Raw genomic sequence first — 141024 nt, 5'->3', positions numbered from 1 at the left:
GGCAATCCATCAGATAGTTGTTGAAATTTTTTACAACAAAACAAAAATGCCAACTTCAAGGATCGCAATTGTGGAAAATTCAAGGGATCAACAAAGTCAGCAAGATTTATGGTCTGAGCACTTGGCACACTGGGAATGTTTGTACAAAATGCCATGGTGTTTGCAAACCATCCAATAGTTGCAGAGATATTTCAGTCTGGACCAAAGTGGTGCACAAGCTGACAGCCTGTCATCCCACGTCACTTGCGTGGCGAAAACATTGCCAAGTTTTTATCTCTTTTTTCTCTCTCTGACAACACACACTTCCTTCCTTCCTGTCAGATGTTTCAATGAGGAGAGCTGCCTGTCCCTCAAACAGCTGGAGGGATACCTGGTGGTTCTGCAGCCTGACGCCCCTCAGATCTCTCTGTCCGGGGTCGGCCCTCATCTGGCTCGTCCTGCACCCGAGTTTGAGGGTCCCCGTGGGGTCCCCCTTTTCCCCGAACTCCGGATTGTATGTTCATTGTCTCATGCAGTCAACACGGCTGCACAGGGGATGGAGGGTGGAGGTGAGTCATTAAATATCCCCAATACCTCATCTACAGACAAATTTAAGAAGATTTAGAATATTTTTCATGTTTGTTTAATACAAAGCCCTTTCATACCAATAGTTTATCTAAAATCGGGTTGATGATCCTTTCTTAGCTCTGATGTCCGACGCTGTGGCTCACACTTTGGACGGCTGCGAGGTCCAACCCCTGGGGGAGGAGCTTAACCCAGAGAGGGAGGAGCTTCTGGTGGATATGGATGTAGTCCGAGAGAGGGGACTGGAAATCATCAATACTACTGCTTATATTGCCATCACAGGTACGGTGCATTAACACATTCTACATAATTTATAACAGTCAGCTGTTTTTTTTTATTTATCTTTAACTAGAAAAGCATCATTAAAGAGATACTTTGCATATTTTTAACCAGCATTGTATCATAACAAAGTGTGTAGTATGAGTAAATGAACTGTGGTAAACTTCCCTTCATCTTACCAGCGCCCCGATTTCCCTGCTCATTTGTCAGTGAAAATTTTGCATCACTCGGTGGATTTTTGCTGATTGATTTTTTTTCTGGCTCTTGGGCTGTTGCTCAACTACAGATTGTACTTTGTCATATATGTTTGCCCGCCACCATGGACAAAAATAGTATAGAGGCAGATAGAGATGGAGCCGCCCACTCTCTTTTAACTCAGATCAAACTGTTAAACTCGGCAGTGCAGATCAAATATAAAGCATTCTGTCACTGTATTGCCTATTTCTCACCTAAAATGTCTACAGAAAAATATTTTAGTGCCCTGTTTGGCTGTAACACCATCCATTTTCCTGTATTGTAAAAACAGAGGCGATAAAAACTGGGATCAAACAGTAAATCTAGGCAGTGCTGCTCAAATATGAACCATGTTTCTGTTTTTGTGTTGCCTATTTCTCACCTAAAATGTTTTCATAATACGTTTTAGCTTGCTGTTCAACTGTATTCCGAGATAATTTGATAACAGCCAGCCACTGTAATGTTTTTTGGAGGAGGAACTTGCCTTACACCATCCACCAATGGGAGAGTTTGTTGGTCCAGTGTGGTGCAGTGCATTCTGGTAGTTGTAGTTTTTCTACCTCTTTAGCAAAAGTAAATATAACAGCCCTTTTTCTCTGTTTTCTCTGGTCATATACAGTAGCATCACTTTCAAACGTATTTGTGGCTTTCTACTGCATAGACAGCCTAGTTTTGTGAAAAGACCATCTTTCCAGCAGTTGAATATTTCCGTAACATTGAAAATGTCGTTTCACGGTCAAGATAGGGAGCAATGGCAACAATAACAGTGAGTTACAGATAAACATTATGAAACAGATACCCCAAAATATGTCAGAAAATCTTAATTAACTAGTCTGTTTCTGTCTGTTTGTGTGTTGTGTTTTTCTCGATATCATTAAATATTTATTGATAAATGAGCAACACTGGCAGATAAAGTTTGGGAATAAAACAGAGTTTAAACAGAGTTCAATAGTCAAAAAGCCCAAATCTGTTCAGAACTGATAAACAGACTGAAGCAAACAGCCCCACAACTGTCATCTAATTTTGTTTTGAAAAGCTAAATCCTGATTGGTGCACAAAAATATGTGACATCACCTCTTTTTGTCAATGAGTCCCACCAGGTAAAAAAAGTTGCAAACAAGATAAAGAAATGTATTCATCTGAAATATACAAAAATGTTAAAATGTTCATATAAGACTCTATATATCCATATTGATATTTCAAAGCCTTTGAAACTTTCAAACTACACTCACATCTTTGAAATTCATTAGAATAAATTCTCAATGACCTAAAAATGAAAAGTAATCTATCTAATACAGTCACCCCCAGCTGTCAATAAGTAGCTGTGGACTACTTTCTTCTCCTCCTTCTTCTCCGCAGTTATTGTGTCAATATCGACTCTTTGTCCTCTTTTTTATTCCGTGCTCCCTCCAGGTGCCGAATCCATCTCTGTATACGAGGACGTCCTTCGCTCAGTCCGCTACCGACTGGCCAAAGGCTCAGCCCGCTTCGAGAGGCGGTTCCGCCTGTCCTGCTCTGAGATGAATGGCAGATACACCAGCAATGAGTTGACTCTGGAGGTGAGAAGAAACATCAGAAACACATTTTGGCACTGACATGAAGATAAATGTCCTTTTAGTTAAAAACACGAAAGTTCAGTCAAAACCTTTTGGAACAGTATTTGTCTGAAAGCTACAAATTTGACCTTGGATCATTGAGTTACATGTTCTTCTTTTTTCTCTTCCTTCCTTCAGGTGAACTTCCTCCATTCTCTGGACAGTCTCTACCACCCGTCCCACCTGCTGGCCTCCCAGCAGCAGTTTCTCCACCCGTCCCACCACGCTGGAGAGCTGAGTGGACACACCCTGCCCAATCCACACCGCAACTCAGGTGACGTCTCTCTCTCATCAGATCGTTACGATGGGCTGTGGAGTTTTAGACCTCCAGTAGCGCTATGGAGCTGTTTTTTGAATGGCAGGTGCCTTGTTTTGTTTATTCCATGTGCATGTGTGTGCGTTAGTGGGTGACACAGTGGGATACACAGTCCTGCCAATGGTGTCACACTATTACAATGAATAACAGGCGGCGTTAACACGGCAAATTATGATGCAAGGTGGCAGCAAAGACAGCAAGGAAGAAGATTAGTAAACATGGGCTGCGGTCGAAAACCCATTACATCCTATGTCTTTTACACTTTTCCTTGATGGAAAATGTCATGAGGCAAGGAAAGATATGAAGGAGAATTCAGCAGGACTTAGGAAAGACAACCGGTGGTGCTGAGAGAATACAGCTGCACACTAAGCTGTTATTATGTGACAGCAGATGTGAATGTTGACGTTGATGCTTCAAAGATTTACTACTACAAGGGCTTCTCAAATATTTTGTTCCATGTGTTTATACTGTCTCGTTTGACAAAGGCTGCATAAATGTGGACAACGGGCTGAGAAATATTACTTTGTCACTAAGGTTTGAATTGAAATTAAGAATAGGAATAAAGGCTGCCACAAAAGTCACAAAAGTGAAACAAAATGGTTGCTGACACTCACTGTTCTTTCCACTTATATTTATCTACATTAATCCCAGTTAGTATGACTGTTTTTAAATATACGCAAGAAAGGTATACGATGTTTTCATGAATGTCCAAATGGTGCATCTTGTTACTGACGCAAGAAATTGTGAGACGGCATTATCTCCTCTCCTTTGGTAAAGATGGTCCGGTGTTCCCTCTGCTAAAGGAGATAAGAAAGCACCTTTCCTAAAAATTGAGAGGGTTTTGACAAGCTTTTATCACAGCTGCCACTTCCGAGTCAACTTTCAACTAAAAAAAATATTCATCTTTAACCCTGGATGTAAATAATTTTAGATTTTATTTTTGTTTTAAATTCTTTATTTTTCTTGACAGCAGTTCATGATACAGAAGATAAATCAAGACAGACTACTGTTCAGATTTTCCTAAATTTAAAAACTTTGCTCAATTTGGTACAGACAAAGCGTACACACAAACGTTCTGTAAAATATATCAGGCAGAGAAAAATAGAATAGCAGTCAGATTAACATAATAAGATCATTTATCACATACCTCTGCAAAATTCATCCGCAAAGGTCTTCGTATTTCACCCACTTGGTCCAGAGCCCAATGAACACACTTTTCTGGACTTGCAGAGAGAAAGTAATCTTTTCCATAACATATAATCATTTACTATATCTACCCACTGCTGTATTTAAATACCCTCAGAAAACATCTTTGCAAACTTTTTATGAGGAAGGAAATTTACTCGACAAGTTTGTTACAAGAATATGCACACCGCGTTTTGGTGAGAAACTTTTGTTTGTTTACAAGAAAACTCCATTGGGCTCCTTGAAATCCAGTGGGAGAGAATTTCAAAGTTTAGGAGCCGCAGCCTCAAAGGCACACGATCATTTTCAGTTATAAATCTGGAGCGAGGAACAACCCACAAACTCTAATCAAAAGACCCCAGAGACTTACTGGTGATAAAGGGCTGCAGCAGAACTCTAAAGCGAGCAGGTGCCCGACCGTACAGAGCTCTGAGAGTAACCACAAGAGTGTGGAGTCAGTGTAAAGAACAGTGTGCGCAGTGGGGCAGTGTAACCATTAACTGTGTTATTATGGTCTGCTGCACCTCTGCCGTTTGGTTTGTGCAATCACTACAGCTGCACAGCAGAAAGGACTGTCAGGTTTAATCATGTTGCCCACACAGTCCAACTCCCCAGCAATTGTTAGATTTAAATTCACCTTTAAAGAGGTGGTCAGTTTGGATATTTATGCTATTTTTCTTGCTTTTATGCCCAGAGGTGGTGTGTGGGCTCTAAGTAAAGATATAGTTTATTTAACCTTTATTTAACCAGGTTGGTCCCATTGAGATTAAGAATCTCTTTTTAAAGGGAGACCTGGCCGAGGCAGTGAAAGCAGTGAAAAACACAAAATTGCAGACAGAGACACAAAAGGAGACAAAATACAATTCACAAGCACTAAAATAAACATTAAAAGAGAACTATGTGGGGCACCTGGTGGCTTAGTGGATAGAGCAGCACCCCACGCATAGAGGCTGTGTCCTCGCCGCAGTGGTCGCAAGTTTGATTCCAGCCTCGGCCCTTTGCTGCATGCCCCCCCCCCCCCCCAATATCACACTTGTCCTATCAATTAAAGGCAAAAACGCCCCAAAAACTATCTTAAAAAAAGAGAACTATCTGTCAGTCAAAAGGAAACTCTCCGGGGGACATTTGTACAACCAGGCAGGACAACGACATTCAATAGAGTCTGCCTCTAACTCTTTCATTTAAGATTTAAAGACATTTAGCGACACCAGCTCCTGGAGTTTCAAGTCATTTTGCAACGAATTTCAGGCTGAGGGTGCAGAGTACCCAAAACGCCCTTTTCCCAATTTCTGTCCGAACATTTGGGACTGAGATCATAAAGAGGTCCTGAGAACATGGTGAGTACTGTCCAGTACAGTACGGCGTGATAAAAACACAAAAGATAGTGCGGGAGCAGACCAAGAATTGCCTTATAAATAAAAATGTACCAATGTAAGAGCTTACGGGCTGCCAGAGCAGGCCGTCCTACACGAGAGTACAGCTCACAGAGGTGCGTCAGAGCTTTACAGTTGGTAACTTTAATAAATAACATTTTGTCATAATTGCTGAAATTGTCATTATATCCACATTATGTAGATAATCTGTGGAAAACAACATGTTCTTCTGCGTCCTCGTAGTCCTTTTAATTACTTTACTGCGTGTGATTAAATCAGTCAGTCACAGCCACGGAGTCTCTGATCAGCGCTGCTTGTTTAACAATTTGACCTCGGTTCAGGAGCAGTGACTGACAGCTGTGTTAGAGGCTCCTCTTCTCTGATTGGTTGTTTTCTAATGACTGCAGTTGATTCTGGTTAATATTATTAAAAGCAGTAAGAGGAGAGGTACCAACTGTAGCGTCTACATCTGGGCATCCAGTAATCAGATCAAGAAATGTTTCTTTGCATAACAATGAAAAAAAAAAGACATCCATGAGGAAGATTAGCTAGATAGTTTAAAACTTAACTATTTTATCACAGATGATTGTGGTTTTTCTTTTACAGTGGTGCCAGGAGCAGCCACCGTCATCATAATGGTGTGTGTGGGCTTCCTGGTCGTCATGGTAATCCTTGGTGTTTTCCGAATTCGCTCCATCCATCGCCGTGGTGAGGGTGCCAGGGGTGGGGCCAAGGAGGGTAGCAGCCAATGGGATGACTCTGCCCTCACCATCATCGTCAACCCCATGGAGGTAAAAAATGATGCAATGATGTGATTTGAATAGTAATGTCAAGTCTAAGTTTATTATAGCCCAATATAACAGAGTATGCCTCAAACAATAAAAACAGTTCACAACATTAGCATAACACACACAAACATAACATCAATGTAAAAAAAAAATGTCAAAGCAGTTTGATATTAGGTCAAACACTGGAGCAGTTTACTGAATTATACCAGGTGTCCCACTTGACTCAGCAGCCCTTTACAATATTGTAACATCATGTAAACACACAAGTTGCTATCAGCTGTGTGCTTGAGATCAGACTGCAGATGTAGCTACTTAATAAGACGGGTAAGTAGTCCTATCATTAGCTTGTTATTAATAATGGTAATTTATCAAAAACTCTCAGCTCCCCACTATCTCAACAGCAATTTGGTGTTATTTTGGTGTTTGTAGTGAAATAAATAGGTATCATGTAGATCATTCCTCATTTCAACTGCATGAATCAGCCGTTCCTCTTTCATTGTGGCACTTTCAGTGAGCAACACTTACGAATAAAAACACAGGCATCCAATAAAAGTTAAGCTCAAACTGTCCCACAGCCAGGTAGGTCACCTCTTTTGTTGTCTTCAAATCCAAAATGTTGTAGTTTGGTGCAGATTTAGTTTTCTTGAGAGATTAACTTCCATGTCTCTTCTCGTCACCCCAGAAAACACATAAACTCTCTAGTAAACAAACACATTGTGGCCTCTCTGCCCAGCACACCTTTTCTGAAATTGGATCACCTTCAGGTCGTCGAAACAAGCCTGACCTCAGCAGTAAAATGCACTACGCCTGTCAGACACTAGTGGCTCTATTAGTTAGCCAATAACATAATATTATTCTAATATCGGTTATTTAAATTCAATACCAGTTGGAATCAGCGCTGTGACGCCATCTGTAAAGGTAACTGATGTACGCTACTTTTTTTTATTTTCCAAAACGTATTATTATTACAAATGCTTTAAGCTTATTCACTCGACCAGCAAACCTGGAGATCGACCTTACTCTAAAGTAAAGAAAATAATTATAATGATGGCCACATCTGTCAAATTCCTGTTTTTACCCCCGGCCGCTCTTTTCTGCAGTCCTATGAGTCTCGTATGGGCATCTCTGCTGACACGGAGGGAGAGGGGGAGGAGGACGAAGAGGTAGCAGAGTCACCTGACGACGCCAGCGACGACCAGCGAATCATCATCAAGAAGGAAGGGAGGGACGGCAGCGCCCGCCGCTACTGAACCACACGCGTCTCTGCACCAGTTCTCATGGAAACCACAAACCGGCTCACCAGTCACACACTCCAACACTTTTAATATCAACGACTGCTGACACTACTAGTATAAGGAATGTATGCTTACAAACACAACGCACAACACAGTCACTGTAATACTCTTGACACTCAACGCCATATGTGACCTATAACCAACAACAGGCAGTTGTTCTCCACCTAAATGTTCAATGGCACAATGTATACATTTAATGTAATTTAACCGCCTGAGCAAAACCCCACCAAAATTGTATGTGGTGCACCAGTTCTAAATCACGAGATGGTAATGTGTCTGTATAGTGTAACACTGGCTGAATGAGACTGATTTTGTTTTTAAAAAAAAGAGAAAAGATTGTATTTTATCTTTTGTTATTGAACACAGAATGAAATCTTTACTGGAACAATCCGCAACATGCAGGCCTTGAATAGATCTGTAGGCAAAGACACACAAGCCTTGATCCCGACATGTCTCTGCACTCCCTTATCAGACTCGAATCGTCTGCGCACAAGCTCTTTTCTTGCATCCTCTCACGACACATTCCTCCACCTCCGTTAACCGCAGAGTGAAGACAGTGAGGTCAGACGTTACGGTCGCAACCTATTCATAAATAAAGACAAAACTCTTTGCTTGCAGGTATTTTTCTTTACTTTAGTGCTTCACCTCCTGATGATATTTTATGTGGGACTGATAATAAGAAGATGAGAGGACTATCAACCACACACCTCACCCTTCACACGAGTTGATACTTATGCAGCTCCCAGATGCAGACTAAAAGCTAAGTTTTGAGTCAGGCGTCTTTGCAAAGTTTCATCTTGTGCCGCTAAATGTCAAAACACCTCCATCCACAATAAACCTGACCTCTGACCCCCCCCCCCTCTCAGTGACCGCTGGAATGTCTCCAAAAGACTCTCACTGCACTGTTTCACTCACTGCACACTGCTCTTAAAAATAACCGCAAAACGTCACATGCAATCACACACAAAAAACACACACAGACATACACACCCCTATAATGCTACCCCTGCTGTTTCCAGAATGTCAGCTCAGCTTGGGCAGTTTTGATTGTATTGATTGTAATGAATTTTCTGTACATACAATGATGAATATTACGATATTATTGTTATTACTATTATTATTGCAGCCACTCTTCTTCTCGTTTTCTGCACACTTTGAGAGGGAGCAGATTATGATTTTTATTTTTGCCATTTTGATTAATCACCTTTACAGCTTCAGAAAACAGCATAACAATAATAATAATAATAGTAGTAGTGATAAGGATGATAATTCCTGGCTTGATGAGTGTCTCTTAATTTGTGTGTAATATTGTTGTAATTTAAGAACTTGTCAATATCTGAATCACAGAAAAAGGAGGGCACATTGTTGTGAAACTTAGATACGTCTCACACGTTTCATCTCTCACGCTTCCGGGTGATTTTTTCACATTTCAAAACCTTTAATTTCTTTTCTATTCACTCCATCTGATTGGTTCAATGAATGTACAACTGTGTGCTTCTCCTCACCTCAGCCTCCCCCTCCTCTCCCCCGCCTCCCTGCCCCTCCCACCTCTCCCTCTGTGTCTCTTGCTGTCTGTCTGTGTAGCCTATCAATGTGCAGTGCTAAACCTGTCAGTAAATAAAGCCTGTTGTTTTTTGAGTGTGATGTTAAGAAGGAATAAACATTGCATTGATTAATAACTTATATTATTACTATGTTACTATTGGAACATTACCTGTAATTATTGATACAATGATGACATGGATTATGCTGACTAATTGTTATTGAGAACTGTCAGAAAACATTACAAAATTCATAATAAAAACACTATATGACGTCTCCACGAGAGAGCTTTCTTCTTAATAAAACTGTATTTCAAAAGTAAGGTCACATGAAAAAATAACCAGGAAGAATCACATTTTCATTTTAAAATGTATAATAATAATAATGATAATAATAAATGTATAATATGTTAATATTATGTTGATATATGTTGATATTGTCATAATTAGGCTTATGCCCAATTTTATACAAATTTCACACAATATTAGAGCCATGCTGCCTATGCTATTCTTTTACAAAAAAAACACATACTTATACAGGAGATGGAGTACCAAATTATCACAGATGCAGGTAGATTGCAACTAATTATATTTTTTCAAGTACTGCATGTAAGAATAATTTTGAGGGTTTACTTGACCATTTTTATTTCATGCCACATTATGCATCTATTAACATTTCAGTAGGAATACTGAACATTTTACACCACCATATTTATCTGACATCTGGATTTACTTGCTTATAATAAACTTACTCAGTTTATTATACAAAACATGAAAATCTTATGAAAAACAGATCTCTGTTTGAGATTTAAAAAGAAAAAACAGTACACAAGGTTAAAACATATTCCACCTCCAACAGCTTAATAATAATAATAATAATTCTTTATGACAGAGTATAATCAGTGCTGGAAGTAGTAGTATACTTAAAAGTATCAAAAGTAAAAAGCCTTTTGGTGATCAATAAGAGATTTATGTAAATAAATCTATTTGATTATTGATGCATGTAACTACTAAATCTGTAATTATGTTGCAGCTGTTTGAAGTACAGCTTTAACAATGTCCTTATTTCATCTTATTTTATAAGATAATCATATTTTATTGATAATTTGGTTATATTTAGGGAAAATGATAACCGATAAAGTAACATGTTGTAGCTCATAAATAAATGTAGTGCATTGAAATTATAAGGTATAATTAAAATATTCAAGTAAAGTACAAATACTTCTTAATTGCAATTAAGTACAGTACTTGGGTAAATGTTCATATTTCACACCATTATATGTATTAGAGGTCAAGATGGCATTTTTGCATGAGTAGGCCTACCTCATACACTTGATGGACGTGGACGTCATCCACCAGAAAATCTTGAGCATCAAACACTTAATTTCCTCCATTCTGCTGAATGTGTATGCATTACGCTGTTTTTTTTCCGCATCAGTTTATGGTGTAAATGTATTTCTTTGGGGAGGGTAAAAAAAAATCACACCCCACCCACCCTCGTCATTTGATAAATAAGGAACAGTCTCTTATTATTGTTTTTTAAGTAAAATTTTGAAGTTATCCTAACTGAGTAGTACTTCTTGAATTGCTACAGCACACATTGTATGTCTAGACATGAAGTGTTGAAATTGACTGTGCGCTAATAGACTTAGGTGTCTTACAAGCTAAGAGTGCAATAGCTAAGCCTATAAGAACAAAAGATGTAAACAAATCAAGTGTAAAGCAATTATTTAAGGATTTATCAAAATGTGTTGCTTAGGGAAAACTAACATATATTACAAAAGGAAAGCTGGCAGTTTTTGAAAATCTATGAAGGAGCTTCATGGATTTTTTGAGACAAGATTTTGATAAAGACTAATAAAACAAAGACAGGAGTGGGGTCAGGGTAACCGGAAATACTGTTATAAAGTGTTTTAGCACATGTAATCTTCAATATTTCTGTACACTGTAACTGCTGTAACATCTGCTTTTCACCTCTACTTTAATTTTTTTTATTGTTATTATTATTTTTTTGTTCTTTTTGTTTTGTTTTGCCTTTTCATTTTATGGTATATCATATTTGGTGCCAAGGCTATTTTATTTATATGTAATATCTGTTATAATTGAAAAAAAAATAAAGATTTTTTATTTTGTTTTTGTATTTTTTAGTGTAGAAATTATACATCTTGCTGCGATTCTTTTTTTTTTTTTTTGCCTTTGAGGATGGTGTTTTTCACCTGGAAACTACAGTCCTGATTTGTTGGACTTTGGTCTCCTGCGCAATTTGTATTTTACGTAAAATCCTTACGTTCCACTACGCTCTGCTTTGTTTTAACCGTCGACAAATCCTTACGTAAAACCATTTGAGAATACAATTCCACCGTAACGTTACGAGCCACTCTAACCGATCGGTGAGGGGTTTTGTGGGTCATGGAGGAGGAAGGTAAATAAAAGAGCGGCGCTAATAACACACAGCAGCTGGTTTCAGACGGTTACCGGGAGGTTTGTCACTGCGGCGGCTTCTGTTTGTGATACGGGCGGAGAGGACACACCGGAGAGGAGGGACTGTCGGCCGGGCTTCAGCAGCAGCTGTCTGCGGTGAGATGAACATCATGCTACCCGTCTGTTCATGCCTCTCCGGCCGCTTACAACCGCAGTGATAACCGGCCCTACGGCAGATAGCTAGCACCGTTAGCTAACGTTAGCTACACTCGCTATTGTTAAAACACAAAACGGACGGTTAACTCTTTAATTTTTTTTAGCTTTATGTGCTTCTTAATGAGCAGCATGTTAGCTACATTAGAGGAGACACATTGAGTAACGTTCACTGAGCTAACGTTGCTCTTTCTTAGCTACAGTTAGCATTGAGGAAAACAATGCTACACTGCTCCCAGTCAGTTAACTGGTCTGACACATGACAGCACCTGAATGCTGCAGCTGCTCTCACGTGTCCATTGTTAGATATTTTACCAATACTGAATTCATATTCACGCATAAAGGAGAAATAAGTATGCATTTGTAGTACAAAAGCACTCTTTCCTCCACTGCTAACGCACATAGTAAGGGAGCAGGTAAACAGGTGTCACAGGGTCATTATCTGTGATAGTGAGTGTATAAATATCTCATCTAATCCTCTTTATTTGACCCTAATCATCATGCAGTGCAGCAGCTGTTTGAATCAGTAGGAATAAAATGTTCTTAAAATTAAGAGTGAGGGACAGTCAATCTGTAGAGTGCACTGTTTTGTAGGGTTTGGCAATATATTGATATTATATCAATATTGTATTATGATACTAGATATCATCCCAGATGTTGGATATTGCAATATTGTGTTGTCCTTTCCTGGTTTTAAAGGCTGCATTACAATAAAATGATGTCATTTTTTATACTAAAGGAGATAGATATAATATGACTGCAATGATTTGTAGTTGACTGTTAAATTAATCAGCAACTGATTTGACAATCCATCAGTTAGTTTAAGTAATTTTTTACGAAAAAAAAAGTCAAAATTCTCTGATTCCAGCTGTGAGTATTTTCTGTTTTCTTTACACCGCTATGGCAGTAAACTGAATATTTTTGGGTTGTGGACAAAACATTTTTCCCCATTTTTTTTAACCAAACAACCAATCAATTAATCAAGAAAAAAAATGGACAATGAACCATTAGTTGCAGCCCTACACTTTACTCACTTAGTCATTATATACACATTACTGATGATTATGTATCAAAAATCTCCTTTTCTAAATATTGTGTGATAGCAAGGCAAGCCCTCAATATTGTTGCAATACAGATATCGAAAGGTATTTGGCAAAAATTATTGTGATAGTGACTTTCTCCATATCGCCCAGCCGTACTGTCTTGTGTTATATTTTCTTAAATGTCTAAAGTTGAACAACACTACAATAGACATAGAATATAGCAGAGTAGAGTAGACAGAGAATTAAGTTTCTATTCCTGACACCTATTATGGAAATTGTATCTGTTACGCATCCCTCCAGGGGGGATAGAGAAGTTGAGTAGGCCAGCACCTATAGCAGTTTGTCAGCTGCTCATCCTGGATATAGGTCAGTGAGTTGAGCTGCAGGGTTTTCTCTTGGACCTCATGTTGTTTTCAGGGTTTGCATACAGGGGCTGAATCATCATCTTAAGTATTGTTTCCTGTGTAATTGTTTTGCACTTGGGGGACCAGCTGAGTGATCAGCAGAAAAATAAGGACCGAGTAGAGCTTAATAATAACTTACTGATATATGTATATATATATATATTTCATTAAACTCTTTCTGCAAAATAAACCAAAACGGTGACAAAAAATGAGAATAAACATGTAAAAATGAGAATAAACATGAAACAAAAATTAAATCATACTCACTAACCTAAAAAAGAAATCAGGAGTGAGTAAAAATTTTTTATAAGGAATACATTTTGTTGTCGTCATAGACTTTATGACGACAACAAAACTTTTCTTTTGTGATTAGTGACAGTGAACAGCAGAATGACTGCAGTAAACATTAACAATGAGAGAAAGCAAACACAGCTGGTACCGGTGTATTGTTGCTGGACAAAATAGGAAACAGTTTAAAACATTCAGAATTGATATGTAGCAATAAATCTGTGTTTTTGACAACACTAATGCAGACATCAAAATGTCAAGTAATTTGTTCATTACCTAACTTGAAAATCTAAGCGAATTTTTTTTTTTGGACAAAATGTTGTCTAAACTAAAGTTAACAAGAACCCTTCATAAATAAAATAGTCTGAAATTGGCAATATTTCTATAATTTCATCAAAAAATAAGTAAACAAGATAACCAGAAATTCTTTGATAGGGACATATTTTGTGGCTCAGTTCCAAAGAAATATAATACCCAATATGATAGTTGTTGCTACCTATCTATCTATCTATTGATCTATCTATCTAAGCTTCTTTCTCGTTGCAGAGGCTGAAATGAAATGCACTTTAAAGCTAAAATCCTCTGAACTTAGTGGACTAGACTGAGTGAAATATGCAGTGAATGCCTGTGCCTGCCGGGCCATCGTATCCACATTATTAATGGTTCACTCTACGCCAGGAAATGACACGGAAAACAGCAGATGGAGCTTGAATTTGCTTATGTGACTTGAGACTATCTGTGCAGAGTGGATAGTTGGACATGTAGAGTATTTAAAGTAGGCGAAAATCTGTGGAAGTTTTGTATCTTGCGTTTCGTTTTGGATTTTTGTTTTTTCTCAAGATGAAAACAAACCCTTTTATTTTGACAGGGTATTTCTACTGAGGTGACTTCATTGGTGCAGAAAGCTTCATTTTGATTTTGTATGATATGTAGTGAACTGCTGTCATATTATTCTGGGAATTAAAACTTTTGACGTCTAATTTACTTTTTTGATTTTCTTGAAGTTATCACACTATTATTGTGTGATAACATGCTGCGCTTCACTTTGACTGTGCATAATCTAAAAATATGATTCCATTAACTATATCGTACACTGACTTTTTTTTTTTTTTTTTTTTTTTTGCAATTTGCCCCGAACACAAAATTAAGTAATTCATCTCCTCCTTCTCTCCTCAGCTCTCAGGTGGTCTGATTGGGTTTGCCTCAACCTTGTGTTGCCATGGCGATGCGGGAGTTGGTGGAGGCAGAATGTGGGGGAGCCAATCCCCTCATGAAGTTGACCGGCCACATGACCAAGGAAGGGGGGGCATGGCGACACCGCTCAACACCTACAGTGAGTAATTTGTACATAAACATTAGTAGAAATACTTTAATTTATCAGGGGAATAATTTCCTCCAAAGTGCACAGACTTCAGGCTGCTTGAAGACAGACACGGCACTAGCTCTTCTGTTACCTTTTTTTTCCCTTATTTTCTCAGATTCCCCCCGCTCCCATTGAAATTGCAACTGAAGAAGAGGTCAGCACTCATGTTCCTTCCCATATTTAGCATTTTGTGTTGACTGTAATCCTGTAATCCTGGTGTGTAGCTCTGTGCATACTGGGTGCAGTTTCCTCATAGTCTTTTAAAAGAAAAGTATTGCTTTTTTTGTGTGTTTTTTTTGCTGCAGCTGGTGAATGAGTTCCTTCAGGCTCCCCCTCGTCCCCCACACACATTTGACATGGGTCAGCTGTTGGAGGAAATGCAGCAGATTGACCAGCAGAGCTACAGACAAGCTCCACAGAGAGGTATTTTTATTATAATTATGTTTTTCTTGTGTATTTTGCCTACTAATTTTAGGTATTTTCCCTTAGTTTTTATGTGGCGTCTTTTCACAAACTGTTTTCAGCATTTTAAGCGCCACATATTTCCATGTCACAGCTCCAGATGTGGCAGCGTTGGCCCTCTCTGGAGACTGGACGGCCGAGTTTCTCTCAGGTCCTGATGCTGCCTCCACACCGGGACTCATTGCTCTTGGTGATGCAGCAGATGCTGATTGGACGAAAGAATTTATCGCTGAGGCTGCAGGTAGCTTCGGTTTCTCCTTATTTATTTATTTTTTTCTTCTGTGTTTCACTCTGGAAACACGTTTTGCTTAATGAACACTTAATCTTTCTGAAGTCATCATCATTCTGTCTCATGTCAGAAATATTACCTGACATCAGAGCAAACTTGCCTTGGATCAATCCTTTGATTTTTTGCATTGTATGTACTTTTTAAAATCTGCTGTGTTTTTCCTTTTTTTTTTTTTTTTGCTCCAGATCCTGGACGCTGGGCAGAGGAGTATCTGGAGCAGTCGGAGGAGAAGTTGTGGCTTGGAGACCTGGGAGACAAGGAGAATGAATGGTTAGAACGGGGGATGGGGATGTGGAAAGACAGTTGTAAAAGTCTGCAGATGAGAAATGGCTTATGTATGTATTTAAATGGATGCTTTAGGCACACTGAGATAAATAAATGTGAAACAAAGGCAAGACAAAGACAATTAGAGGACAGGTAGACAAACGATAGCAAGACTGAACCTCGACAGTGTTTTTTGTCTGCTTGTTGAGTGGCTGTTGTATTTGAATTTCTCAGACTTAAAGCTTGTCAAGGCTTGTCCGTCGATGTTGAGCTCACGCGAACAAAAGCTCTGTCAAAGGCACACAAGCATCAGAACAATAAATGAAAGCTGATTTAACGAATATCAGAACAAATCATGAACATAGTGCACTGACCTCAGCAATGCAAAGTACAGCCTTCAGCCTAAAATGATGTGTTCCAGTCTTTATATGCATCATAAAATTGTCAATAACTCATTACAGTTTTACATTAGCGTTTTGTTGTTGTTAAAGGGATAGTTTGAAGAAGAGCTGTTTGAGGTTCTTATCCATTGTGTCAGTGTATTACATACTGTATAAGTCTCAGTTTGGAGAAGTGGCAGAAGCACCAACACGGAAGCAAAGCAATGTACTGCTGTGGACAGGGGCTGCAGCAAAACGTACTTTAGCCACCAAAAATAATGCCACTTTAAAACATTTTTAACAGTTTAGGTGTACAATATATTGAGAGTATTTCCACCTTTTAGCCTTTACGTCAGACAGCCTGTTCTGTCGGGGAAGCTGTTAACGGCTGTTAACAGCTCATCAAAGCCACCAGACTTCTTTGACAAAAACAGTAATTTTGGATCGCTGAACATGGGAGCTTTTGTTCTACTACTGCCTTGATCAGTTATTAAAACCCCCTTTTTCACAAAAATGAGCATTAGTGAACCAGTAAAAAAAACTGGCTACTAACTCCTCCTCAATGCTGATCAGAGCCAGAGTAGATAAACACTCATTTCATCAGGGCGTGAATGCCGATTGTAACCGTTTTCATCACATTAAACAGTCAGATGTTAGCAGGTGTTGTGCACAGGAAAAAGGGGTTTACGTTTGTGTTATCGTGCGAATTTGGTGAATCCGAATGTCACACAATAACACAAACAAAATAACGATGGAGGCAGTGGTAGCTGAGCAGCTCCTGTGTTCAGCGATGTTAGATCACTGTTTCTCTCAGTGGAGTCTGGCTTTAAAGAGAGCGATATTACTTCAGGTCCCCATCAGAAGTTGCTGTCTGATGGTAAAGCAGTAAAAATACTCTAAACGTAGCATACACTTGAACATATATTGATTTTTTTTAGGTGGGTTAAATCAGTTTTGTTGCAGACCCCTCCACTGCAGAACATTGCTAAGCTTCCCTGTTGAACTCTCACCTCCAGTCTGGGTGCGTGGCGACAAACATCTACTGAATGTAGTACACTGACTATAGATAAGTACCTCATAAAACCTGACCTTAAACGGTCTGAACTGTCCCTTTAATGTGACAGGACGAAGGAGTATCAGCCAGGGGAGGAGCTGAGACAAACAGCCAATGAGCTCGTTTCAAAGGTGGACGACCCCAAGTTACAAAACACTGAGGTGAGCAGTGTGTTCACGGCCATGTCAGTCATTTATCCTCTCTCACCATATCCTCTCTCTTTTTCTTTGACATATTTGTAGAGTAGTTTCATGGGAGCGTGGTGCATCTGTTATGTCAATGATTTAAGTTTCATTGTCGTTTTTCAATGTTGTTTATTTAAGTTTGGAAAGAAGGTTATTTGGTTTAGAAAGAAACTAGCAGTGTATTAGTATGAATCTTAACAATTAGTAATGGTGAAATGCTTTTTTTGTTGTGATTTTTTTTTTTTTTTTCGTTGTTGTGTAGTTCCTGCGATTCATTAGGCAGATTGGCGAGGGCAGTGTGACAGTGGAGAGCAGAACAGACAAACAGCTCACAGATAAAGCTCAGGCCGCGGAGGCTCAGAACTGGGCCTCCAACCTCAACCAGGTACGAGTCGCTGCCCACTGAGGAGGGGATGGTTGCAAGTGGGGGAACACATTGGTTCACTTTTGCACAGTATAGACTATGCTTTGTGACTCATCACCCCAGTATCTGAAGCAGAGTAATATTTTCCACTAATGTAACCAAAAGCAGCCGCTGCACTGACTGTAATATGAAGCTCGAAGCTGCGCAGCATTGCAGATGGAATTTGTTCAGCAGTGAGAGGAGTCTCATGACTATCTGCTTCTCTTGTTATGCATTTACTGCTTCAGTCAAGCTGTGGTTATTCCCTCCTTGACTCAGTTTATCTTCAGTTCTTGATTTTACCAAAAGGAAGCACTTAGACTTCATTCTGTTCAGCCGGAAAAAAGGCTAAAGCCAGATTTTGGATTTTAACCAGATTATTCCCAGAAATCACAATAACATTGAGTCCATTTCTGCCAAGAAAAGAAAATACTGTTAAAAGTTAGATATGAAAACAATTTAAAATACTCACAGTCAGCAGTATGATATAATTATCCCAAATAATACGATTTTAAAAAAGTCAAAATAATAAGATAATTAAAGTCCAGATTTAGAATTCAGATTTTTATAATGCTGTTTAAAATCTTATTTTAAATGAAATTTTTTTTATGTGGAGATGGTAAGACTCTTTAGAAAACATATTTTTGGGGCATTTTTGCCTTTTTTAAATTTATGGGATATATGGGATACACACTGGGATGACGAGGTCTCCCCATAACTCTACATTTTTGAGTTGATTGGTCAAAATTTTGACGTACTTCCTTATAATTTTGGTTTACCAGCACTGTTATTTTATCATGCCTAAATTTTCATCTTTTTGTTTTTGTTCTTGGCTGAAATGGACTTCCATGTTTTACTGTGCATGTGAAGCTTTTAGTCCTGTTTATGATGAATATCTGTTTACCATGGCTCCATTGTATGAAGCCGCTAAAGTCCTAACAGGAATTTAAAAAAAAATGTTTAAATCTTGTGCACACAAGATAATGAACTTGGTCCTGCAAGACAAACAATTTCAACTTTTGGGACTTTAAGGGCTCCATATTATTTTACTTAAAGTGGAAATAGACAAGTTTTTTGTTTTAACTTTTTATTATGAAGTACATGTTGATTGCGCAATGTAATGGCTACAGAATAACCACATCATCGACATTGAGTTTGGGTATCTATAAGCCTCACTTTCACTCTGCAGTTCCATCTGCTAACACGTACCATCTCCCAGGAAAATGGAGGCTCAACTCAAACGAGAGGGAAGCGCTTTTATTTTCTCTGCTCGCTATGGGTAGCTATCCCAAAGAGCTATCCCAAAGAGTTACCAAAGAGTGTCAGGGTAAAGTCTTTGCACTTACTATCCGCAGTTGTGGGAATGGCGGAGTCGGAACAACTGAAGTAATTGGAAACTTTGGTAGCTGCTTTGCTCTGAGGAAAACGTAAAGCTATCTGGTTGTCTTTTAAACAGCGGCGCCAACAATAACACCACTTGGAGGGAAAAGTTGTCTGTTTCCACTTTGATTGCCATCTAACTCTGACATGTACTTTTCCCCATTTTTTGACCTGCCTCCGAACTCTCGGCTTGCCATTCCCTCAATTAACAACCACCGCTCATCTATTCCTCCTACTACTTAAAATTACTCCTCCCACCCCACAAAAAAAACCTCCTCACCAACTGCTCCCTCCTCCTCAAAACATTGCCCCCATTCCCCACCGCCACCCCTCCTCGCCTCCCGCCATAGTTCCTGACGGAGACGGGGGGAGGGACTCTTCCCTTGGAACCCCCAGAGAGGAATGAGAAGATTGAGAAAGTTAAAGCTAAACAAGCAGAGCAGTGGGCCAAAGTCGTCAGGCAGGTAGGACCTCGGTGGTCGTGGCAGCGATAGGTTTTTTAGTTTTAGCTGCAGTTATTGCCATATTTATTTTTGATTATTTGTTATTTGTTTTTTTCTGATACATAGACAGTAAGATACAGTCAGCATTTCTTTATTTTGTCCCTGCTGAGTGATATTTTTTTAAGAGTTAATTCGAGATTACTCTAAGAAAAGAGAAAATTAGCCGTTTCTATGTTGTTTCTTCTTTCACCTCCTTCCATCACTTCCCTCTATATTTTTCCTTCTTTAATCCGTCCTCAGCGCTAATAACATTTTTTTATAGCCAGCAAGTGCTGACTCTGGTCAACCATTGTTATTGCTCCTCCTGCTCTTCAGGTGTCAGAGGACTCAGCTGAAGCCTGGGTAGATGAGTTCGCCACATCAGGACCAGATTTCCAGCAAGCTAAGGCAGCAGTGGAGGTAAGACCAGGATCCGTCACTGCGTTTCCATCCACCTGTTGGGGAAAAAAAAACAAACCTGAGAGGAAACGCCCCAAAGTTTTGAAAAAAATCTGGAAATGTAAAAAAAAATAAAATTTACATTTGGGGAAGAAGGAAAGTGTGTATTAATAAAAGGTATGTGTGACTAAGTGCAATGGGGACAGATTCAGAGAATAAATGATGGCGTATAGTCATGATGTTCCTTCATTGCATCGGCCACTGCAAACTCTCCTCGTCGTTTCCGGATGGCTTTTAACACTTCTTTACGCACACAGGGCTTTTACCAGAACTCTTCCAAGAGCACAGTATTGCGAAATTAGTTGTTCCGAACTCTTTCTTTCTATTGTCCAGAGTGCTCTCTGTTATTATTCCCCATGGATGTAGTCAGAGGCCTGGATACAGTGTTGGGGGTGGGACGCTGGTCATTCCTATGAAAGTTGCTAAATGGTGTATGAAGCCAAAAAAGCTCTATTTATAAAATTACTGAGATGATTGATGCTGCTTCTGCCTCATAATGTTTATAGAACAAGCGCCTTAGAGACTTCTGCCAGCCGAGCCGGCTACTTCCAGTTAGGCTAAGAAAAGATCAATTTTGTTGCTACGAAAGAAAACTTGTGTCGGGGAAACAAGTGTAAGACACAGCTGCATGATATTCAGTACATGACAATACATTTACCAAAGAGCAAACACTATACAGCGGACAGCAAAGTATCACATGACTTGGACCCAAAAAACTAAGGCAAAATATTGCACATACCCTATAAATTTCCCATACGATAAAGCCAAAAAAGAGATCATAATTAGCGCTTCACTATCTTGAATGGGTGAAAATGATTTATTCACTGATTTACAGACATCTCTCTCAATGTAAGTCAATGGGGAAAAAGTATTTTTAGGCCCAACAGCATCATGTGATAGACTCATGAGTTGTATAAAATTGGCTTCAAAGGCCGGCACACTTTCTGGGGGCCTGGTATGGATCCATTGTTTTCTTTTGTTTGAGATTTTACTGGTGCTCTTTTAATAATGTCATCTCTTTGCACCCTCCTCTGCAGTGGCACCTGACTGGAGAATTAGTGCCACCTACTGCTTACCAAACAACTCACAGCATTGGCATAACAGTAGTGGATGGAAAAGCACCTAAACTTGCATTTTCTTTCCACGATTTTCTGAAAATCCTGTAAGATTTTAATTAGGAGCCCTGGTAATAAAGAGGTTAAAGCAAACTGTGTCCACACACAAACCACTGTCGTTCTCTTTTGACTACTACAGAACACCACCAACACGCTATTGTCTGTTTCTTGGAAAAATAAAGGTCAAAGTGGATGTGAAACAGGATGATACATGATGTGTGAGGAGACTAAAGTATTGATGTGTATCTGTCATTTTGTCAGAGTGATGTGGATTTCTGGGAGAAGCTGCAGCAGGAGTGGGAGGAGATGGCGAAGAGGGACGCAGAGAGCCACCCCTGGCTGTCTGACTTCGATCAGCTACTCAGCACTTCTTATGACAAGGTACCTGTCAACCTCTTCAGAGCCAGATGAGAAATACTATCTGCTCGCATGCTTGAGGATTTCAGCAGTTTTGCACATACAGCTCCACTAAATGACCTGCAGTGTGTTGCTGCTTTTCCTTTCCACCTGATTCTGCATTATCCTTTGTTAGAGCACTACACATACAAGACCGTAAACTCTGTGTGTTTGTCCCAGGGGTATCAGTTTGAAGACGACAACCCATACTTATCCCACCCGGACCCTTTGTCAGAAGGCGTGAAGAGGATGGAGGCAGGAGACATCCCCGGTGCTGTGCGCTTCTTTGAAAGTGCTGTTCAGAGAGAACCAGACAACCAGCTGGTGAGTCTCCTGCAGGCTGTGGCTTCATTTGCATTTTTCAGTCTCAAATGCTTTGATCACCCTCTTGGTAATACATGTGAAAAGATTCCAAAAAGTGTCCTTTCATGTAATTTTACTCAGGTTTTTGTAGTTTACAGTTTATTTCTTTCACATAATACAAAGCACGATGGGGATAAAACATATAAAAAGTGCATGTTAGGGTCTAGTAGAAACCTTTACTGGCTTATATGAAAAGCACACCCAGAAAACACATAAATAGTAAAATACAAGCAATTAAAACATCAATACATTTAGTTTTTAAAAATTCAAAATCTCACACTATAAGTATAGGGTTTGAAAACATGAAAGTGCAGAAAAAAGTCGGTTCGTAGAGGGATCATTCTTGATTTTTTTGACAGCAGAGCTTTTCGACTCTTTTTGTGCACAGACAATGACGCCGAAGAATCCAGTAAATGAACATTTTAATTCCATGAGACAACTTCACGATATTTGATTGAAAACTGACCACAGGAAGTGTTATACTAAGGAACGTGAAGATCTGAGCCTGTGATGTTATGGCAAGTGTTCATGTCGTCTCTTTAATTTGCAGGCTTGGCAATATCTGGGAACCTGTCAGGCAGAGAACGAGCAAGAGTTTGCTGCCATCAGCGCCCTCCGCAGGTCAGAAAGCAGAATTGCAACATGCTTCTATTAAAAGTCACGTCTGATGCAAAGAAACTGTATCTAGAAACACTCGGAAGCAACATTTAAGTAGTGCATCTGACTTGGCTGGGCAATTACATTTCACCTATTTTCACCATAGACTGTTTGGGAATTGTAAATATTAATATTTTCATGGTACTTTTGTATAATGGAATTAGTCCTGATTGTCACTTCATGTTACATTTTAATAATAAGCTTAATGACTGTAGGCTCAAGCAGCTTTTCTACTTCCTCTATTGAGTAAACGTCCATGACAAATTTCAAAAAGTTGCTTAAAATCTAAGCAAGCCTAAATGAGGAAATATGTCCCATCCTGTTACCTTATTACATTGAGTGTATAGACAACTGTAGTAGCCACTATTTCCATTTTACTGTCTTTACAGGAGTTCAGCTAAAGATTTAACACAGTGCTGCCTAAAGTTGGCCGGCCATAAATTTAAACTAGGCAATTCAAATTTTTAAAGATTTAAGATTTTTAAAATAAATTATAATATAAGTTGCGGTTTATGCTGTTTTATTTTGATGAGTTAAAAATGTTCTCTAAATATGTAGGGTCCTTATATTTAATTAATTTAATGATTCTTTTTCATAATCTGAGCATGGCGGGCAGAGTGATACTAATGCAATACAATGCAAATAAAGTACGAAAAAATGAAGAGGCAAAGACAGTGGCACACGGACAAATGGCATTTCAGTTAAGGAAACTTTGGATCCTAGTATTATTTCGCATCTTTACAATACTGTACAATTGGTGTTTGGTTTTGGTTCAGTGACCCACTCTTAAGTTTTAACTTTGGCCCTTCTCAGGAAAAAGTTTAGGCATCTCTGATCTAATACAGAAATGTTATTGTCAAATTTAAACCCATTAATCGAGTATTTTTTTTATTTTCATTTGCTTTTTTGACTAAAAATGATTCATTGTGTAATGACAATGTGAAATTATTCCCTCTGACTTTTTTCCTCTCTTCTGTCATTAGATGTATAGAGCTGAAGAACGACAACCTGACTGCTCTGATGGCGCTGGCCGTCAGTTTCACCAACGAATCGCTGCACAGGCAGGCCTGTGAAACTCTTCGCGACTGGCTAAAGCACAATCCAAAATACCGCTCTGTGTGGGAGCAGAATGAAGGTGAACGCCAAAAGGATGGTGCCAGAGAAAGGGAGAAGGAGAGGGAGAGGTTCGGGTCTCTGCTTCCAGAGTGAGTACCTCACACACACACACACACACACACACGTGTTGATGATTTCACATTTAAAACTCAACATGCAGATCCACTAGTTCTAAAAGTTTTGTCGTATTTTATTAACCTCTTCGCCCCTTTCTTTTTGTTTTTTCTCCACAGGTCTTTGTTTACTGAGGTCCAGTCCCTGTACCTGCAGGCAGCAAACTCCGACCCCGCCCAGGTGGACCCCCAGCTGCAGTGTGGTCTGGGAGTTCTCTTCAACCTCAGCGGAGAGTACGACAAGGCGGTGGACTGTTTTAGTGCTGCTCTGTCTGTCACACCACAGGTACGTGTAAAAGCCTGTTTGAGATCCTAACTTCACACTGCGTGTCTGTTTCTGAGCTCACCCTGTTTTTCCTTCTGTCTCCACCAGGACTACCTGCTGTGGAACAAGTTGGGCGCCACACTCGCCAACGGAAGCCGCTCAGAGGAGGCCGTGGCCGCCTACAGGAGAGCTCTGGAGCTGCAGCCCGGTTTTGTCCGCAGTCGCTACAACTTGGGAATCAGCTGTGTCAACTTAGGAGCACACAGGTGAAGGGGGAAGTGTGGTTTGTGGATGTGTATTATGATTGAAAAAGAGTCATTTCAGCCAAAAATGTGTCAATTCTGAGCTTTACAAGGGATGTTTTTTGGGTCACTTATAACTGCTTACTGTTACATTGGACTGATTCCCTGAATGATTTACTCTGACCACGACAAAAACACTGGTCAAATGTACGACAATACTCTGTGAAAATGTGAACGCACATTGATTAAAGAATAACTACGTGGCCCAGCATGCTAAAAAATAAAGGGAGGGTTGTTCCAAACATGAGCTAACATAAATATTTGGGTGAAAGGAACACTGAGCGTGCCCAAGGCAAGTTGTCAGACTAAAGGTTTCAAAGTGGGTTTGATTATTTGATAAAAGGTGCAGTTGTTTTGATCAAGCAGATCTTTGTACATGCTGCAACTGAGTGTTTAAGAAAAGACAGATTTTACAAAATCTCTTTGCTTTAGTAGAAACACTGTCATGTTTGGGTTCAAATTCAAAACCAGCCAATTATCTCTGTTACTTAATTTGACTTGATGGTGTTTTCTTGTTCTGTCTTGTATGATTTGACAACCAAACACACTCTGTCGCAATGCAGTCGCTTTTACTTCCACTAGATGGCAACAGCAGTTTTGCTGAACACACTCAGTTGCCAGTTTATTAGGTACGCTTAGCAGAAATAATGTATTTTAAACACCATGGTTATTAATAGAAATCATCTCAGAGAGGTGATGATTTAATTTTATTTTTTTGGTCATTTTGTGGTGCTGTAGAACTTTATAGCATTATACTAAAATATGGTATTTGTAATAGTTTGTCCATTTATATATCAGAGGTTAGATTATTGGATTTTTATACATTTTTTATACATTTATCCAACTATTAGGGTCAGAGTAATGAGGAAAAATATTATTAATTGTGATAATTAAAGGTTATACATCTCTGCTCAAATGACCATTTATATTTATTACTTGTAAATATGTGAAGAAAACTTTATTTATCATGCATGCTTTCAGTGAACAAAGCATCCAAAAACAGAGAAAATCCTTGATGAATTTCAGTAATAGGCAAATGTGTTTAATTACAGCAAAACTATATCAAAATATTAGTTTAAGTGCTCAGTGCTTCCCAGACAGATGGTCTGTTCCAGCAGGGAACTGAACTAAATATGAGACTTTTCTATGCTCTCTTCAAAGCCAGACTACATCTCGTCTTTGTCAGGCACAAACCTCGTATCTCCACATTTTAGTATTTTTCTTCTTTTTTTTCATAAATTAATATTATTGGTCTCCCTCTACATCTATTGGTGAGTTTTACCATTTCCCAGCCAATGAAATGTATTTAAAAAAGCTTGCGACTAAGCCTCCTGTCTCCATAAGACACAGCGTTTTTTCTATTCCTGAAAAATAGCATTTTTGCAGAATGGAGGTTTACGCCCAACAGCAGAGATTTACAAAACCATTTTCACTGGCTGAATATGAGACCTGCTGGTTTAACTGCTGTCTTGATCGGTAGTTCGTTTGTGTGACTTTGGTGAATCCAAACTCTTTAAAACATCCAAATCATACAAAAACATGAAGTCCTGAACGGGTCAGTGGTAGACCAGCAGCTCCTGTGTTCAGAGAGGTAAAATGCTGTTTTTATCGATGGAGTCTGATGTTGAAGAGAGCAAAGATAAGTTTCACTTTTCAGAGAGGGCTCTCTGTTTGGGAAGAAAACGACTTGTTAACTGAGACTTAAATTATACTTTGCGTGTGGTGTGAGAGTTTGTAAACAGATGTTTTGATATAGTTTTGCTGTTGTTAAAAGCGGACTCACACGACTTCAATTCATCAAGAATTTTACTCACATTTGGATTCTTCAGTCAGCAGTCATGCGAGAAAAACAACGAAAACAATCAAAGTAACACAAGGTGAACAACTGAAATACAAATGGTCATTTTCGGGAGTGAAGTATTCCTTTAATATCATAAACTCTGTCTAAAATGAACTGTTTCCTCACCTGTATCCTCAGAGAGGCAGTGGAGCATTTCCTCGAAGCTCTGTCTCTACAGCGCCAGGCCGCCGGGGACGGAGCGAGAGCTGCGAGGGGGCCCGGAGGCGCTGCAGCCACCATGATGTCGGACAACATCTGGTCCACCCTGCGTATGGCTCTCAGCATGATGGGAGAGAGCCCTCTGTACGCCGCCGCCGACCGCCGGGACTTGGACACGTTGCTGGCTCACTTCTGCCAGAGAGAGGTGGAGGGCGGGACTGAATGAAGGCCAGCCGGGGGAGGACGTGTTGAGTGTGAGTGTTTTTTGCTGGGAGGTGAATGTTTGGGGGACTGAATGAAGCGGAGAGGAATCGGAGCAGTAACGGTTACAGAGAATCCGAGGAGGACACTGTGAATTATCCACCATCCTACAGAGATCATCGTGAGGTCATGTGCGTTTGAATGACTTCTATCAGTTATGGCAGTATTAGTCTCTACCGGACAAAAGCGGCCGGCAGCAACACAGTCCCAGTACTGTATTTTACATGTTTGACAGTCCTCACATTTCCTCTGTTGATCTAGAGATCATTGATAATGTCACTGTTGTTGTTGATTTAAAATGTGTTCTCGATGAAGAAAGTAAAAGATGATGAATGCGAGGTTGACGGTTTACCACGACGCTCAGTGCTCTCACAGTCTTTCCTCACAGCAGGTTGTTGGCTGAGCTGTATACTCACAATGGTTATGTAGATTAAAGGTACAATATCCCGTGACATTGAAAGAGTACTGCTTTTTATCAAAAGTGCTCTCAAGAGATGGATAAGGCCGGTCCAGAGTACAAACAGTAATCAGAAGTGCTACAGCAGCTAGTTTTCCTTTTTTTTTTATATATTTACTTTATTTAATTTTTTAGTTATCAATTATCAGCCAGGATGATGAACTGACAACCAGCGGGACTGTTACTGTTATGATTAAGTGCGTGCATGTGTACAGTACGTGTGAGTGTGTGTGTGTGTGTTTTGGGTCAGGTGGGGGAATTAATCGTGAGGATAAGATCATATAATTGTAATATCATTGAAAATGATTTCTCTGGGCTCCTCCCTTCTCTTGCTCTTTTTCATATTGCTCTTGTAAAACAATTTGCTTCGTTGTAAAATAATGCTATATGCCATATTGTGTATTGTAACATAATTGTTGCACTATAATTGTGTTCAGGCTAGTTGTATCCTGACTGCAATGTTTAATATTATATTCAGCAATAAAGCTTTGATTCCAAACATCTGTTCATGGATTTTTATTGTTTTTGTTTTTATCTTAATGAACAAAATGGAAACTGATGAAAACTAAACAAATGTAAATCTTCATTATTTCATGAATAACATCACTAATACAGGAAAATAGATGTGTTTAAGTATTCATATTGTAGTTTTACTTACAGCTGTAAAGTTTTTGTTTTTTTTTACTTATGAATGAAATAATAAACCTGTTTACCTTCATTCTTTTTAGTTAGTATGTCAGTTTATATCTTGCACATTGAGTGTGCTGCAGTATGATTTGAAGAGTTTAATTAGTATAAATGCTTATTTTAAATGACTCTACTTCCTGTGGCTGCTCTGTGGGTTGGAGAATCATCTTCATGTAAGTGATCACAAAATGTACATTGTAAATCTAGGAAATAAGAAACAAATTCAGTGTGAGATGAAATACGATAGGTAACAAAAAAGCTAAATTTAAATGCTTTTTTTACCATTACAATATTGTCATTTTGAAATTCAATATTCAGTTATTTTATCCATTCAAGACAGAATACAGGACTAGACTTATGACTTCATTCAGTCTTTAATTATATTTATTTATTTTTAAATGTAATCAATCAATTTATATTAGATTTTGAAAATGTTTTACATTTAGACCTAAAAACTTTATAGTCAAATGATTCTGATGGCACATTCCAGCCTAAATATTTAACTACATTTCTGTTTAAAATAAAGAAATAAATTATATATTTTTCAATATTCAAACATTTCCACAAACAATTAAAAAATGTATATGGCCCCGTACTTCCTGTGCTGCACCTCTTTAAAATGTTGTATTCTCCTTTATTTTATGCTATTTATACACTCTATTTTTAGCTTTATTTTCATTAATAGAATCTCAATGGGTTTTATTTTCCATCTTATGATGCATTTAAATTTTTCCTTTTTTTTATCCTGTTTTTACTAGTATTATCAAGTGGGTTTTATCCACGTGAATATGCACTCTATGTATTCTACTCTGATCTTGTTTTATTTTTACATGCAGGTTTTATTTAGATTTTTCATTATGTCTTTATGTCTTCTATGTTGCATGCCATTTCTTTGTTGTAAAGCATGTTGGGCTGCATTTCTTGTATGAAAGGTGTTATACAAATTAAGTTTATTATTATTATTATTATTACTTTATTCCTCTTTACTAAAAATGTATCGCTTCACTAAGTCTGATATTTCCTTTAGGCAGTTTGGTTGTGAAGCGTGATGGAGAAGCATGTTTAAGGAGAACTGCTCCAACGTAACATTTCATTTTTCTCTCCACATGTGACAAAAACAAAACATGCATTCATTTCAAATTTCAAATGCGTTATCAGCAGCACGCCACGCCCAGTTCTAGAACGCTGTACTCTGAACCAATCAGCGCCGAGGAGGCGGAGGTGACAGGCACGCTGATTGGTCCGTTCGAAAATAACATGCATCCAACCCCGCCATTTAAATGTTTTAAAACTCGTGTGTATGCCCTGTTTATCTCAACTGTGGAATAAGTGAAAAGAGGTTTAGCGACACGCCTGAGCGACAGTGTTGTTTCGTATAAGGTAAGCTATAGGCTATATTTGAAACCGCACACCTCGGTTAAAATATGTTAAAGTAGTGTCAGCTCTATTAAACCTATTACGGATGAAGCGTTACAATTTCATTTGATTTTTATGAATGAAACGGAGGAAATATCACGCTAACTGACCTTAGCCACGTTAGCTTGTTGTTAACGTGCTAGGTAACACTTTCATTTTCAGCTAATTGCTAATATAAAGTTTGCTTTATTTAATCGTTAACTTACGTACACGAAGAGTACAAGTACGGAAACAAGCTATGTTAAATTGGAATAATCTATCAAGTATCAGTGTTGCATGAGGCTAAATTAAGGTTAATGTTGTCATTCATCATATCAATAGTTAAACGCCAGTTGTTCATTGTATGGAAATTAGTTGCTGGAATTTTATTTAGAAATGAATATATACTCCTTGAATCCTTAAGTATCTAATTTTTATTTTATACTAGTGAGCTGTGTTTTCGATGGTGTTTTGTTGTTATATTTTATCCATATGTTTTGTGTTCTGTTGTTTTTATTATGTTTTTCTGGTTAACAGTGAAACTTTAATCTATTATAGGAGTCGACAGATTATGGCTGATTATTGGGACGATATTTGGCATTTTGCGGACTACCTATATCTGTATTTCATTTTAATGATTGCTGACAAAACTAATAAATTAAAAATTAATGTGTCAGCATGGGAGGGACTTTTACTTTGTAAGACCTCGGGAGCTATTTTATTTAGTTATTATTCAGTTTAAATTTTCATCACTTTTAAAAAAAAAAGGTTGTTGGGAACTTGCTGTATATGATATTGTAGGTTTTAGTTATGAGTAAACATTTGCTAAAGGCATTTTAAAAAACAGAAGGATTTTATTGCAAATGCATATCGGTTTCAAATATGGTTGTCAGTCTCATTAACTACTAATTGTCGGTATCAGCCCTGAAAAACTAATATCGATGGACCCCTATTCTATTCTGTTCTGTCCTCTTGGAGCCAGGTAACACTAAATCTGCATCATGGGATCCAGTGAGAGCAAGATGGTTGTTTCTGCACCAGTAAAACATCAAGTAGTCTTCAAAAAGAGTCGAGTCAGTGAACTCATGGATCCACGCTCACCTTCAACAGGAATCGACCGGACACCCATTCAGGTAGGTTACGTGGCTGACTTGCCAGTACTGTAAGCCATAAGGAGAAAATATGTAAATAAAGGCTACCTGCATGTACCAAATGTCTTTCTTAGGTCCCTGTGTCCAAAACTGAGTGTCCGCTGGCATTCACTGATCCCCGCTCACCTACTATTGGCATTACCCGTACCCCTGTGAGAGAAGTCATGAGAGGTAACTATAACTTTCAGCTTTTGCTTTTCTCTCGTTCAAAATACACATGTAACACAGTTTTCTTTCATTTGCTCCCACAGCGACAGTTGGGTCCTTTGCCCGCCGCCTGGGCATGCTTTTACACACTGAGACTGAAGGCAAAGTCCCCGAAGCCCCTCAGAAAAGCTTAAATGATGCCGTGGAGGAGGAGAGGGTCTCTGAGAACGAGGAGCTGGCTTCCACTGAGCCCCTCCTGACTCCTCAGCCCTGCCGCACCTTTGGCTCCATGGATGATCACGCCAACCTCCTGGCCACGCCTGTGCAGCCTCCTCTCCTCAGTGTGGGTGACTCGAGCCCCTTTGTGCTTCTTGAGCAGCCCCAAGTGGAGGTGGAGATAGAAACTGAAGCTGACATCAGCCTGGACGAGGCTGAAGAAGCAAGAGAGTCTCCTCTTCACAAGAGGCTGAGCATGAGCTTGATAACGTGCCATGAGGGGGCGACGTCGACCCAGATCTTTGCTGAGGTGCATCGAGACAGCACTTCATCTCCAGTGCCGGCTGTGGACCTGGAGCCACTCAGGAACGGAGTGGATCACTGTTACGCCCTTCCCTCTATCACTGTTGAACCAGAGTCCCCTGCTGAGCCGTCCCTCCCCACTGACTCCGATGGTTCTCCAGCTCAGGTGTCCCCTGCACATGCAGAGGAGGCAGAGCCATCCTCTGAGGACGCCAAAGAGCTTGTTGAAGAACCGTATGTGCCTCCTGCACCAGAGCCACCGACTGTCCCCAGCCCAGAGCAGCCACAGCTCCGCACCGGCATCCGTTGCCCCACCTTCGACTCAAAGAGCCCCAGCCAGGTTGTGTTCAAACCGCAATGGTTGGGAAAAAATTTTGGTGCCACCGGACTGAGAGCAAGAGCAGTGCAGGGTGGAAAAGGAGGCTCCTCTCCTCTCGCTGTCCGCATGGCCGTGAAGAAAGTAACCAATGAGAACCAGGGGCAGTCTGGGAAACCAAAGCAGAAAGGTGTGTGGAAAATTTGTGGCCTTTCTATGATAACACCAGGGTTCCCATAGTCATGGAAAACCTGGAAAAGGCATGGAATTTAACAATCTAATTTTCCAGGCATGGAAGGGTCACAGAATTAGTAAAAATCTTAAAAAGTTTTGGAAAATGTTTTAAACTTTAAATGTTGGAGAATACATGGAGTTTTGTAGTGTGTAATAAAAATGTATTTTTATAGTAATCTTCTGTGGATAACCTCAACAGGTAACGTAAAAGAAACATAGCCAACTATTAGAGATCGGAAAAGGTTGCTGTTAAAATTTCAAACGATAACTTACATTTGGAGTTAAGTATACTATACAGATCTGTTTGTGTTATACATTGTGAATGATCATTCGATGTTATTATGGTTCCTTAAAAAAGTCGTGGAAAATTTTAAGAGTTTGTCAGTGAAAATGTGTGGGAGCCCTTTAACAAGTTGTTGCTTGATGTTTCCTTCCTTTTCAAGGTACTGAAGGTCGATCCCCGCTGCAGATCCTTAAGGCGACCAACTCGCCGAGGGAACAACGTCCTCAGGTACTGTATACTAGCATGCACTAACTGCTCCTGATATAATAATAATAATAATAATCTTTATTTTTTATAGCATCTTTCATACATTAGATGCTGTGCAAAGTGCTTTACACGCGAGAGCGCTGAAATAAAAATCGTTATACGGCACATGGATACCATAACTCTGGAATTAAGTCTCAGACAGGCCAGAGGTGGAAAACAAATAAAAGAAATATACATATAAAAGAGGTATTAAACAACAAAATTTACAACAGTAAAAGAGCATGAAGAATATAAAATGCATTTTTAGGAAATAACCATAATATGCGATAAAAATGAATGGAGGGTGGAATTAGTTAAAAGTCTTAAAACTACCTACAGAGGTTGATTTTCTTATTTGAATGTATCCACTCTCCTTATTTACTGAAACTTAAAAGTAACCTTTACTGAATGTTTAAGGTGACGTTGAGTAATTCAGTCGTCCTAAAGAGAACACAGAAAGTAAATCACTTGCTGAGGTTATGTGTCGTCCCCCCCCCCGCCTGCCAGATGAAGCTGAAGGTGTCCACCCCAGATAAGCAGCGGCTCGGACAGATGGACCGCAGAGTGCTGGCAGTGTCTCTGGATAAGGAGAACCGATGATTCACTGCAGCGACGTGTACAGAATCCTGCCGCTTTTATATCTCTTAAAACAAGCTTTTATGTGTACAGCTTTCTTAAACTGATTTGTGTGTATATTACTTTTCTCACTGCAGTTTTCTATCCCGTTTTGTTCTCTTGTAAATAAAACTTATTTGCATTCATACTTCAGCTTTAAATCTCTGTATTGGTTGTAAATATTGCTATTGTTTCTCTTGAGCTCTACTTTTTTTCTGAGATACTTTTTAGTCTTTATTTCTGCCCAAACTGAATTAAAAAAACACCATCCTAAATATTTATTTTGTAAAAACAAATTCCCTGCATCTGCTATTTGAATCCCACAACTTCTGCCATTGTTCGTGCCTCTTCATCCCCATCATTAGTTAATGGTTTGTAAAGAGTCTTCAGTAATAAACACTAGAGGGAGCCTGTAAATGAACCATCGTGTTTTCAGTTGATCTTTAAAAAGACAGAATATGTTTGCTTTTATCCAAGCATCTAAATTCCTTAATGGACTAAAAGTAATTAAGATTTTTTTTCACATTGAAAATAAATTTGAGTTGTAAACCATCATGGTACATCAAGTTAAATTAAAATAGTGCTTCAGCAATGTTGACATATTTCACTGGTGCCCAACCTTGGGGTTGCGAGTCCTTGATTATTATAATAATAATAATTATTTAGAGAAAACTAAATGAAATTGTCGTTTTTACATGCCTAGCACAGATAGAGGAATAGTGGACTAGTCTTAAAAAAATACTGTCACTGGTCGTCTGGTGATGCAAATCCGAATTCCTGCTCCCAAAAGTCCTAAGGGTTCTTTTTAATGTGTTCAATGGTAAAAGTAATTAAATGATGAATATTAGAAATTAGCTTTTTAAAATTTGGGTCAAGAGCTAATATTGGGAGGGGCAACTCAATAATTTAGACTGTATTAAATGCCTTATTTGGAAAAAATGGAGCAAGTGCAGCAGATCAAACTTTCTGGAAAATTCTGCAAAGGACATAAAGACCCTGACATGCAGTTACATGTCTGTAACACAAAACGTGAAAGGTTGAATCTGCAAGAATATTTGATGGGGCCTAGGCTTTTCCTAATAAAGTCCAAATTGGAAATAGTTATTTTAAAGGTTTAGATTACTGGTCAAGATATTAACTCAACTCTGCTTAACAGCCACTTCCTGTATTAAAAACTAGCACAGAGCCTGTTATACATTATACAGAGATATTAAAGTTCCTAAAAATATCAGGAAAACTCATCTGTGATACAGTATTCACAGGAAATAATCTGCTCAAAATAGATCCAAATCGTTCGTTTTACCCACGCTTCCTGTGGTTATTATGTTCACTATTTTGGTTAATTCTACAGTTTATTAGTTTTTCTGTACTGTTATTGTTATGCATTGAATGTAAATATGAAATAAACATAAAATATGCCATTTAGCCAAGGGTAGCTCTTTTAGTCAATGACAGAAAAGGGCTTCTTAAGGAAAATGTTTGGGGATCATTGCCATATTGTGTCACTCCACATCCAGTGGATTTATATATAAACATGTTACAAACAGAATAATTAAAGTCAGCTTGTGATAAATTAACACTAAAGACTTGTGTTAAAGCAGAATCCCATGTTTATTAGACAGTCTTTAAGAAAGGTAGTATTGCTTTACTTTGCACAGTGTTTATCCAGTATTGGAAAAGAGGCAGTCCAACATCTAGTGAGAACTTAGACTTTTTTTTTTTCTGTATGTACACAAACTGTCCTTAAAGTTTATCTTGTACCACGCAGGAGGAAAAGTAGGCAGTCACATACAGATCAGATGTATTGCTCATATGCACACAATAGCCGTTATCATCCGTGTAACACTTGTACAAAAAGTCCTCCTGTCCTGAGACAAATGGGGTCATCCTTTTTTGTGTGTAAGTGCTTAGTGAACCATGAAAACCTTTTTAGAATCCCATCTGTCAGTTCAACAGTTTACCCAAAGCACTTTTCAGGTCTAGCTACAGTTAGAGGGGGGTTAGGCCAAATGTTGAGACCCCAAATCCAAATATTGTCCATCAATTACATACAAAACAACTCAAACACTAATGAAGACACCTGCAAACTAAACTCCATTTTAATTAAAGATAGAAAAAGAAAAAGTAAATGTAAGCATCTAGGGAATCTACCAAAACTAAGAACAAAAAACAATCTGAAACAAACAAAAAAACGCAAATGCTCATATTACTCATGACATAACTTATGCTTTGATATAAAACACAGCATATTTGTATAGCTAGTGTGAACTTATCTCGTCTATCTCATCCAGTGTGCTACCATTTCCATTTGGCAACTGTTCTCATTGGGTGACCTCTGAATTGCTGTGATAAATGTGCATACCGTTATTTTAATTTTAAGAGGAATGATCTTTTACCGAGACCCCCACCCCTTGTCCCAACCCCTAAATTCCCCCATAACGTGAGAAGAAAGGTGAGAGCGCGACGTGAGAGGAGAAAAATCTTCACATTACAACCCCTCTCCAACATAAGATAGGACTTGGCACGATTAAAATACCCACTTCTCACCCTATGAGGCTCCTCGTCCCTCATCCCCTCCCTCAAACTCCAATTTCTTTTTTTTTTTATCTTCTTCACCTTCGCCCAGGCAGATGCTCTCTTTCTGCTCGCTGGCAAGGAACAGCCTCAGTTCCATATCTTGAGGAAGCTGTCCCAGGATCCTGTGCAACACGCCATGCCGTCTGAGGACACTCCGATACAGCTCACTCTGTTGTCGTGACCGGCAAGCACTCCTGAACCACAACACAATCAAAACATGATGTAAGAAGAGCAAAGTAACACTGAAATTACCTCAGTTGCTTTAAAGAGTAACTAAACCCCCCAAACGTGTTGTTTTTTTAGTTGAAAAGCAATATATATATGTTGATGATTGATTCAGGTCCAACTCTTGACATTTGAGTGCAAAGTATTAAAATTCTACAAATTGTGTTATAAATATGCATAGTGACCGCCCTGTAAACGTTGAAATCTGGCTATTGCAATTGAATTTTGCTATTGGCCAATCCTGGTATAGTAGGAAGCCTGCTCTCATGACCAACCACGCCCCCTGTTGCTGCCCTCTCACTAACAGACTACTGTGTGTGTGTGTGGGAGGGGGGCAGGGAGGTGCTGTGGATCGAGAGGCGGCACGATTGGGTGACTGAGCATGTCTTATCCCCCGTCCCAGCCCCGCCCATTTTTCAATACTTTTTTCATAATCCAGGAAGAGGGCACAAAAGCCAAAAGTGGGGGATTTAGTTACTCTTTAAAATCAGTTTCTAAATTCACTTTTTCATCTCCATCTTCCACCTGTACTCACCCACTCTCTCAGATTTAAGTGTGTCCCAGATGTTGACGTTGAAGTCGTCATACCCAGCCAGCAACAGGCGTCCAGACAGAGAGGGGGCCAGGGAGGTCACCCCGCACATGATGCCGGAGTCCTGGTAGGTGATGAGCTCCTGGTCGGCTCGCAGGTCGTACAGCTTACAGGTGGCGTCATCCGACCCTGTTATCACTGCGTTACCGTTAGGGAAGAACTGGAAGAAAGAGAAGTGATTCGAAAATTGGACTCCTTTGAGTAAAAATAAACCTCTGATACAGAAGTACGGAGGATGCCGCCATCATCCTCACCCCAATTGCGTTGATGTCACTCTCATGGCCTCCAAAGGTCTGTCTGCATTGGGCCTCCCTAATGTCCCACAGTTTGGCCGTGAAGTCACATGCCCCCGAGATGAAAAACTTGAAGTCTGGGGACACGGCCAGGGACATGCAGTCTCCCTGATGTCCTGCAAAGACGATCTTTTGGGTCCCTGTCTCAACGTCCCATAGTATGCTAGAAGGAAACGAACCGAAAACAATATTTGTTTAAACTATGGAGAGAAAAGTTGCAGCATACTTTGCAGCTCAGTAAATCATATTGTATTCTTATCCTATGCACTCTGCCACCTTATTTACCCTTTTGGGGTTTTTTTTGTTTCTTTTGCTTTCCTTAATTTCCAGATTAATAATGAATTGTGATGAGGGAAATAATACTAGTTGCTAGTTAGCGGTAGAAGTACTTAGCAAGAATGCTAGAATTAAAAATGTATTGACTAGAGTTGGAAAAATATCTAAATGTGGTCTATTTAAGTAAACAGTGATGGAATGTGACTACGTACATTTGTAGTATTAACTACAATAAGTACAAGTATGTACAAGTAAGTACAAGTATGAATGACATGACAGATGATTTGATTCAAGGCTTTTTGAAATTATTAGGCCTATTCTCATTTTTCATATTTAGATCGGTGGCTATTTATAAAAACATTCATGGCTGAAGTCTCGGAGGCCAAAGCCTAATGTCCCTACTGTTCTTACCAGGTGCAGTCTCCAGAGCTGGTGATGATCTCACTGTCACTGAGGAAACGACAGCAGGACAGGTAACCTGGACAACCACAGAAGTACCAAGAGAGAAGGAGGACTCAAGCTCAAACATAAGAGCATCAGTGACTTCAAGAGATTTAACTTACCTGTGTGTGCCGCCAGCTCCCGCATGACCTTCACATTCCCGTCCTTGCCCTTGAGGTTGTAGATGGAGCACATGTTATCCAGACCGCCACAAGCCACTAGGTTCCCCGAGGGTGCGTAGGCGCAAGTCATCACCCATGATGACTTGAGAGGGATGGCATTCACCTGGAGACACGCAGAAGAAGACAGGTGGAAGTCTTTTTTTGAACCACTGAAACCAAATAGACTCCAATCACTGAATCTGAACGTAAAACAAAAACACTAAAAGCATGTTTTTTAATCAGCTTTTTGGTATAAGCAGCATAAACACACAGTTTTTGTAAAAATTAGTGAAGAAATGGGTTGTGTAACGTTAGAAAAGCCTGATTAAATTAATGTGAATTCATTCAAAAACTAGCAAGAAATAAGCAAAAAATTACAAGAAAATAGCAAAAATAGAAAGAAAAAAGTAAAAAACAAAAACAACAACAAAAAAAAACAAACAAAAATTAGATACTAATAATGAAATAAAATATGTATTTTTTTCCTCAACGTAATGTTTTAAATAATTATAATTAGAACTATTGTTTTCGAGTAATTTCCCCCTATTTAATTGTTTTTTCTAATAATGTCCTCCTCACTTTTTTCACATTTTACAAGTTTCTTGTGTTTTGCAGGCCATTTCTTGTCATGTTGCCTTTTACACCATGTTTTTGAAAGGAATCAAACCAATTTGCTTACAGTTCAGAGGTTTAAATGCTTGTGAAAGGTGTCTGAATGCAAAAGAAATCAGATGTTGATCCAGGTGTCAGAGGCTTAAGATGTTTTTTTAAACTTGATTGTTGCTTATTTTGTCACTAATATTCACCATTTTAGAGAGATCACATCTGAAGCCAGGTTTTGAGCATGAAGTTGCAGGTGTACATGTGTATTTTTGCATGTTTAAGGGGGGGATGTACATGGCAAAGGTTTGGTCTCAGTTACTGCTTGCTCAGTTTTAGCTACAGAAGCTAATTATTTTCTTTTTATGATGTACTTTTACTCACATATTTCATTACTGTAATCATAATACACACATTTTTTGCTCTTTCCTACCTTGTTGGTTGTAATGCTGTCCCACACTATGAGTTTTCCATCTTGTGAGGCACTGACACACAGCCTGGTTGCATACCAGTGATAGCAATTAAAAAACAAACAAGACAGAGAAACAAGGAGACATGTCAGATAAAAAATCAACATAAAAGGTGTCCCTAATTCATCCACCTAAATTCTGCCTAAAAAATTTAATTTAACAATCACAATTTCCTTTTTTGTCTCTCCTCACTCTAATTTTGTGCTAAATTTGATCAAGATCTTGGCTGTGAAATGAAAACTGCAGGTGCTCCTTTAAATAGTGTACAGCATGCTGTGTATTTACGTGGAGTCAGTGCCCCAGTGCATGGCGTAGATCTTGGCAAGGTGACCCCGTAGTGTTTTCCTGGTCTTCAGCTGAACACGCCCCACCACATTGATTGAGGCTACTGCTTCTTGCAGCGTGGTGTCCTGCACCGCCTTACGAGCTGCCTGGGGGAGCAGACACAGACGCAGGTAGCTGGGTTACTGCCAGTGTTGATCCAAGATGTGGTTATTAATGCATCTTCAGGTCACAGTGAATAGCGATGCCACATAATGATAAATGCTGCAAAATTGTGTATTAAAGATGATATAGAAGGGCCTACTGACAGAAATCTGGTCTTTGAGACTGTCCGCCTCCTTTCGCAATTGCTCCATTTCACCCATGGCGATGGTTATTAGGCACTGTCACCAGTGGAGACAGGGAGTGATGGCAGGAAAGCTGATAATCCTGAAATGAAAAGAAGAAGAGAAGAGGTATGAGACAACAAAAACAATGCAGTTACCAAGAAATCATTAAAGAAAATAGTTTCAATTTGTATGTTTATCTCCCAGTAGCAGCCTTTCCTGTAAAAATACTTTATGCTGGAAATTTACCTGCAGCCACCTGCAACGATTAGTAATCCTCCCTTGCTCCAGTCTCCAAGTAAGTGCTATTTTGCAAGTCAAACTGGCCCTCATCTACTTTGCAAACTTTCACAAACAGGCAGGAGTGTGCACACAAACCGACAGAACACACCTACACATGCACACAAACACACGCAGACTGCATGAATATTCAGGTTTGACATTAGCAGTGAAAGTATTTGCTCTTCAGATGATGTGATACTTCTGGAGAGCACACATCCTCACCCTGAATGTACACACAAACCAGTATGTCCTGTAACAATGTCACCAGTGTGTGTTGGCTCTCACTTGTCGACAAACTCGCAAGCGATGATGATGACAGGTGTGTTTGTGCCATTTAACACTCCAGTGAGCGCTCACCTAACGTTGATGGCTATTGAATTTGGTAATGTTGTGATTAAATGAGCAACGTTTAGCAGTCAGGCAATCACCTAATGGACAAACTCGCAGAGTGTGACAAATGCAATCAAGGCACAAGTGGAAAAGGCAGAGTCACGGAGCTGATTGAGCAAACACACATGACAGAAAATTAAAACAATATATCCAACAACAACACCCTCCCTGCACATGTGCAGATATCACAAATGTATTTTCTCCTTTGTGAAGAACTAATTTAAATATATTCTTTTATCTTACCTTGAAAATTGCTTTGAGGGAATACTTGCGATGATCTTATCGTATGTGTCCCTGCAGCAATCTCTTTCTCTCTTTCACTATTTGAATGAAGTCAAAACACATGACCAAGTGCATTTGCCTCTAATTTGTTTGAAGTGAAAAGGAGAGGAAGGGAAGGAGGGAGTGACTCTGTAAGAGAAAGAGATTTGCCTTAATTGTTTGCCACTTGGCTCAATCTTTTATCTATCTGTAGTGTTTAAAGTGAATGAAGGGGCAGCCTGAAATGTGTTAAAACACATTTAGAGTTCTGATTTGTGGTGTTTATAGTGACGCAGCTCTCCAAACACTCCAGCAGCTACAGTACGAGCGTCCTGCCTTAAACTGCTGATGACCACATTGTCCCTGAAGTTGGTAACAGGGGATTTTAGGCATTTGTTCCAGATGGAAAATTGCTTCGATAATGAGTGTTGTAATGAATGCTTGAGTGTTTTAGTCGTGCTATTACCCTTTTGCCATTCTGTTCCAGGGTCTCTGCCATTGTTCCATGTGATTAAATGACTGCTAGGGCTTGCTGGATGGTGAAGTGCATTAACACAGCCAGAGAAGAGAGGCGGCAGAGGGGGGAGGCGGGTGGAGGAAGGGAGGGTGGAGGGTAAGAGGCGAGGCAGGAGAGTGAGTTTTAAATCCTACTGGCTGAGATTTTAAAGGGAAGCCTTTTGAATCAAATCTGCTCTCATCCGATTACTGACTGCTCTTTGCATCTGGATAAGAGATGGAGAAAGGGATGGGGGGGCAGATAGTGGGATGAGACTGAGGGAGGGGGGCAGATGGAGGACAGCACAGACAGTTGTGAGGATGTGGAAGGTGGAGTATTTTTGGTACAACTGGGCCTATGAACTTGAGTCTGACCGGGGTGTAGGTTTCATTTCGAATTGGGAGAGGGCGACATAAAACAGGGGGTTTGGGTTCCTCCCCCAGGAAATTTTCCTGCACTCGTGAATTTTTATGAATGAATTTGCATCAGTTTATGGTGGAAATGTCTTTGATTTCATCCAATAGAGTTTATTTGCTCTCAGGATTTTTTATTTGCCAAATGCACGTTTTTTTATATTCCCTGTATTCCTCAAAGTCAGCTAACGTAAACTAACACACTGCGTCTTTACTGCAAGTTGGACGATGTGACAATAAATTTGTCTATCAACAGAGATGTTGCCCCTTTGCTAGCTAACCATTAAGGATCCCTGCATGTATAAGGCTTATATGGGCAATGCGGTAAATAACTGACGAGGAAAGATTTATGATAATATTTTATTTTTATGAGATTTTTATTCAGTTTAGCCAAAAAGAGATATAACTGTCTTGTTATTTCATTCATTATCAGTTTACAGAAACTGTACTACAGGGTTGCAATGGTAAGAAAAGAGCTGTTTTTTTAAAAAATATATATTATTATTATCAGTTACAGTGACTTTAGGCTTCATTATTGAAACTTGAAACTATTTTTGTCATTTAAGTATGTGCTAAAAGTCTGATGAGATTTTATGTCTCATTGCATTGTTTTTTCACATCACAGACAAGCACATTTACAGTCTTTGATAACTGTCCATTTTTAAATCACAGTATAGCGTAAAACCTATATAGCCCTGCAACCATACTCTATGATATGACATTTATCAGTATGAAATTATATAAAGAGGATTTTGTCCATAAGCCCAACCACAAGCCCAACCTTTCCTCTCTTCTTAAAACTTTAGATGCTCAGCATTTTCAAAATAAAATGTCACCAGTCTGAAGCTAAATTTTACACCACACATAATACATTCACACAAACAACTTTAGTGCTGCAGATTCTGTCCGACAGTATTAAGAATCAGACAACAAAAGGAATTTGTTTGTTGTCAGATTATCAATCCACGCGACAAAACCAGCATTGTATGCTGATCCCATGTAAATCCCTCCGCTGTGTGTGCCATACACACTAGATAAAATGCATGTATGTACTTTACATGCATGTCGATGATCTCCATATTTAATATATCCATGTTTTTTAAAGCATGTCCTTCAAACTGTAACATCAGATGATATTGTAAGTGTGCTGTGTTAAAGAAAAGCAACTTTTCAACACCCCAACCCCTCAGTTTTTTTTACATTTAACTTTGAGGCTATGTCAATCATGACACCAAAAAAGTCCTTCAAGATTCAGGATTTTGCCAAATTTTTAAAGATATTGGTGATGTATGTCTTTTCAATCTTCATCGGGCACTTTGAATGTCATCCAGCATGTCACAACTTCACAACTACCAAGAACAAACTATGTAAACAATAACATCTGACCATCCACTCACCAATTAGGAGTCTCCTCTCAAGGTGTTTTGGTGGACCTTTACTCACTCTTCCTCCAGCGGTCTTCCTCTGGTCGTTTTCATAAGTTCAGCCCGCCTGTTACAACACTTTCTCCTGCTCATTCACTTTTGGTATCACACACAGCGGGATATTCCTCCGTCACTCACTCTCTCCACTGCTCCTATGAGGAACAGATGAGGATTGGAGGGATGAAGGGAGATCAGTGATGAGGGGATAAACCCTGGGATGGACAGAAAGAGGGGTGGGGGTGGGGTGGGGGGGTAAAAAAAAGAGACAGAAAGGGAGAGGAGACAGTGGGGGAAACCAAACAAGGTGCAGAGCGTGGTTATGGGGTCACAAGACATAAGCTGGGGTGAATCCGAATCAAAAACTATGAGATGGAAATCATGGAGGGGAGGGGGGGGGGGAGATAAATAGAGGACCTGGGAACATGGCTTTTTATGGTGCTGAGGTAAAAGATCTATGACTGGCAGCAGGGTTTGTGTTTTGTAAACCCGAGGTGAAGCTAATTTTAGAAAGTTTATGGACAGGGAGGGAGATTGGCAGAGCGGAGATCAGACAGGGTACAGTGGTGATAAAGAGAAGAACTGCACAATCCAGGAGAGAGGTCTTTCTGGTTCATTCTTATTACGCAAACAGTGCCAACAGGCATGGACACAAACTTACAGCATACAGGGTGTGTGCTACTATAACTAGCTATTGCACTGCAGTGAAAATCCTCACCTGTCACACAGAGAATTGATTTCAAAATTTTGCTGTTTGTGGCTCAGCGCCCAAATATATCTGACATGCTTGTGAAATATGAACTTTCTAGGGCCCTCAGGACATCTGGAGCCAACTTACTGACCTTTCGAAGTGTTAGAACAAAACATGGTGAAGCAGCGTTTTGTTATTATGCAGTACAAACCTGGAATAACAACCCACATGATGCCAAAATCTGACCACTTTTAAGTCAAAGCTAAAAACGTTCCTTTTTTGACACTGCTTACTCCACCAACGAACAACTGCAAACTTTTTTTTTTTATCTTTGCACCTCGTGTCTGCACTTTTTTTTTTTAAAAAAAAAAAATGTAATTATGTTTAGTAAAGAAAACCCCAACTAAATTCTAAGAAAATCTTTTCTTAATTTTACTTTTTCATTGTAAATCTGTGTTATTATGTTTTATATTTTATTGCTCTGAAATCACTTTGAATTGTCCTCTTGTATGAAATGCACTGTACAAATAAAGCTGCCTTGTCTACAGTGTATGTCCTCTTCATTCTAAGTGTCAAAATACAATTTTCTCTCTTTTGTCATTTTTCATCTGACGTCACACCTAAGGGTCACCCAGACGGCCCTTTAAGTTTTGAACTCAAAGGTTCCTCTTTTAATTTTCGCCTCTGCTCATTAGAGAGTGTGCAGCTGACAGCTGTTGCTCGTTATCTAACAATGTAAATCACCTGCACTCGTTATGAAACAGCACAGCTCAGACTGACTATCATGAGGGAGCTCTTTCAGGAAGAAAGGTGGTTCTGTGAGTCTGGTGAGTAAGATACTCAAAACCGTTTCCACTGGTAAGTTTAACTGGTCCTTCAGAAAAGAGATGATCTGTTTCTCTCTGACATTTTCACACTGATCCTCTAACAGTCAGGAGAGGCAGTCGCCTGCAGCTACAGTATGTTTACTTTTGCATCATGTGCATTGTGTCTGGAATACAGTAGTTTGCTGTGACCAATCAAGCTGTCAATGTGTAAATAATGTTAAAAAGTTTGCCCATCCAATGCTTTTAAAAGTATACAGTTTACAAAATATGAGTAATATGTTATTTAGCATATTGGAGTTGTTTCTGTCTCCTGCTTTTTAATGGTAGATGCTATGCAGTATGTAATGCATTTTTTTTTTCATGCCATTATCTCAAAATCGCAAGTTAATTATTTCATTACAAGATAACGTCACTCCTTTTCTGGAGTTAATTTATGTTGGTTCTTGAGAAAGCAAAAGCCTGAATTCTCGAGATAACAAAATAATGTATCGCACAAAGATGACTTTTGTTTTCTGGAGATCACGGGATAATTATGGAAAACTCGAAAAATGGGTATCTGGTTTCTTTTCATCAAAGCTGATTTTAGTCCTTGAGATCACCATCATAATAGTCGTGGAGGACTCATAACTGATTCAGAACTCTGCCAGTTTTAGACCGTCTTGATTGAAGTACAGTTTGATGTGCTGATCAATAATGGGTTTTATTTGAATTTTAGTTTTAATTTGTAGCTACAGTTCTAAAGACACCATCACTCTTGATAAACATTATTTTCTTGAGAAATGAAATTAATAAATCCACAATCTCGACATAACAGCATTTAAAAAAAATACTTGCAAGCATTCTTGGCTTCTCAAATGTAGATAATCAAGGAAAAGTAAATGAAATTAGACACGTGAATTCTCACTATACTACTCAAGATCGCACTGTAGCTGACTGTGACCTTTTGTACTCCTGGTAGGAGGAGGACAAAAGTAAAGGAATGTTTTTTACAAGTATCACATTATTACTTTCTGTTCAAACCCTTAAGGAAAAAGATTTGGATGATAAAACAGCTTTTGCTGCTCTCTCTCTCTCTCTCACACACACACACACACACACACACATGCTACAAAGGCCCTGCTTTGTGCTTGTGTGTGTTGCCTACTTCCTGTGTTTATTTTATGTCTCAGTGTGAACAAATTCAGCGCTGTAGTTTAAAAGTGTTGACCTTTACTCACTCACTCAAGCGCAGTGACGACAGAAGCAGCCGTTTTGGCTGAGCTGACCCTGGATTTGGAGAAATGGAGCTGAGGGCACTGCTGTGAGATGGAGCGTAAAAACCGAGAGAAAAACCAAAACGAGGGAAAAAGAAAAGGATTTGTTAGCAGGCGCACTGACACTGGACAGGGTAAAAACACAGAAAGAGGGAGGGAGTTATTTTGGGTTACTATTTTAAGACCAGTGTTGCCTGCTTTATCCCTACTATAAAGCATTTTATTTTACTATTAGTAGCTTAGCTGTTGTGGCCATGTAATGTGAGGTTTGTACCAACAATAACTCATTGTTGGTAAGGGTCACTGAACCTTTAGAGGGACATTTCACCCAAAAACCAAAAATACATATTCTTCCTCTTACCTGTACAGCTATTTATCAATCTAGATTGTTTTGGTGTGAGTTGCAGAGTGTTGGAGATATCACCCGTAGAGATGTGACCCAATCATGACCCAATTACTCAAGTTAATTCACAGACCTTGTTGTGAGCAGTTTCACATAGGAACTATTTTCTTTCTACTGAAATAAACTGAACCACATCACTGCACAGAAGGAAGTGTGCATCTACTGCTAACTTACCTAGCATTACTGTGCTTGCTAATGTTACAGCTCAGCTGAGGGGGACACTATTATGTTTACATCTGAAACTGTGACAAATACAAGCCTCTTGTCAAGTAGATGCACACTTCCTTCTGTGCAGTGATACAGTTGGCAGGTGTAGTTTGGTAGAAATAAAATAGTTCCTACATAAAACTGCTTGCAATAAGTTCTGTGGATTATCTTGAGTAAGCAGGTCATGATTTCTGGAAAGAGACAGTGCTGTTGAGTTTTTCAGATTTAATTTTTTGGCGCTTCGAGCACCACAAGCCGAGTGCCATCTAGTTCCATTATATTGGAGAGAAGGCAGACATCTCCTCAGCCAATACCTCTAACGCTTGGCAACTCACACCAAAACAATCTAGACTGATAAACAGCACTACAGGTAAGAGGAAAAATATAGATTTGTGATTTTGGGGTGAGCTATCTCTTTAACCTTGCTTGGAATAAATGGGGTGTAAGTGGGTGAAGTGAGGAGGGGTTGTGGGATTAAATGCCATATCGGTCAGTCACATACAACTACTGTGACATAGATGTGGAATCATGACTCTAAATCCTCCCATTGAATTTCACGTCACAATTACACTCAAAAAAGATGTCACACAGGAAGAGCAAAAATAATCAGACACTTAATGATTTGTTTGGGCCACAAATAGTAAAATTGTTAATGCGTGAAAGTGCAGCATGACGGATGAGCGATCATGTCATCTACTCTCTACGCACAGCACTCAGTTATAATGACAACAGGATGCTGTGATTTCAGTTTTATAACTATGCTGCCAGGCCTTACATAATTTCTGCTAATCACATACAATAAGGAAATATGACATCATTCAGCTGTAAATTTCATGCTCATCTGCCAAGTGTGTAATTAGAGCAGCAGCCACCCGGGCTGCTTAGTGTGAGGATATCTAGGATGCATTATATAGACATAACACCTACTTTAGAGGAGATTAATGCAGACTTTTAGGGTGCCTCGGCGCGTGAGGGAGGGAAAAGGTTAAAACCAAGGTTCCATTAAATGGGCCTGCCGACCCAATTCTGCAGCGACCAGGGATTATAACACAGGGGGGAGTGAGAGTGTTAATATGGGCCATAAACAGTACTTGACTCAGTACTTAATGCACTAAAGCAGAGGGGGGTGGGGGGGTGGGGGGGCTGATAAGGAGGTACTGGTTGTAATGGGAAGGATAAGATGGAAGTGGGTGGTCGAGTGTCACTCTGCTGGACGTGAATGATTAAATGATCTCTCGTTGGATTATTATTCCATATTCTAAATGGGAGAGTTTTTAAGCTTCATAAACAAATGCACTCATTTATGAGGGATTAACGGTAATCTCTCTATTTCTATCCTTTTTTTCCTCCGTGTGCACCTCTCTCTCTCTCTCTGTTCCCTTTTCTCCCTCTTACTGCGCCAAACTGTAGTTTCTGATGTACTGCGCTAATGTAACTACTTTTACAGTTTCCTACTGCTGTTTCTGTCTAATCTGATATCTCATCACATGCTTCTACTATTAACAGATAGGAAGAGACTGAGAAAAGTATTAACCATCTATTTTTTCTTATTTTAAGACAGCAGAGAGGATGTGAGGTTATTACTTAATAGATTTCACAGCCTTGCTTAAACTTTTTTGTCCTCTCCTCTGGCGATAAAAGTCCAAGAACTTGTTGTATATAGTAACGATGCAACATTGGTAGAGTCACATTTATTTCTTTTATTCCCCTCAGTTTTAAAGGGAGTCACATCGGTCAGTAAAGCTGCTTAATAAAAGTACAGATTGACGTCAAAGTGAGGAAAGGACAGTGTTTCCCCATATACAGTATAAATACAGTATATACAAACAGGCAGGCAGCTTTATATATTAAAAAAAGAAAGATGAAGAGAGTGACATGCACATGGTTGACGTGACGGTGACGATGGTGGACTGGCCCACTAAACTGGACGCAGGTGAAAATGTATTCCAGTTTGTTTCAGTCTGTTAGGTTTGTTCTCGCTCTCATAGCTCGTCCTTGCCTCCCGTCACCCTGCCTCTCACTTTGCTCCTGTCTTTCGGTGCTTGGCTCCGAGCGTTTTTGCTGGGGCTGGCGCTGCCCTCTTTCTCCTCTGGGTCCTTTTTCACCACACTGTGTCCGTCTGCAGCCCACAGGGCCTCTGCCTCCTCTCGCTCCTGAGGGAGAGAAACAAAAGCAGAGCAATGCCAGAGAAGATATTGACGTTCAGTGGCTACAATGGTGTATAACGCAGGTTTGAAAGTCCACTGTTGGCATTTATTCCTGTTAGAGTAATTTGAATTCATATCCCTGTGCTCTCTGGATGAATATTCTAAGACCAATTAATTGAATTTCCCTTTTTTTCTCTTCTTCTGTAGTAAGTGAAATTATTAAGGAGGCCTGAGGTCATCACTGCGTTCCTAAGGGCCTAGTTTATCCTTGTGTTTAAAATTTGAGCATGTATCTCTCGATATAAACTAACATTGTAAGAGATTGGTAAAGGCTAGCTCTGCTATTTAAATGGCAAAAAAGAAGGGATAGAGATGTTTCAAATGCAGTTTTTATGGTAAAAATCCATTTTGTGTTATTTCTTCCTTTTTAAAAGTTACATAGAGTCACTGGGAAGATGCGTTAGATCGGGGGTGTTGAACTCATTTTAGTTCATGGGCCACATACAGTCCAATTCAACTGATAAATAACAACACCTGCAATTTTTTGCCCTTCTTTTAGCGTAAAGAAGTTCTTTCTGAAAATGTTCATCTATTAACAAAAGAGGATTTCAACAAAAAGTCGATCGACTGCACACTGTCATTACATGTGCCTTTTTCTATACATCCCCACTCCTGTGTAGTAATGCTGGCACCAACACACCAAGCTACAGTGAAGGCTGTTGAGGAGGCGGGTTAAGTTATCTCTCGCTTTTCAAACCAGTTACAAATGAAAAGTTTTGGCAGTGCCGGGTTTCATAAATATTGTTTTAAGATAAAAGTCTGACATGGATCCTTTTGCACTGAAGCTGCTGATTGCAAACATTTTGCAAACTGGTCAATATCTTTAAATATGACCACTAAGTATTCTTTTTCAGAGAAGTGCATTCTGGTCAGGATGAAAAGGCTGTGGATCTACATTTTACATCAGGTAGGCTACTCACTGTTTAACTTGTATCTGAAACCTGGTGCCTCTTAGTCTTTGCATATGCATCAATATCAGGTGTGCTAAAATCATCCAGTAGGCCAGACTGGACTCTTTGGCGTGCCGGTTCTGACGGCCCGTGGGCCATATATTTAACACCACTGAGTTAGAAAGTCTGCTTGATGCTAAACATTGGTCAGCATTGAACTGGATGAGCTACTGTATCTATTTCAAGATTATCTTTCTTTTATTAATAAACAGCCACTCTTAAGGGGAGCTTCTGGTATTTTTTTTCCAAATGAGGACACTTCATTTTTTGCTCCGGGATGTGATTCGTATATAATGATTGAAATGACTGAAATGTACCAAATTATACTTCTTTAACATGTCTGGCTGACAAAATGATATGGTGACTGAAGTGAATATACGATAAACCTAAAGGACGCTGACGCGGTATAATCAAAGCCCGAAACCAACCATAAAATTTGCATTGCACCCCGGCTGGTCTTGTTATCCAACCACGGTGACACGACATGAACGACCACATGACTGCAGGAGACAGGTCCGACCTGAGAATAAGGTCACTGTTTTATGTTTTCATGATGCTCACCATGTCCCTGTAGAGCTTCTCCTTTGTGAACCAGAGGGCCAGCGCGCACCGCCGGCCGCTGGTCACTGCAGTAACACCATGTGGATTTACGGGACCTGAGGAGAAGCCCACCACTCGTCCGCAGCTGGGTTTTACTCGAGCCTGGAAGAAAAGGAAAGAGGTTGAGGGAAGTGAGCTCAGATATAAGCTGAGATTCAGTCTGAAAGTGACTCACTAACGTAACACACTGGTCACTGTCCTTAGTGCCATGACACTCAGGCCGTGTCTTTTGGTATGGTTGTGGCAAGAAAATGTAATCTACTTATGTGGAAGACAACAACACATGACATGAGTATAAAAGCTGAATGTATTGTACTTAGACACGTTAAGGTTATTTAAGGACAAGGCTCAAATATTTGTTAGAATTTGGAGTCTTGTACTAGAGCGAGGGTAGTGGATTGTAATGATCTGACAGTTTAACAGTAGAACCTCTATCGATGTGTTTATGTATATTTTATTTTACTGGTAATGTTGAAGTCCTAGGACTTGTTTTTTTTTTATTTTTAAAGAATTTGTCATTTGTTCTACAGTGAAAATCATACATTATATGTTTTAAAAAAAAAGAAAACTGACTTACCGTCACTGTCTTTGCATCTCTGTTAGTGAAAAACAACTCTCCGCCATCAAAGTTGTCGTTCAAGTAGAGAATGGCACTGTAAAAGAAATATTTCATTCAGCCATACAAACAACCACAATGCAAAATAAGATAAATTACATTCTTGAATTCATTAAATAATTCTTCTTCTGCTGAAGCAAATAAATTAAACATATTTTTAGACCTGATCTTAAAATAGTCCATTTATATATGTACAGTTTTACATGGCATTACTAATGCAATTTTTCTTTTTGGCTGCTGTGTTTTCCCTGCTTGTTTCCATAGTGATTACGATGTTTTTTGTGTACCTGAGGTCTCTGTGTATGAATGCTGGCGGTTCCCTCCAGCACTGATTGGTTTCTGGCTCAAGGAGACAGTTGTCAACATGGACAGGGTGAGACAGGTCCTGCCTGCCCTCCTGATCACCTGGAAAATCAAAGAACACAATTTTACTTCCCAAAAGAAAACATTTAAGTTCACAGTATTTTAGTCCTTGTAGTTGTACTTGCTCTACATGGTTAGCCCTGTTCTATTTCCCCCTGAAGAGAGGTATGGTTAATGTTGGTATTACCTGTGATGGCACTGCGGCAGACCAGGTGTGTGAAAGAGATGAAGAGTCCTGTGGGGCTCCTGAAGTAGGAGTGCAGCAGCACTCGCACTCTCTCGCCCAGCTCATGTAACAGCCGGGCATCTGTTTGGTTCACCAGGCCGTCCTGAGCCAACTGGGAGAGAAGATTATGTGAGAGAAAAAACAACTTTGTGAATCACATTCAAGCATGAGATCATCACTGCACCGCGAGACAATACATGATGCTTGTTTCTTTCATTTTCAATCACACTTAGTTAATTAATATTGTGTGCAGGTTATTCAGGTTCACTCTAAAACATTGTCTCACCTTTACAGCCCTGAGGACAGTCAAGCCCTCAAACGTCTCATGAGGTGTGTGCGGAGACCGTCGTCCCCGGTAGCCATCTCCAGCAGATGCCGCAGACTATCAGAGACAAGACAAAATTATAGGTGAGTGTTTCTGTTTCCACTGAAAGAAAACTTCTGTATTTTAAAGCTAGGCCCTATTTTCCCATGTTTTTGTGTCTAAGTGACAAATGGGAACAACAGTTCTTGAAACTGACCCAGTACTGACAAAGAGTGCTGAAGCTGGCAACTGTGAATCAGGCTGCAATGTAATCTATGGGGCAATATAGCCAGTCTATGTACACTAAAAGTGCTCTTTTTTGTTCCTGACAGGCTCTGTTGACTGTACAGTTCTCTGTAGAGATTAAAATTTTTTTTCTTGATCACTTGATCCGGTCCATTTGTCGTTGTCTTCCTGCAACAACTCAACTTGCAAGACCTCAGAACATGACTTCTCCTTGAGCAAAACTTGGTTAGACTTGTTCAGTACTCCACTAATTTCAAATATTGTTGCGTCTAATTGTCACTTGGACACAAAAACATGGAAAAATAGGGTGCACATTGAAAAATTCTGAGGTCTTTGTTTACAAAGGCCAACCGCTTTAACTATCTGAACTTACTTTTGCTAACTGCAGTATTTTGTCGCACTCCTTTTCAGTCATGACTCCGTCGAGTACCACACGATTGGTCCCGTTCAGAAGCTCGTCGTCCATGGTGATGGTCACACCCACCTGACGGATTGGACCACCTAGAGAGAGGACGAATGAGAAAGGATGAGAGGGGAAATTGGTAAGTGTAGACGACTACAGCTTGAATCAATAGGGTCGACCGACTGTCTCACCTGCAAAAAATCCACTGTCATCCACCTCCTCCTGCTGCTCTCCCTCTTTCATTTTCTCATTCATTTTCTCTTTTTCAGCTCTGAAAGTATAATAATACTCAGTTGATATTACATTTTACTGAAGTCCGTGGCACCAAATGATTTTTTAAAAGTCTTTCTCACCTCCAGTTTTCCCTCAGTGGTTCAGGTACAACATCTTCAGGAGTCCAAAGATCCTGGATGGAGAGCAAATGTTAAATTTGTGGATGTAATTTTGTGTATCAGAATAGTGTATGTGTGCCTAATACTTACTGGGTCAGTGAAAGTGAAGTCTAGGTTTTCCATACCGAAATACAGTAGCTTCTTCTCCTCCAAAGCGCGACTAATGTATCTGACAATCTCCTGTGTGACAAAAGCACACAAATATTTAGATATATGAAATCTGCCTGTCTGAAATGCCATAACACTAATGATAAAGTAAAAACATAACAGGAACTCATATTATTACCACCAGAGTAGTGATTTTAATGTAATGGCCATTAGGTGTATCTCAGCGCTCCTATCGCTTAAGGCTAGTTAGATTAAAGACTTTTAAATGCCGCTCAAAGTCAAATTTAAGGCCAATTTTACAAAAACTAAAATTGAAAGAAAAAAAAAACATAAACCGACATCAATTACTTATTAGAGAAGATTTTGCCCAAAGATTTACCTCAGCATAAAGCAATATTCTTTTTGCCAAGTTCAAAAGTTAGAGGGTGTAATTCAAATGCTGAAATCATTTAAAACTTTCTAGAGTAAAACATGGAAAACAACAAACATATTAGGGTATAAAGAATCCATTTGGTTCGCCTTGAAAAAAAGCTTGATAATTTCTAATTTAAAAGATTCATTTAAGACATTTAATCAACAATTAAGGCCTTTTTCCCCCTAACTTATGAATTTAATACTCTTTAATACTTTCGAAGGATCCTCGGGAGCCCTGGTACCTGAGCAGGCTGTGTGCCCGGTGACTCTGTGTCGCCTCCCAGTGTCTCATAGTAGAGCTGCAGGTTGTCTACGGAGTCCTTGTCAGTGGGGTAAAACAGGAGAAGAGAGCGAAGTGTCTGCACGGCTCCGCTAATGTCACCAGCTGTGGGGAAGCAGGGATGCAAAATAACTTAGAAATAACTGTGGTATGATAGTGAGGTAATGGAAATCCAGAGGACGATTCACACAGGTCTTCACTTTGACCTCCGAGCGCTGACCTTTAAACTGTGCAATGTGCAGATGCTCCAGCTGTGTAGGCAAGAAGTCCTCCTGAGCAGAAATCCTTCCCGGTCTTGTGGCTACCTGAGTCACACAGGACTGCCGGCACGAAAGCAGGGAGAGAGAAAGAACTAAAGAGAAAAGAAAAACAGTGGAAATGTGTATTTTCTGTTAATGGTCTGTCTCGTTCAAAGCAGAAAAGTCAAGCTGCAGTTTAGGAGCCTTTGTTGTTTTTTATATACCTGCAGCCTTTTCATACACGCCATCAACACTGTCCACTCCCCTGTCCTCTGGCAGCGGTTGGGAGGCCACCTCACACTGCACCCTGCACTCGTCTGTCTGCCGCAGTGTTTCATTCACACACGCTTTCCAGTTCTGCGTTGCTCGCACCCAGTCAGAGGAGGCCTCAAACTGAAGTGCAGCATCATACAGGGCCTGTGTTTGACGACACGTCAAAGAGAGTGACATAGTTAGATTAAAGAAGAAGATACAGTTTGTTCTGTTCATTGAAAAAGGATGGACACATTTTGGGACATGCCGTAACATTTAAGTCTATTTCAAACCAGCCTAACCTTGTTCTAACAAGTGTGTCTCATAAACAAGAAGCTCAGACAGAAGCCTCAAATAGGTAACGCCAAGTTTGGGTTGCATGATTAGAAAAGAGAAAGTGAAGCAGAGAGAGAGGAATTCAGTCCCTCAGGTCATGGCTGTCTTTCCACACTCACATCTCCAAAATATTTCTCTGCAGCAGAGAAGACTGTCAAATCCTTCCTACTGCAGTTGACCCAGTAATTCAGTCCTGTTTACCCAAACAAAATGATTTACTTGAAAGCATTGGAAAATAGCAACAGCCACCGGCAAAATGCTGGTAAAATATGCAAATGGATGCTAGATTTGCTCCACTGAACAGCCCAAAAAACAATGGTAATGTATTGAGTGGCCATATAAAATTCTGAGCCCATAGAGAGAATCACACTGAATTGAAATGAAAAATGTAAATTATTAACCTTTTCTAATACGCAGTAAACAAATAGCAAGTCTATGGAAAGCTTGACTCTCAACTATTTCATAAATTGTCTCTGTCTTCCCTTATTTGGTCCCTATTTTTCTATATTTTAGCAGCCAAAACTGTGCAGTTTATGGACATTACATTACATTTTTTCTGCCTAAGGAATTGTAAACATCTCAGTTAACTACTGCATTATTAAATGTGCAAAATCACCTCAACTTCATCCCCCACTCCTTCACAAAGACAACACCCCTCCCTGCTCACCCAGTGTTTCTCATGCTCCAGCTCTCTGTCCTGGAAGGCGTCATCGGTCACTCCTTCCATCCGTCTGTACTTCTCAATGTTGTTCCTCATCTCTAAGTGACTCGGGTTGGCCACAAAGTAGGTATGAGCTGCTGATGCCGCTTTTTGCAGCTTTTCCAACTGATGTGCAGTTAGAGAATCACAGTATAGACACTGAGCTGCCTCTTAAAATATCACTTTGAAATAAGATAATATGTAATAGGTAATATGGAAAAGCAACAATTAAAAGTATGTCTGAAGAATAATTTACCTTGTAGTAAGTGACCTGAAGGAAGTTGTAAGGGTTGCGACTGCTGAATTCATATTCTATGTCAGTAGAAACAGGGAGCTGTCCTGTAGTTGAGACAGAGCGTCCAATACAGAACCTCATACATTCAGCCCTCTGCTGCATCCAATCCAAGGTCCAGAGGTCCCACAGACTCCCCTCTGCAGAGTCTAACAATACAGAAAACTTGAATCATTTTTGGGAGTAAAAAACACTGTTGAACATTGTCTGTCCTTTGAACAAAAGATAATAATGTCTAGATAATAAACACTATTTATTTCAGCTTATTTCATAGTTATGTTTTTCTACTCCTTTTTGATTTTGCAATGCAGTTATCTTATGGAGGTCATACTCATATTTTAGCCACACACTCAGGGACAGCAAATAAGGGAAGCTACTTTATAGTAGGCCTAATCTTATCTAGTTTCTGACAAGTAATTGTCTTTGATCTACAGCAGTTAGTTTGACTAACTACTTGGGGTGGGCAATATATTGATATTATATTAATATAGATATCATCTTAATTTTGGATACCACGAGTCTTGTCTTTTCCTGTTTTTAAAGGTTGCATTACAGCAAAGAGATGGATTTTTTTGGAACTTACCAGACTGTTTTAGCTGTTCTGTTATTTCTCTTATCCACTTCGTCATTACATTATTCATCATAAATCCCATAGTGTAAATATTTTGTGAAAACACCAATCGTCAACCTTACAATGTTGTTGCAGTATTGATATCATGGTACTTGCTCGAAAATATCTTCATATATGATTTTCTCCATATCGCCCAGCCCCACAAAATGATAGACTTAATACTATTATAAACTAAAGGAAGACAATTGAATGTTAGAATTTAAAGAAAAATGTGTTTTTATCAAATCATTAATACTAATATCTGTAGTTGCTGCATAAATCAGTGGTTCCCAAGACAAATCTGATGGATCACAAGATGGTTATAGGGAAAATAAAAGAAAATACAATATTTCTATTACATATTATGATTTTTTCCCCTTGGGAATATATTCAAATTTTCTTGAGGGCTCTAAAAATGAAAGGAAACAAATCTGAGAGGGAAAGCAATTACTCTTTGGAGTGCTGACAGCTGACGTATATGACCTGCTAGGGGTTGACAGATTATCGGCCTAGCCAATTATTGGGGCCAATAATTGGCATTTTGCCGATTATCTGTATCAGCGTTTTACTATAAAGATTGCCGATAAAATTAATAAAAAAAGTGTGCATATTACACTTAACTAACACCAAGTAAGGAAGTCTGCAATACATGCAAAGAAAATGTCAACATGGGAGGAACTTTACTTTGTAAAACCGCAGGGAGCTATTTCTTAAATATTATATTTTTTCTTAAATATTTGCTAAAGGTACTTAAACAAAACTTTGTGTTGCAGTTTATTTTCCAAATTCGAAATTTCGACTGAAATATTTTCATTTTATTGTAAATGCATGTTGGCTTCAAATATTGCTTATCGGTCTCATTAAATAGGCTATTAATAATCGGTATCGGCATCGGCCCTGAAAAACCAATATAGGTCGACCGCTGGTATATACTAAAGCCATAGTGTAAGTAAACATGACTTGTGCACGAGCTTTTATTGAATCATGGAAAAGTGAATTTCATTCATTTATTGCCCATGTGGATTAAGGTATTACCAATAAATAACCACTGAACAAGACCATAATAATGAATATGGTGCACCTCCAGCACTGAATCACTGCATCCCTCTCTAAACTACATCTCTCTCTCAACACAAACAAACAGTATATAAAACTTGATAACTTACCCAGTTTATTGAATGCCTCTCTCCCTGCCTCCACACAGTTATCATGACACTGCCTGCGGACCCTGAGCAGTGACTCTTTGGTTACGATGGCTTTCTCCAGCAGCTCCGCAGCCTTCGCCCACTCCCCACCAAAATATGACCGCACTCCGCTGTAATACAAGAAGTCATACGGCTGCAGCAGAGACGAAACACTAGTGCTGCCTCCACCTGGGGTTGCAGAGGTAAAATTTAGCAATGCTAAAAGACCAAAATAAAACGCCACGTATACAGTGAAATGATCGGAGTGCAGCGCCATGGTCCGAGAAACAAACCCTGCGGAGGAGACGGAGTTTGGAGAAGAGGAGGGACTATGGAAATATTTGGGGAATGAAAGACAGAGACGTACAGAAAGTTTCCTCCCGGTTAAGGAAAGTAGAGGCTATCATTTTACAAGATGTATCCACGACTAGTCCTCGTTAACTTATCCGACTGGTATTTTCGTTAGTTTTAACATATAAATGTAACATATTGGGTCGTTTTAAGCTAATTAACGCGAGACGATGTTTTCAAAAGCACGTCAGGTTGCAGTACCTCTATGTGACCGCGAGAGGAAGCAGCTGGGTGAGTTCAACGGACGTTACCGTAAATATAGAAGTAACAGGTTGAATTGAAAATACCTATTGTCTGGTGAACATCGTGTATCAGTGATTTATCAGTCATTAGACTCTCCACATGCAGACATCGGATATTGGATTTTAAACAGTGATTTTAGCGATATTAAATAAACACTTTAATATATTTTAATAAATAAACATGAGCAGGAAATTAATGAATTTGGCTATGAAATAAAAGAAATTAAAAATAAATAAATGTGCACGTGTGTGGAGCTGTCAAACAATTCGTTTTTAAAAATCACGATTAATTGCATTTTTTAAATCACGTCTACAATTCCATTATTTTGCAATTTAAATAGTTTTCAAGTCCATATTGACAATGTTATATATATATATATATATATATACATATAATCTATATAGTCTATACCAGGGGTAGGCAACCTTTGGCTCTAGAGCCACATGCGGCTCTTTAGCTCCTCTCCTGTGGCTCCTGTGGCTCTGACTAAAAATTAAATGGAAATGAATGGCGATTATTTTTAAAAAGTTTTCATTCAATTTTTCAATTGCAAAAATATTTAGCCTGTACACAGAATGAAAATGTATTAGCATTTCATTAACTAAAATATGCATCATATTTTTGTGGCCTGGATGCCTTTTCTGCTTAATTTTGCCAAATTTCAAAAGCGGTGGACGCTCCTGAATCAAAAAAGCTTGACTAACTATGGATTCCAAATCCAAGATAAGAGAAGTCTCAGAGGAAAATGGAGAAGTTAATAATGCATATAATAATAATAAATAATAATAATAATAATAATAATAATAATAATAATAATAATAATAATAATAATAACAATGCATGAATAGATCTTTTAATTTTTACCACCAACACTGCAAAGTTAATCTAACAAAAAATAATAAATAGTGGTAAAACATATTAATGAATGCTCATATATACCCATTAATAATATTGATAGGCTAGTTTGACTATGTGTTGTGTTACCTGCGGCTCCAGACAGATTTTTTTTTGTTTGTTTTGGGCCAGAAATGGCTCTTTTTGCCGACCCCTGGTCTATACAGTAAACGTAATTTTTCTGCCTGCAAAATCACAGCGGGTTCCGATAATCGACGTATTACGGTAACGAGCCGAAGCCCCTCGGCGTGCGGGCAACTGAGTGCGCTCGGCCTTCCCTCAACACAAGGCAGCATCTCATGATTCATTCAGCCAAAGACAGACAGCAGAAGACGGGCTAGACAACGGGCACTCTTCCGAGCCGGGGAATTAAGAGGCTGGGGGTCCAAACTCAGAGGAGCAAGTGTCCCACTGAACGGCGGAACTAGCAAGCTCGTCATGGCGGATGTTGGTGAGGTTTTGATGTCGGTTTTGTCCACAATTCGGGTTCCGAAGCCCGGGGACCGTGTCCACAAAGACGAATGCGCCTTGTCATTTTCCTCGCCGGTGAGCCATCTTCCCTTTGCAAATCCAGCCGTCAGCCAATAAATAGTTTTTTTAATGTCTCGTTCACTCCCACTCTCTCCTCTGCATGTGCCATGTAATGTTTTGTCAGTGCTTTTCTACTTTTACACGCTGGCTTCCTGGATATTCCCGGTTCAACTAACTAGCAAGCTAGCGTCAAGCTAAGCTAATAATGCACTGTAATGGAAACTTAGCTGCTCCGGCTTGTTAGCTAGCTGTGTCAGTGTAACTGAGTATGCTGTCAAACCAACTAGCAAGCATACTCAGTCGTTTATGGTCATAACTGTGAGATGAATGTTCTTGCTCTCTAAAATATCATAGCCTAGGGTATTTTAGTATTTAGGTTGACGTTTTTCGTCGATTTAGATAAAATTGAGCCCGTGTTTAGCTGAATTGCAACCGTTAGCAGGATGACTGGAGAGCTAGTTGAAACTGATGATGTGACATAGTTGAGACATCAACACTGCCTTCAATTTTAACTTCCCAATGTTGTGTCACAATGGAGAGAGATAAAGACTGGTTGTAGCATTTAACATAATCTGTGTCTTCATTACAGGAAACTGAAGGAGGCCTGTATGTGTGCATGAACAGTTTCCTTGGCTTTGGGAGTCAGTATGTGGAAAGACACCATGCCCGGACTGGCCAGAGGGCTTACTTCCACATCACCCGGACTCGCAAGGCTAAGGTGGACACTGTTTTCAACTATATGATTTATTTTCCTTGCGACTGAAGTCAATTTCACATGCACACATACTTACCCGCACCATTTCTCAACATGGCAAATGATCTCATCTCAACACTTACTAATATCCTGTGTTATTCCCCCAGAAGGAGGATGACAACAACTCTGGATCTGGACACCCACCTAAGAAAAAACCCACCAGATTGGCTATAGGTGAGAGGTTGTTTATGCAAACACAGCTATAATGCGTCCCCTTTTGAGGCCGATTTGTGTCTACCTCCCCTTGTGTTTCTCATCTGTCCAGGGATTGAAGGAGGTTTCGATGTAGAGCAGGAGCAGTATGAGGAGGATGTCAAGGTGGTCATTTTACCTGACAGACAGGAGGTGACATCAGAGGACCTTGCTACCATGCCTGATGTTGTGAAAGAACGAGTGAGTTTATTGTGTGTATTCTGGCAAGAGAAATGTTATCATTCTGTTAAGCTTCTGTCACAATTGCAATATACTACCCTACGATATTAGAACTGACACTGGTGCAGCTTTTACAGTATCAAATATCACATTGCCATAACGTGAAAAAATTGATTGCTCTCAGTAATACAGGGCTTTCTTCAAACATTGGCAGCTTTTACAGATCTTTAATTAGTCAGTCGTCAAACAATATCTAGGGCTTCGGAGCTTTGGCATTGATCAACAGCAAATACTTGAAGCTTTGGTCAGTTTGTGCATGGGGTTGAAGTGATTTGCTGAAATTACAAGGCTGTGCAGAATTAACAAATACAGGATTTAAGATATATATATATATATGAATCCATAAAGTGAAAAACAAATACCTACCCAATTAACAAATATTTGAATAGCCGCATATTCAGGTCCAGCCCTTGTACTTACTGTATATTTCATATACAGGGACATCTGGATAGTACATTCTTTGGGGATGAAGTAGTTTAGAAGTTTAATTATGAGCTGTTAGTCAGGCCTAATTTGTTTGATGTATTTGCTGTCCATCAAGGTATCCCTGTCAATGGCGGGTATAATGGCAGCCGACTCAGTTTCTCATGCCTTACAAGTTCAACAGTGGGATGGAGAGGTGAGACAGGAGTCGAAGCATGCCGCTGACCTTAAACAGCTTGACAACGGACTCAAGATCCCTCCCAGGTGAGACATGTCGCTGCTGTCTCTTGAATAAACCTTCCATGGTGTTTCTCTTAGATTAGTGACTTCATAGACAAAGCTTCTCTTATATTTTGCTCTAAAATGATGAAAGAATGTGCAAAACTGCAAATGCAAAAATGTCCTGGCAATAATGCTTTTGAATTTAGGATCCATGGATCCATTATTGTAGCGGTTCATTATCGCTTTTGTGTCTCTGATAATAAATTTAGAACAGAGATCAGTTTTATTACTCAAAGCCTACAAGGGCAGTGCAAGTGTCAAGTGTTTGTTTCAGAACACATTTATTTATTGGAGAGTTTGGGTTGCTTGTCTGTTCTAATTCCTAGTGGCTGGCGATGTGAGGTTTGTGACCTCCAGGAAAATCTTTGGATGAACCTGACGGACGGCAAAGTGCTGTGTGGTCGCAGGTATTTCGATGGCTCCGGGGGCAACAACCATGCTCTTCTCCACTTCCAGGAGACAGGATACCCACTTGCTGTCAAACTTGGTACCATCACTCCTGATGGAGCAGGTAAGCAGATGGCTGGATGAAAAATGTCCAGCTTGAATTAAATAGCTGTTTTTTTTAAGGCTATGTAGAACTGGTTTCTATACATTCGGTTATATTATGACAGCAGCTTGCTACACAGCACAAGAGCCACAGACTTTGAACAACCCACATTAGTTTTTTCATAGTCTTCTTCTTATCTACTTTAGCCTCATTCCCACTGCACAAAAAAAATGCTAACACCCACTAACATCTGGCTTTTTAATGCAATGAGAATGCATTTAATCAACATTCACACCCAGGTCAAATGACTCTGCAGCAGACATGGGTATTTATCACCTCCGGCTCCTATTGGCATTGTTGGGAACACAACACCTGCGTAATAGCGGTAATTTCAGCTCCTTAACTGGCGAAATGCAATGACGCAATGTCACTAATTAGCGTTCGTCTCCTCCTAAGCAGCGCTAAAACACTGATCCAAATACATCTTCACTGAGTTTGAGAGAGAGACTGAATAATTAAGAGATATATATAGAGAAAGAAACTCCTGAAAAGTTTTTAAAGACCTCTGTTCCTGCTGTCGTCTCCTGTTTACCTGTTTTTTTGCCTGTTAGTGACGTCGCACGGATACACCAACAAAACAACTCACACACATACACAGACAAAAACTGACGGAAAGGCAGACTCATGTGCTGCAGCAGTATGTTCACTGGCAGCAGGAGTGCAGTCAGTTGCCTATATTTAGGGGATGTAACAGTGTATGAAAAATTGCATGCATGTGCTAATTTTTGTGGGAAGGGGTATTAAAACATGAACATATGTTGTCCTGCACCTCAGCTTGTTGAACCAGCCACTGATCAAACATTCACCAAGGAAAAAATCACTGCTTACATAATTTGCAGGCTAAATAGGTAATTAGCTGCTCAGCTGCAGGACATTAAATGGTAGGTACCTGCAAATGTCACTTTAATCCATTTACATGCTGATAGGGGCTTCACTCTTCAATGCTATCGCTAACAACACACTGTCTGCTTAAGTCTTGTCAGCCTTAATTGCTGCCTCTGTTGTGTATTTCCAGATGTGTATTCCTATGATGAGGATGACATGGTACTGGATTCCAAGTTGCCAGAGCACCTGTCTCACTTTGGCATCGACATGATGACCATGGAGAAGGTAAGCATTGTGTTTCTGCTGTTTTCATTGGAAGCAGACCTGTTATTTTTCTTTTGTTTTTCTTTCATTGATAATTGCAAATGTCAAATCTGCCTGTTTTCCCCACTGGTTTGCTATGTTCAACACTTTTCGGACGTGTAAACCGTACTATGTAAATTGTGTTTGAGAATCTTTTGTGTGCTTCTTGTTTTGTATAATTTTTTATTTAGCTGTATTTTTCATTCTTGTATCATTTATCTTTACATCTTTGAAATAAAACCAAACCAAACCTAACCAAACACTGGATCAAGTTCTCGTAGACAGGAGTATTGCTCAACTCTCTGCTTTACGAATGAAGTGTTACAAATTTAGTAAGAGATACTGGATTTTTTTTCCTTCTGTTGGCAGACATCCAGACCGTTATGGCTCCCTCATAGAGCAGCCATTGATTACATGGTATTACTAAGGGGTCTAAAATTGAGCTACAGTGTAAGAGAGTGGAAAATGAATACCACAGGAAAACTCATATTATTGAATAATTTGCTCTCTGGTCCTCCTTCTCAGTTTTTTTTCTCATCAGCACACTGTTAACTGATACTTTTGTATATGTTTATATAACATATCAAAGGATTATAGTATCATTACTGATGGACAATAATAATACAGTGGGATTTTGTTTTTATGGCTCAGCCATTATCATATACGCCTACTTTCCTCCTCACCTGTTTCTTCACTGATTCCCCGCTGACATTAATTTTGCCGCCTGCATCTTTTCTCATGCAAAGTGCAGACTACACAGTTGTCAACGTCTAAGATATCTGCACCTCTCACTGTGCACTGAAATGTTGTTTCTTGTTTCGCTAATGTATTGCTGCACACACATAATGATTTTGCACAGACGGGGGGGTGGAGGAATTGTGTTACAATGGAGCAGAAGACAAAGTGCAGCACTTACTGCTGTGATGATGTATTCTGATTCTTCCTCGTCTGCTTGCTGTCATTACTGTACTTTGTATGGGCTAATTTTGCGCTCATTCTCAAAACTTTCCATTATAAATGAAAGCTGCTGCACAGAACAGAGTGTGCTTTTAGCCTGCCTCTTTTAGTTATTTATACTTTATTTAGCCAAGAATGTCCCATTCAGAGACACGATTTCTTCTTCCAGGTATTCCTGTCTTTTTTCATTTTGACCTCTCTTCTTTCAGACCGAGCGGACAATGACAGAGCTGGAGATTGCCGTGAATCAGCGTGTGGGGGAGTGGGAGGTGATTCAGGAGTCAGGGACTACTCTAAGGCCCCTGTTCGGCCCCGGTTTGACCGGCATGAAGAATCTGGGCAACAGCTGCTACCTCAACTCTGTCATGCAAGTGCTCTTCACTGTTCCAGACTTCCAGAGCAAGTCAGTACCCTCTTTTACTCATAGCCCCTCCTCCTGTTCCTCCTAGTTGTTATGTTGACCATGTGTTCTTGTTACAGACTGCAATGAAAATATTGCTATCAAGTTGGCTGTTACAGCAGTAGAGCTGAAATACAGAATGACAGAAATGTCAACACTCCATTTCCATCTTCCCTCTATCCGATTTCCTTGGGGGAGCCAATCAGTAGAGACCCACATACCCACCTGAATCTAAAGTCATTTTAAGTCCACACTGATGCGTAGCCATGCCAACATACCTGTTTTGCTGGGGTTGTAGGAGTGGAGTGAAGCAAAGTAAAACAAACTAAGATGTTGGCTAATATTGAGAAGACATTTGGATTTAGAGCAGCCCTGATAGCAGCGTTTATCTTGTCCATAGTTGTCCATTCTAGTTTGTATGCTGCAATACATGAAAAATATGACCTCCGACAAGGAAAAGTGCAATGGAACGGTCATTCAAGTTGTTATTCCAAATTGGATTTTGCACAAGTTTGTCAACATGATCACACCTTACTTCATGTAGTGGTTTATATCGGGTTTTCTGTTGTGAAATGTGTTGTAACAACGTTTTGGTCACCACTTGATTTGGGCTTGTCTTATAAGTCTTTGCGTATCTTCATATTTATCCACAAAAAACAAACTCACACAAAATTCTACAACTTAATAATATTGGTTGTAGTTCACTCTATTACGCATGGCACCTGTTTGCACAATTTTGAACTGTTGTTTGTTATTTTAATGACAGAATGACATTTGACGCATTTTATTCACCATTTTTTGTTGCTCATGGCGCTGTGGTAATTTATGGAGGTCCTCTAAAGATGCTGTGAAGCACAGAGAGTGAACATACAAACATCAGCTTGCTGCAGGTGCCCATGTTCCCCCTGAACAGATGCAACTGGACAGATTTAGATCGGGAGTTGGCAATGCCGATTCGAATGATCAGTTTCGGACTTGCAATGGATTGCAGCATGACTTCTCATTGGTTCCATCTCACTGCTTGTCAAAGTCTCTCTGGTGGCACCGATTGGCTAATGGTTTGTTCCCTCTATGGCGCTCACTGGTCGTTTTTTATTTCAACTGTGAAACTGCTGTTACATGTCACATTGCGAGACAAATAGGTAAACACGTTGGAAGGGGTACATTTTGTGGTCTGAACCCAGGCAACTGAAAAGTGTCTCTTTTTGCACTGTTCATTTCTGTAAGATACTGAAAGTTAAGAATTTGTTTCATATCCTTCTATTCTTGCCTTTCAGGTATGTGTCTAACATCGACAAGATCATCGATGAAGCCCCAAGCGACCCTACCCAGGACTTCAAAACCCAAGTGTGAGTGTCATCGCCTCTTGTCTGGTCATTTTCTTTGACAAGCTCTTGTATTACCATTAGATGCCAAGAAGCACCCTCAGTGGTACGTCAGGAAAGCAAAGGACAGTTTTTGATAAAATTTTTGATTATAATTTCCACACACATGCACCCTGTCTTCTTTCCCATTTGGTTTTGTTGCATCATAATCACAGTAGATGAAAGAAACCATCCACATAAATACACACAAACATACTTATAGGGTGCCAGCTGTCAGCCACAAGCTGATTACAGATTCCTTTCCAGGCAGCTCCGTATTTAAATGTGATTTTTGTTTTTAATGTGGGGTTTTCTAAACTATACTGACACCTGGTCTCTTGTCATTTTAGCTCTATGCTATATATTTACTGTTTACCATGTAAACTGACAGAGCCTCTCCTTGTGAAAACCAACATGAAACCTTGCTCATTTTTTAAATCACAAAACTGTCTGGAAAAAAAGATCAGATTATATTTTTTACTATAATCTTTTTGTCACTTGATTGAAATTAGCCAGATTTGATGTGTCTGTGGCCTAATTCAAGCACTCTCTACTTCTGTTGCTGTACAAAAACTTTTTTATACCCGCCAGAGATGAGAAAGTCCTCTCCCTGATTAGCCATTCCACCATGTTATTTGAAAGCCAAAAATACATCTAGGCCTATATCCAAATCCTCCTCCTGTGTGAGACTCTGGTATATTGTTGGATGTGCAGTGATGTCGGCTTTGTTTGTTGATCACAGAGCCAAGCTCGGCTACGGTCTGTTGTCAGGAGAGTATTCCAAACCAGCACCAGACCCTGGAGATGAAAACGGTGCATCTGAACCCAGGGTAAGAGGAAACAATCAGTCACAGAGGATTTACACATCTTAGTTTTAACAGATATCCATGACACATGTGGGATTTACTCTCAGAAATAAGTGAGAAAGTGGGCTTCCTAATATTAGCCCCCACTGTTGACAAGTCCCACTGTTCTTTGTTTGCAGGGAGACCAAATCGGTATAGCACCACGAATGTTCAAAGCACTTGTTGGGCGGGGCCACCCGGAGTTCTCCACCAATCGACAACAGGATGCTCAGGAGTTTTTGTTGCACTTCATTAACATGGTGGAGGTAAAGTAACACTTTCACTCTGCTTCTCCTTTTGGTCCCCAGCTTTTCTCTTATATTATTAATTATTTTGCCCCACAGAGGAACTGTCGCTCTGGGTCCAACCCGTCTGAAGCCTTCAGGTTCCTGGTTGAGGAGAGGATTGTGTGTCAGCAATCACAGAAAGCCAAGTACACACAGCGGGTGGATTACATCGTCCAGCTGCCTGTGCCGATGGACCAGGCTACCAACACAGGTGGGGGGGTATACAGTGTCAAACTCTGTATGCTGTTCTACACACGATTAGCAGTGTTAGCTCTGCTTCCAGAGGGGTGCAAATCACACTGCAGAGGCCACAGTGTAGCCTTCAGCTGTCAACGAATACTGGAAAGCTTCAATTAAAAATGGATCCCCACTCCAAGTTCCTTTTACTAGCTTGGCGGGCTACACATTTTTACACATAAATGCAGTCAATTAGACCTTGATCTAGTTGCCAGTTACGCTGTGAAGCAGTTCATTAATAGAAGTTCTGTGTATGTAGAAAACCTCTTAAAGTCCACTGGATAATCTGCGACCCTCTTCAGCTAGCTCTAAACTGCTTTGATCACAGATACAAATAGAAACGTTTAAACTTTTGTCAATATCAATATGGCACATGTTAGCTCAGTTAGTTTGTCAGTGATATTACAAACTGCTGTCTTGTCATTGGTTATGCTTTGAAAAGTCACAACACAGCTGTGGCTCAGGAGGTAGAGTTGGTCAACCACTAATTATAAGGTCAGCCGTTAGATCCCTGGTTCGTGTTGAAGAATCCTTGGGTGAATGTGACGAGTAGTATGAAAGTGCTTTGAGTGTTTGAATGACTAGAAAAGCCTGATACATTTACCACGTCCACAAGGTCATATTCTCAACAGACTGACCTTTAAGAGAAGAGCAGTGTGTAAAACAATGAATAATGTCACTGCAAAACCAGAATCAGTTGTTTGTTTATTAGCTTCAATAGGCATGTTTGTGACTATTTGAAGTGTTACATGTCCTTCTGGTTTTGAATATCTTAAAAAATGGGTACTCTCAAGATTTAGTGTTGCAAAATCTATGCAGTTGAGTCGATGACATGATCAGAGTTACTTTTGTTTTACCTATTTTAGGCCATGTTTAGAAAGGAACAGCCCTGCTAAAAATGTAAAAGTCTTTCCTTTGCGGTTCAAAAAAATCTGTGTTCATATGACAGTACTGTAAAAACGATCCACATGCACAAGGATCCGCATAAACAATCGAAAACACTGTAGTATGCATGCCAGACAAGTGGTTGGCAGTGTAACTTTGTAATATCACATTTTAGAAGAACAAAAAAAAAAACCTATTGTCATGTGAACAAGGCCAAACCGTATTGGCAAATAAAGCCAATTTTGTGTATCCTTTATTAGACAAGTTGTTTCTAAGCCGTGTACATGTTTCTCATACAGAAGAGCTTCAGGAGGCAGAGCGGCGGCGTGAGGAGGGGGACTCATCAGCCCCTACAGTGCGTGCACAAATCCCCTTCACAGCTTGCATGGCGGCCCTCAGTGAACCAGAGATCCTCACAGATTTCTGGAGCTCAGCCGTACAGTCCAAGACTACTGCTACCAAGTATGAAGAGAAACAGCCACACGTACTGAAGTGATGAAACAAATTTTGAGATGTATTTATTAATATCAGCTTTTGTCTCCTTTGTCAGAACGACCCGCTTTGCCTCTTTCCCCGACCACCTGGTCATCCAGATTAAGAAGTTCACCTTTGGCCTTGACTGGGTGCCCAAGAAACTTGGTAAGAAAATATTAAATTATTGTTTGAAAAAGATCAATATATTTTATACAAGCTGGCCTGGCCACAGGCAAAATACTTGTTCCTAACTAGTTGGTGTTAAACTTCAAATGGTCAAACTAAAATGAGCAACATTAGACCTAAAGAAAAGTTTGGTAAGTGGGAAATGTATTACCTCCAGTTAATACAGACAAAATCTAAGTGTCAGTTTCTCTTTTATCTCTGATAAATGATTGGACTGTGATTTACATGCTCTGATTACGTCCTGCTTAAACAAATAGCAGTGTGTGGACACACATGAAATTTAAATGACAGATTTGCGTAGCCAACAAACAGCTTTTCCACTGTTTAAAAAGTCCCTTTTTTGTTGTTTGCTGGAGTAAAAAAACATCTTTGTTTTTCTGTCTCTGGGGAAATCAAAACAAGTGCAACTGTGGATTTCTAAACTGTTGCATCTGAATGGGTCACGACTCCAAGCTGGTCTTGGGGACAGAAATAGAAACTGAATTTGAACTGGCCCTTACCAAAGTAACAAACCAACCAGCCCTAACGAGAAAAAAAATCACAAGAACTAAATAAACAATCCAAAAGAAAAGTTAGCATCCTAATTTGAACTCCCTTTCAATACAAAACAAACATGAGACAAGAGAAGGGAACAAAAAAAGGCAGCTCTCCTTTACAGAGCTTCTTGGCACATAGTTACAGGTAGAAACAAAGAGGTAAAAAAGATGCCATCTGGTTGCCTTTTCACAATCAATGAATGAAATCAAACAATGAATGTAATTGTTCTTTCTGTTTGATTTTGTACAGTTATGATTACAGACTTTCTTAACATCCCTACTCTTGTCTTTTGAGTGTAATTCATTTGCCAAAAAAGAGAGAAAACATACAGTGAACAAGCCTAAAATAAATATCGCAATAATATCGTTATTGTGAAATCTTTCGTGTAGTGAAAATCTGATATCGTACCAGCCCCAATACAGAAGTAAGCCTGTTATAACAATGCAAAGGTAACAGCTGCTGCTCTTACTATCCTGCTGTGTGGATATGAATGGAAATGTCCGTTCTACTCTAGTTCTATTTCTACGGTCCTGACACACAAGTGGAAGTACAGCTCCTCAGCTTTTCTGTACCCACAGATGGACTGTGATACACCAGCAAATAGCTCAAGAGTGAGGAGGACACAAAGGCTGAGGAGCAACACAGCACATAATAACAATTAAACAGTTTTGCCTTCACTTTTTACAGTATTATTTCTAAAATTTTAAGATTTGAAAAGAAAGTTTGGACTTAAGTGGTTTGATGGGTTTAATTGTCCTCTGTGCAGATGTTAGCATCGACGTTCCCGACACTCTGGACCTGAGCGCTTTACGTGCAACCGGCCAGCAGCCGGGGGAGGAGCTTCTACCAGAGGTGGCCCCGCCCCCACTCATGACCCCCGATGTGGAGGTTAAAGGTATCCTGGGTTACCATGGCAACGAGGAGGACGACTCTCTCTACTCCCCACTGCTGTGTTAGTCTGTCTGTCGTTTCTGCTCTTTTCCCTCTCCCTCTGTGGCGCTCTTATTTGTCCGCCCTTGTTTCCTCCTTTTCTTCTTTTCTTCCTTTTCTGTTCCCTTGCGTCCTTCAGTTGCCTTATTATTTGTTTACTTTTGCTTAATGTGAATTAATTTAAATTTTTAAGTTAAAGTAATTTCTTAATGGCTTCTTGTTGGTGTATATGGGCTGACATTTCTATGTATAATTTTTTATTATTTTGGAAGAAAGTGCTCAGGGCACAAATATAACAAGCTTTCTTTTTTGTTGTTGTTATTAATCAGTGTTTCCACAAAAATTGAATATCAGAAAACAAACTGAAATCCTTAAAGTACATCTAACTTTTGCCTATGAACACATTCAGCCCCAGTCCTCGATGACTCCACTGTGTCCCAGTTATGTGAAATGGGATTCCCACTGGAGGCCTGCAGGAAAGCCGTGTACTATACTGGCAACACTGGAATCGACGCTGCCATGAATTGGATCATGGGCCATATGGATGACCCAGGTGTGCAGAGCTGTGGAAATTTAGCAGAAAGCAAGTCACCAATCAGTGTGAATGCTGCTCTAACTCTAGCTAATCGTCTCCTTCTTATTGGCTGCAGACTTCGCAGCCCCCCTGGTGTTGCCAGGCTGCAGCTCCGGTGCCGGGACCACACCCACAGAGAGCCTCTCCGAGGAGCACCTGGCAACCATCGTCTCCATGGGCTTCAGCCGAGACCAGGCAACCAAAGCACTCCGAGCCACGGTTAGATTCAAACTCCTTCCAGTTAGAAATGGGGATTTGACTAATTTCATATGCCCCTATTCTAAAAGTAGAACTGAGCCAACGCAGGCACAGCTGCTCCCTTTTACTTAAACAGTAATGTTGCCAAGTTTCATCATTCCTGGAGACTCTTACAGTGGTTGAGCTTAAGTCCTCATCAAAAATGAGTAGCAGGATTTTGTTTTAAGTTGCACTAAGCTGTCAGTATCACTGATAAGAGACTGGTTTTATTTACTGTATGTGGTTGTGACAAAATAATTTACATCAGCCATCAAGGTTTTGTCATGTGTGATGAAACAGCTGGAAAATATTTGTGTTTAAATAACTGAGTACAATGTGTCACAAGACGATACACTGCTGATAAATGAGAGTAGCAAAGAAAACTGGAAACACCGGGAAACGAACAAATATTGGTCTGGCTTTTACTGAAGCAGCTACGGATTTTTTTTGAAAGGTCAGTAAGAGTTAGTTTAACATTTTTTTCCAAAATAAGCGCAGGTCAAGATTTACATTTCAAATATTTTTTGCCACTTATTTGGCGGCAGGTCACTTTTATAAAAGTGAACTAGTTAGGCAAAGAGCTGCAGGTACCACTCTGCGTGACCCTCAAACCTCTACTCCAGATGATCGAGGTAAGCAAAGCTTTTTTCTGTTTTCATTAGTTACAGTGTCAGTCTCCTTTTGTGAAGAAAACACTTTCTGCATTATAACAGTTATATTATTATGATTTTATCAAATATTTGGCACCTTTTATAGAAGTAAACTTGAACCAGCCATTTGTATAATTTGCTACTATAACCTGATCGTTAACCCGTGAAGAAATCAGTTGTTTTTGGTCCTTTAACTTGTTTAAATATTGTGCTTGTACTGTAAAATTAAAACAAACTCACTGCAAAGCTTGTGTTTGACCAAAAACTCAATTTGTTGATACTCTCTAATAATGTCTCTTTTAATTGGTGTTTATTTCGCAGAGTAATGTCCTTGACCGGGCAGTGGACTGGATCTTCTCCCACCTGGATGACCTGGAGTCCATGGATGTGTCTGAGGGCGGTCGCTCAGCCGCAGAGAGCGAGGGGGGCAGGGATCCTCCGCCTGGGCCTCGAGTCAGAGACGGACCAGGCAGTAAGTCCTGAGGAGCAGGATGAAACTGGTTACAGAGATGTGTTTAGAAGCATAACGTGTACACCGCAGCAACATCACCATCTTTAATTTAAGACTTGAGCCAGGCTTTTTATTTAGAATTGTGTTCTCTCAGCCAGAATAATTGCATTTTATTTGTTATAATCTATATAATACGCATTTTTTCCTTTATCCAGAGTATGAGCTGTTTGCGCTCATCAGTCACATGGGGACAAGTACAATGTGCGGCCACTACGTCTGCCACATTAAGAAGGATCAGCAGTAAGTGTTTTTGCATTTGTGTTTCTACTTTTTAGTGATATTTTGCTGTTTCAAAGCCTCGTCAGTTGAAAGTCAGAGCTGTTCAGAAAAGATTGCAAGTCTCAGATCCTGAAAGAAAAATTAGCGTCAGATGTGTAATTTCATGCGCATCCCTTGTTCTGAAAGAAACAACAAAACTAAGAGTTACAGTCTCAGAAGTTTTATGTTTTGTATCATTTATACTTTAATTTCTTTAAAAACATATTTTAATGTAATGAAGCAGCTGGTTCTCTGGTGCCTCAGCAGGGGGCACCATACTCCAGGTCTGCTCGAACAATATTTGCTGCCGATTTGATCACAGTACAAACTATTAAACTGTCATAGACCTGAGCTTTAAATGATTTATTTCCCCTCAAAAACATAACACATTTATTCAAAATTTTGATATTACTGGTGATCCCACCTATAATATTGAATGCGTCTTAAAACAAATAAATGATTCGATTGTTTAAATCATGATCATTATGTGTTCTAATATGATGATGTTCATTCCAGAAAAGCAGGTGTCTCTTAAACCCAAGTGGTAGAGATTTTATTATCTCTGCCAGGCGTAAGCCATGAAGGGATAATGTGTTTGTGTGAGTGTATGTATCTGTCTCTCTGCAGCTAATCTCATATACTACTGGACCCATCAGCTTAATATTTAGCCCCAAATTTATGGCGGTATGCTTAACGGCCTTTCGTGGTTGCAGTGATTAACACATTATTTTAAAAAAGTCAAATTTCATTGACTGTTTTATACTGTCATTCACTGCTGACTCCTCACTCCTCTTAGTTAGAGATGTTCCAATACCGTTTTTTCCTTTGTGATACCAATTCTGATACCTGAACTTGCCGAAACCAATTACCAGTCTAATGCCATTGTGTTTAAAAACAAAAACAAAACAAAAACACTGTGGCATTGTTCTAACCCATTTCTGTGTCAAGGAGCTAAATAAAAGAAGACTGATGAAAATAATAAATAGACCTTGGGGGGTTAAAATTTATCAATAAATTACAGGGTGTCTTATCAAGCAAAGGCTTGCGTATAGATACCCCATCAAGCATTTTAGGCAGCATCAGTCAACATTTCAGCCTTCGCCATGGTTTAAAAACTGACATCCATTGATGTGGAGCATCTGTAGATAAATTCTATACCCGAAACGTTATAATCCATTAAAACTAGGGACGATATAAGATGAGTTAGTCCCTGTTTTTGTTATCTTTGCCACCGTCTTGACTACAAGGGACAATACAGTGAGATTTGTCCTGTTCATAGACGCTGCACAGACAGGCTGTCCTGCACTCCCTGTTGCCCACCCTCATGCCCCCAGACACACCTTGAAATCTTCTCTCTTCTGAATACTCTTTTCAAGTTGTCAAATAAGACCAGCTGATTGACAAAGCCACTCTTTCGTATACAAATAATCAAATCTATAACTTAACTCTGTTATCAAGTAGCTCTCTCTCTGAACTGAGTGATCTCTGTGTTTCACAGGTGGGTCATCTTCAACGACCAGAAGGTGTGCGCCTCAGAGAAACCTCCCAAAGACCTGGGATACCTCTACTTCTACCGGAGAGTGGCTGAATGAGACAGAGGGGCGGTACATTCGGGATGAAAGAGGAGTAATGTGGACGCTAACACAAACACACAAGACAACATTCATAGTCGCACCCCACCAAGCTCTTACAATTGCCCGGCACGCCTCACAGCTGACGACAGTGTAAATACATCCCTCAGATTGCTTATATACACAGTTAAATGAATTGGTGCAAATGTACAGATAATGTGTTGGGGGGAGGTTTTTCCTTTTGATCCATTGATTACAAACCACAGGCCTGTTCAGAAAAGCAGATTCAGTTTGTTACCTGGATATCTTTGCTGAGTAACACCATCTGAAAACTGTTTAAAACGGCCGCTCCAGGTTTACTCAGCAATTGTATCCAGATAATTCAGAAAACCTGCTTCATGAAACAGGCCCCGAACGTTCAAAGGAACTTTGTTCGCTCAGTCCATTCACTCTTTATTAATACGTTTGCGCAACTACCTTTATCCATGTCCTGACTATTGATTCCCACTGCCATCAGTAGTCACTGCCACTCCCCATCGAAATATGTTGCTTCCAGCCCTCTCTTCTTTTATTGGACGGTTATAGCTCGGTGTCACCAGTTCAGCTTGGCGCCAGCTCCTCCTCTGCCTGTTTCAGTGAGGAAGTAGGAAACAAACAAAAAAAAGTTAAACATCCACGCTAAGAGGGTCAAAGAAAAAAACAACTCAAATATGTGTTACAAAAAGGAAATAAAAAAAGAAGTCAAAACACCAAACCAGCTCGTTTTTTTCTCGAAAGATTGGTGAGGGTGATATCTGGGTGATTTTTGTTTTATTTTGTTTTTATTTTGCAAACAAATCCTTTGTTACTTCTGCTGTGACGAATAAAGAATTGTCTTTCTGTCACTCTGCCTTTTTTTTTTTTTTTTTATACTAAACTTTTCCGCTACAATCGGCTTATCATCTTTTATTTACTTGGTGTTCATGACTTGGCACAATCCTACAGATTGCGAGATTTTGATACAATTCATGGTTGTGTTGTTTAGGTTATTCGTGTTTTTAAGCAACTGCACAGAACTTTTTTTTAGCTTTATGTGAAAATGTCACTGTGTACAGAATCCCAGGCCTAGTTTGCGAGAAAGTGCAGACATGAAGAACAAACCCACAAAGAGCTCTGGGTTTGCAACGGCCTACAACTTTCCAAAGTGCACGCGTCTTTTCAGATGTCTTCCGCCTTCTACAGTTTTGGCATCCTTGCGCTCTTGTTTTCGATGAAGTGAAGCACAGAGAGGATGAGCAAATATTTTGACCTTCAATAAAAGCACAAAAGACACCGCACTGCTTCAAAATTAAGGTAAGATCCTTTCATAGATTATGAAATCAAGTTTTATATTGTAAAACAAAATTATTGATGTAATTTGACCGTTCTGAAACCATTTTTTTTTCCTTTTCTTCCGTAATGTAGTTCAAACGTAATGACGAATGAAACAATTCGAAACTAATATTTTTTTAAGGTTTTGTAGGTTGCTATTGTCTCTCTTCATTATTAATACGTTATGTTTTTAAATCTCAGTGTAGGAGTTTCGATGAAATGCTTCCTAACCAAATGTGAAGAGGCAAAATGTGCGTAACCTTGCCTCAGAGCGTCTAGGATGTATTTCAAGGTTACGCTGATTTTAAGGCCTTAAATTATCCATAATTTATAACTATTTTTTGGTTACTGCGGTGAAATATGTTGACATGTCAAATTGGACATTTTTGATGAATTCTGATAAGTATAAATTATCTGGTCAGATCATAATTATTCTGGTTATTCAAAATAACTTGTTTGCAAAGATATGATTACTGGTCTTAACATGAAAAATTGTTTAAAAATCAGCTCGCTAAATTGAACTCTGCTACCCTTCAAAATCTTGAAATACATTCGAACACTGCGGCAAATAGTGATGAACAGCTTGTCAGAAGTTTCATGTAAATTCATTTTATTTGGTTGCTTTATTAAGAAAACTTCACAACAAAATAATTTTTAACAAACTTTTCATTTCAGGAGTATGATCAGATACATTTGGTCTACAGCCAAGCATCTTTAAATGCCTGACTGAGCCTGATAATTAAATGCAAAAGAGCCAAAACATATGCTGGAATTTTCCCACTGACGTTTGTTTCATTTTTTTATACAAGGTTACATGAGCAAGTTTTACATTTTTGATAGCAGCGATAGAGAGAGGAAGGAAGTAGAGAGCAACAGTAGCTCGGTGGTTAGGGATCACATGCATTTTGGTGAAGTGCTCATCTAAACAGAAGCTGTTTGTGGTATCTCCAACCTGTTTTTATTTGTTTTGTTAAATGTGTTTATCTAAAAAGTACATTTGTGCTAATTTCTGCTAATTCCCTTCAGATCCAACATTCACAATGAAGACAATCTTGTGGTTTGGGTTCGGTGAGTGGAAATACTTAATTTATTGTAAATAATCCGTTATGATAAAGAAATGAGTTACCTGATTTAAAGAAGTCCTGTTATGTTTTGTGAGTTTCTTAAACTACTTTAAAAAATAATTGCAGTTGTGTTTTACTCCTTAAATTTAACCTGATAAATTATCCTTTGACTTTATTTTCACTGTTTGAGTCTCTTATGTGAAGTAATAGAATATATGGCAGTAACATCTGTTTGTTCTTGTAGTAATATGCAGAGTTGTGGTATTCTCCTGTAAATATATCAGTGATATGTGCTTCATTAATGTGACCCTTTCTTTTCAGTGCTGAGGGCACTCTTTGCTTCAGGCAGTGTGATCCTCACAAAACCAGGGAGCAAAACCACCATCAAGTGTGGCGTCAATAAATTCGCTTCCTCCCTGGAGTGGCAACGTGAAAATATCCGGATTATTAGACTTTTAAAAATCCAAAGACTCCCTTCAAAAGGTACAGACAACTATTTTAAAAAATAAAATGGGTGATATCATCAACAACACAAGACACTGTTTTTAAAACATTGTTATTTGCATCAATTTTCTGCTTTAGACAAAACAGATCTTGCAGAAAGGTCAAGCTTGAGGTCCGACATAAACCTGGAGATCTCTAGAGTGAAGGAACAAGATGGGGGAAAATTCACTTGTTTGGTAGATGGGAAAGAGTATGAACACAGACTCCTCGTGTTTTCAGGTGAGCAGAAACATACTTTGCATTGCATGGTATACAGAGTGAGTGGGGTTTACTTCATCAGTACAATCAGGATTCTAAATTGCTGCCAAAATTTAACATGCCCCAATTTTAAATACTTTTTTTGTGACACTCATTGTATTGTATTTAAAGAAAAACCTTCAGTATATGCACAAAACAATCTAAAATTTTAATTTTCTTTGTTAGTCCACACAGTCAGGCAATGCACGGTTGTAATGTACCTCTTTGCAAAACCCCTTTTTTATGATGCCCCTGGAGCAGTTTGGGGGTTAGCTGCCTTGCTTAAAGGCACCTTGGCAGTGCCCAGGTCTTGCCAGTCCACACTCCATACATGGCCGATACGGGGACTTGAACCGGTGGCCCTCTGGTTCCCAAGCTAAGTGCCCCTAAACTGAGCTTCTGTTGGCAAATATTGTGTTTAATGTTAAAGATTATGTACACATACATGTGTAAGATAAAAGACCCTTAAAGGGGTGTTCCAGCAGTGCGTTATTGCATCTTTATGAATTTTGGGGGATTTGCAGGAGACCGATTTAAAAAAAAAAAAAAAAGGAAAATATATCAAAGCAGCAGAAGCTGAAATAATATGGCTCAAGCGCCACATTAACTACATTGCAAAATTTCTGTGATATAACTTTATAATGTCTTTCATTTGACCCTCCCTTACTGGTAAACTTTCATATCTTTTAAACTCCCGTCCTCCAGATTCTAACACCGGCCTCCTGATTTGAAAGAAAAAGTTGTCTGAGCCCAGGCTGAGATAACATCATCATGGAAAATTTTAAAACTTTATAAAGCTCCCCGCTCTACAACTATTTTCACAAGCTGAACAGCATTTCTTGTGATGATTAAACCGACCTTCATGTGTAAAATCGATGTACCCCTTTCATTTCATGATTTAAAATCCAGATTTTCCAGCCTGTAAAGCTGTGACCATTTTGTACAGCGATAAGTACAACGATACATTTTCATTTCCCATCATGTCATGAGCGTGTTCCTAATGATCTGGATGAAGTCCTTCGTCCAGCACAGCCTCCCCTCTCTCTTTATGATTCTCACTGTATCCTCGCCCCCGTCTGTTGTCCCGCTCTGTGTCAGTCTTTGCCAGGCCCTCTAAAGAGATCCCGCTGGGCAGCGAGGTCACGCTCCAGTGTCAAGTAAGAGGTCTGGACCCTCCGGACTCTCCAGTGAAGTGGCAGAGGCCAGATGGAAGCCCACATGCAGGGTCACAGACTGTTGAACTTAAACCTGTAGCGCGCTCTCATGCAGGAATCTGGACTTGCATGTTCTCTCAAGACGGGGAGGAGTATAGTCAGAGACTAGAAATTAAAGTTCAAGGTAGGACACTTTAACCAAGATCTGTGCTTATGAAACAACAAAATCTACCTGTATGGCCACTGACCAAAGCAATATGTTTTTGTTTCAGAGCCGCAAACAACTACACCGTCCTCAATCAAAAACCCAAAGGACGGCAGCCGTAAGCCTTCCTGTCCCAGCTGTACGCACTGCTTGTGCTTGTGTTTGTGTAAAGCCACTGAGCGCGTATTAATAAATACCACTGGATGTGTCTTTGGTTTCACGCTTTCTGCCATGGTCTGTTTTCATGTTTTCTCAACTAGGTGTTACTCACTCTCCACCTAAAGCTGGTCAGCTGCTGGGGCTCAGCTGGTGGATGTGGGCTGCAATTGGAGGAGGCTGCGTTGTTGTGGTCCTCCTGATGGTGTTTGTCATCATCTTGTGCAAGAAAATCAAAAGAAGGAAGGTTAGTTTATAAAATCAGCCAGGGAAATCTTACTGCTCATATTAAAATTAGTAGGTGTGATGAAGACTGTTGAGGCAAACAAAAAAAAGTGTTTTTTTTCTGCTACAGAGGAAATTTGAAACCATGAAGAATGGCCGGCAGCCACCGATGCCCAAAAAGTACTGCCAGTGTAACCGGTAAATGTTCTTAACTCATTTCTATCTAGTAAAAGAAATTTCTTTATCCCCTCTCCAGTAATCTCTGTTCACTTTACAGATGCTTTCTAATAGACTCTTTTCACTTTATATTAATGACTGTTTGACCTTCATTTTCACTGTGCCTTTTACCAAGTGCTTCATTATTGTGTAATAATTAGTGTGAAAACTTCTCGTCTTTCCTCTCTTTATCGCAGCCCAGCAGCTGCAGCAAAACCGCAGCAAGGACGCCGGAGAGAGAAGCCATCAGCTCCCCCTCTGCAACCCCTGCTAATGGAGTGACATGAAAGACGGATCGAAGAAAGGACAGATAGAAAGAAAGAAAGAAAGACAGAGAGAGAGAGGGGGAGTGACAGGAAGGGGAAGAGAGGGATTGATAGAGATAAAGAGAGAGCGAGTGAAAGAATTTGGCATGAATGTAAATGGGCTTTTGAATGTTGCAGATGAAAATAAAAATCAAATGTAATGATGTGGGCACTTTTGAGCTTTCCCACCAAATATAACCAGTGAACTGAATGCAAATAGGCTCCTCTACTGCAAGGGAGAACAGCAACTGTCTTTACTTATTTTTTACATTTATGCAGCATATTTACATGTTAAAAATATCCTTGAATGCAGTGTTATCTAATGTGCTTTCCGTGGTAAATTTCATTAAGCTGATTTGGATATATTTTCTTTCTTGTGTGTCTGTGTATTTGATATATGTCTATATTGGCTTTAATTCTGTAAATGAATATATTCAAGTGCTGTATGGAAGTTTGATGTCTTTTTTTCCTCACACAATAAACTATAAGGACACCCAGCTGCAAAATATACAAAATTATTTCTGCCTTCATATGGCAAACTGGGGAACTTTTATTACTGAGAAAATCACCAAAAGCTGAATGTGCATGGTTTCTTGTGAATCCCCTGAGAATTCAGATAATCGTAAAACAGTGCAGGAAAGGTGGACCCCACCACAAACTACTTCATAGAGAGGTAATTACTTTTGGATTATACACTTAATGGCAATTTCAAGAGAAAATGCCAACATAAACCCAAATGAATAAGACGAATGTCTAGGATAATAACTGATCCCTTGATCAGTATAATAACAAACCTTGTCATTCCTCATTTATGCTCTTCAGTATGCGTTAAATTGTGCCTGCTTTGGTTCAGGAGCTCTGAATTCACTACAACTGGTGCAGTACAATGCAGGTGTTGACACCAGTGAAATTAACACCTGTTTCACACAGTAACTAGACCACCAATGACATACATACACACATACATACAAACAGTATATACATATACTACACATGCATATCCGCATGTGTTTAAGAGCAAATAATATTTGCTATTTTGAAGAGTTGTGGAGTTCTGGTGTTTTGTAACATAAACCTTCCTTACAAAACTTTTACATAGTGTGTGTGTGTGTGTGAGTGTGTGTGTGTGTACATGAGAGAGACAATGTTATCCTAATCTTTGTAATCCCTTTAGTACATAACAGAAAGGATGGGATCATCGTGGTGTCTAACTTCCTCTGTGTGTGTGTGTGTGTGTGTGTGTGTGTGTGTGTGTGTGTGTGTGTGTGTGTGTGTGAGTGAATGAGCCACCTACAGAGCGTACAGTCGACCAAATGTCAGAGCTGAACTCATCGCTGCACTGAGAACATCAAAAGTGAGTACTGCCAAACATACTGTATATGTATACTCAGTGTATTTGTTGTTTCATAAGTTGATTTAAGGGGTATTCTTACAGAGGTTAGAGACATAAATCAGGATGGCAACATGTCTATCTACGAGGGCAAAATTGTTTCTACAAGTACTGACAGACGCTGTCACTAAATGTGCTCTCGTAGACAGAAGCACTAAAGGGGCACTGAGGGGCTAAACTGTAGCACTCAGACCTGACCTCGCCCCGGGCCACATTTTTAAAACTCTTTATCTCTCGTGCCATATACTGATTGTTTTGTCTTGGCCTTGGTTTGGTTTCGTCTGTCTTCTTTGTATTTAGCCTCAGACTGAAAAATTATCTCAAATCATTACAAGTAAACAGTGATGAATATCTTTAATATTCTGGCTGAATACTTGTGATTTTTGAGCTGGATCAAGTAAAATTACACTAAACCATTTGCTTGTTTTACCACAGGCCTTAAGTAACCTTTTAAATGAATAGCCCTCTACGTTTGGATTTCACCCTGTATGGAAGATTTTGCTGTCTTCTTTGTGTTGTGCTGTTCCAATGACAAACCAGAGAAAGATTTCAAAATCTCAAATCAGAAATGCTTAAAATAGAATTCTCTTTTACTCACTTTCTTGAAGTGTAAAGTTCAACGCTTGTGCAATGACACTGGCAACATTTAGTTGATTTTGCAATTCAGTGGGGTGCTATTTGCAGTGTTATTCATACACACAAAGTAATTCTCATTGAAGAAATCTCTGGAAATATAGAAAGTATTAAATCCACATGATTGTGAATGATTCATTCGTATCTGTTGGTTGTAGCTTTGGCTAATGGGAGCAGCTTCGTGGTCTCACAACTGGTCAACGTGAAACCTGATTGTTGCACAAAAAATAAAAATATATGTGAAAATAATTCACTGTTTTTCAGAAACTATCACAAACATACTGTCTTTATTAGGAAGAATCACTGTTTACAATTTAAATTATTTTTGTTGTAAATAATGTATTCTTCTGAGGAGCACAGAGAAATCATTGACATTTTAAAACGTTAACATAATGTTTGCTTCTGGCTTGAAACAGCCTGAAAGAGAAACAGTAATTGTAACTTGTTTTGTTTGTTTTCTGGGCACTAGTACTGTCTGTAAAATATATTTAATGTGACAAATGAAAAGGATCTACTCATGCCAGAACTTAGCCTTTATAGGTTTACGGTATTCCTCATTGGTTGACTAAACAAATAGCTTTCAACGTACTTTTAATGATGCGTTAAGAAATGCCGTATATCCTACCCTGTAACGTCAATGCATGTACTTGTTGCAGTCAACACCCTCAGGAAAGCATACAACATAAATTAATGTAATGTTGGTGTAAAGTGTAACCAGTAGGTTTGATGCAGGTTTATTTTTTTATTAACTATAATACAAAACATAGTTCTGCTTTTATCCAAGCTAAAAAGTGACTATTTGATTGATGCTTATCGTACACATATTGCCAAATTTGGTCTTGATCTTCCAACTAATCTGAAATAAAATGCATGATAATTAAAATGTATTTTTAAAACAACTTTACACACTGGTAACTGAAGCTGTAATTAAGGTATTTTGGAGCCGGAGAAGAATCCCTGAAGCAAACAGTCTGTATATTATCACCACATCACTCACATGGTTTGTTTCTTACTCTAGATACCTGAACACAGGAAATGTTAAAGATTATATATCTTTATTCAGGACATAGTTCTGCTGTATACATCGCTGACAGTGGGATACCCCTGCCTGTGGTCCGAAGTCATTAAACTTGTAAACGGGCGCCACACGGGCCGCTCACTTTACCTTGTGTATAAATGCACATGTTGAAGATAATATTTGGTTGCAGAGGTAACTATTATACTTATAATGTAGGCTTATACGTTACTGACAGAGGGATGCCCCTGCCTGTTTAATAAAGTCCGAAACCGTAAGACTTGTGAACAGGTGCCACACAAGAGACAGTCAGTTTACGTTGTGTATAGATGGATAAATCCACATGTGGCGCATTTTGACGAAATGTCCTTTATGGTGTTGGCTGGCTACGTATTTGCCAAATAATCCTGTGAATATAATTTTTTTTTTCTTTAAATTGACATAATTTGAATTTTGGGAGTATTTTTTTTGCCTGTAAATGAATTGTTTTGTGTGCTCTAGTTTTTAGAAACCTGCTTGCTTTGAATTGCCCTTTGCGGAGCAAATAAGGTTTTTGGAATTGAATTCAACTGAATATAGACAAAACAAAAACGTAAACCTTTTACCCCGCTGCATTCATGCAAATTTTTTTACAGCATTAATTGCCACAAGAGACCTGCAGTACTAGAGAGACAATTAATCTTGTCCATGTCAGTCCATGCTGTATTCACTACCACTGAAACATGCCTAAACACCCATCAGTTTAGCAGAGGTCCCCTAAAAAGTTACATTATGTAATATTGTGCAGTCAGAATAGACGACATCTTGTTTGTGCACATTTAAATTTGTTCCAGTTTGTTCAAGGTTTCTTGTGAACTGACGAAACAAGGACAGTGATATAGTTTTATTGTGTTGTCTCGATGTTCCTGCACATTTGATCTCATAGTTTCACAATTTTAGAAGACCCAAAGTGTGTTTCTTTCTTTATTTATTTATTATGTTTTAAAAACAACCACAAGGAGCTTTAATGCTCAGTATTTGGCTGCAGGTTGATGATTAAAGTCTGCAAACAACATATATCAGCAGGTATTTAGTATTTTACCTGGTGATGCTTCGCTAGACCTGTTGTACTGCAGCGATCTTCATGCCTTACTTGTTTTGGAACCTATTACCATCAGCTTTATTTTATGCAAAGTAATGCTTCGTCCCCAATAAAATGACTAAATTTAACCATACAGAAAACTATTTGTTTAAGACCATTGTTTTTACTCCATTCTCCTTAAATTTGGAGGAATATGTACAACACAGTTCGCCCAATAACATCTTCAAACACCGATGAGCACCGGGAGGCTTGAAGTCAGCTCTTTAATCTCTTTGTTTTATTTGTGTGCTATAGTACAGAGCTGAAATAATGATTTTTTTGAAAAAAAAAAAACAAAACAAAACAACTTACAGACATTACAAATAGTAAAAAAAAAGTGATGTATTTCTTTCTCCCTCTCATAATGACAAGAAACATGTCAATGTTCATTTAGAGGCTCTACATGTGTTTTTTGTCTCTTGTGTAGGTGATAACCGAGCTGTGTTTCCCTCACTCTGTTCTGAAAATATAATGTCTCTGTTGCACTGGGGGTTGTTTTCATATGAGAAAACAGGATTCCCTTTTCATGGCTATTACTCAGTACTCTGTCTTATTGTCTGTCTTACACAAATGAACATGCACACACAGTCATTCAAAGTGAAACTGAAATTTCTGTGTGTGTCCCTCCTTCTTGTATTTCCATTTGGGGTTATCCTTCCATCAGGAGCATGTATCTAGTACCCGAGAAAATCATAATATACAGTCGATAAAGTTTACTTATTGTGAACATAACATTATTCAAACACAGGCATGTAAACACCTGGCACAGGTTTGTCTCATATTAGTTTTGGTGCTAATCAGCAGCCTTTGATTGGTGCAAAACAGTTGCAGCGATCAGCACGATGATTTATGAGTTTTCAGAGCAACAGGAGACAGTTAACAGAGCAGGTGCAGGTGCAAATTGCACACTTGATTATCAAATAATCCACAATCCTTGAATTTAAAATGATCATCTGATAGGTGATTTCCTGTTCTGTAAACTCCCCTCATGTTTAGCTTCTGTTCCGCGCAGGTTTCAGTTGTCAGTTCAGCTTCTGATGAGTGGAGTCAGTGTTAAAACGGTAAATTGTGATCGATCTCTGACCATTCTGATATCGAAAATATGCATTTTCTAGTTTGTTGTTTCTTTTGTAACAAGATGGCAGTTGTGTGAGGCTCACCGAGTGCTGCTCGTGTGTGAGCTTTGCAACTTTAGTGTTAAACTGCTAAGCAAGAAGATGACTCCCAGTAGGCCGAGGGTAAAGTGAACTGAACCAGGAAATGAAACATAATGCTTAAACTGTTCTGCAGCTGTTACTGTGAGGTAGATGTGTGCACCTGTGTGTGTCGGACACTGAACGTTAAGCATTTAAATGACATACACTGTTTGTGCTTGTAACTTTGTTGCTGTGTTTATGTGGATATTAATGACTGTGTTATTAATTTATAGACCATGCACTGCGCTTTTAATGTAGGACGCATTTCAGAGAAATCTGACAATAAATAATCTAATCTCCAGAGGTGTGGACTCACATGACTTGGACTCTACTCCGATACAAGTCACGGATTAGATGATTTTAGACTTGACTTGACAAAATTAACAAAGACTTACATCTTGACTTGGACTCCACTCGGACAAGGAACTTTTTGACTTAAAAGTACTTTATACCTTCCACCAAACCAATTTTTGGGAGAGAAGGTTATAGAAACTTTTCCAATGAAAGATGATGTAAATACAACAATATAAGACAGAAAATTAGTCAGAAAATTTAGTGTGCTGTATTAGATAATAGTGCTATTATGCTATGAAAGTGTGTCATCATTACTTTTTTTCTGATTAAGTCTAGTCACTCTTGTAATAAATAAATACAAACTTTGAAAAACATTAATATTTTTTGTGAATTTAACACTCTGTTGTTAAAATAGAATTATATTAGAATTATAAATTAAGGATTAAGCACATGCCGCTTTTAGTGGATTGATGCAGTGAAGCAGTTTTGGAATTTATTACACTTGCAAACAAACCAATTTGCTGTTGACAGAAAGCTAACCTTCCCCACTATGTAACAGGAGAGCAGTCGTCTATTTGTTGTCTACCTCTGCACATCTAATACTTTTATAAGCAAATACATTTTTGAGGTTTTTTTGCCTTTATTCAATAGTTGACAGTGTAGAGAGAAACAGAAAACATGGTCTGATATGCAACAAACGTCCCCGACTCGAACTGAACTGAGGACATGTCAGTTATGTGATGTGGCTTGATTATTAACCGTGAGCGCTCAAGAAAATGCATTATGCTGTCAAAACATTTAGGTTCAAATAAGAGCTCTGTCTATGATCATTTGTATAGCGCTTATCACACAATGTCACAAAGTGCTTTACAAGGGCATTATACAACATACAAAAAAGGAAAAATAGAGAAGCGACTGCCCGAGCCTCATATTTAAAGAGCAAAACTGAGAACACATTATTAAAAAAAAAAGAAAAAAAATGAAAACACATTGATATGAAAGATATGTGGGAAAAGAAGCAGGAATTTGGCTTATTTAAGAGGCTTTGAGGGTAAATTTGCAGTTTTCAGTGGCTCTTAAGACCTTGTTAAGACCCAGCACCAAAATGTTTTTGCAAAAATAGATATCTGGGTCACATTTTGTTTTCGAAACAGAGTAGGAATATAAAGCTGCTGCAGGCCCTTTTGGCAGGGAGTAAAAAATCAATCACTAGAAAGTTTTCCGTACCACCTACTTTGGAAAATTGGTATGGAAATATTTAAAATGTCAAACTTTCTTTGACGATCCAATAGAACAAATTCTATCAAATCTGGAATAAATGGATCAAATTCATAATCCCTCGAACATACTTTGTATGACTCAATTACTATTTCATCTCCCTCTCTCCTTCTTGATAGGAATAGCAGAAATGTAAGCTCCCTATGTATATATTTAAGTTTTTCACAGAGTGTGTGATTGGCAACGTTAATGAAGCTGTAGGACAAAAAGTTTTCTTGAGCACTGAGCTGTGGCACACAGCCACAACTAATGAATATACAATATATAAATAAAATGCAGACCTAGTGCATACAGGTTATCAAAATGCCTGTGTAAATAGTTATGTCTTAAGCTGCCTTTTAAAAGACACCACAGAGTCAGCAGACAACAACAATGCAGTAAGGGCATTCTGTAATTTAGTTGCTATGGCTTCAAAAACCTGATCACCACAGGTCTTAAGGTATGTGCGAGGGACAGACAATAAATTTAGCATTTTTCACCTAAGAGTGTGAGCTGCAGGGTACAGGTAAAGTGGTTTCACCACATAAGCGGGAGCCCGACCATGTAATGCTTTCTAAGTAAGAATGAGAATTTTAAATTCGATCCTAAACGCAACAGGGAGCCAGTGAAGACATCTGAGCATAGGAGTAATGTCTGTGAGACTGTCTATTTGATCTTGTGAGAAGTCTTTCTGCACCGTTTTTTATTGCCTACAGACTATCAAGAAATATCAGTAAGCTGTGATCTCTAGCTTCAACTGCTGAACTAAAGATGCTCGTACATGCATTTATCTCAACTCTCACTGACTAACGTCATGTACTTTTCTTCTCATTTAGTATAGGCGCTCTTTAGTAGAACAAACAAGATGTGGTCAGCTACTTAACAAGGCGTCCAAAGATGATAATTGGTCAAATATTGTCCCAGGTTTACACAGGTTTGAGTGGGCAGCTGACGAAAGAGGTCTATACTTTGCATGATCAGGAGGAAAACATTTTCTAAAGCAACATCCATCGTATCAGCATTGAGTAAATACATTTTCTGCCATCTAGTCCCTTATAATAATAATAATAATTATTATTTTATTTTATAGCACTTTTTAAAACATGCAGTTATAAAGTGCTTAACATTTACATACATATACGTGCATGTGCACGATATAGAGACAAAAGTTAAAGTACATGACCAAAATAAACAAAACAAATGGCATACAGAGAGGATTTACAAAAAGGCCAACCTTTAGAAATGAGTTTTCAGCAGCCGTTTAAAACAACACACACATTCAGCACATCTAATTAAATAGAGAAGGCTGTGCCAGTGTTTAGTAGCAACAACTGCTAAAGCACACTCACCTCTGGAGTTGAAATAGGATGGGGAACATACGGAAGGCCTAAATTAAATGATCGAAGTAGCTGACAGGTGGAAAAGGGGATCAACATCTCTGCTACTCCACTAACAGTGTTAAGGCAGTCTCTGAGCCTAAATAAGCCTAAGGGCCCACTGGGTTTGAATGAAAAGTGGAGTTAGATATCATCCGCAATAAAAAGTTTTTCAATATTAAATCTGTTTATGATTTGCCCCAAGGGTAGCAAATGTAAAAAGAATAACAGGGGCCCCAGAACTGTCCCTGTGGGACACCACAAATAACACAATGTACTGTGATTCATCAGTAGACAAACGTTTAGAGACGCGATGACATTGACATTAGAATGTAGATATTTGCAGAGAAGCTGTTTTATTGAGAAATAGCTGACGACAAAATTTGCTTTAAAATTTGTGTTTTCTATCTATGACCCCATTCAACACTTCCCGCAATTCAGGCGCAGTTAACCTCTTTACAGAGAGGTCTAATTCTTACTGTTGTTTGGATGAATAACTTGGTCGAATTAATTATTTACAAGAATTTAGTCACATCAACTACTGAAGCAGTTATTGTTGCGTACATGAATGTAGGCGCTGTGGAAGAGTTCTGCAGTTTTTCCATGGTATAACCAGCGTCATCATTTAACTTCAGCAAATCAACATTATGTTAATGACAACTTTACAGTAATAGTATGCTTTAACATGAACCCTGTGCGTCTGTTGTGAACCACAATGCATTTTTCCAATGCCAAAAATAATTCTTACAAAAACATGACTTGGCATTATGACCTGTCAAAACATGACAGTCATGTTTATGTTTGAATCTGTGCTAACTGTAACAAAAATATATTTTTTTCCACTCTGATGAAACGATTAGCTTACAAACAATACAGTAACACACAAAAATAACGTGTATGAATGATGGAAGTGAAGTGGTGAGTGGGAGAGACATCTATTGTTTCACAACTGAAGTTTCAAAGAAGTTTGAATGAAGTTCCCCCACATGATGAAACAGTCATTGAGCAGAATGTCACTTGTTTCTGGTTCTCAACTTCTTTTCCACTGACATTTTGTTTGTATCTGAAAAAGTCACATACAGTACAAACTCTGTACCTTCCCGTCTTTGTAGGGCTTCAGATATCTTCCAGTTTTTCTTCAACGTACCACTGTTAAATAATACAACATTCTCAGGGCTGGCCCTAAAATGCTGGTGGCCCGGGTGGGTGGACATAATGTGATCAATTGACCCTAAACTAACTTGTGTATCGTAATTATTAGTGTAAGGACAGAAAATGCACAAATACACACTCAAAGACTAAAATAATATCTAATAGCTAAAACACTGTCTTTAAATATGCTACAGTGAATACATTAAATTAACCAAAAACCCTATGATTACATTTTTTCAACAACGACAGTGCTTATTTCATAGGGGACAGTCATTTACTTACTTAACCTACTTATTGTTTTTTAGTATTTGTTGGTAAGATATGTCACCAAATGTTTTCAGGTTTTGTTTAATTTTTGTTTCTTTTTCATTAAAAAATCTTTTCTAGATCGACGGGCCTTAAACGCAGCTGCTTATATTGCTTAATGTGCGGCACTGGCTCTGGTGTAACTCGAAATGGTTATAGAAGAGCATTCAAAAAAACAAGTCAGAGATAGAAAACACAGATAACATGGCGAGGGAAATCCTCTGTAGGAGTGAAATGTCTGCAATGGAGGCTTAGGAAACAAAGATATAGATACGAAAAAAGTGAATCACCCCTCATTCTTGCTTGTGGCCCACACTTATAGTCTTTTTCTCTTTCGGTAATGAAACGATATGGTCCACACGCCCTCGTCAGGTGTGTGACTAATGAGGGAGTCCTCACTTTCAGGTGTTTTCCCATTAAAATCACAGCTTAGAAACACAAATCCACTAAGGAAATGTCAAATTTGAGCCGTTTTTATGCCCAGTTCTGTGAGAGATTACTCATTTACGCTAGGCCCTGAATGTTTCTGTATGGCGGCCATAACTTGTAAGCGTTTTCTCATAAGGAGCAAACAAAAAGCTTGTTTCATTTCAGCTCAGAGAGAACAGAAGCAGGTGTGAGCCCTTCATGACGGTAGTACAGAGGCAGGCAGACAAACCTCAGAGAGACACATGAGACGTGTGCGAGATGTTTGTTTTGTCCTTGTTGTGGTTTGTCTTTCTAAACCACCTCAGCGTGTTTCTGCAGCTTCAGTCCCTTAATGATCCCTGTAGCTGTCATTAGCCAGCTTGGCCTCAGACAGATCACCTTATTATTGCATGAAGATGAATTTCTATAATATTACAATGCCTAAAAAAATAATGTTTAGAACAAGAGAAAATTACACTCATATGAATCAAAACCTTCATGGCTTCAAGCTATCTGTATTGCTTTCTCCATTTCTGACCCACTGAAGCCTGAAATTCAACAAAATTGCCTCATTTAGAAAACTTTCTTTTGTGGTTTTGAGTATTAATGACAATATTAATGAACACATTTTTAAGTGCTTGTCAAGGTTTGCAGAAAAGAAACAAAATAAACTCACACATTATGCCACATTATAAAGTGGAACTGTGACAGTAACTATGTTTGCAGTTTTATGCATCACACCAGTAAAAACCACCATAAGCTCAAACTCTGACATCAATAAGAACAGACAGAGATCCACAGATGCTGTATTACTGTTAAAATTGAGTGCAGACAAAACTCTACAGCAGGTTAGGAGAGGAGATAAGCACCAGCTGATGTTAAGCTCCCGCACAGGTGTACATTCCCCCAAAAAGTATTACAGCAACTACTCGTTGTGCGGAGCGTAATCTGAATTTTACACTGGATGACTTCATATCACTAAAACGCTCAGTGAAATGTGAAATGAAAAACTGAGTTTGAAAAAGAATTGCTTAAAAGTTGACAATGTAGCCAACCTCTGTCACAACAACAAATATGCAAAGAATAATCAGTCTTCAATGGGTACAAGGTGCAGAGTTCCCCAAAAGCAGTACAACAAGAGGTAAATGAGTACATGACTGAACGGTGTTTAGTAAATATTTATTTTAGGGAGAGGATCACAGAGATCAAACGTGTTCTTAGCTTTTAGGGGTTTGTTTGTTAAATCCCCGGGCTGCGCTCATTTGCTTTGTTAATTCTGATCAGCTTGTTTTTCAACACTGAACACTAATTCAGCATTAATCGGAACAGAAAACAAGAATTAGATTAGATGGAAACATTTAGTGAAAACTGCTAATCTCTTTCCACCGCGCGGACTATTTGGCGGGCTGCCGTTCAAACTCATACAGACGAGACTTGAATTTATTTAAATTCGAGACTTGAATTTGTTTAAATTCAAGTCAAAATAGGGTCCCGAAGACCAGCTGGAACATATACAAGTCGAACACAGAATGATAGCATCGCAGAACGCTATTGTTGTGCTCTCTTTTATTTTTCATTTAACTTTTTGCTACTACTTGCCTATTTGTGCTATTGTATCTTGTTTGTTTGTTTGTATGTATTTATTGGTGTGTTGTCTTATGTGTTTGTATGTGCCTTTGCAGTGTTTTAAAGAAGCTTAAGACAAATTTGCACTTAGGTGGACCCTAAAGTTTATCTGTCAAACTGTTTAACTACGAAAGTTTCAAACATGGCCTGTTAAACGAGGAGAAAATGTGTCTTAAATGATGCACAGAAGCTTTAGAATGGCCAAAAAACAGTCCTATATTTTGGGCACCTGGTAACTCGCCTGGAGGAGCGGGCTCCCCATGTGCGAGGGGCTGTGTCTTTGCGCCAGCGGCCGTGGGTTTGATTCCACCCTTGGCCATTTGCTGCATGCAATTCCCTCTCTCATGCTCTTTCACGCTGCATTTGGCATCTAATAAAGGCATAAAAGTCAAATAAAAAAAAAAGATTACAACTTTTTGTTACGTTTGACTTAATACCAGTATTTTTAAATGCTGACATTCAGTGATATTCTGTATTTTTACATACTCAAGAGACGTTTTGACAAGAATGGGCATGTTTCTCGGCAAACAAAATCTTTTAATTTGATAAACAAGAATCAAATAACCCTGCAGATTTTATACAGCTTTAGCTTTCTTTAGCTTTTCTTTCTTTTCTTTACTTTCATTTATCTTGTAAACTTTAAGAATACATGGCATGCTGATGTGTAGTTCCCATTATTTAGACAATATCTAAAGATCTTATTGCTGGAGTGACTGAAGACAATTTTCATGAAAAATAAAGCCATGATTAAGTGTAGGCCAGTGTGTAAAAGTGAACATAAAGGGACTGTTGATTTTATCGAGGAGAAGATGAAATGCACTGACAGCTGTATTCTTGTGATTTGGAGTCGATATATTGATATGATGATCAGTGAGCGGTCTGATATATTTATTTCACTGTGTGTATTATTCTAAAATGATCACAGTCTCTGTACGTCTGTCCCAGAGAGCCAATTTCCCTCAAACCATTTCTCTTTCCCCGTACCGCACATTATCTGAGTGTTTCTTTTTAGGAAGGGTTTCATTTTTTTAATTTGCATTTAAAAACTGCTTTTGTGAAGATTGGTCCAGCAGTTCATGGCTTGAGTTCTGACATACTAATTATGTATCTAAATCAGTGCAATTATACGACCGGGAGAAAATCAACTGAGCAATTATAATAAATTAGGCCGTAAGCCGTCCATGTGCTATTTAGAACGTGCTAAAGATAGATAATGAGCCCATGGAGACCGTTCACAAATTTTGTGACTTCTGTTATCAGGCAGCAAGTCAAATAATAATTTTGGCCAATTTAGATGAGTGGTTTGTTTATCTGTTGGACTGTTTAAAAAGTAAAAAAAGAAAATCACAAGTACATTACAATTTACTGAATAAAATATAACACTATTAAACTGCACAAATTATTTATTTTGATTTTATTTAATTTTATAACGCAACGTATACATTTTAGACACATTAGGCGATAGTTCAAACAACTTCTATAGGAAGAAAAAAACATTGAGAAGAAATCTATTCTTCTGTAACAACCAATCAAAGGTCACTATTCTGATTTTGTGTTTGATCGACAACTGTGTGCTTTGTTTCCAGACCAATCGTTGGCGAGGGAGGTGCAACGGCATTTAAAAAGAGGATTTGTTTGATAAATATTCAACATTTCCACCTGACTCCGCTTCAGTGAGCACAGAGAGACACAGCAGTCAGCAATTGATGTAAGTATACTGTAGTTATTTTAAATTTATATTTTTGCATTTAAAATATAAAAACATTTACTACCGGAAACACAAAAAATAAGTCTCAATGTTTTTCATGCCTGATGCTTAGTTTGAATTATAAACCTGTGAGAGCTCAGCTGGCTCAGCGGGTCGAAATGTCAAAGCAAGTGTTTATGTAATTACAGCAACAAAGAGGGGTTGTATTATTCAAACATATGTACCGATCCTTATAACTGAGAGAAATACTTGAACATTAAACATGAAAATAATCATTACAAAAATATAATGAAAATATATTTTCTGCACAAATTTCAGCACAACTAAAATAATATTTTGAGGGTTTTTGTTATTATTTATTCCTTCTTGCTTTTATGCTTAGTTGAAATTCACAGGTAGTACAGCACTGAGCAACACGAAATGTAATACCGCTATACACATAGTGAATTATAAAGGTAAATTTCATTCATAAGGGTAGTTTATCTTAGTGCATTAATTTTACACATGCCTTTACATTCAATATTACCACCTAAGCTGAAAATATTGAGAATACAACTAACATTACTTATTTTTCTATCCAGCAATTTTGTATCCTGCTTAAACTGCATTAAATATATCTGTGCGTAATTTATAAGGAATAGAATTTATTTAAAAAAATCTGTTCGATTCAGTTCAGGTGGCAAAAGGCAGACTTTAAAAAGTAAACATAGAACAGACACACGCTTAATACAGATCGTTTTGGTTTCTGGGTTACAGCTCCACAGGTGCTGTGACTCTAAACGTCTGTGCGTCGTCACTTTCGCTCTGTCTCCCCTTTTTACTTACTCTCTTACAAACTCTGATCTCAGTTATAATAAATAATGAAGCATTTTATATCATATCTCACACATTTCTTTCTTCACATGTTTACGGTCCTTAATCTTTTATAGATACATTGGAAACATACATAAACCATTTGCCGTGAGACGTTTCTCCTTGACAAACATCACCTCAGATTTTAATATTTAATTCTGCTTTTCTTGAGGTAGCTGACTGACTGACATTTTAAGTGCGAGGCCCCAGACAAATGATTATAACTATTTAAAGCCATGAGCAGAATTTATGTACAATAAAAAGGACTTTGTGACCTTAATAAATTTGAAATATGCATCCAGATACTTTCATGTAGAGGGCTATAACTCATTGAGGATCGTTTGTGAGCAGATTTGGCCTCTAATGGTGAGACAAAGAGATTTTTAGAAGGATTTTTTGGACATTTTATGCATTTATTGGGCAGCTGACAGGCGAGCGATGACAGGAAACGAGAGGTAGAGATGAGGGATGACATGCAAGGAAAGGTCCCTGGACGGACGCAAACCGGGGACATTGCATTCTGGCGCCTTAGCCACCTGACCACCAGTGTGCTCAAACGCTGATATTTTTTATATCACCAAGAAATTTGCCAAAACCCAATAACAATCCAGTATAGATTTGCATTCTTGCACAGTGGTGATGTCATAGGTTAAGAGAGGAAAAAATACACCAGTGAAAGTTCATTAATAGAATAAATTACCTGAATATCTATTAAATTGAAGTCGTATTGGACTCCAATCATTTATTTTCTTATTCTTTCTTAACTATATTTTATTTTGTTTTTTGTTAATTTTTACAGCCAGTATAAATCAGAAGCCAATGCTCATTGTGTCACAGACAATATAATTAAATAATCTTGAACCAAAACACCACATTAACAATAATAAACAGTGTTTTGACATAAGATCTTTTGGATCTCAGTGTCAAATAAAATCATTACAAATAAATCCCCGATCTTAGTCTCTTGCGCTCGCTTTTGGCCTGAAGCCCGAGTCAAAGTTAGAAGACCCAACAGCTTTATCTTCAACATGGAAAATTGTTTGGCCTGTGCAACTACATTCACAATCTAATATAATCAAATGGCAAATTTTATTTTTATTGATTTTTGATCTTAGGGGTTTTAATTAAAAAAAAAATAGACCAGGTACATAACCATTTTCTTTAAAGCGTCACATCACTATAAAAGCAACAGTAAAAGTCTTTGACAAGATGGTTTTGTACACAATCATGACATACTGTACAAACTACAGAGGTAAAGTAGAGACAGACAACAGAGAGAGAGATAAGGGAGTAAGAAGAGAGAAACATCTACCTTAAACCACAGCTTAGGTGTGCTGCCGCTGCTGTGGTCTCCTCTTTTCTCTTTTTAAGCGTGGAGAGATCCGTCTTTCGTGGAACAGGGGAGGAAGAGAGGGGGTGTGAGAGGCAGAGGGGGAGGATTGGGATAAGAATCTGCACCTTAACTAAATCAAGGCCCACCACAACCCAGCGTACGCTCTGTGTCTCCTCCCTCCGACATTTGTCTGTTTCTTCTCATTCAAAAACCCACCACAGGCCGCCTACTCTCAACTCTCAACTCTTTGTCTTTTATCCTCTCAAATCTCCTAAAATCTGAGACCACCACAAACCCCTCTTTGCTTCCTGCTGAATGATTTCTCTTTGCAGCAAAAGTTGATACAGTATGCAGTATGTTGATACACAATTATATGACAAAGTAGCAATGTCGCTACAATATTGATTTACTAAAATATAGCTTTTTTAGTATTTTGTTCTAAATCTGTCAATAACTTTCTTAAAACGATGGGCTCTTATGCTTAGTTTATTCATTGTTTTCTGTGCAGGAATTAAACCCTGGAACACGTTATTATTTTGTGAATCTGTTGTGTTCAGTTGATATTAACTAAACATCAGAGAGGCGTTAGTGTTGCTTCGCATTATTGTACATTATGATTATGTGTTAATATTTTGTCTACTTCATGTTTGTAGAGGGGGTGGATAAAATAGGCCCTCAAATAAATACAAAAAAAAAAGTCCTTTAAAAATTTTAAGTTGAATCAAAAAAATTCTGATACAGTGTCAACCAAAATCAAAAATTTAGCTAAGTACCAGCTTCAAAAGGGTGATTTTTAGGGTTAAAACTGCAAAATATATTATACAAACAGTTAAGTAGTTTACATGATAACATAGTGACAAATAGGGCATGGTCTCAGCACAGTAAGAGCCTCAGAAAAAGTGCTGTTGATGTTCCACAGGGCTCCATACTTAGTCCACTCATTTTCCTTTGCACAGGTTGTTTCTTCATCAAATTATACAACAACATTGTGTAAAAACTGCAATTCTATGTAAATGACACACTGTAGTATTTTTTATCTCCAGCGCCTGATGACCCTGACGGTCGCACGTTAGACTGCTTTAAAAGTATCACATCTTTCAGTGTTACATGAGATGAAACAGACAAAACAGCAATTATAGTTGTTCTGACCAGATGAAATAAAAAAAGAAAGACCAAATTTAAGTGTCCTTAAAACTCATGCAAATAAGGTTCAATGAAATGGAAAAAGAGCGGGTATACATCGTAACCTAACTTAAAAAAGCTCACTGACCAATTTTTTTTTGTCTGAGATATATATTTAAAAAACTCAGACCATATCTAGTGAGTATTAAGACAAAGAAATGTATTAATGATTTTTTTTTGTTTATGACTATTGCAATTATTTTTTATTGGACTAGAATTTGCACAATCAGTGCAAATAGTTTATACAAAATGCTGCTGCCAGATGTTTAATTAAAACAAGTAAAAGAGAGGAGATCACTCCCATTTGAGCATCTTTACAGTAGCACTTGTTTTCTTATAGCATCAATTACATTTTTTACTTGCATTTTCATGAGAGCTACTTTGTATGTATAAAAGCTGCTTTAAAAATAAAGTTAATTATTATTGTTATTATTATGCAAAATTAATATGAATATGTTAATTGTATTTTTCTAAATTTACAGTTGTTCAGACTTGACTGAAATGAAGACCTCAATTCAATCTGTCCTCCTTCTCATTGCTATGCTCGTGTCAACAGAAGGTAAGATGCATTAATTGCAAAGTATTAAATTACTTTATGACATGGACTATTTGGTTTTGTGCATCAACACAACCTCTCTCTTGCTTTCTTAGGGGCAGACGATGTGATATATGTATATGCTCAGGTGGGAGGGACGATCACCTTTGAGCTTCCAGAGAAGACTGATTTCACAAAACATTATGTGTACTGGTACTTTGAGGGAGGGACTGAAATTGCTTGGTGTACTCCGTTGGGAAATAAGAGGACCTCTGAAGGTGAACAATGCATTGAGCCACTCACAGATATAACAACATGTTTTTAATATCATTAGATGAAATTAATAAAGATACTTTTGATAATAACAACCATTTAATTCTTGCTTTGCAGATGAACTCTGGAAAAGCAAGTTGTTCTGGACTGGTGACCGTTCACTGACCATCACCAACATCCCAGAAGGAAACTTTGGGACTTTTGTCGGTGAAGTGAAATTATTTAGCACAACCATTTCAACCATCAGATATAGACTTCTGAAACTCACTGGTAAGTGCAAAATAGACATTTACAGTTTAGTAAGACCACTACATGTTCATTTAAAAGGTCCTAATACTCTACACAAGATTAAGTTGGAAGCAAAATTCATGGGTGAATGCGTTTTGGAAAAATGTAGTGCATGCTTTGACAAAATGTGTTGTTCAAAGAGTTAGTGTATAATTGTTTCATGTTTTAACCTAAGGGCTGTGAGTCTAATTTGTTAAAGTCTTCTACCATTTGGCTTTTCAAAACCCAATGCACAAACCAAAATAACCACACTTTCTCATAAAATAATGTTTAGGCTACGTACAACTAATTTGTAATACAGAGCAAATTACATTTTCTATTGATAACAAGGAATAGTTGCAAATTTAAGTATCAGATGAGTCACAAAAATGTTGATATGAATATATCAACAAAATGTTGATAAGCAAAATGTTCCCTGCCAACGTATTTCAGTCTCTCCAGGATGTGGGGATGTTGGAATCACAAGTTAACACAATTGTGCCCACTTCCCCTGAAATCTGTGTGGTCTTGCAGTTTTGTACAATCACCATAACTTCTTGACTATTTAAAATGAGTAACATCTAATTACAATATAGAGCACTCTCTGTTTATCATGAAACCAATGCCGCAGGACGGGAGCTCTACGCCTTGGACAGAGTCACAAACACAGTGACAGAGCTAACTGTTAACATCACACGGCTAATGTTACCCAACAGTTATTAACGACAGAGTTGAGCCATTTGGGTGTGAGATTAATGTCTCTGTTGGATTTTCATTGCCACTGCAGGGCTTCTGCCCAAGCGGTAAAATATGACAAGTAGGGATAAGATCACGTTGTGCTGTGTTAGCTCTTGCTAACTGGGGAGAGAGAGCAGGAGGACAGCATAGATAGTCCTTCAACACTGCATGAAACAGCAGCAACAAGCAATCACACAAATTGAGTCCAACTCTGTGGGAAACACAGAGTGCAGACAATAATGAGCTCCAAATCTGAGACAGAATCACAACTACTTCTTCAGTTTTCACTTGCAATTTCATAGCAAAAACATACATAGCCGATATATAAACATCACAACACACATCGCATATTTTTCTTACAAACTGCTGAGAGACCAGATATTACAGGTTTTAACAATCCCAATTAAGCCCACAAAATTCTGGAGGGACTGCAGGGTATTTCAGCTATCAGCAAAATGTTCACTGAAAACAAATTTCAGTGGTTTTCTGCCAAAAGAGGCAATTTTGCAAAACAGTATTCACTTGTAGTGATCAAACAACAACAAGAAAAAGTAATCAGGGCTGAATATAACATGGCGGTCAAACTACACTATTTTAAAGAAAAGGGGTTTATGGAGGCACTGATCACTGACAGTAGACTTGAAAATAGGAGACAAGTGTGGCACAATATGGCTCCATGTGCATTTCTTTTTTATTCAGATGATGTTTTGGCCCTCAGGCCTTCCTCAAGATCAGCAGTCATGTTGGTCAGTGAGTCAAGTCGAGCTAAACAAGGCTGTTTTCTGGCTTTACTTTTACTTTTTGACATTTGGGTTTTTTTTTTTTTTACCGCATCTGCTACATTTCTATTTGTTACTTGCTAGATAAATGTACAGCCAAATCGACTGCTTAAGAAAAAAATCAAACCTTTAATAATTTTCATAATTTCCATTCTGTTTCCTAGCGACTGTGAGCCCAGTCTCTCCTGTGCTGCCGGGGACATCTCTGTCTCTGGTCTGCAATGCAGAGACTTTTCAGGGTCAGAAGAAGCCACAGATACACTGGCTGAATCCCCGGGGAGAAAGAAAATCTACCCGACAATCATTTAGTATGATGGCCAAAAACCAAGACAATGGGGATTGGACTTGTGTTGCTACATATAATCAAATAGAGAACAAAGCCAAAGTTTCTGTTACAGTTGTGGGTGAGTATTTGTGTACGTGCATATATGCATTCACAGTGGTGTACCCTCAACTTAAACATAACCACCGTAATTTCTCATTTCCTCCTTATTTAGACCTGTCCCCAGCTCCTTTACGTCCTCAGTATACATCTAAGTCCCGGCCTCTCACCATCCCCTGCTCTATTCCTGATCACATCTCCTGGGGACAAATCAATGCTACAGGCATCAAGGAAGTTACCTGGCACTTCATCCCTAAAGCGGACCCGAGTCCACAAAGGCTCTTCTACCTCTCTCTCGGTTCACTGACCTGGAATACAGTTCAAAACAAGGGACTACGCCCTTTAGGAGACCCCAAAAAAAGAAGTCTGTCTTTGACCAAAAGCCGAGGCACAGGAGAAGATGAAGGAGATTATATTTGCGCCCTGAAATTCAAAAACGGCGTGACTCTAAGCAGGACTGTCCACGTACAGGTGCTGCAAAGTAAGTCAAAACAAATTGCTTTTGTACAAGCCCAGCTCTGTGTTGCACTCACATCGGTCACGTTTAATGTTGTTTGCTTGTTCTTTTGTTATCGCAGTGTCCTCATTTATCTTCTTGATGTCCAGTTCTTTTCACCTTCCTAATTGTCATTCAGAACAAGTTGGAGACGGTCATTTCTTCGCCTTCTCTCTGTTGCACTGTGCGAGTGTTTTCATCTCTCGGCTGCAGACTTTATTTGAAAGTGTCCCTGGTGTGGCATGTGTCTAATTTAGTGGCTAATACACTTGTCTAGCTCCACTTGTTTTAATAGAGTATAACGAGCTTTCCCTCCGCCAGAAGAGTGTGATAACACAATGAATTTTAATTGGAGTCTGTGTTCTAAGGATTTATGGTGTAAAACTAAGATTTCTCATTTTTATCTGAGCTATTATTTAACCAGGAACATTGAAACGAGACCACCAATCTGATGGATAATTTCAAGGAAGGGAGGTATCTCACAATAAGGGGCCCCCTGATTTGCTTTTGAGCCCCCAAGTTTTACTAGATTCTCTTTTCTCTCCAGCTTAGCACCCCTGGATCACTACCGTCATCCACCAAACAAAATCGAATGCTGTGTATTTATTAAATCTGACGCTGTGTGTGAATGCTTGTGTGCTTGCTTATAGTGTTTCAAGGTTGGTTTGTTTAATGGTCTTCAACTCAGCTAGATCAAATAACAAGTTAAGACCACTGGGAGCCATTGCCTTTTAAGTTTTAGACTACTATTTTTGACTGCTTATGAGTTACTGGCAGTTAGATAAAGATAAAAGGTAACAAATAGTTGGGTTTAGTGAGTGTTAGTGTGTACTTATATGTAAAAAAAATGCATTTATCTTATAATAAAAGACGTTTGGGCGTTGATCAATCATACAATAGGATCCTACCTCACAAAACTAAATCAAATGTAATGTATTCATTTACAGATTGTGCCTGTCTAGCTTTCTTAAAGGCTTAATATTGTTTTCATTGTCCATTAATCTGCTGGTTATTTTCCCGATTGATCAAAAATTGTTGATGGAAGATAAAGTAAATGCCCCAAAAAAAAAAAAAAACGCCACGGGGGAGAGGTTGATAAAACATAACGAGAGGGAAATGGTGGAGGGGAATGTTTGTGGAGAGCATTTAGTAAGAGAAAATGAAAAGTATAAAAACAAAATTTGCAATTTTGCACATTATTTATTTTCTTATTATTTGTTATTTCTTATTGGATATTGTTTATTAGGTGAGGGAGGTGCAGGGGATGCTTGCCCACGGCGCAGAAGTTGCAAAATCTGGCATTTTTTTCTCTTGAGACCCAACCAGCAGTCAAAGGCTCAGAGATATTCAATTTATTAGAAAAGAAGACTGAAGAAAGACACTCTCTAGAAATTACAATTGGAGGGTTGAAGCCAAAGAGAATTCAGCAATTTTGTTAAAAAAAAAAAAAAAAAAGATTTGCATGATTGATTGACTGTCAATTGTAAATTGGTTTTCTCACCATTCATTGGTTGAAAGGTTGACTTATTGTCACTGCTTAAATTGTCCTTAGGGTGAAGTACAGTATATCATGACTGAATAATGACGTTTCCCCCCTTTTTTCAGTTTAAATTGGTTATTAATTGTGCAGTGGGGTTTTGATTTAGATGCTGTCATGTACTGCTGTTTCTGTTCTAATTTTGTTTTTTTTAAATCTATAATCATCATCAGAATTGGCTTTAATTGCCACATATATGCACATACACATGAAATTTGACTCTGTATGTTTTTTGCGTAGCTCTAGACATAAAGTAACAATCAGGACAAAAAAAGCTGGACGATGTTAACACAAACATATGGAACACATACATACATTTATACTATAACATTTAACTACATATTATATATATAGAAAATATATATGTGCACAGATTATATGTATGTGAACAACAACACATTGAGTCTGTTAACAGCCAGAAAATTGTGCAATAGGGAGGGGGTGAAAATGCTGCAGAGTAAATATAGAGCAGTCAATGTAACAGGTTGCAATAAATAAATCAATTCCCCTAAATTATGTTTTGCTGGCTCACTGCAGCAACAGAAGCCAAAGGCTTAGTTAGTTTCAGATAGTGAATGGAGAAGAAAGGAGAGCACAAGATTTTCCCAGCCTGTCAAACTTTCTCATACATTTTAGATTTTTCTTTCTTTGTTTCTGCACTTAAACTCTCTCTCTCTCTCTCTCTCTCTCTGCAGTCACCTCCTCCCTGGGAACAAAGTTAATTTCTGGCCAACAGCTCAACCTGACTTGCAGCCCCGGTCACCCGCTGCCCCCTGACTTACAACTGAAATGGCTCCCACCTGAACAGTCACCCCTGTCGTCATCCCTGACACCTGACCGTCACCCCGCCCATCTCACCATCCCGGAAGTGGGGACAGGAGATAGCGGAAAGTGGAGGTGTGAGCTGTGGCAGAACAACACACGGCTGACGTTGGCTGAGATAACGTTGAATATCGGTGAGCACAGGAAGTGAGAGGAGAGCAGGAAATATGACAAGGACATGACCTTGTGGCCACAGTCTTTCTTACAACAAAGACTGACATGATGTGTTCTGTGTACCGTTTACTGTTTGATGACTGTTTCTGTTTCTGCTGCACACAGAACCAAAACTGAGTGTGTGGATGCAGGTGGTCATATGCAGTGTCATAGTCATCGTGCTCCTCCTCGTCCTCCTCATTTTCATCCTCTATCGACGCAGACAAGTACAGCAAAACCATTCCTATTCCTTTCTGTTTGATCAATCTGGGAAATTACTTTGGTTAAGCGTTATCTCTCTCTCTCTGTCTCTGTGGCTGACTTTAGCGGAAGACGAGAACCCTCAGGCATCGACTTTGCCAATGCAAAAAGTACGTAACAACCATTTCCTGGACTCGTGAGCACAGAAACCTGAGTCACACCTTAAGCCATAAAGTCTTTTATGAAGATACAAACATTAATAAAATGAACACCTTGCTTTCTGTGGCTCTGTTTCTATTCCCACATCTTAAAAGGAAACCTGTGACTTCTTTCTGTTTCAGCCCGAAGCCAAAAGGATTCTACAGAACATAACATCTCCCAAAAAAGACGTTTTCAAGAGGACATTGCAGCCAATTGAATTTCTGTCCAGATAAGATGGATTTTTCTGTCATAACTGCTGAACCTCTGTTAGGTGTGTTAGATGAGGGTCTGAAAGTTTAAAACAAAGTTCAGTTCAAAGACTTTTATCACACAAAAATGTATTTTCAAGTTGTATGTATGCTGTATAAATCAGCCAAAATAGCATGGAGTTTTTGTTTATTTGACAGAAGTACTCTTCATTTTAACATTATTGTTTGTGATAATAGACGTTAATAGCTGTTTATGTTGTACTCTCATTCCCTATATGTAATGTACTTTTATGATTCTGTATAATACTGCACTGACAGGCTTCATTTCCTGCTTTTATAACATATATTATTTTTAAAAATACCAAACAATTAAAAAAACAGGACTTTTTAGTGAGAGAATTGTTTATTTGTAGATCTGTTTGTAAATATTTTCCAATAAAGTATCAATATCTTCCACATGTGAGTGGTGGTCCCGCAGTGGTGTCTCGGGCTCACTGGAGCAGGGTGGCCGCCTTCTGACAGATTCGGGGATACGTGAATTCACAGGGAACATCGTACCAGGTTTGACTGCGGCTGTTGACCACCACACAGTCCTCTCCTTCTGCCCCACCAGACAGGTGGTTGTCTGGCTGTTCAGGGAACTCTGTGTTCCAAAATCTACACAGTGGGAAGACAGAAGAAAGCAGTGTTTCATGTTTATATTTTATCCTGATGTACTCAATAAATTAAAACTATTATAATAGTTAATCTATTTAGGGGGGGGGGGGGGGGGGTTATGTAGCAGTTTTCAGTTTTAATGTCTCTATTCTGATGTTTATTAATGAGGGAATCTTCGCTGTTGCTCAAAATATCAACTTTCCTACTGATGATGACCCTTAAAGGTCTTGTATGTAACATGTAGTGGCATCTATCTGTGAGGTTGCAGATTACAACCAGCTGAAGCGTCTCTCGTGATAAGCGTGTAGGTAGTCAATGCAAAAACCTGAATGGTCCGATCTAGAGCCGGTGTTTGATTTGTCAAATATGTGACAAAGATATTGAGATAATTAATGTTTGTAAAAGTGCTGGAACATACAGTATATATCTACATTTGATGCAGCATTCAGATTCTTTACTGGAAGACGTATTTCACAGATTTAACGGCACTTCAGCTGCAGTTTCTACCTTTATATGGTACACTTGTGACATCACAACTTCACAGATGTCTTAATGGCTCGGTTAAAGGCAGTTTCTGAATACAAACTGTATGCATTCCTCTGTGGATTGAGTGTTTTGATACTTTCACGATACTTAGATAGTCATGATTCCTGCTTTATAATCAAAAAAGACATGGAAATCTTTAAGTAAAAGTAGCAAAGCACATTAAAAAGTGAAAGTCCTACATTCGACATTTTACTGAAATATTGTTTATGTATTATCAGCAAAATGTACTTGAAGTTCAAAAGTAAACGTTCTTGTGCCGGCAGCATGGCCTCTGTCAGTGCTACATTATATTATACTGTTGAATTGTGTTGCAGCTACACAAAATTTTTACTTATTGAACTTTTGGATTTTATTATTTTTTGGACAGTTTTTTAAAGTACTTACAGCATATTGTCTGATTATGAAGTGTGTTTTTATATTAGTTGCGTCATACATACGGAATTTCAAGCGTTTTTTTGTCCGCCCATTTCCACTCTCCTTCCTTCTCAATGTCGTTCAGTCCGATCCAGAAGTAGTGTAAGTCTCCCAGTCTCGTGGCTTCTTTTCCCACGGTATCCTAAAAACATATTGCATCCAGATTTCTAGTAAATACTCTGAATTAACAAATGTCTCCAAACACACAGAAAAAAATACATGCAGAAAGACTTACATGCTCTTCTTTGGTGGTCCCAAGGTGGCAAGATGGGCACCTATCTCTGAACACTTATCTGTGCTGTTTGAATGGGAGTCCTTGTCGAGGTCGAGGTGGAAGCACTGATCCCCGACGTGAAGCCAACCGTCAGGACACTCATTGCAATTGATCGCTGTGGTAGAGTGCATGTGTTACTTTAGCTTTTGTAACCAGGATCAACATGAGTTTTCTCGTGCTGTGTTCAGAAGCCTTTCATTAGCTCAATGACCATTTGAAACCTTTACAAAATCGATTGATTTCTTCTGAAAACGGGAAGACAAGATCAACTTAACAATAAACATCCCCGAAATTGCAAGACATTATTAAAAGGTGACAAGAAAAATGCCTAAAAATCATTTTATGATTTTTTTTTTTTCAAAAACAAATAGGGAAAATGTCCTGAAAAGTATCTTTATCATCATAATTATAATATTCCAATATTAAGAAATTATATTAGAAAAATAATAGAGTATATACATCTATTTTTCTTGGTTTCAGCACTTAAGTGCTTTTATTGTTTGTATTTGTTTTTTTTTATTTTTAAGACTTATTTTCTAGAGATTTTCTTGTTTTCTTTTAAAAAAAAAAAACAACAACAATTTTTTTGGCTTATTTTTGGGCCATGCCACGTTAAGTTGCTCAGTGCCATCTCCCAGTGTTTTTTTTTAAATGATTCAATCCTATTTTCTTAGGTTTCAAAGGGTTAAACAAGCGAACTGGTTAATAATAAAAACCTTACAGATTGTTAACAACAAAATGCTGAACACATATGGGACCAAAGAATAGAAACAAATGATGAGTCCATCTGCTGGAGCATGGACAAGATACCTGAAAGGTCATCTGAAGCTGAGCAGTTGGATGCCAGGGCGGCGTACTGGTGACACAGACGTCTGTAACGATTCTCCAACAAGTCTAGTCTAAGTTTTAGAAAGGCTGCGTCTGGCTCTTGTTGGACAACTGGTCCCTGTGCCTCAAGACTGTCTTCAGCCTGAGAGGTCCCACCAATCAACAGGCCGATGAGAACACAGAGGACGACATTGCCTCTGATGCACACTGAAGAGACAGAATATAAAGACACACGACATTAAGGTACATGCAGATCCAGTTGTACACACTGCGTAAGGGAGCACTTACCTTCCATTTTGATCATGTCTTTCAGATTGTTTGATACCGCAAACTCTGGTATTCTCTCTCTGCTGGCTGTGTGTTTTATAGAGTAGTTTGTGTACTAAAGAGCAGGGGAGAAAAAGTACAGATTGCACAAATCTAGCAGACAGACTGGACATTTTGTGAACATCAAAGCATGCAAACTCAGATGGTGCAATGTCTGGTAGCCAAACCGGTGATGACCTGCCATATTGGATCAGATAGACAAACATTTCTTGATAGAGCGCTGGCATTGTTTACTGTTACATGGGCAAAGTGTTCTACTTTTTCCAAACCTGGCAACGACAGAGGTCTAAAAAGTACAACTCAGCATTAATCATAATTCTGTGTGTGTGTGTGTGTGTGTGTGTGTGTGTGTGTGTGTGTGTGTGTGTGTGTGTGTGTAAGTGTGTGTGTGCACGCTGGGAGTTATTTGTATTCTCTTTGTTAGTAGAGCAGCTGCAACAATATCACCTCGACACCACACACACCAGATGCCCACTCTATTGCTCCAACAGACTGTCATTTTTTTTAAACTTTTTTTTTATATGGCCTGTTTATTTATTTATTTTCTCTGAACCTGATTCCCGCAGCTATTGTCAGCTCTTCTCCACAAGGTTTTGTTATTGAAATCCAACTAATTAAAGCAGAGTAGGATTATTTAATGTTCAAGTTCTATTCTGTGACTACTGAGGCAAAATCTGTGGTTGCGCCATCATCACAAACTCTTATGAGGTCGGGTACTTTCTAAATGATTCACAGCTGGGCTTTACTTTCTTTACACACAACTCCCAGCTGTTTTCCCGTCATGACCTTGTTTCAGTTCCAGTTCTTAGTTTTTTTTTAATGAATGTCAGGAAATTGAAAGTACCTACCATTTTTTTCCATCTGTTAAAAAAAAAAAAAGTGATAGTTAATGCTATGTGCAGTGGGAGTTTTTATTTAGAGAATGTCATGTATCACTGTTTCTGTTCCTTTTTTAAAAAAAAATGTATAAAAACTAAATAAGCAGCATCAGAACTGGCTTTAATCACCACGTATGTGCACACATACAAGGAATATATATACTGTGTGTGTGTGTGTGTGTGTGTGTGTGTGTGTGTGTGTGTGTGTGAGAGAGAGAGTGAGTGTGTATATTTGATGCACAGATACGCATGTACTATAAACATTTAACTACTATCTATATAAAAAGTATATATGTGCACACATTATGTGAACAACAACACATAGAGTCTATTAACGGCCAGAAAATAGTAGTAATGCAGTGTGCAATTGCAGCAGAGTAAATATGGAGTGATGAATGTAACAGGCTGCAATAAATAAATCTGTTTCCCTAATCTAAGTTTTGCTGGCTCACTGCAGCAACAGAAGCCAAAGGCTCAGTCAGTTTCAGACAGTGAATGTAGAAGAAAGGAGAGCACAAGATTTTTGCAGCCTGTCAAATTTTCTTATACATGTTATATTTTTTCTTTATTTCTTTCTGTACTTTTTCCACTTTCTGCAGTCACCTCTCCCCAGGAACAGAGTTAATTTCTAGCCAACAGTTCAACCTGACTTGCAGCCTCAACCACCCGCTGCCCCCTGACCAGCGACTGAAATGGTTCCCATCTGAGCAATCATCTCTGTCGTCGTCTCTGACATCTGACCGTCACCTTGCCCATCTCACCATCCCAGAAGTGGGGACAGGAGATAGCGGAAAGTGGAGGTGTGAGCTGAGGCAGAGCAACATGGCTAACATCGGTAAGATACTGCTGAAGATCGTTCTGTATCATGATTTGGGATTTTGAGTTTATACTAGACTCTGTTTTGGAGTTTTCTGTTTTTTTTATTTCCTTGTTTCCTCTTTTATTTTGTATTTTCACTCCCTGTGTGTCATCTGTGGTGTTTTCTTCCTGTCTCTGTGTTTCCCTGATTTGTTTCACCAGTCTTGTTTGTCTTTCCTTGTTGGTCTCCCTTGCACACCTGTCTCTGTTTTAGTCTTGTTTGCTCCTCCCTAGTGTTCCCAATCACGCCCTCATTATTTAGCCATTCGCTGTGTGTCTCTCCTGTTCCTGTGTGCACCTACCCCAGCTGTGTGTCATTGTCTTAATTATTTCTCCACGTATATATACCGCTGTGTTTCCTTGTCTTTGTCAGTTCGTCTGTTATCCCTGCTCCGTTCATGCTGCTGATTGTTCCTGTTAATGTGCTCTGCTGTGTTCCTGACTGTTCACCCTGCTGTATCCTGCTGTGATGCTCTGTGTTTCGGTGTGTTGCCACCTTAGTCCTTGGTTTGTTTCAGTTCAGTTTTTGTTTCAGGCTTTTTGGTAATTTGGGTTTTTGGTCACCTTTTTGTTTTTGTGGATTTTATTACCAGCATTGGACCCTCGTGTTTTGTTTACACACCAGTCTGCTTTTTTGTGTTCTGCATTTGGGTCCTCATTCACATCACCTTGTGACAGTTCTACGTATGTATTGTAATAACGTTTGATGACTGTTTCTGTTTCTGCTGCACAGCCAAAGCTGAGTGTGTGGATGGTTGGTCGCATGCAGTGTCACAGTCATCATGCTCCAATTCAGTTCAATTCAATTCAAAAACACTTTATTCATCCCCGAGGGACGATTTGTAAGGCACGCAGAGCAGTGAAGTGAAAAAACTATACATACCGACAATGACTTAAAAGACAACAAATAAAAGAAAACAATGACGTGGGGGAAAAGAAATGCCATAAACAAAGCTGCAATAAATAAAAAGCTGTAAACCTCGTCCTCCTCATCCTCATTTTCATCCTCTGCTTACGCAGACAAGTACAGTTAAACCATTCCTATTCTTTTCTGTTTGATTAATCCAGGATATTACTGTGGTATTAAGAATTTCATCTCTCTCTCTCTGTCTCTGTGGCTGACTTTAGCAGAAGATGAGAGCCCTCAAGCATCAAATTTGCCAATGCAAAATGTCCGTCACCATTTCCTGGACTCATGAGCACTGAAATCTGAATTACACCTTAAGCAATTAAGTCTTTTATGAAGATACAAACATTAATAAAATAAACATCTTGCTTTTTGTGGCTCTGTTTCTATTCCCACATCTTAAAAGGAAACCTGTGATTTTTTTCTGTTTCAGCCTGAAGCCAAAAGGATTCTACAGAACATAACATCTCCCAAAAAAGACGTTTTCAAGAGGACATCGCAGCCAATTGAATTTCTGTCCAGATAAGATGGATTTTTCTGTCATAACTGCTGAACCTCTGTTAGGTGTGTTAGATGAGGGTCTGAAAGTTTAAAACAAAGTTCAGTTCAAAGACTTTTATCACACAAAAATATATTTTCAAGTTGTATGTATGCTGTATAAATCAGCCAAATGGCATGGAGTGTTTTTTTTTTTTTTTTTACTCGTAAAAGGGACTTTTATATTTGACAGAAGTGCGCTTCATTTTAACATTATTGTTTGTGATATTAGCTGTTAATAATTGTTTATGTTGTGCTCTCATTCCCTATATGTAATATACTTTTATGATGCTGTATAATACTGCACTGACAGGCTTCATTTCCTGCTTTTATGACATATATTATTTTTAAAAATACCAAACAATTAAAAACAGGACTATTTTAGTTGGAGATTTTTTTTATTTGTAGATCTGTTTGTAAAAAAATTCCAATAAAGTATCAATATTTTCCACATGTGACTGGTGGTCCCGCAGTGGTGTGTCAGGCTCATTTGACCGGGAGAGCCGCCTTCTGACAGATTCGGCGATACGTGAAGTGACAGGGAACATCGTACCAGGTTTGGAGGAGAGCGTCCACCACCGCACAGTCCTCTCCTTCTGTCTCACCCCACAGGTAGTTGTCAGGCTGTACAAGGTAGTCTGTGCTCCAAAATCTACACAGTGGGAAGACAGAAGAAAGCAGTGTTTGATGTTCATTGTTTTATCCTGATGTATCTAATAAACTGAAACTATTATAATAGCTTCATTGGGGGGATGTGGATTATGTAGCAGTTTTCAAGGGTAATGACTGATGTTAACCAGCCATGTCTCTTTTCTGATGTTTATTCATGAGAGGGAATTTTCTCTGTCTCTCACAATATCAACTTTCCTACTGATGATGACCCTTAAAGGTCTTGTATGTAAGATGTAGTGGCATCTATCTGTGAGGTTGCAGATTACAACCAGCTGAAACTTCTCTCATGTGATAAATGTGATAAGCGTGTAGGTGGTCAATGCAAAAATCTGAATGGTCCGATCTAGAGCTGATGTTTGATTTGTCAAACACAGACACATATTTAAACCTAGGCTAGGCAGGCTAGATTTAAATATGCAACAAAGATATTGAGATATTTTGTGTTTGTAAAAGTGGTGGAACATACAGTATATATCTGATTTAATCAAATCAAGTACTGCTACTGCTTTTTTTTTGCGTCACAACATTTCAGATGGAACAATTGTATTTGCTGGACTACACTATGTACATTTGTTGAAAGAAGCATTCAGATTCTTTACTGGAAGACGTATTTCACAGATTTAACGGCACTTCAGCTGCAGTTTCTACCTTTATATGGTACACTTGTGACATCACAACTTCACAGATGTCTTAATGGCTCGGTTAAAGGCAGTTTCTGAATACAAACTGTATGCATTCCTCTGTGGATTGAGTGTTTTGATACTTTCACGATACTTAGATAGTCGTGATTCCTGCTTTATAATCAAAAAAGACATGGAAATCTTTAAGTAAAAGTAGCAAAGCACATTAAAAAGTGAAAGTCCTACATTCGACATTTTACTGAAATACTGTTTATGTATTATCAGCAAAATGTACTTGAAGTTCAAAAGTAAACGTTCTTGTGCCGGCAGCATGGCCTCTGTCAGTGCTACATTATATTATACTGTTGCATTGTGTTGCAGCTACACAAAATTTTTACTTATTGAACTTCTGAATTTTAGTATTTTTTGTGTATGGACAGTTTTTAAAGTACTTACAGCATATTATTAGTATATTAGTAGTAGTATATTAGTTGCTTCATACATACGGAATTTCAAGTGGTTTTTTGTCCTCCCATCTCCACTCTCCTTCCTTCTCAATGTCGTTCAGTCCGATGAAGTAGTATAATGAGCCTCCGATTCTATTGGATTCTATTCTCACAGCATCCTAAAAATGTATTGCATCCAAATTTTTAGTTAATACTCTGAATTAACAAATGTCTCCCCACACACAGAAAAGAACTTACATGCTGTTCTTTGGTGGTCAAGGTGGCAAGATGGGCGCCCATCTCTGAACACATCTGTGAGCTGTTTGAATAGGAGGCCCTGTCAGTGCTGAGGTGGAAGCATTGATCCTCCACGTGAAGCCACCCGTCAGGACACGCGCTGCAACTGAGTGCTGTGGTAGAGTGCATGTGTTACTTTAACTTTTGAAACCAGGATCAACATGCGTTTTCTCGTGCTGCATTTAGAGGCCTTTCACAAGCTCAATGACTATTTGAAACCTTTGCAAAATTGATTGATTTCTTAATTTCTTTTGAAAATGGGAAAAAAAAGCCAAGATCAACTTGACAAGAATGTCCTTAAAAAAAATTTTAATAATATTTTTTTCCCCCAAAACAAATAGGGAAAATGTTCAGAAAAGTATCTTTATCATTATAATCATAATATTTCAATATTGAAAATTATATTACAAAATAATAGCGTAAATAAATATTGTTTTTTTAAAAACAAAAAAAAATGTGATTGCATTGTTTGTATTTGTTTTTTAATTTTTCAAACATATTTTCTAGAGATTTTCTTGTTGTTCAGTGCCATCTCCCCATGTTTTTAGAAATGAGTCAGTCCTATTTTCTCAGGTTTCAGAGGGTTAAACAAACAAACTGGTTAATAAGGAAAACCTTACAGATTGTTAACAACAAAATGCTGAACACATATGGGACTAAAGAATAGAAACAAATGATGAGTCCATCTGCTGGAGCATGGACAAGATACCTGAAAGGTCATCTGAAGCTGAGCACTTGTATGCCAGGGTGGCGTACTGGTGACACAGACGTCTGTAACGACTCTCCAACAAGTCTAGTCTAAGCTTTAGAAAGGCTGCGTCTGGCTCTTGTTGGACAACTGGTCCCTGTGCCTCAAGACTGTCTTCAGCCTGAGAGGTCCCACCAATCAACAGGCCGATGAGAACACAGAGGACGACATTGCCTCTGATGCACACTGAAGAGACAGAATATAAAGACACACGGCATTAAGGTACATGCAGATCCAGTTGTACACACTGTGCATAGGAAGAATTTACCTTCTATTTTGATCATGTCTTTCAGATTGTTTGATACCGCAAACTTTGGAATTTTCCTCTGCTCACTGTGTGTTTTATAGACTAGTTTGTGTACTAAAGAGCAGGGGAGAGAAAGTACAGATTGCACAAATCTTTTTTCGTGAACATCAAAGCATGCAAACTCAGATGGCGCAATGTCTGGTAGCCAAACCGGTGATGACCTGCCATATTGGATCAGATAGACAAACATTTCTTGATAGAGCGCTGGCATTATTTACTGTTACATGGGCAAAGTGTTCTACTTTTTCCAAACCTGGCAACGACAGAGGTCTAAAAACTATGACTCAGTGTGTGTGTGTGTGTGTGTGTGTGTGTGTGTGTGTGTGTGTGTGTGTGTGTGTGTGTGTGTTTGTGTGTGTGTGTATGTGTGTGCACGCTGGGAGTTATTTGTATTCTCTTTGTTAGTAGAGCAGCTGCAACAATATCACCTCGACACCACACACACCAGATGCCCACTCTATTGCTCCAAGACTGTCTTTTTTTTAATTTTGGTATATGGCCTGTTTATTTATTTATTTTCTTGGCATCTGATTCCCTAAGCCATTGTCAGCTCTTCTTCTCCACAAGATTTTGTTATTCAAACCCAGCTAATTCAAGTCGTTTTGAGTGACTACTGAGCCAAAATTTGTGGTTGCACCATCATCACAAACTCGTTGGCTTGTTGAGCACTTTTTACATGATTCTCAGCTTGGCCGTGCTCTCAGCTGTTTTCCCCTCATGGCCTGTCTCAGTTCATGTTTTAATTTTTTTTAATGAATGTCAGGACACTGAAAGAACTCACTGTTTTTTCCCATCTATTTCGAAAAAAAAGTATTCCTGTTCCAACTTCTACTCCCACGTAAACTTCAGTGTCAGCGATCACACATCCGTGTTTCTCTCCAAGCAGAGCTCGGGAGTGAAGAAACTACCAGATTATGCAATACAGAGCAAGCTGACAGTGAAAGAGCACAGCAACAGGCGGAAATTCAGCCCACAGAGCAAACAAACTGAGGAAAGAACGTCCCAGTTCGGATTAACAGACTCTCCTCTTTTCCAGAAAAACACTTAACAAAAAGCTGGAATTATTTAGTTGTAGGTACAAGACAGTTTAACTGAACACATTTGTCACGGCACTGCAGCAGTGTTGTGGGCAGGGGGACGTGCCTCGATAAATCAACCAGCAGGGACAAATTTAATTTCAAGGAGAAATATTGCTGCTCGGGAGAGAAGATACCAAAGCCTTCTGGGAGCAGAGGAGGTACAGCACAGAGAGAGACAGAGTGTTAACAAGGGCAGCCATGGAGAGAGACAACTACACCGGCCTGCAGGAGTTATCAGAGGAGCCGACAGCTGGAGGGAGCAGGCTCATACTGGAACACAGTGACGGTACTTTGAGTTTAAACATGTGAGAAAAATACTTAGAGATCCCAAGTGAATAAGAGCCAGTGGAGGAACGTACATTTTATCTACAGATCAGTATGTTTACTCAAGTACTGTACTTTGAGACAAGGTTGAGTTTACTTCTTTGTAATGCAACCTAAACATCTTTCAGAGGGAAAACATATACTCCAGACATTGGTGAAGAAGTATTCAGATTCTTTAGAAAAAGCTGTCATACAAAGTAAACAGTAAAAGTTCAATTTTTCAGCATTTTCCTAAAGTAAATGTGCTATCTATGTTTTATCTGCAAAATGCACTTGAAGATTAAAAATAAGTTCTCATTATGCAGTCAGCATGGCCTCTATCAGTGCTACATTGTTACATGTTAGAGGTTACAATTGCATTATTAAAGCTAGTCCATGAGCATGTGAACATACTACTTAAAGGGATAGTTCACCCCAAAATCAAAAATACATATTTTTCTTCATACACGTCGTGCTATTTATCAGTCTACATTGTTTAAGTGTGAGTTGCTGAGTGTTGGAGTATCGTCTGTAGAGATTCACTGCCTCCTCTCCTATATAATGGGTCTAGATGACCATGACCTGATTACTCAAGGTAATCCACAGACCATGTTGTGTGCAGTTTTATGTAGGAACTATTTTCTCTCCACCAAAATACACCCGCCTACTGTATCACTACACTAAAGGAATAGTGCACTCACTGCCACTGAGCTACCTAATATTACAGCTCAGCCGAGGAGGACGCCTTAATGTTTACATCTTGCTCTGTCTCAAGCCTCTTGTCCATGAGTAGATGCTCCTGTCCTTCTGTGGAGTGATACAGTTGACAGATGTAGTACAGTAGAAAGAAAATAGTTCCTACATGAAACTGCTCCCAACAAGATCTGTGAATTATCTACCACATCATTGCTGCTGAGTTTTCAAATTTATTTTTTTAGGCACTTCAAGCACAACAAAGCAGACATCTCTGAGGCCAATAAACTTTTTTCCCACTGTGACATTTTTACATGTCACAGTGGGAGAAGAACAGGTGTATTCCACTTGATGGAGGCCCTGGTGTTGTGCATGCTGGCTCACATGGATAGCTTACTGGTGTCCTTAATGGAACTGAGCCATTGTTAACTTTATCAGTTTCATCTGCATGCTCCTACAAGTCAACGACTGCTGTGAAAAAAGTCCAGCACGCTGCAACAAAAAAAAATCTAGAATCATAAACAGCACTACAGGTAAGAGGAAAATGTTTGTTTTATTTTGGTGGGGGGCTGTCCTCCTAATGTTTTAGAGGAGCTCATTCTATCTATTTATTATTCTGTATTTAGGTGGTATAATCAGAATACCAGTACTGTTCTCAGGTGCGATTTGAGGTACTTTTACTTTACTTGAGTAGTGTGGTTCCATTTTCTTTGATTCAACAACATTTTAGAAGGAAATATTGTGCTTTTCACTACTTGTTACTTTACAGATTAAGATTTTATACACAAAACATATCAAAATTAGATATCATATGAGGGACTGTTATAAAACCAGCTACTAAAAACTATGTGAATTAGATAATCAGTTCTATATGAACCCACATTAAAATTCTGCTTGAATGTGTGTGTATCAATAATAATAAAACTGTAATATTTAATAGTATTCTAATTCTCTATTTCTGCACTTTTGAATGCAGGACTTTAGTGAAGGATCTAAATGCTTAGATACTACTGAATATTCTAAATGCACACGGCATGGGTGCATTTTTGTGTTTGTACTCATACTTGGCAGCAAGAGACACAAATGAACACTTGACCTAACTTTCCAGCAGACTTTCAGCATTACCCTTTGGGAATAGTAAATGTTATGAAGACAAATCTGGTCAAATGGTTTTGCCCCACAGTCTTCTGTGCTCTACACAGCTGCACCAGAGAATTAAAAATGGTGAATTGACAGCTTCCATGCTGCGGACTGTTTTGTGTCTAATCAGGCTCCCAGGGACTGAAGCGGGGTGTTGAGTGTTTGAGGAGTCGGACTGCTCTCCTGTTGCTTATTGGCTTCTTGGCCTCCATCTGCGCCAACATCGTGCTTACTGTGCTCTGTAAGTATAAACAACCTCCTGTGCTTCCTGCCCTCCAGCCTGAGTATGTATATGTCCACCTGTCTGTCTCTCCCCGTCTGTGAGTCTCACTCTTGCTGATTATTCTCTCTTTATTTCGGCTCAGTGCGCTTTTGGACACCTATAATTGGCAATAAAAAAGATAAAGCGCTCTCTCCAGTCCGGTGAGGGTCATGTAATAGAAAAAGCACAAAAGTCCATAATTGTGAAATATTTCTCCTGCAGGGCCAACGGGCTCTGGCAGCTCTGCCTGATAATGTGCTTGTGAGGACACTCTCTCATTTAAAACAAACACCACTGGGGATGTACGGGCTTGATCTATTACCACCACAACAGCACACACACATTCACACACATGCGCACGCACACACACACACACACACACACACACACACAGAGGCTTTTGAGTACAATTTTAGTATCTAAAAATAATGACTTACAATAAGAGATGGAAATAAAAAGAAACATGTTACACTTTCAATGGCAGCTGCATCTGTTACGCAGCCCAAGACTCTTGATAGAGACTCACTTTAAGAATATGATATAGAAGACCGCATTATGTACTGTATCATGATAAATTGGGCAATATTCCCAGCAGTTAAATATAACTGCCATGGGTCATTTAGAGTGGTAATGTAAATGTTTTCATTTTATTTAGGATGACTCTTTATTTGCTCTATAATGATACATTAGCTGCACAGTAAACCACATTAGCCCAGTGACAATCCTAGACTCGAAGGGGCCCCAGGCAAAGAATCCCATCATGGTCCCCCCCACCCCCACCCCACACCCTCATAAAAATGCAACCTTAGTACATAAAACACTGGTCAGCAACATTAAAGACTGACTTTTTTTTATTGCAAAGGCAAATTGGAACTTGAAAATGAACAGTGTAGACAGAATCACAATGTCTGTTTACAGAGCTTCCGTGTAGAAAGTCCTTGCATCATGCACATAAACCCTGTGAAACCTGAGAAAACTGTTTTGATTTCTTTCAGAAACGTTGGGAATAAGACAAACAAGCAATAAAAGAGGAAATTAATTAGCAAAATTTGTAAAAAAAAAAAAAGTACAAGAAAATTACCTGAAAATTGGAAAAAGAAAGGAAGACAAACAAGCAAGGCAAAAATGTATGGAACATCATTTTAAATATGCCATTATGGTAATTATAAATAGTTTTTCCCTATTTTTTTCTTTTTTTCCCTAGACATTTTACCCTAGCCATAATATTTCTCAATCAGCTTATTTCTTGCAATCTGTGGACCATTTCTTACCAGTTTGCTCATTACCTTTTATCCCATGTTTTTGAAAGTAATCGCACCAATGTGTTTAGGGTTTAAAAGGTTAAATAAATTGGTGCTGGAGTTCTGTCGGGCGATGATGAGGGATATCTAGGCACTGGTTAGATTGAGTAAAGTCTACCACATTTCATCTACACATTGTACCCACATTGTTTTGATAATGTTGAAAATCAGCAAAGTATCCTTTTAAATATATAATAATAAACCCAGCCCACTTTAATAATCTAACACAAAGTTACTGTACTAATAACAGCAAAATATGAATGCACAAAATATAAATATGCATTTGCCTGATTTGCCACTCTTAACTGCGCACCCCTGCATTTGCCACATGAAAATTTTAGCACATTTCAGCATCTAATTTAACAAATATCACACACATTTTTAAAATGCAGTTCATTGCATCACATCAGTTTTTGTGGTTTTTGTGGTAGCCAGCAATGTGCTGGCTACGTCATGTTAACCTCACTGCAGTACCTGCACCTGTGTTTTTACATCAGCAGGCTTGTCAGTAAATGTTAACATGTCATTCGTTTTATCAAGAAGGACTTGTTTTCATAATTCATGCTAAGTCTGATGTAATTCTTCAACCTCAGCAAAACATCCAGCTTACAGTCAATCATGGTTAAACTCTATAAAAAAGACTTTCAGTTCCACCAGTTACTTTATCAAGATTTTAAATTCATTCTGAAATGTTGTGTCTATGATGGTATATTTTAATGAAAGTCACATAAAAATGTACACGTTACCTTTATTAATGACTTCTATTACATCAATTACTCTGGATATGTTGGTTTAATAGGCAAAAGGGAAGTGACAGCATAAACAGAGGAAACACAAATGTGGAAAAATATCTAGCAATGAAACCAGGGAAAGTTCATAATATTATATGTGATAATTTTTTCTACAGCCGCAAGGGAGCGCATATAAACTCAATTATTTCAGCAACAGCAGCAATAAAATCTTAGAAATTCACAGGCTGTACAGAGGAGCATCATGTGCTGGAAGAGGGAGAAGTTAGTGGTGGATTGGAAAACACAACAGTATGAAAATTACATTAGTTTATATTTATGTATTTGTTAATATTGGTCCAGACTGAAATATCTCAACATTTACAAGATGGATTGGAATGAAATTTTGCAGAGGATGAATCCAAAATATTTTAATGATCCCCTGAGGTTTTATCTTACGTTATCACTGGGTTAACATTTGTAGCTTTTAACAAAATCATCAAGTGTTAGATGGACTGCAGCAAAATTTGGTTCAGATTTCATGCGACATACAGCAAAGCGAGGCCAGAATCGAACCCACGGCTACTGCGGCAAGGATACATCCTCTTTATATGGGGCGACGCTCTATCCACTGAGCCAGTAGGCGCCCCATTCTGTTAAATTTTATTTGGCTTTTGTTACTAATTACTTTTCAAGTAGGATTTTAGTTTGTTTTGGGTTTAAATACCTTTTTTGTTGTTGTTGTTGCTAGACTGTCTGGCTGTCTAACTGTCTGCTAAATGTCCCAACTTCTTGTTAAAAATACTTGGTTTTGTCATTGAAACAAGGTCTGCTAAATGCCCCGATGTCTCGTAACAAATACCTGATTTTGTCGCCAGAAAATGGCTGCTAAATTTCCCCAAAACATCCAGTTTTCTTAAGTACTTAATAAATACATTTCCTGATTTGACTTTAATTCTCCATATGCACGACTTTTACTAGTAACAGAGTATTTTTTACAGTGTGATATTGGTACTTTTACCCAAGTAACTGACTATCTATCTGTCTTCTCAGTGATTGGCAGGCCGGTGCCGGGTGCCCCTCTGGACTCCTCATCTCTGGGTTTTAAACTGAACTCGGTGCAGAAACGTTACATCCAGCTGTGTGAGGACTACACCGCTCTGGGACAGGGCTGTTCTAAGACAGGTGGCAGGATGTAGATCAAACATGTACACGATCTTCACGACGAACCCCTACATTTTTTTTCTTTTTTGTTTTTTTCATCTCGCCCTCTTTCTCTCTCTCTCATTAACAGTGAAGCAGTGCAGGGAGTGTCCTGACAAATGGATTCATGTTGGGGATCAGTGTTACTACTTCAGCAATAACAAGCTGGACTGGCTGAAGAGCAGAGATAGCTGTGAAGAGATGGGCAGCCATCTTACCATACTGCACACCATGGAGCAGCATGTGAGTGTGTCTGTGTGAGTGTGTGTGTGAACTGATCTCAACTCACTGTATCAGCAGACTCTATAGACAGAAGTTAACACTTTGTCAGTGGAGCCCTGCTGACTGGCACAGGTATTCCCGGTTCCCCTTTAATTGGGTCAGTTATTCTGTGTGTGTGCGTGTGTGTGTGTGTGTGTGTGTGTTAGGATGGGAAACAGACATCTTTGTGAGTCAAGGAGATAGCTTAAGATTGAAAGTGAGATTTAAGTTAAGGCCTAAACTTTTTCATAATGGGCATTTTGACTCATCATGGTAGGAAAAGCACAGCCGTTACTAATAACATTATTGATGATGCTGTTTTATTTAAGCATCACAGTACACCATGACTATGCGACTGTGAGCCAGCATGATAATAATAGGATCCTGAAATTAAAGCAGCTAATTTATATTCATCCCTCATTAATTTTGTTTTTCCAACTGTGAATTGTTCGAATTTCAGCAGTAAAAAGTATCTAATCTTCAACCCATCAATTAAATACATAATCAAAAACAAAAAAAAAAAGTACAATTACTAAGTATACCAAGTACCACGGTCTGACCATTAGGTGATTGGGCATGTCTTTCAATTGTAGGTAGAAGGCACTTGAGCTTAAAGTAGGTGGTTTAGTTACTCAGTCCCTCTAGGATTTCACAATGTTGCGATTGCAGCTACGCACAGTGTATTGATCCACTCAGCCCCCCTCTTTCTCTCAGCTTATCATAAGACTGCTGCTGCACCTCTCATACATACAGTGACAGAGAGAGCTGTTTGCAGCATTAACAGGTTTGTTGACTGAGTCGAGTCTGTGTGAGCAGCACCGTAACACACACATTAGGGACCCTGCAGCAGCCGACCCCAAGTGGAGCTCTTTCCTGCAGCACAGAGTAGTGCAGAGTCGTGAGGACACTAATCACTTCATGTTTACAATCAGGTCGGCATCCTATGTAATTGTAACTTCAATTAAAAAAAACAAAGTCTTATGATAAAAAAAAAGCCAAAAATTATCACAACTTGAATCACAATTTTCTTAGAAGGCTACTGTGAAATAAGGCATGTGTGTCTTTCTGTCTGTCTGTTTCACTTCAGGATGCTCTGGAAAAAGAAGCCAAGAAAATTGGTGGATTTGATTACCACTTCTGGATCGGCCTGTCTGATATTGAGACAGAAGGAGAATGGAGATGGGTGGACAACACAACACTGCAACACAAGTACAATCTGAATTTAATATTTACTGCATTTATCATGTATTTGTTTTAATATTTTATATTAACTCTATAAAATCTGGAGTGACACAAGTATTTAACCCTTGGAATCCTGAGCAAATTGACCACTGCCTAGATATCCCTCCTCATCGCCCGGCAGAACTCCAGCACCATTTCATTTAACCCTTTAAACCCTAAACACATTGGTGCGATTACTTTCAAAAGCATGGGAAAAAAGGTAATAAGCAACTTGGTAAAAAATTACTGGATTTAGAAAATTATTTTTAAAGCTCAGAGAAAAATGTCTGGGGTAAAAAAAGCCAGGGGAGAAAATATACACATAATTATAAAAATTAAATATTTGAAACTGTGTCAGAGAATTGTCATTTTAAAACATTTCTTCAAAGGTAATTTCCGTCTTTTTTAAGTTTACTTGTCTGTCTCTCTCTCTATTTTTAAAATTTGGGTAATTTTCTTTATTTGCCTAAATTCTACTTTTTTTTTTTTTTTTTTTTTTTTTTTTTACAAATTTCTTGCTATTTGGGGGTCTTTTTTTCTTCAGTTGCCCTTTTCCCATATTATTGAATGAAATCAAGCCAATTTGCTCAGGTTTCAGCGGGTTAAAGTTGCTAACCTGCATTCACTTTTTATCTTAATGACACTGAATAAACTGTGCAAGAAGCATCTAAACTGACCAAAGCAAATTAAGCAGCCAGAAAAAATGATATAAAAAAATTAACAATTGCAACATAAAAAAAGAAAGACACACAACAATCAGTTATTTTGTCAAAACCTCAGATATATCTGCTGATATATCTGAGGTCAAAAATGTCATCAATGAATCAAAGGCTTTAGCAAGGTGAGCCTGTTTTTCTCATGTCAGAATTGTTGTTATTTGCAGCTCAGCCAATCTATCCCTGTCTCGTCCTCTCTCCCTCTGTCACAGTTACTGGGATCAGTGGAGCTCAGAGCCAAATAACCACCAGTCAGGAGGGGAGCATGGAGAGGACTGTGCCACTTTAGACAGCCACGCAAAGACATGGTTTGATGTTCCTTGTGAGCACATTTATAAACGGATCTGCCAGATGGACGCCATTCAGTTCAACTGAATCCTCATATAACTGAAAATACTCCACAACTGGGAAGTCTGGAAATTAAACGGGGTTGTGAAGGGGGGAAAAATGAATGGGTATTTGGAATTAAAGAAAATAAATCGTGCACTGAAATGTAATTTTACTGACATACAATATGCACAGGAGATGTTATTTTTTTAACTGAAGTAGTTTGGGAAATTCTGTACATTGCATTGAGATACAACATGGGGCAATGACATCAAGTAACATTTTTGGGAGCGTGTCCATTGTCAATTAATGAGCCAATTACTGCACATAGTTTTGAGATATTTCCAAATGACTTTTCTTTGAATGTCAGGTCATCCAGGTCTGACATTAGAAAAAGGTCCTCGTATTAGAAAATTGAATGCCACAGACACTGTCTGCTGGAGGTTTGGACATGATTGTTGTCTTTTATGTCTTTTTACTTTTATGTGCATCTTTGGAAGAGATTTTTGCACACAACACAACATACTTCAAAAACATTTCAGATTTTATTGTAGTTTTTTTTCCACAAGATTTATATTGCTTCTTCACACTGCTTTGGGCTTTTGAGGCAGAATTTGTCAATAAATGTTCTTGTTTTCTACAGTCTAACTTAACAATCCTCTGTATGAAGAAAAAAATAGGGAGTCCTAATTCCTGCACTTGGTCAAGACACTATGTGTAGGTGAATGTAAGATAGAAATCAAGTGCTCTTTGAGGACAGGGCAAATAGTCACATAAGAATGAAAGGAAATTACTTTCCCAGCTCACTCAGTATAGAAGTCCATGCTATGGCATTCAGGGCGCTCTGATTATAGTTAAAAAATCCTTTAGTCTCACATGAATAAAGCAACATGTTTTTGACTTCAGACAGTCTCCTTTAGGGTATGAATACCCTGATGTGGTATGAAGATGAAGACTGTCTGAAGTCAAAACACACTGGTTTATCCATGTGGGAACAAAGGATATTCAAAGGTCTGATCATTAAAAATTGATTATTTACCATCATTTAGTTACTTAGATTTAAGTTATTTTATGAAAACCCGGAGACACATTTTTCGGATACTGTTAATCTTGTGAGTATTTTGGATAAATATCACATTTGTTCATGTAAATGAAAAGGATGTAATTCCCCTTTCACTACATTTAGAAAATAACTTTGCCACTACTTAAAGTCCTAAAGGTGTATGGAAAAACTCTATATTGAATCCAAAAAATGTATACATTAATAGGTACTACATTTTTTGAATGTCTCTGACATTGCTCTTTTGTGCTCCTTGATTATTAACCTAATTGATTCTCCTTTTTTGTTACCTTTTTTTTAAAAAAAAAAAAGAAAGAAAAAGAAAAAACTTTGTCTTTGATTTTCCAATATTTTGCTACTTTTACTGTTGTGTTAGAATGTGTGACTGTGATTAAGCATCATTCCCATCATTTTTTGTTTTTTATTTGTTTTATATGAAGTATTTTTGGCTATAAAGATGCCATTTAACCCTTTGAAACCTGATCTAATTGGTTTGATTTCTTTCATAAACATAGGGAGAGGGTAAAACAACTTAAAAAGTCGTGGCCCAAAAAATATAAAGAAATTTAAGTTAAATTAAGTTTTTTAAAAAAGCAATATGCTCAGATTTTAAACGGTTACGCTGCCAACTCACTTTTTGATTGTTTTAATGTAATGGATTGAAAGGCATTTCACCAGAAGAAAAAATAATAAAAAACTGGTGACAAAGCAGAGGACGAATGTTCTCCCTTTCTCGCCTCGGTGACCCCCATAAAATTGATTTTGGGATCTCTGACCTCGTGTTTGTGACCCTGTATTGATCTGGACTGTTGCAGGTGGTTTAAATCGGATCCCCGCTGGGTGACGCTGTCTCCTCTGATCCACGGAAATAGCTGTTGATCGACAGCTGCTTTTGTCCCGCCCACTCCCCTCTACCGTCCAATCAGCGCTTACGTTGCTTTGTTGTTGTGCGTGTGCTGACAGCGGAACTGAACAATCGAGAGGGAGGCTATCTGCTACAAACCAACACAACAAGGTGAATTTCAACACATACATCCCTATTTTAACAGTTTTGCGGAAACATTTACCTGCCGTTTTTATTTGTTGGTCATTTGCGCAGTGTAGGGTCGTGATTTGAATCCCCAGAAGGGCTTAAAATGAAGTGAGGCCTAACGTCAACGGATAAGTGAAGCCTGACGGTTGGTTAGCCGTTAGCAACCGAGCTAGCATGACACATTGAGTTCAAATAATAGCTAACACTTGTTTTTAAGGGAACTCTGTGCCTAAAACAGCCTTAAACGGTATGTGTTGGTACGTTAAACCCGTTTCTATAATTTGCACCAATGTCTGTTATTAAATAAGATATGTAGCTCTCATGTTTTAGCCGGCTGGCTTAACGTTAGCTGTGCAGCTAATGTCAGCGTTATAATAGGGGGAGGGAGTTTGGCTTAGATAGCTTGACTTTTAATTTTTAGGTCACTGTTATCCTTTAGGTTTGGATCATTTTAATATGTGGGTGAGCTCCTGAAACGCTGAAAAGTAAAGTCAGCTTGTGTCAACATGATTAACAAGTCTGCAATGTAGCATCACAGTCGTTGCAAAGGGTGGTTGTGCAGTATGTATAAACACGTGATAATTTATGTTACTGAAAGTGTCTGTTTATGTGTATATCTCTGCCTTTCTGTGTGTTTTTTACCCTCTGAAACTTGAAGCAACATTACTTTTCTTGTGCTGCTTTCAGACGACTTTTACAAGTATTTTCACCTTGTGCCCTGGGGTTTGATTTCTTTCAAAAACATGGGTTAAAAAAAAAAGTATATGAACACCTTGACAAGACATACCTAAAATTGCAGGAAAACAAGAAGATGTAGATTCCTTTAAGTTAAGGAAAATGCCTTGAAAAATATAGTTTTAATTATAATCCTTTTATTTTACTGTTAATACATTTTTTTATATATTCTACCTACTTAATTTATGTTTGTCACTTTTAATCACGTTAACTTGTGGGTTTATTACTTTTATTGTGTCTGTTGTCTGTATGTCATCTATTTCTTTTATTATTTTATATCTACATTATCCTTATCTTCATTCTGCATCTAGCATTACTTGTCCTCTGCTTTTAATTTTATCCTACTCTACCCAAGTGTCCTCTCACTTGTGTTCAGTACTACAGTTTGGCTTTCTGTTGTTGTATCACTGTCTATGTTTCCCATTTCTGTTTTGCTTTGTTTGTCAAAGCACTTTGTGAATTCAGTTTTTAAAGGTGCTATCTAAAAAGAAAAGTTATCATTATTATTATTGTTATTATCATAATTATATATTTAAAATTATTTTACAGAACTATTATAAGTTTTCAAACACCCTTCAAGTCTTGTTCTTTTATCATTTTTTGTTTGTTTTGTTTTGTGTTTTGATTTGAATCATTTTCAGGTATTTTCTTGTACTTTTTACGAACTTCTTACTGATTTTTGGGTCATTTATTCTTCTGTTGCTCATTGCCTTGTTCCCATGTTTTTTAAAGAAACCTAGCCACTTTGCAGAAGTTTTAACTTTCAGCAGGTTGACTTCACCACATTTGTAGTGACACACTTTAGAAGGTAGAAATGATGTTTATTACCTATTGTAAGTAACAGAAATCTGACAAAATCAGAGCCCTTGACTAACAAACTTTCAGTCAGGCCTGAAGAGAGTATTTTACCTTGTGTATCTCATTGCGTAATATCCATTAAGTTACTGCTGAATGGTTGGTGTGTTATTTGAACAGTTGATCAAAAGAAGTTAAACAACAACAGTTTTGTTGATTAATAGTTTTACTCATTTATGAGATGAATTTCATTTGGTTCTAGACTGCTGATTGTACTAAACAAGCAATTTAAAGGGAACACACTGATGTCCGAGAAATGTATGCATTCAAACAAATATTAGAAAAAGGCAATTGGAAGATGGTTCAATAAGGAATATCATTGTTAGTTTTTAGTGCTAATGTTTGACCCTTCCTAACACTTGTGTTACACAATAATAATTTTGAACTCACATTATTTTTTTGTCATAACAAACACATTCTGCATATACAGCCATGATCTCCTTTCTAAAAAACATATGTTAAGAAATACAGTAGTAACAATGCTTACACCCTGAGAACATTTTCCAGGAGCTTTGACCTTTCTCCTGCTCCCACACATTTTTGGCTTCTCTGTTTTTAATGTAACATTGCTTTTACTTGGCTGGGACATTGCAATAAGTTATCACCACTGCCCACACAAAGTTAAATCCTTAACATACAGTTTTACCATTTTGGTTTTCCTTAAGTAGTTAAGAGGTCATGAAAGTCATTGTATCTCAGATAATTCCACAGTATTATGTACTGTATATTCTGTATCAGCTTGTTTCAACTCTTTATTGAAGCCTTATGGTGTTTACACTGAGTGAAATACTCAAACTCAAGACTTCATTTTTTTGTCTACATCCTACCATCCACTAGAAATATTCTAGATGTGTTGTGCATCTTTTTCCCCAAAGTCCAGTGTGACATATTTGGTATTTTTTTTAAAGTCTGATATCCTCACTAGAATTTTAATAATGTTTTGTGGGCATAAACAATGTTTGGCTGTACAGCATGAGTTTGTAATGAGTGATCCACTGCAGACTGCTGGTTGATCAGGGTTTTCCCTCTCGCTTGTATCCAGAGAGAATATACGTTAAAATTCTCTTTAGCATCTCATCATCTTGTTGACATGCTCATCAGCAAAACAAGACATATCCACCCACATATCTGTTGAGACACGTCTGAATTGATCATTAAAATAATTCAACACATTGCACTTCATTCCATTAAAATCTTAAGTCTTACAAGAGGTTTGCAGGGATCTTGAGGGCCATTTAAGGTCCATTTCGGTTGAAGAGGATTATGGGAAAGATAGATGAGCCACGTTTTTATTAGACATGAGAGTCTGCTGAAGTGAGTGCTGTTTTTCTCAGTTTGGAGTATGATGTACTTTACAACAGTGGAAACTTACAGCTACTGAATTCATTTTTAAATTGTTTTCCCCTCTAGTTGTACCTTTTTATTATTTTATGAAATGTTTTATTCAGTTTGATTTCCCAACACTATTTTGAATCAAAATCTCATTGTAAAAGTACAAATAACAATGAAGCAATAATAATGACAAAACATTAACAAATGCTAAATGTTTTGAATGGGGTGTGTGGTGCCTGTTGTTCTGTACAAAAGAGAACAGAAGGTACAAGAGAAGCGTTTTTTGGGAGAATTATTTTTGTTGACATTATGTTGGCATGATCCATAATTAAACATTGATGGCAATAACAGGCTAAATGAATTAAGAAGCATTTTGAGCAACAACAATTAAGTAATTAAATAAGGTCATTACTGCATGACAAAACAGTTTTTCACAAAGAGTACGACTACGTGTCCCTTTGCACTTGGGAATCCTTAGAATTATTGTTAGTAATTTTCTAGTAATGTTTGTTTTTTCTTTTTATTTTATTTTTAATTATCAAATCTCAGTGGTCACCGAGGGTATCTGAGCAGCTGCATCTTGCATATTGAGCAGGTCCACATATTCCTCCAGCCAGCTCTCACTAATATGCAGCCAGTTCTGTCCTCCTTTTAAATTCAATATAAATACACAGATGCATCCAATCCAGCTTGATTTGACTTTTTAAAACTCCCCAAATTAAAGGAGGTACTGTGTCTGAAATGGTGTAGGTTAATAATGTGTTTGGCTGCAACACATGCCTGCTCATCTGTTCTGCTTGCTTGAGAATGTGCTCTTTATGCCTTTTTGATGGTGGTGCAGTGGGACAACATATGGAACATGTGCATGTGTGCATGTAAATTTGTCAGATTTAGGATGATGCAATTTATATCAGGTCCCTCAGCTCTGATGGTAATGAATAAGAAACCAGTCAGACTAGTCTTAGCTCAGCAGTTGGTATCCACATTCTCCATTGCTTTCATTTTAGGGAATGGCCTTAGGTAATAAAACCAGTCTGATGCAACCGCAATAATTTTATAATGTATCTGTAAGTCTGAGCTTCCTTTGTGTCCCAAGTTTTGTCTGCTGGGATTAAAATTTCTTAAAATATCCCATCAAAGTCAACAGGACAGCTTCTCACGTTGGGATATTTGTCAGTTAAGGCTTTTGAATTGAAAAGAACATACAAGGAGAGTCAGTCTGACATCCTGTCCGTGCTTGTAAGAGCCACTTGATCACGCAGACTTGGTAAAAATGTTTGTCTTGGTATATGACTTAACAGTTTCTGTATATTTTGAATAGTGTATAGCGGAAGACTATGCACTATGTGCATTATTTATTATATTATTTTTGTGAGAATACAGGTAAAGGTTAATAGCGATAGGTATGGTGCTGTATGACGTGCTTGCGGACAACAAGAAGTCTGCGTAGGTGTGGATTGTCATAAGTTTTTGATTGTGTAATGCCTTGTTACAGAGTATGATAAGGGGTGATATGCAAGATTAGGAATAGGACTTCAAGTCAGTAGTGGATCAGACGAGATGTGATTTTGGAAAGACATTGCCTGCTATATTTTTTATTTTATTTTTTTGTATTTTAAAATAAACCTCTTTCAAGTTTTTCCCATGCCTTATGTGAAGGGACTGGAATACGAGTCAAAACTGAGACACCTTGCAGACAAAGTGGCCTAGGAGCTTTGATATGTTGAAACGGCCACTACATTGCTATTTATTTATTTTAATTTTTGGGTATTTTTTTCTGTAAAGCTTGTAGATTACAAAGCCAGAGTCAGGCCACAGTACAGATTAGTCATTGGTCCTGTTTTGTTGTTGTTGTTCTTCTTGTTGTTGTTTTCGGGATTCACTGTCTGGAGACAAAATATCTCCCGGAGACACAGGCAGATTCCTGTTACTACTTAAGTAATTATTCTGGTTTTGCCCTCAGCCCAAAGTGCATTTGCATCATGTCTCCATGCAGGAAATGGGTTTTGATGAATATACATGCCCTGCTTCGCATTCATTACATTTGTTGCCCACATTGGTGCTACCTAGTGCAGCTACTCTTTTACCTTCTGAGTAGCTCTCCAGATAATTTGAGGGTTAAGGGCTTCGGTCAAGAGCACTTGGCTGTTAGACGTTAAATGAAAAGGGAGTATTGTTCGTTCAATTCTATGTCCTTTGAACAGGCCACAAGTGGCTGGACTATTATTTCGAGGGGTATGGCAAAGACACCTAGATCCTGTGGAGTCCTAGTTTTTATTGATCTTTTTTTTTTATTGTTTAGTATTTATGGAAGTTTGTGGCATGGTGTCCCTGGATGCTATTCTTCAGATGGCAGAGTCAAGGCAGCAACAAAGATGTTATTTCCCTTATTTTCTACTTTCTACAGAACTCTGGTGCTCTTACGTGTCTCTCTGTAGTACTTTTGTCTAACCTGCTAACCTCTTTGTCTCCTGTGTCCCCTGGTGTCAGATGGAGGTGGAGCAGCTCCTGTCTCTGTCAGGCTCAGCACTGGCCCAGGCTGTCAGCTCTCTGCTGGAGACCCCAGGCCTCTACGTCTTTTCTGACATCCTGGAGCTGCCTAATGTCAGAGAGGTAAACGCACTCTCCCACAATCCATCTTCCTCACCCTTTGTGTCTTTTGGGACCTTTTCAGACCTGGCATGAAAAAAATCCATCTTAATCACAGCTAGACAGTTAATCTCACAGGTGTTAATGTATCCAAGACACGTGGAGAGGCTGATATGCCACATTTAGAGGGGTCAGTCACACATGTGACTACATTGTTAGTGCAGCATCAACACAAAGTGTATATCCTTACCACATTGAACCACATTTATCATATATGACTGTTGAAATGTGTAGCCTATACATTTGGGCATCAATGACGTAATCAAAGTCACGACTCAGCTCCCAATCAACACATCTATATAAAGAGTTCCTGTGTGTGACGCTGCTTTCAGTTTCAAAAAGTACATCAACAGCATATTGCGCATGTTGTCCGTTAAACTTGCATGAGATAACGTAGTTAACACCCTATTTTGGAAGTGAAATGCTGCTGTTAGAGTAGAGTAGGATTGTGTTACACCATTGCTTCATTCTTTAAGGAAAGCCCTGGAAAGAATGGAGAAAAAGTCAGACCAGGGGGAGACATTTATGTTTCTTTTATGCACTGAACAGTCAAACTGCATTTGTTTTTATTTTATTTAAGGACCACACCAAGGTTTTGTGCAGGTAAAATAGGAGACAAAGCAGCACTGCTAAAGAATGTGTACAGACAACATTAGCCATTTTTACACAGATATCACGTTATAGGGCTGCTATGACGTCCCTACTTTACGCCACCTTTTCTTTTTCACACAGAACCAGGCAACATTTTGCATCATCCCGCATCCAATGTGTGATTTTCGACAGCATGTTCAAGAAGCAAAAGAGGCACGATGTGTAAAGCACAGTGTCTGCCTCTGTTGTGACATATAACATATGTGTCTGCAGCACTTTTTTAACAATAACTACACCATAATATGGCAATAACAATCATTTACCACCCTAGTTATGTGGAGGGTGAGGGTGAGCATCTCCCAGACTTCATTGTCTCCTCAATTTGCAGATGTTTTCATCTGCTGTTCTTCTTTGAGTTAGCTCAGGGGTGTCCAAATTTTGAATGAGGACCAGATTAGATGAAGTAAAAAACCCGGGGGCTCGCTGCTTCTTGCATCATATGGCTTATTTAAAGAAAAAACAACATACAAATGAAAAGAACGCAGTGAAAAAGTATTCAACTTTCCACTGATCCTAAAAGCAAGGGCCCTCGCTGTCGACTGCACTTCTTTGCTGTGGCCATGTCTGCTACCTAGCAAGAAATGTCTATTGTTAGGTAACAGTTTGTTTGCTTGTTTACCGTCACCACCTTGTTTCCACTTGGTGCATTAACTTGGATAGTGCTGCTTTTGTGAAGTGAACGGGAAAAATGTAAAGTGAACTTGCTTGATTAATCAATGTTGTGTGGCAGGCTACATGTAGTATGTTTTGAAAGACAAGCAGTAGGCCATTTAAAGTTGGTCCTCAGGCTACGATTGACCCCCAAGTTGGATTTTGAACATGCCTGAGTTAGTTGTTAACTGCTACTAGCTGCTTTTTAAATCTCCTGACGTTCGGTCACACACATAACACGTCGTGAAAACATCACATCCATCTATGCTCCCATCCTGCCGGCTGTCCCTTTACACAGACATCAATTCAGTGCTGTTACTACCTCTGTTGCCAGCATAAGGGCGAGATGACTCTGTCCTCCTCTGTCATACCTTTCATACAGAATAGCGAGGCGGAGTAACAGCACGAAATTCCCACTTTTGAACAGGCCATGTAAAAAAAGACTTTTGCTCACTTTCCTTCACTGGTTTTCTGCTTCAGTATTTTTTTTTTTGTGACCTTTAATGGCTCATAGCAGGTCTACTCAGTTATGTTTTTTTACTGCAATATTGTCAGTGGATTTTAAAGTTAAAAATCCCCCACATTAATTTTCACAACTCATTCTATTACTGATCTTTAGTTGAGCTGATAACATTGGCTATTTATAATATTTCCTCTCATACAGTCCTCCTCTTGGGGGATGAATAAACACTTGCATTTCCAAAAGTGTCTTCTTTTCAAACAGTATTTGTGGCTCAGCAGCAGAGAACATTTTCTTTTGCTCGTCACTGCTTTCGCATCAGATTTCATTGTCTTGTCCAAGACGTCAGATAAACTGTGGATCATTCACATCTAAATGGAAAATTGCGTTGACTAAAAATTTTACGCCATGGTGGTAATTTTTGCTAAACTTAGTTGATTACCCCCCCCGGTGTTTACTGTAATAAGTGAGGCAGTTTGAAGGAGAATACATATTCATACATGAGATCAAAACACAGATGAAAGTCAGACACGACAGACATTTGAGTCAGCCATAAGGAAAAATCATGGAAGTTATTTCTCTGTTTGGATGTTGAGTAGGAATCTGAAGTCTGATCAGAAAGAAACACGGGTCGGATTTTGATGCCAGGTGTGAACGTAACCCTTCTCACATTAATCCAAGTATGTCTAAATTTAATTAGCCAGGTCTTCATGTGGTCTTCTCTGTCTCTCTCTCTCTCTCTTACTCCCACTCTCACTGAGTCTCAGCAAGACCTCTCCTCAGAGATGTGCAAAGATAAAATGCAGTTGCACGGTTTTTATGTAGAGAGTCTCATTACTTCTGTGTTCTGTCACATTTTCTTCCTTCCCCTCATCTCCCCTCTGCACCACAGCTGGAGAATGGCCCTCATGCACCGATGTACCAGCTCCTCAACCTCTTTGCCTATGGAACCTACTGCGACTACAAAGGTATTGCAGTGGCAGCACAGTGTAAATAAGTAATAGGGCGTCCCTGCAACTCTTTTATTATGAGCTGTATTTCTTCGCTGCAGGGCAGGCACCTTAACATCCTCACCTGAGACACTGAAGGCAGGTTATTCAGAGACAAACTTACTGTAATGCTCTTATCTGTTTGGGCAACTTTTTATTAGGCGTTTTGATTGGCTGATGATTGTGTGTGTTGCAGCGTTGCCGGCACAAATGGACAATAAACGAATCTTTTGTGACTTAATTTGCCGTCTGTGTAATGCATCGGGAAGCTTCAACAAGAAGTGGAATGTTAATTATGTCTAATTTTATGCCGAACATCAACCAATAGCCTGGAAAAAGAATGTAGCCTACTTTATTGTTCCGTTCCCTTTCGAGTCACGCCGACAGGGAGCACATTTACTTTCATAGAGCTGTGTAGTGGAGCCCGTAGAGGAGCTGTCAGAGCTGCTGTCTCGGCGGGTGTGAGTCCTGTCACCAGGGGAGCATGGCAGCAGGAGACAGTCGCTGGAGACCCACTTCCTCCCGTTTCTGTTCTCCGGCTGCTTAAAGGGCTCCACACTCACCTGCATGTCCCTGTGTAACATTACACTTCAAAAGTAATAAGTAAGGCCTCGATTATGTGGCTGTTTGACCCACAGCAATGTGACACTTACACACTGTTCTGGTTTATTTTCCACATTGTGTCTCTTTTTTATTTCATGTTCTCGTCTGCTGCTGTAGAGAGAGCAGCCTCTCTTCCAGAGTTGACCCCAGCACAAAGAAATAAACTCCGCCACCTGTCAATCATCAGCCTGGCATCCAACCTCAAGGTACTGGCTTATTCTTTTCTTTTTGCAGTTTGCAATGAAAAGTGCAGCTTAACTGTGTAATGTTGTATTTGTCTTAAAAGTAAAAATAAATGTCATTTAATGCAGCCACCGTGTTACTGCAAGCTTCATAAAGCAAAGCCTATTAATGATGTGTCAACAACTCATTTTCAAAATATTTATGTGAGGTTGGCTGTGATTTTAAAGGTCCAGTGTGTAGGATTTAGGGGCATCTATTGGCAGAAATAATGTATAATGTACGTATTTATGTTTTCATGAGATTTTATCACCTGAAAATAAGAATTGTTTTGTTTTTGGTACCTTAGAATAAGGTGTTTAAATCTAGGGATCCTTAAAAAGTCTTAAAAAGCAGTCATATAAAAAAATAAGGCCTTTAATTGGACTAAAATATCCTAAATTAGTCTTTCAAATATACTAAGACATGGGAAGTTGGATAACTTGGGTTTTTTTTTCTGATGATTGTTCACAAATAATTTCTAGAATACCTCTCGTGTTTAACTTTACACAGATGAGAGTAGTGGAACCAACAACACTCATATTTTGTTTGTTTTGCCAGTATACTTAGAGCAGACGATCCACTCCCTGCACCCTCACTGTACCCTGGACATCATGGGGAAGTGCAAATTCTAAAAAAGTGGCCATTTAAAAAGGTTTCACTGCATGGCTGAAACCATTACAAGGCAATGCATACAAATCTCTGTGAATTATATGCAAAAACTTTCCAAACTCAGCACGATGGGAATCAGAAGGATCCCACACACAGTTTGAAAAACACAGAATTGCCAAGAAAACTTGCCAACAAATTCCAGATATTTTCCCTAAAAAGTCATGTTTTCTGTTACAATAAAAAATTTGGCAAAACTGTCTCAAAATTAAACTAACCTAATTAATGTTAATGCGTAATTAATGTTGGTTCATGTTTTGTTTATTTTCCTTTAATTGATTATTGGTCTTAAAATTCATTCCAAGTAGCCTTAAGAAGTATTAAATCGAACTTGCCTCATATCCAGAACACACTAAATGCATGAGCAGCCCATAAATGTCATGGATACACATATACACCTGTTTTACCCAATCTTTTCTGTCTCAGTTTCAAAATAAAAGCCCTCTGACAATGTTACTATTTACAGAATCCCATCAATTGTTGACACAAGGCTTTTTATTTCGATATATTTGTAGGACCCTGTTTTTTACAATACAGTAGCTTGCAGGGCTTCATAAATGAGTGGAGTATCGGCTTTAAATTGTAGAAATACAGTAGTCACAGCAGCAGGCAGCTCTGCAGCAGTGTGGCAGTAACAACACTGTCAGTGTGAACACCACAAGCTTGCCAGGCGCAGCAGTTCGGTTGGCACCGAGCTTTAGTAATCCTGATCTACATATGGAGTTGGTCCTCTCCTTCGGAGTCTGCCATGTTGTTTCCACAGTAGCCCAGAGGGGACAAATCAAACACATGCATGGCATATGGCAGAAGTTTCAGCTCTGCGTCCTCACCACTAGATGCCACTAAATCCAGCGCAGTGGACCTTTAAGTATGTAGGTGTTTTTATGTCATCCAAATTACAGAAACAGATGAGCCTTTCAGTCTCAAGTTTCCAAAGACAGAGTTACCAGCACAGCCACTTCGGCTCATGCCATTAGACTTATTACCCCTCCCTCCATGTGCATAATAAAGTATTAAATGTTCCTTTATTAAGGCATCTCTCATTCGCAGCTTCCACCATGCTGCACATTTTTCTGTGCCCTTTTCTTTCTCTGCTCCTGATAAATAATTGATTCATTATTCTCACCAGCTCTGTCCCTTTTTTTTTTTTAACTTAATCTCACTTTCTACTAACACTGCTCCTTTCACTTCTGCCCTTGTTTTTCTCCTTTAATATGTCACATGCTTTCCCTGCATGGAGGCTTGAACTCTCTAATTGCCCAGTGGAGGATTGTTAAATTCAAAACACCCCTTTCATCTTCCTCTGGCAGTGACATTTAGACAAATAGGCAATTTCACTGTAACATTTTATTGTCATTTTCCATCAAACCATTTAAGTGGAATCAAATTATCTGCCTGTATACCTTGGTCAAAAAAAGGGAAGATAAGTGAAGTCTCTTCGTGTCTTTTTCCCCTCAGTGCCTGCCGTACTCACTGCTCCTGCAGCAGCTTGAGCTGAAGAATGTGCGGGAGCTGGAGGACCTGCTGATCGACGCAGTTTACTGCGACATCATCCAGGGCAAACTGGACCAGAGGAACCAGCAGGTGGAGGTAGACTGCAGCGTGGGTCGTGACCTCGGCCCCAACGAGCTTCCAAACATAGTCAACACGCTGCAAGAGTGGTCAGTATCAGCTCTGCGTGTCAGTGCACATCAGTTTTGTTTTTTTTTCAAATTGCATTTGACTTTCAACCTCCCTTCACACCTTTCTTCTCTCTCTCTCAGGTGCACAGGGTGTGAGGCAGTGTTGTGCGGTATTGAGGAGCAGGTCTCGAGGGCAAACCAATACAGAGAGAGCCAACTAAAAGTTAAAGTCCAAGTGGAAACAGAGGTTAGTCCCTCATCTAATCAGCCTACAGCTGTCTCACTCTTCCCCCCAGAAAATCCAGTAAATGTAACTCTTCACTCTTCAGCATCTCTGTTGTTATGCTTCTAGCTGCTTGTGGTATTTTAGTTTCCTCCTGACTGCATATTATATTTTTTGCCTCTTGTTTGAGGGTAAAACTGAAACAGCAGCACAGTGATACTGGGTTGTTTAGTGTGCCGGTGCACCGCTAAACACATAACAGCGAGGCCTGGGAAAGCTGTTTAGATGGAGTGAAATCTGTCAGCCAGCAGCAGCAACAATGCAACTGTCAGCTGACAAAACAAACAACAATGTGGGCTGACAGGACAAAAGCCATGGTAGCTTTCCTAATTAACAAACAACCGCCTGCTTGGACAATAATGTTCATAGTATGATCTTATTTAAGCCAGAACAACATTCAACAGTTCACTGTTTTATCAGTCTCTCTTGACATGTTTGTGTTTGTATTGGACATGTTGTCTGGTGACGTATACACCAGTTTCGCCACGCAAATTTAGCAGCGGATCCAGAGTACCCACCGGCTAAAATACCCATCAAATTGAGTGCAGACTATTAAGAGTCAGTGCTGGGGTGTTATTTGCATTATAGGGCCACCCAGGGGTTGGGCTCAACCGATGCATCTCAAGTATTAACATGCTGCTGTGTGAGTTTACCCTCAAACGTGATTATTGTCTTCCATCGCTTGGAAAAATTTGAACTTGTCCTTTAACTCAACCCTCCTCTTAAATTTTTAATTTTTAATTCACCTTTACTTTCACCTCAGGTGTCAAACCTACAGAAAACGTTAAAGGCCAGCGCTGCCTCTCCGTCATCAGGCCCCGCCCCAGCAGGTGCTGCCTCCAATCAGGACGCAGACCAGCCGGCAGAGCCACGAGACCCCGCCTCTTCTCAGGAACCACGACAACCAGGCAAAAAAAGCTCTAAAGTGAAAGGGTGAGTACTCTGACATCACCTTTTTCTTGTGTTGACTGTATAGATGGAGGTATGCAGGTGCACAGAGGGAGGCAGCCAAATATCGTCCGCATGAATAAAGTTCTCTGCATGTTTTTAAACAAAGGGAACCACAAAGAGTTTGCATAGAAATTGCATTCATAAAGCATGGCCAAACATTTCAGAAATTGAACACATAAAATATGTTTGGCCATGTAGAATAATCTGCTGAAATGTTTTATTCAGAATTGCTGTTGCGCTGGTAAATCAAGCTGAGGCTTTTTCAAGCAAGAAATGCTATTTATTCCTGCAAGTCACAAAATTGGAACAAAAACAGCTGCGTGTGGAGGTTTTTTCCATTAAGATTCTTTTATTGCAGCTTCTCCTTTTGTTCTGTAAAAACACTTTGTTACGGTGCTTTTTGAAAAATGCTTTATAAATACGAATTTACCTAGTTATATACGGAGTACTATAAAGACTACTTCAAATACGAAATGAAAGCCATTAGTCCAATGTTCTTGTTGAGAGCAAAGCTAATTCAACACAGAAACGCTATGTTTCTATTTTTTCAATAAACATTAAAAAGCCAGCTGCTGGTGTGTGTGTGTGTGTGTGTGTGTGTGTGTGTGTGTGTGTGTGTGTGTGTGTGTGTGTGTGGTGTGTGTGTGTGTGTGTGTGTGTGTGTGAGAGCACGTGTGTCTGCATGAAGTAGCTTTATTATCACATGCACATCAGTGTTTTGCAGCAGTGTTCTAACCCTGCTATCAGCGACGCTCTTCCTGTTCTGCTTCCATCCGGCCCAATTACCGTTGGCTAATTTCACATCTGTCCTGTATTGTAAAATGTCACTGGATACACAAATGCCCCACGTGCTCTCCTTCCAAAAGAACCATTCCCCCCTCCAGTGATCAGACGAGATGTTTTGCTCGTCTGGTGTTTATGTTTGTTGCCGGCGAACAGAAAGCAGTGATTATTTTCTGGCTGCCTGTCATGTTTTGATGAAGCATAGAGCCATATAATTTTCATCACTCAGCACTGCACTTCATTCAAATGAAGATCCACTTAATGTTTGGAAATCCAAATTAATGATAGCTTAACCTCAATCCTCGAATTAAAAATGAGATTTGACACCATTTCTTTATAAGGCTATTTAAAGGGTTGGACTGATAGTGCAGCGGTTATTATTAGAAAAAGGTTCTTTGCAAAAAATTCTTTTTAATTTGCAGAAATAGGAAATCCGCTGAGATCAGTTTGAATTAAAAAATGCTAAATACTGACATCAGATATTTAAACACAAAGATACTGTTGCACCAGGGTTGCATCAGTAATATGCTTGTTTAGTTGTGCAAGTGGAAAGTAAACATTTCATTACAGTATTTTGATAAATCCTTACAAAAAAACGACGCTGTCTTTCTTACCGCTATGTTTTTCGCTCAGGCTGCGTGGCAGTGGGAAGATCTGGTCCAAATCCAACTAAAGACAAGAGACTGAGGCACTGATGGACACTCTCACTGATTTACGGACACAGGGACATGTTGACGGACAAACGGATGTTCACGGACACCCTTGTCACACACACACTCGTCACAGTAAAACCAGGAAACTTCACTGGAACTTTTCTTGCCACCAGATCTCACCTTGACGGATTCGGAAACAAGCACTGGCTGATGGAAAATGACAGGTGTGACATCCACTCTTGCAGTTGTTAATAGCCTAACTGGCAGACTTTCCGTGCACAGACATACACACACACAAGTCACCCATAACACATGAAGACAGAACAGGTTGCAGCAGGAGTCAGTTGCCTTTGACCAGACACAGGATCAGTGTATTTGAAGCGTACGTGTGCATCTCTGTTGGTTTAAAAATGTTCTTTTAGTTTCAATTAATGTTGCTTTGTTGTTGTTTTTTTCTCTCTGCTGAGTTGAGACATGTATAAAATCAGAATATAAATTGTCAGGAAATAAAACGAAGCCCTGTACTTACCCTGACTGCCTCATTAATGTCACTGTCACTTCTTTTATTAAATGCACTTCAAAGTGCATCTCTGGAGGGTGCACAACTAAATGTTAACTCGCAGAAGGGGGCTACCCGTTAGGAGGTCAAGCCATTAATTAGGGCATGTCCCTAAAGAGACTAATGTATTATAGAGCTGAGGCTTCCCCTGTGCGCAACCAGCATGGCTACACACACATCCACACACACACCAAGTGCATTCATATTTCATATGCGTATGTTTTGCCCAGAGCTTCTATTTCAATGTCAAAATTGCCTGTTGAAATTGCCTGCCACCCTCCCTTGTACCTCCATCACACAGTCAAGATTGCCTTCATCATGCCGGCCATGTCCGTCTCTCACTCTTTTGATTCTGTTTTCCCTAAATTCTCCTCGTCCTGCATGACATTAATGGTGGCAATTATCTGACCAGCAGCAACAGTGAGAGGAGAACAGAGAGGGAAATTATGATCCTGTTTGATTTAATCCCACATATTTCTCCCCCTCGCCAACATCCCTCCCACCTCTATAAATAGTGGTGTTAATTTCAGTCAGTGTGATTGAGCTCCATTGGTTCACAGTTTTTACCAGATCCGAGCTGTGATTTCTAACAGCTGTTCACCTCTCAAAGTGTTTGCTAGTCAAAGCGGGTGAGCTGGCACACGTGTAATGTGGAGAGAAAGTGGCAGTTGATTTGTGTGTGTTCAAGGTGGCAACGATGACTGCATATGTGAGTTTACGCCTAACTTGTGCGTTTGTTGTTTGTCCGCCACAGTTTACAGATTGCTGCAGCGTCTGCTTGTACGTCTCATAACTAGACGGTCATTAAAACTTCAGAGTGGAACAGAGCCAATCAATTAGTTTGATTGATCAGTAAAATGCCCAGAGGAGATGGAAACAGTGGCGTTGCAGCAGAATTTCAACACACACGAGTGGCACTTCTCCTCTGGCGCCCGCCTTGATTTTATTGACATTTGTTTGAAAAACTGTACACAGAGGAAATTCTTGCTTAGCATGCTGTTAATCTTTCTGAAGCGAGAGGAATCCATATGAGGTGAGGAGATAAGGGAAAGCTTCAGACACAAGCAGCCGTCTTATTTTTCGCCCCCTTTTCAGCTGCTTCCTCATCGCTAAAAAAACATGATTGGCACATGCAGCACTTTTTAATGCCAAGCCCATGGTTCAAAATCAATGCAAGCCAGGGACTAAATGTTCACTTAAGGGAGAAAAAGATTAGGATACAGCGGTAGCTATTAAAATGCACAGTGTAAGCTTTGTCCCTCCCATAAAGCATTGCAGATCGCACAGCTCCCGGGGGATTTCATTCAACATGCATAGAAATAAACAGAGAGACTCAAAGCTAAAACGCCAGTGTTGAGTCTTTATTGAACTTCCATGGTACAGAAAGACCACATTTCTACAGGAATGCTACCAAAAAAATCACAAGACTGAATATCTGGAGGATTGCACGAGCCACGCATGATGCCACCAGCACTATGTCTGTAGTGGAAATGTGTGTAAGTGGGGGGTTCATGTTTCAAAGCTGCTTAGAAAAAGTTGCCAAACACAAACTGCCATTTGGCTTTGAAAGGTTCTATAAGACGTCACTCACTGATAGATAAAATAGACATTTATAAATAATAGATTTGAAGCTACTCTCACAGGTTTTCACACTGTATACATGCAGATTCATCGGAGAGACAGAAATGATGCTCCTTGATGTACTACTTTTCCTTTGGTGCACCCAAGACAGAAAAATGATATGAAGGGAAATTATGGTGCTTTTTGCTTTCCAGATTGAGATACTTGGCTGTCAGGTGGGGAAAAAAATCCTTGTTGTGGTAACATCAGTCCTTTGATCACAGATGCTCATTTCCATGACGACATAAATCTGTCTTTGTTGTGCCCCATCCAAAACCTTCGGGAATCATTGATTTTCAACAGGAATGCCTCTTCTATCCATTCCTGCTTTGAATATTTTATCTTCACTGCTGGAAGTACTCTACGCTTAACACACCTCTAACACAGTCCAGCAGGAACAGAGGCTGCTCACAAAGGCTCGACAAAGAGGTGAACGTGAGCCAGATAATTAAGAAAACAAATCATGAGGAAAAACTGAAACAAAACAGACTCCTCTCCACGCTGCAGAGGAAAAAAGCCACACTATTTGCATTTCAGGCGCCCAAAGCGGGGAATAAACAGCAGTTTTTGGAGCGTGACATGTTAAACACATTGCCTGTTGGCTACAGCCATGCCAAACAGCTTTGTGAAATACCCCGTTCAGTGTTTGGAGATGCTCAGAATGGCTTTTTAACCGTTTGTGAACCAGATACAAGCCTGCCGAACTGACCTGAGACTGAGTGTCATTTCATGAGAGAACAGTCCGCTGGATTAGAGTGAATACTGAACAGTTGCACGTGTTCAGCCGAATCACGGGAAACAGCTGTGGAAGCACAGGTAGGGCATTTCAGGGGTAATGGGATGTCGCAGGTGTGTTTAACTGCTTGTTTGTGAATTAGTCATGGCGGGCCGAAACGCAGAGCGGTTGGTTGGCTTGCCAGAGCTCGGGGCCATACGGGGGGGATGGAAAACAGGGAGCAGGTTACAGTGACGCAGAGCCACATGAAAGAAATTTATAAGCACAGAGGAAGGAAGGAAGGAGGGAGCAGCACAGGGGGTTTGTTTGGGTTTTTTGGACCACAGGGAAGCCGAGGAGTTTCGTGATGGCTGGATACCTGGGACCCCTGGATTCATTTCACAGTTTCAGAGAAAATAAAACGGTGCCGCGGGCACACCCTCTGGTCGTGTTGATGTTCCTCCTCAGGCCCCGTAGAAATGTTTACCGTATGGAAAAACAGTCACTTCAGAGGTTCACAACTGGGATCCTGACACAGCAAGAGACACAGGAGAAGAAGAGTGAAAGAGAGAAAGACAGAGGAGGGGGGAGGGCTGGGGGAAGCTTTGGGTGCTGTGATGATGGAGGGGAGGAAAGACAGAAGAGGAGAGGAGAAGTGGAGCAGGGAGGCCTGGAGCTGGAAAAGTGGTGTAGACGCAAACGGAAAGCTGCATCACAGGGGAGCAAGAGGGCGGCAGGGGGGGGGAGAGAAGGAAGAGAAGGAGGAAGAGGGGGAAGGTGGAGGAAAAAGCTGATGGGGGGTGGAGGAAGTACTGGAGTACAGCACTATAATTATCCTGATTGAGATTAACTTTAAATACCCTTGAATAAAAGCATCATTTCATGGACGGCGGCTGGGCCCACTATGACTCATCTGGAGAGGAGTTTAAAACACTGATACATCATACAGCAGCAGCACTCCCAGCCTGACTACTCCTCAGAGACGCTGTCCATTTAAAGGGATATTGCCGATTTTCAGCCAGCTTTAAATCAAAACAATGTGGGTAGCAGGTGTAGATGAACTGTGGTAAACTTCACTCCATCTAACCACTGCCTATCCCTACTCCACCCACAGCGAAACTCTAAATGCTGTAATTAACGTCATTTGGAGGCGTTTCGCAGGCTGTCCGGTTGTCGCTCGGACTATAGGCCGTACTTCCGACACCTGTGCGGCCAACAGTGTGGACAAAGTATACAACTGATGTACCCACCCCTCTTTCTCTTGCTGTGTTCAAATTGAACTGATAAGCCCGTAGTTACAACATAGGAAGCTGTGTACACGACATGCATGGCGTTCAAGCTGTTAGGTCGAGAGAGCACCGCTGCCAAGCTAAGGCAACGTGAATGCTACTGTCGGCGTCTAGAAACCATTGAGGCTAACGCTTAAGCAAGCTAACAAGCGAGTCACGTAATGTAGGATATGCAAAGAGTCAGAGGAAAAGATCAGATTTCAGGAATATCAACATTTTCTTCAGACATATTATAAAAT

The 141024-nt window shown here is 39.0% G+C and overlaps 11 protein-coding genes and 1 pseudogene across 16 annotated transcripts in view; 8 read left to right on the top strand and 4 right to left on the bottom strand.

Moving 5' to 3' along the window:
* Positions 1 to 9409, top strand: part of clstn3 (calsyntenin 3) — a 34882-nt gene extending 25473 nt beyond the window's left edge. The window contains exons 14-19 of the mRNA XM_042489315.1: positions 322 to 548; positions 685 to 846; positions 2491 to 2636; positions 2811 to 2946; positions 6153 to 6337; positions 7435 to 9409. Of these exons, the coding sequence (XP_042345249.1) occupies positions 322 to 548; positions 685 to 846; positions 2491 to 2636; positions 2811 to 2946; positions 6153 to 6337; positions 7435 to 7584 (1006 nt within the window). The 3' untranslated portion in view covers positions 7585 to 9409. The remainder of the gene's footprint in view (positions 1 to 321; positions 549 to 684; positions 847 to 2490; positions 2637 to 2810; positions 2947 to 6152; positions 6338 to 7434) is intronic.
* Positions 9410 to 11542: 2133 nt separating this feature from the next.
* Positions 11543 to 27803, top strand: pex5 (peroxisomal biogenesis factor 5). 2 transcript variants are annotated; one of them, XM_042489329.1, is made up of 16 exons: positions 11543 to 11747; positions 14716 to 14872; positions 15018 to 15056; positions 15208 to 15325; positions 15459 to 15605; positions 15839 to 15923; positions 17422 to 17512; positions 17799 to 17921; positions 20138 to 20221; positions 21637 to 21756; positions 21952 to 22095; positions 22685 to 22755; positions 23775 to 23996; positions 24141 to 24306; positions 24394 to 24551; positions 26566 to 27803. In XM_042489329.1, exons 2-16 carry the CDS (start codon positions 14759 to 14761, stop codon positions 26810 to 26812), a joined length of 1929 nt encoding a protein of 642 aa, XP_042345263.1. In that variant the 5' UTR covers positions 11543 to 11747; positions 14716 to 14758; the 3' UTR covers positions 26813 to 27803. The 2 variants fall into 2 exon arrangements, with proteins under 2 accessions (XP_042345263.1, XP_042345264.1); XM_042489330.1 differs by lacking the exon at positions 17799 to 17921.
* A 1495-nt stretch (positions 27804 to 29298) lies between these two features.
* Positions 29299 to 33274, top strand: cdca3 (cell division cycle associated 3). 2 transcript variants are annotated; one of them, XM_042489373.1, is made up of 6 exons: positions 29299 to 29371; positions 30369 to 30519; positions 30612 to 30708; positions 30789 to 31709; positions 32197 to 32264; positions 32790 to 33274. In XM_042489373.1, the coding sequence occupies exons 2-6, from the start codon at positions 30388 to 30390 to the stop codon at positions 32880 to 32882; spliced, it is 1311 nt and encodes a 436-aa protein (XP_042345307.1). In that variant the 5' UTR covers positions 29299 to 29371; positions 30369 to 30387; the 3' UTR covers positions 32883 to 33274. The 2 variants fall into 2 exon arrangements, with proteins under 2 accessions (XP_042345307.1, XP_042345306.1); XM_042489372.1 differs by having other exon boundaries at positions 29309 to 29371; positions 30365 to 30519.
* A 1287-nt stretch (positions 33275 to 34561) lies between these two features.
* On the bottom strand, positions 34562 to 40139 carry gnb3a (guanine nucleotide binding protein (G protein), beta polypeptide 3a). 2 transcript variants are annotated; one of them, XM_042489396.1, is made up of 9 exons: positions 40056 to 40139; positions 39123 to 39243; positions 38818 to 38963; positions 38496 to 38559; positions 37424 to 37586; positions 37272 to 37338; positions 36546 to 36747; positions 36235 to 36451; positions 34562 to 35668 (listed from the first exon to the last, which is right to left on the bottom strand). In XM_042489396.1, exons 2-9 carry the CDS (start codon positions 39177 to 39179, stop codon positions 35562 to 35564), a joined length of 1023 nt encoding a protein of 340 aa, XP_042345330.1. In that variant the 5' UTR covers positions 39180 to 39243; positions 40056 to 40139; the 3' UTR covers positions 34562 to 35561. The 2 variants fall into 2 exon arrangements, with proteins under 2 accessions (XP_042345330.1, XP_042345331.1); XM_042489397.1 differs by lacking the exon at positions 40056 to 40139 and adding an exon at positions 39390 to 39431.
* Positions 40140 to 47460: 7321 nt separating this feature from the next.
* p3h3 (prolyl 3-hydroxylase 3) lies at positions 47461 to 57255 on the bottom strand. Its single transcript, XM_042489324.1, has 16 exons — positions 56489 to 57255; positions 54677 to 54861; positions 54388 to 54546; positions 53357 to 53549; positions 53114 to 53245; positions 52856 to 52998; positions 52182 to 52271; positions 52053 to 52105; positions 51891 to 51970; positions 51670 to 51797; positions 51033 to 51128; positions 50708 to 50858; positions 50445 to 50562; positions 50119 to 50194; positions 49503 to 49643; positions 47461 to 47937 (listed from the first exon to the last, which is right to left on the bottom strand). The coding sequence occupies exons 1-16, from the start codon at positions 56781 to 56783 to the stop codon at positions 47767 to 47769; spliced, it is 2211 nt and encodes a 736-aa protein (XP_042345258.1). The 5' UTR covers positions 56784 to 57255; the 3' UTR covers positions 47461 to 47766.
* A 990-nt stretch (positions 57256 to 58245) lies between these two features.
* Positions 58246 to 73686, top strand: usp5 (ubiquitin specific peptidase 5 (isopeptidase T)). 2 transcript variants are annotated; one of them, XM_042489317.1, is made up of 20 exons: positions 58246 to 58540; positions 59115 to 59243; positions 59387 to 59453; positions 59545 to 59672; positions 60253 to 60398; positions 60743 to 60927; positions 61982 to 62076; positions 63261 to 63454; positions 64729 to 64800; positions 65558 to 65645; positions 65801 to 65926; positions 66005 to 66158; positions 67369 to 67531; positions 67620 to 67708; positions 69033 to 69218; positions 69606 to 69749; positions 69847 to 69989; positions 70979 to 71129; positions 71324 to 71408; positions 72925 to 73686. In XM_042489317.1, exons 1-20 carry the CDS (start codon positions 58433 to 58435, stop codon positions 73016 to 73018), a joined length of 2547 nt encoding a protein of 848 aa, XP_042345251.1. In that variant the 5' UTR covers positions 58246 to 58432; the 3' UTR covers positions 73019 to 73686. The 2 variants fall into 2 exon arrangements, with proteins under 2 accessions (XP_042345251.1, XP_042345252.1); XM_042489318.1 differs by having other exon boundaries at positions 58247 to 58540; positions 69033 to 69161.
* cd4-2.2 (CD4-2 molecule, tandem duplicate 2) lies at positions 73684 to 78919 on the top strand. 2 transcript variants are annotated; one of them, XM_042489402.1, is made up of 9 exons: positions 73684 to 74329; positions 75374 to 75415; positions 75733 to 75894; positions 75994 to 76134; positions 77251 to 77490; positions 77579 to 77629; positions 77772 to 77914; positions 78023 to 78090; positions 78306 to 78919. In XM_042489402.1, the coding sequence occupies exons 2-9, from the start codon at positions 75388 to 75390 to the stop codon at positions 78388 to 78390; spliced, it is 918 nt and encodes a 305-aa protein (XP_042345336.1). In that variant the 5' UTR covers positions 73684 to 74329; positions 75374 to 75387; the 3' UTR covers positions 78391 to 78919. The 2 variants fall into 2 exon arrangements, with proteins under 2 accessions (XP_042345336.1, XP_042345335.1); XM_042489401.1 differs by having other exon boundaries at positions 77579 to 77650.
* Positions 78920 to 79692: 773 nt separating this feature from the next.
* cd4-1 (CD4-1 molecule) lies at positions 79693 to 102123 on the top strand. The gene is made up of 11 exons (XM_042489364.1): positions 79693 to 79767; positions 91773 to 91894; positions 95744 to 95820; positions 95913 to 96074; positions 96187 to 96339; positions 98018 to 98257; positions 98351 to 98716; positions 100964 to 101224; positions 101370 to 101470; positions 101571 to 101614; positions 101786 to 102123. Exons 3-11 carry the CDS (start codon positions 95763 to 95765, stop codon positions 101814 to 101816), a joined length of 1416 nt encoding a protein of 471 aa, XP_042345298.1. The 5' UTR covers positions 79693 to 79767; positions 91773 to 91894; positions 95744 to 95762; the 3' UTR covers positions 101817 to 102123.
* A 115-nt stretch (positions 102124 to 102238) lies between these two features.
* Positions 102239 to 104972, bottom strand: LOC121945296 (annotated as a pseudogene).
* Positions 104973 to 108459: 3487 nt separating this feature from the next.
* On the bottom strand, positions 108460 to 111219 carry LOC121945297 (C-type lectin domain family 4 member D-like). The gene is made up of 5 exons (XM_042489417.1): positions 111132 to 111219; positions 110825 to 111049; positions 110077 to 110228; positions 109879 to 109997; positions 108460 to 108732 (listed from the first exon to the last, which is right to left on the bottom strand). Exons 1-5 carry the CDS (start codon positions 111145 to 111147, stop codon positions 108567 to 108569), a joined length of 678 nt encoding a protein of 225 aa, XP_042345351.1. The 5' UTR covers positions 111148 to 111219; the 3' UTR covers positions 108460 to 108566.
* Positions 111220 to 112097: 878 nt separating this feature from the next.
* On the top strand, positions 112098 to 121052 carry si:ch73-86n18.1 (uncharacterized protein LOC564061 homolog). The gene is made up of 6 exons (XM_042489411.1): positions 112098 to 112535; positions 114516 to 114626; positions 117730 to 117861; positions 117971 to 118122; positions 119228 to 119349; positions 120290 to 121052. Exons 1-6 carry the CDS (start codon positions 112448 to 112450, stop codon positions 120450 to 120452), a joined length of 768 nt encoding a protein of 255 aa, XP_042345345.1. The 5' UTR covers positions 112098 to 112447; the 3' UTR covers positions 120453 to 121052.
* Positions 121053 to 121872: 820 nt separating this feature from the next.
* On the top strand, positions 121873 to 137136 carry cops7a (COP9 constitutive photomorphogenic homolog subunit 7A). Its single transcript, XM_042489410.1, has 8 exons — positions 121873 to 122479; positions 127910 to 128032; positions 130723 to 130798; positions 131540 to 131628; positions 133769 to 133971; positions 134074 to 134179; positions 134979 to 135148; positions 136583 to 137136. Exons 2-8 carry the CDS (start codon positions 127910 to 127912, stop codon positions 136620 to 136622), a joined length of 807 nt encoding a protein of 268 aa, XP_042345344.1. The 5' UTR covers positions 121873 to 122479; the 3' UTR covers positions 136623 to 137136.
* The last annotated feature ends 3888 nt before the right edge of the window (positions 137137 to 141024 follow it).

The sequence above is a fragment of the Plectropomus leopardus genome, chromosome 7 (assembly GCF_008729295.1).
Source record: "Plectropomus leopardus isolate mb chromosome 7, YSFRI_Pleo_2.0, whole genome shotgun sequence".
In the NCBI taxonomy this organism is placed as follows: domain Eukaryota; kingdom Metazoa; phylum Chordata; class Actinopteri; order Perciformes; family Serranidae; genus Plectropomus; species Plectropomus leopardus.
The sequence above is the reverse complement of the archived record's forward strand: the minus strand, read 5'-3'. Positions and strand labels throughout refer to the sequence as shown.

Coding starts and splice junctions, on each gene's coding strand:
- pex5 (XM_042489329.1), top strand. CDS start 14,759: ATGGCGATGCGGGAGTTGGTGGAGGCAGAATGTGGGGGAGCCAATCCC. Junction 15,606..15,838: donor ATTTATCGCTGAGGCTGCAG/GTAGCTTCGGTT, acceptor TTTTTGCTCCAG/ATCCTGGACGCTGGGCAGAG. Junction 17,922..20,137: donor GGGCCTCCAACCTCAACCAG/GTACGAGTCGCT, acceptor CCTGCTCTTCAG/GTGTCAGAGGACTCAGCTGA.
- cdca3 (XM_042489373.1), top strand. CDS start 30,388: ATGGGATCCAGTGAGAGCAAGATGGTTGTTTCTGCACCAGTAAAACAT. Junction 30,709..30,788: donor TGTGAGAGAAGTCATGAGAG/GTAACTATAACT, acceptor TTGCTCCCACAG/CGACAGTTGGGTCCTTTGCC. Junction 32,265..32,789: donor CGAGGGAACAACGTCCTCAG/GTACTGTATACT, acceptor CCCGCCTGCCAG/ATGAAGCTGAAGGTGTCCAC.
- si:ch73-86n18.1 (XM_042489411.1), top strand. CDS start 112,448: ATGGAGAGAGACAACTACACCGGCCTGCAGGAGTTATCAGAGGAGCCG. Junction 114,627..117,729: donor CATCGTGCTTACTGTGCTCT/GTAAGTATAAAC, acceptor CTGTCTTCTCAG/TGATTGGCAGGCCGGTGCCG. Junction 117,862..117,970: donor ACAGGGCTGTTCTAAGACAG/GTGGCAGGATGT, acceptor TCTCATTAACAG/TGAAGCAGTGCAGGGAGTGT.
- cd4-2.2 (XM_042489401.1), top strand. CDS start 75,388: ATGAAGACAATCTTGTGGTTTGGGTTCG. Junction 76,135..77,250: donor CAGACTCCTCGTGTTTTCAG/GTGAGCAGAAAC, acceptor GCTCTGTGTCAG/TCTTTGCCAGGCCCTCTAAA. Junction 77,915..78,022: donor AGAAAATCAAAAGAAGGAAG/GTTAGTTTATAA, acceptor TTTCTGCTACAG/AGGAAATTTGAAACCATGAA.
- LOC121945297 (XM_042489417.1), bottom strand. Junction 109,998..110,076: donor TGACCACCAAAGAACAGCAT/GTAAGTTCTTTT, acceptor ATACATTTTTAG/GATGCTGTGAGAATAGAATC. Junction 108,733..109,878: donor AAAAAACCACTTGAAATTCC/GTATGTATGAAG, acceptor CCCACTGTGTAG/ATTTTGGAGCACAGACTACC.
- usp5 (XM_042489317.1), top strand. CDS start 58,433: ATGGCGGATGTTGGTGAGGTTTTGATGTCGGTTTTGTCCACAATTCGG. Junction 62,077..63,260: donor ACATGATGACCATGGAGAAG/GTAAGCATTGTG, acceptor CTCTTCTTTCAG/ACCGAGCGGACAATGACAGA. Junction 71,130..71,323: donor AGTCAGAGACGGACCAGGCA/GTAAGTCCTGAG, acceptor TCCTTTATCCAG/AGTATGAGCTGTTTGCGCTC.
- cd4-1 (XM_042489364.1), top strand. CDS start 95,763: ATGAAGACCTCAATTCAATCTGTCCTCCTTCTCATTGCTATGCTCGTG. Junction 96,075..96,186: donor AAATAAGAGGACCTCTGAAG/GTGAACAATGCA, acceptor CTTGCTTTGCAG/ATGAACTCTGGAAAAGCAAG. Junction 98,258..98,350: donor AGTTTCTGTTACAGTTGTGG/GTGAGTATTTGT, acceptor CTCCTTATTTAG/ACCTGTCCCCAGCTCCTTTA.
- cops7a (XM_042489410.1), top strand. CDS start 127,910: ATGGAGGTGGAGCAGCTCCTGTCTCTGTCAGGCTCAGCACTGGCCCAG. Junction 131,629..133,768: donor GCCTGGCATCCAACCTCAAG/GTACTGGCTTAT, acceptor TTTTCCCCTCAG/TGCCTGCCGTACTCACTGCT. Junction 133,972..134,073: donor GTCAACACGCTGCAAGAGTG/GTCAGTATCAGC, acceptor TCTCTCTCTCAG/GTGCACAGGGTGTGAGGCAG.
- gnb3a (XM_042489396.1), bottom strand. CDS start 39,179: ATGGGTGAAATGGAGCAATTGCGAAAGGAGGCGGACAGTCTCAAAGAC. Junction 38,964..39,122: donor GTCTCAAAGACCAGATTTCT/GTCAGTAGGCCC, acceptor CTGCTCCCCCAG/GCAGCTCGTAAGGCGGTGCA. Junction 36,452..36,545: donor GTGACATCAACGCAATTGGG/GTGAGGATGATG, acceptor TCTTTCTTCCAG/TTCTTCCCTAACGGTAACGC.
- p3h3 (XM_042489324.1), bottom strand. CDS start 56,783: ATGGCGCTGCACTCCGATCATTTCACTGTATACGTGGCGTTTTATTTT. Junction 54,547..54,676: donor TTCAGGTCACTTACTACAAG/GTAAATTATTCT, acceptor ACTGCACATCAG/TTGGAAAAGCTGCAAAAAGC. Junction 50,563..50,707: donor CTGCCGCAGTGCCATCACAG/GTAATACCAACA, acceptor TTGATTTTCCAG/GTGATCAGGAGGGCAGGCAG.